Genomic DNA, 144,179 nt, shown 5'->3' with positions numbered 1-144,179 from the left:
GGCAGAGGATCACTTACTGAGTTTTGGCAATCCATCGAGGACCGCATAATAGGCAGCCAATGGCAAATAAGTTTTAATTTTCTACATATTCTATCCGCAGACCCGATAGAATGGCCTGGCGAGCCACATCTGACCCACGGGCCACATTTTGCCCACCCCTGAGTTAGGAGATCCTCTGCACCCATGAGGAGTAGGCATACTTTACGGGGTCTCCTGGCCAGATGTTACAATGTACAAGATCAGATACTCAAGCAGCATCTGTCATCTTCACTACAATATTTTTCTGTTCTTAAGTTGTCACAGAACTACAGGACATGGCATCACTGGATATTGGCTGAGTTGCCACAACCCAACAATCTTTCTCAATACAATCACCATTCGTTTTGCATGAGTGCAAATACAGTTTTAAACTCAACATATCCAATTTCCCCTGTAAAATGCTGAAACCCAAAAGCTGCACTAAATGCCACATGCACCACTGCCAATAACTGCCTCCCAGGTCGCTCAGGGCAGTTAGGTTCAAAGGTTTCCTGTTCTGCAACCCTGTGCAGACTGCTGCACTCACACCGACCCTGACTTCAGTATGAAATGTAGGTGCTATTTGCCACATAGTGGGAGACAGAGAGAGACCAACTTGGATCCCAGTCAAGCTCTTTAGGCAAAGAAGTAGCCAGCTCAGGGCCCGTGTCCATAAGAAATACATATTATCTACCTAGGTAACCACATATCCTCTACCTCCAAACCTTGCAGTTAGTCAGGGCATTTTATCCCAGACTCTCAAAATATTTCTGCAAAGACGGGCATTTCCCATCCATAGATCATGCAAAGCAGGCTCCAAGAGGTTTGCGTCAGGCCTCAACCTGTACAATCAGTGGTCAAGTTACTGCAGTAGCAGAACCTGAGAGGCTCAGTGGTCTCTACTAGACCAATGGTTCTCAACCCTTTTAGACTTGAGGCACCCCTCATTAACCTCCAGGTGCCTCTCTCAAAATACCAACTCTCAGCTTTCACTTGTTTTTTCACTAAAAAGTAATAGAGCAATTCTGTTGCAAGAAAACACAGAAAGACCACAATAGGGCAGAACATTTTTCACAGTATGGGGCGTGTGTAGATGAAACGGGGGCCGTAAATTGAAGCGGTGGGTTTTTAAAAACACCACTTCAATTTAGGGCGAAGTAAACCCCCATGTGTACACCGGTGTCTTACCTGCCTCTCCAGCAATGGGGAGGGGAGGGCAAGCTGCTGGCGGATGGAGTGATCCCTGGGCTGCGGTGGGGGAGGGAGCTGGTGCTTCCCTCCATGGTAGTGGCACCACCACCACCCCCCCCCAGGCAGCACCCACTCACAGTCACCCGGCTCAGGCAGTCCCAGTGGGCACCGCAGCCACAGAGGGAAGGACTAGGTCCCAGCATGGTTCATGCTGACAGGCAGGCTACAAGGGGAGAAAAAAAAAAGACCAAGCTTGCCACTTTCTTTTCCTTTGGTGGATCCTGCCTTCCCAGGCTGCTGCCAGGCTGCCTGCACGGGCTGCCTGCACAGTCCCTGAACCGCATGGAGCTGGGTGCTTCGCTCCGCTGCTGTAGGGCAGCAAACTAAAACTCCTCGGAGTTATTTTGACATTGGTGATGTGTAGGGGGTGCACGCAGGTGCATGTGCACCCCTTGAGATTGGCAGTGCACCCCCTGAAAGAAGCACCGCCAATGCTGCTGGTGGCTGCTGCTTGCCACCTCCCATCCCCTTGCTGCTGACACCACCAGCGGTGTCTGTGGGCAGTCGCTGATCACCGCTGGCCGCCACTGCTGCTGCCAGCAGGGTCTGCAGGTGGTCACCAACTGCCAGACGGCACTTGCCACCCTCCCCACCCCCCACTGCCAACACCGCTGCGGCCACCTGCGGGAGCTCCCCACTTGCCACCACCACACCCCTGCCCCCACCACCACTGCTGCCTACAGGCAGTTGCTGTGCCCCCCCAGCTTCCGGGGACATGCATCGTTCATGTGCTGTAGTTTGCAGCACCCCAAAGTCATTTAAGGCACATTACACCGCTACAGTGGCTGGAATTAATGTGCTGCCAATGCGTGCAAACACCAATGCCATTGAAGCTGTGCAAAAGCATTTAACCCGCTTTAAAGTGTCGTGCACACATGCCCCTCGTTTCATCGACACACGCCCATGGACTCCTATTTGAAATCTCTGAGTTTATCTTGTGAATCAAATAAAGATCTTTGCACATGTAACAGTGCTAATATCATGTGACAAGCTTAAAACACCCTGGTTGGGAATTGCGGTCCTAGACCAGCGAGCCCCATGGTCCCAATACAGCCCAAGGGGCAGGGCGAGTATGACACCCCTTTCCTAGACCATCACCTCTTCTTCAGCACAGCACTGTTCCTGTGGATGTGGATTCCAGCTGAGTTTCTATCTCCTCACAGACCACGGCTGAGAGGCAACTTCTGAGGATCTAGGGAAAGGGTTCTCATAGCAGACAGGCCTTTAATCCAGCAGGGAAAAAAGGCATAGGAATATCCATTTGTCTCTTTCTTGACAGCATTTCAGGCCTTGGTTTACATGTGTATGTATTTATGTATGTATTTATTTCAAGAGCCAGTTTCCCATGTATGACATTCTGTGCAGCTGTTTCCAACCCGTGGAACAGAGGGCTAGAAATACTACCTTTGTTCACTAGCATTTGTATTTATTTTTATCATGATTTATTACCAGTGAAAGGTACCAGACAGACAGCCCACGTGGCCTCTTTCTCTCTCCCATTCTCCCCAAAGCACAGGCTCTCCATGTGCTGTCACCACTGCCTGTCTTATACTGACCCCAACCACCTGTGACTTAACAGGTCACCTCACCTAAACAGAAAAAATCCATTTAAAAAAACAAAAAGTTGCAAATTTTTAACCACTGAAACTAATCTCCTAGGCCAGTGATGGAGCTTCCATTCCTGGAAGCCTGTAAGGAAAGACAAGCTGGTTTTCAATAATGTATGCTCTCACAATAGCTAGGGCTGCAAGCAGAAATTACCGAGTGAGCTTCTCTCCTCTAGAGATCACCAGGTGATCACAAGATGTTGCAGAGGCAAGACCTTAACCAGCATCCAGGGCAGATCTAGGGGGCTGGGAGGGTGCAGCTAGGATTTTTGCACATCTGTTGTCCACTGGAAGATCTACCCGCCAGCTAAGAAACAGGCTAAACACGTCGGCTCTGTAGAATACCACAGCAGCATCCCTAGCTCAAGGGGAGATGAGCACAAGAGGCATAAATATGCCATAAAACAAGGGTGAAATTCAGCCAAGACCTGGAAACAACTCTCAGTATCTCTCTGGACTTAAGAGTCTCTGACTCTGTACCTGCCCTGGTAGATGGGCAGTTTATTCCATTAAATAGAAAAATAATGCCCCGAAAAACATCCCTCCTTTAATGAACAGAGAAAACACTTTGCTTGATGAGTTATTGGCTATTCTCCCAAAGTGCCGGTGTGAGCTACACTTTCTTGTTCTTAACCGAGTTTCAGACATTAGTTTATATATGTATGCATTTGTTTCGAGAGCCCATTTCCTGTGTATGATATTCTGTCCGTCAAGAGCCACTGCAGCTATTTCCAACCCCTGGAACAGAGGGTTAGAAACACTATCTTTGGTCACGGCATTTTTGTATTTATTTTTAGCGTGATTTATTAGCCATGAAAGGTACCAGACGGACAGCCCAGGGGGCCTCTGTCTATCTCCCATTCTCTTCAAAGCACAGATTCTCCATGTGCTGTCACTGCTCACTGCCTTATACGTCCACCTGTGACTTAAGAGTGCAGCTGAGAGGGTCATACTGTCTGCAAGAGCCATGCATTTTTGTCTCTCCTGAGACTACCACCAGCTTGAGACAAGCACCAGCTTGGCTTCTGGGATCGTGGTAGGGACACTTCTTCATTTAGGCAGGGGTCATTCTGTAGCAAAACCCCCAGTTTTTCTTTTTTGTATTTTAAAATGCATTCCCTCCCCTTCCCCAACCATTTCTGACTTTTTCTCTCCCTCTCTATTCCCTATAGATAAGTATAAGTAAGCTAAGATGTAGGATAAGCTTTAACATTTTATTTTAGGTAGTAAGTGTTATTTTTCTCTCCCCCCTTTGCAAATAAGTGCCCTGCTATTTTGATATAGATACTCACTGTTTTATAAGTGATAATTATTATGTTTGTAGTTATTTTTTTACTGTTTTTATATTGTGTGATTACTGTTTTAGGCCTACATATGTAAGCTAGCATAAGTCATGTCAAGTTTCCATCTTGTAATGTCAAGCCTCCGTCTTGTGTCCCCTGATGTTGTAACCTATGACTCACACCTACCCTTCCTATGTAACTTGGTTCCTGAATGAATGGGGATGAATGAGGGTGCTTGAGAGACAGTGGCAGTAGGTCTAAAAATACCTCCCTCTGAATGACCGAACCATCAACACCAATACTGGGACCAACAACCCAGCCCTTGGAACCACCCTCAGCATTCAAGACACAAAAAATGAGGCAACCCACCGTTGTGCCAGGCTGCACATGCTCAGTAAGAACACCTGGAGCCCTCTGGGACAGGACTGACATTGCCTGGACAGGCCCTCCCCATAGGAGATCAGAGGTAGTCTGCCCCATAAAAGGGGTAGTGAAGACTGACTCTTTGGGACACCCTCTCCATCTGGACCAGCACCATGCCACACCACCGATCCACCCAGAGGCCCTGCCGGCGACCCCCTCTGGACAACACCTACTGGACAAAGACCCCTTTCCAGCCTGGATAGGTAGCTATCACCCCCTACCCCATCTTCAACTAAGGACTTGGACTCTGCTTCTCTTCCCCACCTGGACTCCAAACCTTCCACTGAGTCTCTTTGTCCTGCTGCTATTGTGCATTTGTGTGTGAACCAATAACTTCATGGGGCTGGGTAGTGTGTTGTCTGTTTAATAAACCTGTTATTTGGACGCCTGAGTTGGGTTTTGCTTTACTACGGTTCTGGCCCTGCTCCAATCTCTGCTCCTCGCCCCTCTAACTTCTGTCTCATTTCTCCCTCTCCTGCTTCTGGCTCGCTGCCCCCTCCAACACCTGTTCTGAGCTCCACTGCCTCCAAACCCCCTGTTTCTTTGCCACTGTCTTATCCCCACTGCCTTTTCCCCTGAGCTCCCAGGTTTTTGCCTAAGTTTCTTTCCTGGCTATCTCCTCCTTGCCACCACTTATCTGCCCCCCCACCCAATATCTCAGCTATCTGCCTCATTCCAGCCTCAAGCTCCCAGGTTTCTGTCTCTCTCTCTTTCCTGGCTGTCTCCTTCTTGCCATCAGGCTTTTTTCCCTTGCACCAGTGACCTTGAGTAACCCTGAGGCCACTTGATCTTAAGTTACCCCAAGCCTCAGGTTCTCAGCCAGCTTCTCTCTAGTCCACCAGTTCTAATCCCGGTTCAGGCAACTTTCATTCCCTACACTTTAACTCTGTCTCTCACCTTAACCTTCCCCCAGGTACCCCAAGCACACACATATGTACCGTACCATCCAAGTTAGGAACTTACTTGTGTGTATGTGTAGGTGGGTTGTCTGTGTGTGAATTGGTGAGTGTGTGTGTATATATATATTGATCATTGTGTGCATGATTTATGAATTAGTGATCTGTGTATGTGTACTGAGTGTGTGGGTATAGACAATTGATTTTTGTCTAACTTTTGGGGTGTATAGTGTATGTGCTTCACTTGGTGATAGGTATGCATGTGCCTAGGCTAGTTTGAATGTGTATGTGCCTGAGTTGCTAGTGTGTGTGTGTGTGTGCACCTAATTGATTTGTGTGTTTGTATATGTGCAATTGTGTCACACCCTCCTGTCTAACAGTGCAATATTGAGATCCTGAGAGTTGGCCTGACCCCTCAGGGCAACAATTCAAAAGGCCATCAGAGGTCCTAGAGGCCTACGTCCTAGTGAAAGTCTGTAGACAATGGGTACCTCATTCCCTCAGGCCCCTTTTTACAATGCTGGTATTGGGGTTAAATCCACCTCCCTGCAAAACCCACACTGAACAAGCTCTTGGATGAAGACAGACTTGCCTTAAAAGGCTCAGCTATAGGGACTGAGACAGGTCACATTGCCCTGATGCTTATATTATTCTGCATGGCTAACTGGAACCAGACACAGAATAAAGCAGGTCTCTTGCAAGTGTGTTATGCACTCATAGATGGCTCAACATGAACCAGTAACCACCCACATGGAAAAAAGAACAGTTAAAACCCTCTGGGCTGGAAACCCTCTGGAGGTCTTGACTGGAGACCATTTACATAGTGCTTCATATCCGCAAGAAACAGCAGCCGGCAAGAAGGACGATGTTCACTTCATTTCTGACAATGGCATTTGACCTGTTTAACAGTTTTCAGATCATTCAAGCAGACATAGCTGTCTGCAATGCTGGTTGGAAGAAGTCTGAGAAGAGCTGCACACCATAGACACGTGGATTATACAAGCAATATGTTTCTAAATGGAAAGAACAAAAAAAAAGTGAAACCATAGACAAGCCTGTGACTGATTTAAACTTCAAGAGCCCATCTCATCATTGTGAGGGGGTTCATCAAATCCTTTTTTCAGTGACTGGGTTATTGTCATTGGGATTTGGAACAAAAAAAGACTCAGGGAGACTACTGAAAAACCAGAGCTGACCCTAACAAAGCAATTCACATTTGCCCAGCAAAAAGATGCAGCTTTGCCTCAACAGTAGATGCAAAACCTGTCAACACAACCCCGCTGCCTCAAAAATCAACACCCTCCAAAATAAAACCATCAGAATCCATGGATCCTACAAGGTGATATCATGATCAGTGCACCAGATGCCCTCATAGGAACTATGTGGGTGAAAGAACTGGACAAGAACTACACACCAGGATGAACTCTCCGAGCAAAAAAATATAAAGCACAAAAAAATATAAAGTACACCTGGGAGAAGAATTCCTCAAGGACCGCACCATCAAACCCTCTGAGTTCTTCAGAATATTGAACCCTCTGGTAATAAGAATGAGGTGAACTGGTCAACTTTCTCACCTATTTTTGAGTTGCTTGTATCCGTGAAAAAAACACTATGCTGTTATTCTGGATTTATGCTTGACATTGGTATCCAGTGGGACTGGGACAATAGTGAACCAGGAAACATCTGAGTAATTCTTATTCTGTGAGCCACTTGTTGTGATTGTTTTTTGTTCTTCATCGTGCATGTGATACCAGCAATGTTCTCTGTGCTGAGCAAGATGACAAATGAAAGGAATCACCAGCCCCAGCAGAAATGATGCTTTTGGCTCCCAACCTACCAATAACTGTACTCCTCGCTTCTCATGTTGGACAGTCAGGAAAGGGTCCATGGACTATTATTGGTCCACAGGTTTGCAGGAAAAACACAGACTGGAAAAGTCATAAGCTAGGACCCCTCTTAAGTTTCAGTCAATGGTTTCAATCCAGGAAGATTCAGCTAAGTGTAGAAAGCCCTGTCATCGGGTCCTGTGGCCTGACCCAACCGTGCTGCACTCACTTCAGCAACCATTCAGCGCTTAAAGTTCTTGCAACAGACCTTAGCTATTCTGTTATTTTATTCTTGTTCTCCCCTTCCAAGCCAAAATTTAATTACAACAAACTTTAAAACCATTAATGACCATACAGTTACAAATGCTTACCTAATAACTAGACTCACCATTCATCACTGAGGTATTTTGGGCTGTCACCTGGACTTCCTGGCCTCCTCTGGAACATCAAGATGCCTGCTGATGGGATGTGGTGAGTTGCCTGGATCTGGCTGGTCCATGCTCTAAGGCAGGGGCAGGCAATTATTTTGGGTGGAGGGCTGCTTACTGAGTTTTGGCAAGCCATTTAGGGCCACATGATAGGCAGCCAAGGGCAGATAAATATTAATTTTCTAAATATTTTAGGAGCCCCGCGGGCCAGATAGAATGGCCTGATGGGCCACATCCAACCCACGGGACACATTTTGCCCACCCCTGCTCTAAGGGATCCATTTTTTTAACCTGTTTTGGTTGTTGCCTGTCAGAGACCCACTTGTGTAAAACCATAGACTTAGTGCCCTTCACAGCCTTCCCCTGTAGGATCGGGAGAAAGTATTGTCTATTTCTCCACAAAACTCATCAATCTGTGATAAAAACTGCATAATATCATGCAGCAACTTCTTTTGGTGCCACTATAGATTGCAAGCATTCTTTTCCCTATCCCCAAGACAGTCAGTGTTTTTTACTTGGAGTGGGAGAAGCTCTTGGGAGCTCCCAAACATAATGGTTTTGTTATTGTCTTAGTCCTTCTCTTCCTTCTCCTGCAAGTCCTCAATGACTCTGATGACAGGTCCTAGCAACCAATATTTTGGCTTTCAATTTTCTGTTGAGCAAAATGTCAACCAGTTGCAGGCTTCATTGCTGCTGATCTCAAAAGGAACAGTGCTAAGTATGGATCAGAATCTGACTCAGCAACCTTTTAGGGTAGGTGTGTAGCAGGAACTGAGCTGATGTAGCTGATGTTAACATAAGAGTGTAATAGTAGTGAAATGTAACCATGTTAGTTTTGTCCTGTAAGTAACTTGAAAACTCCATTTTGTATTCTTCTGCTTGACATAAGTGAATGAACTCTGTATGCCCTTTTTTGAATGGGTGTATGTGAAATGGAGAATGGTCAGAGAATGGCATAGAGACAGGAGAAGAAGATTTAACTGTTTATGTAGCAACAAGCAGAAACTGTAACAGAAACAATTGGTGACAGATAGGGGGGACAAGGCTGAACTCCTCAACGAGTTCTTTGCCTCAGTGTTCCTAAGCGAGGGGCACGACAAGTCTCTCACTGGGGTTGTAGAGAGGCAGCAGCAAGGCGCCAGACTTCCATGCGTAGATCCTGAGGTGGTGCAGAGTCACTTGGAAGAACTGGATGCCTTTAAGTCGGCAGGCCCGGATGGGCTCCATCCGAGGGTGCTGAAGGCACTGGCCGACGTCATTGCAGAGCCACTGGCGGGAATATTCGAATGCTCGTGGCGCACGGGCCAAGTCCCGGAGGACTGGAAAAGGGCTAACGTGGTCTCCATTTTCAAAAAGGGGAGGAAGGAGGACCCGGGCAACTATAGGCCGGTCAGTCTCACCTCCATCCTTGGTAAAGTATTTGAAAAAATTATCAAGGCTCACATTTGTGAGAGCCCGGCAGGACAAATTATGCTGAGGGGAAACCAGCATGGGTTTGTGGCGGGCAGATCGTGCCTGACCAATCTAGTCTCTTTCTATGACCAGGTTACGAAACGCCTGGACACAGGAGGAGGGGTGGATGTCGTATACTTAGACTTCAGGAAGGCCTTCGATACGGTATCCCACCCCATACTGGTGAACAAGTTAAGAGGCTGTGATGTGGATGACTGCACGGTCCGGTGGGTGGCGAATTGGCTAGAGGGTCGCACCCAAAGAGTCGTGGTAGATGGGTCGGTCTCGACCTGGAAGGGTGTGGGCAGTGGGGTCCCGCAGGGTTCGGTCCTTGGACCGATACTCTTTAATGTCTTCATCAGCGACTTGGACGAGGGAGTCAAATGTACTCTGTCCAAGTTTGCAGATGACACAAAGCTATGGGGAGAAGTGGACACGCCGGAGGGCAGGGAACAGCTGCAAGCAGACCTAGATAGGTTGCACAAGTGGGCAGAAAACAACAGGATGCAGTTCAACAAGGAGAAATGCAAAGTGCTGCACCTAGGGAGGAAAAATGTCCAGCACACCTACAGCCTAGGGAATGACCTGCTGGGGGGCACAGAGGTGGAAAGGGATCTTGGAGTCCTAGTGGACTCCAAGATGAACATGAGCCGGCAGTGTGACGAAGCCATCAGAAAAGCCAATGGCACTTTATCGTGCATCAGCAGATGCATGACAAATAGGTCCAGGGAGGTGATACTTCCCCTCTATAGGGCGTTGGTCAGACCGCAGTTGGAGTACTGCGTGCAATTCTGGGTGCCACACTTCAAGAAGGATGCGGATAACCTGGAGAGGGTACAGCGAAGGGCAACTCGTATGGTCAAGGGCCTGCAGACCAAGCCCTATGAGGAGAGACTAGAGAAACTGGACCTTTTCAGCCTCCACAAGAGAAGGTTGAGAGGCGACCTTGTGGCTGCCTATAAGTTCATCACGGGGGCACAGAAGGGAATTGGTGAGGATTTATTCACCAAGGCGCCCCCGGGGGTTACAAGAAACAATGGCCACAAGCTAGCAGAGAGCAGATTTAGACTGGACATTAGGAAGAACTTCTTCACAGTTCGAGTGGCCAAGGTCTGGAACGGGCTCCCAAGGGAGGTGGTGCTCTCCCCTACCCTGGGGGTCTTTAAGAGGAGGTTAGACGAGTATCTAGCTGGGGTCATCTAGATGCAGCACTCTTTCCTGCTTATGCAGGGGGTCGGACTTGATGATCTATTGAGGTCCCTTCCGACCCTAACATCTATGAATCTATGAATCTATGAATCTATGAAGAAGGATGTGGATAACCTGGAGAGGGTACAGCGAAGGGCAACTCGTATGGTCAAGGGCCTGCAGACCAAGCCCTACGAGGAGAGACTAGAGAAACTGGACCTTTTCAGCCTCCGCAAGAGAAGGTTGAGAGGTGACCTTGTGGCTGCCTATAAGTTCATCATGGGGGCACAGAAGGGAATTGGTGAGGCTTTATTCACCAAGGTGCCCCCGGGGGTTACAAGAAACAATGGCCACAAGCTAGTAGAGAGCAGATTTAGACTGGACATAAGGAAGAACTTCTTCACAGTTCGAGTGGCCAAGGTCTGGAACGGGCTCCCAAGGGAGGTGGTGCTCTCCCCTACCCTGGGGGTCTTCAAGAGGAGGTTAGACGAGTATCTAGCTGGGGTCATCTAGACCCAGCACTCTTTCCTGCTTAAGCAGGGGGTCGGACTTGATGATCTATTGAGGTCCCTTCCGACCCTAACATCTATGAATCTATGAATCTAAGGTGCCAAATATAAGTTACCAGTTGGTAAATTAATTAATGGCTGGCTGAAGAATCCCTTTGAGGCCTAGGGCACAAAGGAGATAACGAGGAGGAGGAATGCACACTTCATGCCAGATGGGCAGCAAGAACACTCCAAGGCTGACATACCTACTTTTACCACCAAACTGACCTCAGGCTGAGATAAGCTGAAGACAAATGAAGAACAACCGCAAAAACAGAAGCTGGGTATGGAAAAACCCCAAAGCACTGAAACAAAGTGCCAATCCCTATAAAAGAAGACTTTAAAAATGCCAAGTTGGGTGAGCCTCTGTTTCAACTGCTGTTTCCTTGGAGCACAGATGTGTCTGTCCACCCCACTCCAAGCTGCTATCTCCAAGATCTTTCTCTCTCTCAATAAGGCCTGGGCCGGCCACCCAGTGCTATTATTGAACAACTGCTGCTGGTAACTATAATTTCTGAATGGAATGGTTGTTTTGTGTTTGCATGTGCCTGTGTGTAATGATGTGTATGGTAATGTGTGTGTGTCTATATGAGCGGTGTGTCCGAACCTCTATGTCTAATTCATATAATCAACAAATGCAGCATTTTGCCTTATCCCCCTTTATAAAGTCTTGCTCTTGATTTGGCAATTGGAATTTAAAGTAACAGGTGCTTTATTATTTCAACCCCATTGTCCACCACCTTTTTGCATTGTGGAGAATAAGGACTACCGGTTACGCATTGAAACTCATCCTTCACTGCAAAGTGTTCGAACTCAGACCTGCTATGTTATGCCTCATTGTTAAATATAGCTATGGCAAGGATATCGTGTGTGGAAATATTTAGATATGTAAAATCCCCTGGTTAGATATAGTATCTTCTATGTTGACCATTTCAGGGAAGTATGGGAAAAAAATTCTAGAGCAAGTACATAGCTCTATCTGTTATGGATAGAGGCACTCACATAGCCAGGGGACAAGCTGAGGTCAGGGTGCCAGGGATCATAGTCCCAACAGTGAGGAATCAGGAGAGTGTCCAGGAGAAAGGCAGCTAGTATTCTGGAGTGAGACTGCTGAACAGTTTAATGACCATTGCCCAGATGGACTTCATTAAGGGCTCTGGTGCCTCTTCAGGCCAAGCAGGAGACATGGCCAGCCTGACACACCAAGCTGGATGTATCAGCTTGGGTAGTGTGCCTGTAATGGCTCCTAATATTTTCTAGCCTCCTTTACTCCCAGAAGACAATTTTCCCTGTGTCACTAGAACAGGCTTTTTTCCTTGCCTTGGCCTGTATTTTTGGTATATGCATCAAGCATTAACAGCATCTTTTAGGTCACCATTCAAAGCCCTTCTCTTAGATTCTTCAGTTCCTAAATGGCCTTCAGAGTTTCATTTTAAAACAGTTGATCTACCTCCTTAGGAGTCAGTCTCCTCTTGCCTTTAGACAAAATCCAGTTTATTACGTAGAGCTTCCTTTTATATTGCTAATATAGTCTAGGATCTGCTAGACTGCCCACCCTGGACTAACAGCCATAATTACTTTCTAGAGGGATCTCATCTTAAGAAGTAGTCATGTCGATCACAGTCCGTGTAACAGCTGGGATCAGAAAGGGTTTTTAAAATCAAATTAATATATACCATTTCTAGCTCAGGGCATGACTCTTCCTTATTTATGTCAAATGCTCTAGTCATCTGCAACCACTAAAACTCTCTGAGATTTATGTGACACATTTATAGCTAGAAAAATATCTCTGCATTCCCCAAAGACCATTTGTCAGGCCTCTTTGGCACTCATATCAACACTCAATTTTTTTTGTTAGCATATATGACACCACACCGCTGCTGTCCAATTTTGGCCCCATTACTATAAGAGGATTGCTCTAATACCCTTCTTAGAGACATCTGTGGACAATTTAGTTATTATTGTAGTACCTCAAGGGACTGAGGTCCCTTCCACCCCTTATTTTCTATGAGTCTATGATTCTAAGACTGAGGCCTCTTTACTTAACTCCGATTAAGACATATCCATCTCTACTGAATCCACTTGTTGACATGGGCTGTTACGTTAGGCACAAATACACAGTTCGCTAGTCCAAATAATCTTTTGTATCCCTGTTTGTCAGCTGGCCCATGCATGTCAGCAGACACATCTACACGAGACACCATGTTGCCATCGGGCACTAACCATGATGCCACCGCTACTGTGCAGTAGCAATAAGTTAGCTCATTGCTGCTGCACAGTAGGGTCAAAAATGCCCTGTGTGCCACCAGGACTGCTCAGTACCAGTGAGTACTATGCAGTCATTTAGCACTTGCAGTAGCAAGTGCTAAATGACTGCGCAGTACCAACTGCACAATCAGGGGCTTGTGTAGATGTGCCTGGTAATGACAGTAGCCTTCTCTGGTCTTGCTACTTTAACTTTGGTCCCAGGTGCTTCTAATTCCATTGAATACATTTGCACTTGCGCTTGCTTAGCTTTCACCCACGCAGAGCGATACATAATCATAACAAAGTGCTCAAACTTGGACCCAAGCTGCCCCACCAGGGCCAATGGACGCCAATGACAAGAGTACATTTGAGAAAGAAATAGTGCAGATTATGATTTTCCCCTGGTATGAATAATGCAAAAAAAAAAAGGCTTGGAAGCTGACCAATACTACTACTCATTATTACCGAAGGTTTTTAAATATTCTGCCCCAGGGCCGATGTTTATGATAAAATGTCTGAAAACTGTACCCAGTCAACAGTGAGGTCCTTTGAGAGACACTTTTATAGCTCTGCTGAACTCTGAGAAGTCAGACATCATGTACTCAGTAAATAGAGGACTGCAAAAAGGCGCCGCTGTCAGTGCTTATAAGGTATTTTTAGATGACAGGTCCTGAAATGAACAGACATAATGATTTTACAGACACGTTGACAGATCACAAATGAACCCAGATACACACTTTGGCACAAGACTGTCTGGAGGGAAAATAAATTCTTTAACAGTAGTAGCAGATTTCTTGCACCCACAAAGCAATGGCAGAGGTATGCATGGGCCTCACTGTCACTGCCTCCTGTGGATAGAGTCAAACTTGCCTCGGGGAGGAGGAGGGGGTTGTTTGGGGGTTTTTTTCTTATGAGCTCACCATCTAGGCCCTGATCTGGAAAGGGAGGGGAGTATTGCAGTGTACAATTTGTGCATTTTGAAGCTGAAGGTAGCCTGAGGACACAATGTGTCCCAGCATGCAGTGCTTCATCTATAATTTTCCCTTTTTTATGCAACTTATGTGATGGCACTTAGGCTTCTGGGAAGCCCTTGTGTAAGCAAAATTTGGACTCTTCAGTATACACTCTAACACCACTTATTGTTACCAGAAATCCTCAAGAGCCTTCTTTTGCCACAGCCCTGTCCCATGATTTTCTCCATAATTTCATAGTGTCATAGTGCTTAGGGTCGGAAGGGACACAAACAGATCATCAGGTCCGACTCCCTGCCCCGGGCAGGAATGGGTGCCGTGGTCATATCACCCCAGCCAAATATCTGTCCAGCCTCCTCTTGAAGACCCCCATGAGAAGGTGTGATCTTGAAGACCCCCATGAGAAGGTATGATCTGGACCTTTCTTATTAATTCCTTAAAATGTGTCACTAGAGTGGGAACAAAGTGAAGGTACCATTACGTTAGCCTGACAAAATGAGGAAAAGGGCTTCAGCTATTATGGAGATGAGGAACATCTAGCTAGACACATGGACTGATGGACTGGCCATGCATGGGGCTGGGGGTATTGCCTCTAATAAACTGCTTCCCATTGTAGACCTTGTCTTGGCTGCTTATAGCTTTGCCAAACATTAGCCATTTAGCCAGTCCTTTTCAAGCCAAATACAAACATAACTATTTTAATCCAAAATGGGTCAACCACTTCTGAGACCAAGGCCACTGAACAATATTCTGGTTTGCCCACTTTAAAAGGTGTTGGGACCTTTTCTTTGAAAACTTGTAGCTCCCTCATGCATTGGACCATGGACTTAAAAATGTGCAGGAGTGTCCATTTGTGTAAGGGATGTGTCTTTACCCACACACTAAAAATGCACTTCAAGATGACTAAGGCACCAGCCTTTAGGGCAAATAAAACTGCAGTTTGCAGATACTCGCTAGAAACATCTCAGAGTTGGGAAGATAAAGTATCTGAAGATGTCACTGTTACTGAGCACATTCTAGCATCTATCACAACTCCTAGTAATGACCAGACAGTATATACCCCATCCCCACAGAATAACCGAGGCCAGGGCTACAGTGTTGAGGCCACGAACAGGGCAGAATTGGTGAGGAATGCCAGAGTAGACGGCAACTTGAGCAGCAGCGACCGCGAGATGATTCAGCTCAGCATCCTGAAGAAAGAACAGATGGAGAGCAGCAGAGTAAGGACCCTGGACTCCAGAAAAGCAAAAGTTGACTCACTCAAGGAACTGAATGCCTGGGAGGCCAGCCTGAGAGGGAAAGGAGTCCAGGAGAGCTGGCTGGACTTTAAAGAAACCTTAGCAGGAACAAACCATCCACTTGCTCAGGAAGACTAGAAAGTATGGCAGAAGACCACCTTGGCTTAGCAGGGAATACTTCAGTGAGATAGTACAGAAAAAGGAAGTTTACAAGAAGTGGAAACTTGGACAAACAACTAGGGAGGAGTATGAGAGTATTGCTTGGGCATGCAGAGATGAAGTCAGGAAGGCCCAAGTGCAATTGGAGTTGCAGCTAGCAAGGGATGTGAAGGGTAACAAGAAGGGTTTCTACAAGTATGTCAGCAACAAGAGGAAGGTCAGGAAAAGTGTAGGTCCCTTACTCAGTGGGGGAGGCAACATGGTGACAGATAAATGTAGAAAAGGCTGAAGTGCTTGATGCCTTTTTTACCTTGGTCTTCACAGGCAAAGTTAGCTCCAAAACTCCTGCACTGGAAAGCACAGTTTGGGGAGGCGGTGAGAAGCTAACAACAGCAAAAGAACAAGTTAGGGACTATTTAGAAAAGTTGGGCATATACAAGTCCATGGGTCTGGACATGGTGCACCCAAGGGTGCGGAGGGACTTGACTGATGTGATTGCAGAGTCACTGGCTTTGAAAACTCATGGCAATCAGGAGAGGGCCCAGATGATTGGAAAAGAGAAAATATAGTGCCCATTGTTTCGAAAGGGAAGAAGGAGGATCCAGGGAACTACAGATCAGTCAGCCGCACCTCAGTCCCTGGAAAAATCATGGAGCAGATCCTCAAGGAGTCCATTTCTAAGCACTTGGAGGAGAAGGTGATTAGAAACAGTCAACCTGGATTCACTAAGGACAAGTCATGCCTGACCTACCTGATTACCTTCTGTGATGAGGTGACTGGCCCTGTGGGTGCGGGGAGACCTGTGGATGTGGTGTACCTTGATTTTAGCAAGGCTTTTGATATGGTCTCCCACAATGTTCTCGCAGGGAAGCTCAGGAAGTATGGGCTGGATGAATGGACTGTAAGGTGGATAGAAAACTGGCTGGAGCATCGGGCTTAGAAGGTAGTAATTAATGGCTAAATGTCTACTTGGCAGCTAGTATCAAGTGGAGTGCCCCAAGGGTCAGTCATTAGGGCTGGTTTCATTCAATATCTTCATCAACAACTTGGAAAAATGGATGGAGTGTATCCTTAGCAAGTTTGCAGACATCATCAAGCTGAGTGGGATAGTAGACACATTGGAGGGTAGGGCTAGACAAATTGGAGAATTGGACCAAAAGAAATCTCATGAGGTTCAATAGGGACAAATGCAAAGTCCTGCACTTAGGGCAGAGCAATCCCATGCATGGGTACAGGCTGGGTGCTGAGTGGCCAAGCAGCAGCTCTGCAGAAAAGGATCTGGCGGTTACAATGGACAAGAAGCTGGATATGAGCCAGCAGTGTATTCTTATTGCCAAGAAGGCTAATGGCATCCTGGGCTGCATTGGTAGAAGGGTTGCTAGCAGACTGAGGGAATTAATTATTCCCCTGTATTCAGCACTGATGAGGCCACCTCTGGAGTCCTGTGTCCAGTTGTGGGTCCCCACTACAGAAAGGACATAGACAAATTGGAGAGTCCAGCAGAAGGCAATGAAAATGATTCAAGGGCTGGAGCACATGACTTGTAAGGAGAGGCTGAGGGAACTGGGCTTATTTAGTCTGGAGAAGAGAAGACTGAGGGGGGATTTAATAGCAGCCTTCAATTCCCTGAAGGGTGGGTCCAAAGAGGATAGAGCTTGACCAGGGGTGGGTAAAATGGCAGATCCGGCCTGTGGCCAGACTCCATTTCCCAGCAGCCCCAGCCTGTATCTCTGTGGCCAGATTCAATGGAGACCCCAGCACTGGTGTGGCCATGACAACACGGGGCCAGGGTTTCTATGGAGACCAGCCCCAGCAGTACTGGCAGGGCGTGAGGCTGTGGGGAGCTGCTCCAGGGCCAGGGCTGGGATCTTGCGGTGGTGGCAGAGTTGTCTAGAGCCCGGGCAGAGCTGCAATCCTCCGCCCGCATGCCCCAGGCAGTGGGTCGCAGTTCTGCCCCAGATCTGGACCATGCGGTTACCACCACAAAATCCCAGCCCCAGCCTTGGAGCAGCTCCCCACCCAGCTGCCAGTGCCACTGGGGCTGGTCTCCATGGAAACCCCGGCCCTGGACTGTCAGGGCCCTGCCACTGCTGGGCTCTCTATGGAAACCGGCTGCTGTGATGCTGGCTGGGGCTGCTGGGAAATGGAGTCTTCTGTGGGCTTGATCCAGCCTGACGGCCAGACTTTGCCTGCTGCTGAGCTGGGCTGTTCTCAGTGGAGGCAGACGACAGAACGAGGAGCAATGGGCTCAAGTTTCAGCAAGGGAAGTTGAGCTTAGATATTAGGAAAAACTTTATTGTGTGGAGGGTAGTAAAGCACTGGAACAGGTTACCCAGAGAGGTTGTGGATTCTCCATCCTTGGCGGTTTTTAAGAGCCAGATAGACAAAGCTTTGGCTGGGATGATCTAGTTGGGTTGACCATGCCTTGAGCAGGGGGTTGGACTAGATGTCACCTCCTGAGGTCCTTTCCAATCCTAACTTTCTATGATACTATGATTTACCTTTTCTAGCCCATTCTAGCATAATTTTATGCTTCTAACATTTCACATCTTACCTGTCTCATTTCTTAGGCAAACTATCCATATGTTTTAGCCTCTGCTCATCCAGGTTTTTTTAAGGTCCTGGACCATTCTCATGATGCTACCCTGCGCCCTTCTAATTCTGCAAGATCTCCCTTGAGATGCGGGGACCCCAGGACACACACAATCTTCCACTCCATTGATTTATATAAAAACACAATATTATCCTCCATATGACTCACCAACCTATAGCTTATGCAACATACTTGTTTGCTTTCTTCGACCACAGCTGCACACTGAACGGAGCTTTCTATTGAGCTGTCAGCAGTGACGCATGCATCCTTTTTTTGTGTCAATACACTTCATTTAGAACCCTGTCAGATGGAGGAATAGTTTAATTTCTCCCTCTGATGCTCATTGCTTTGCATTTACCAACACTGGATTTTTTTCTGTTGTGTGGCCCACAGAAGCACAAGACTGGGAGGGATGCCCTGGGTCACAGGGTTAGCTCTTTGGCTATTGCAAGCAATGTGTCGTGGAATCTGGTTCATCGAGCTTCATCTTGAAGGACGGTTGAGTGGCACTGTGGGTTTTCTGACAAAAGCAGCTTCTCACACCTAGCCCTGCGCAGCCATCTGTGGACCCAAGAGGCTTGGCCACCCCCATAGTGGCACTGTCATCCTCAACCACAAGGAGACTCAGTGCTGAACAGCTTGGCCCAGGACCTTTTCTTCCAACCCCTCAGCCTAGGGAAGCCCATCGTTTTATTACCAAAAAAGAGCCCACAATAGGACCCTATTCAGGATTTTCAGACATGGAGATTTAAGCAAAGAAATGATTTTGCTTCTCAGCAGCATCCCTATCTTCTTTAATTGCTCACTGTGATCTTGGATCCATTGGTTCTTTTGTCGTGATTCTTCCTGCTTCTAATTAGCACAATTTTGGTTTTGATACCTTTAGTTGCCACAAATTTCATTTTGGCCTTAAGGACCAGCAGAAAGGAGGTGGTCTCCTCCTCAATCGCAGCTGTCTCCATACATCTCTCTTCATTGCTCCTGTGACCGTTTGCTGGACTTGTCTATGCGCAGCTCACGATTTCTGTCCCATACGCTGGGCTCCCTCTATGAGTCGTTCAAGCTACAGACTCTACATTGAATGCGAGGCTCCACTGACTTCTGTGCTGTCTTTTATCTTCATAATGAGCTAAAAGGCATAATCTCTATTGTCTTTTATCTCCAACCTCCAGAGACCAGGAAGCCTACGCGAAGCCTGCATTAAGTATTGCCTGATCAACGGGTCTGTTTGCACTGCAGGTATATATACTCCATACTGCATGTGAGCTAGGAAAGGCCTGATCCCTGAAGTCCATCAATGGACATTTCAATAAAGGCTGTAAAATGGGCTCTTAGGTGGTAGGGGCCCCAGATCCTCAAGGGCATTTAGGTACTGAGCTACCACTGGCTACACGGCAAGTGAGAAACCTAAGTACCTGTGGGGTTGTGGGCTTCAGCTTCTCAGGGCCTGGATCCTGACTCTGAAGCATATTCATAAGGCTTTGTGTAAATAAATGATGTGCTCAAGTCAAAGTTAGCATTAAGCAAATTCCTGTAGCTGGTGCCAGGCAGCTAAGACCAAGTGGATAAGCCAGAAAGAGTGATTTATATATTGCCATGGGTGCAGCAAGTAAAAGAACTATAATTGTTTAGAAAGAGAGAAATGTTGCCTTGTTACAGGAGGCACATTGTCCAAGGGTTTAACTCCTAAGGAGTCCTTGTGTTGTGATGCTTCAATCATTAATTCCCCCCTTGAGTATCTGGCTGACTGCCCCGCATCCACCACTGAATGGTACCTCTCTCTCTTTATCCACTTATGGACCTCATCCAAATCTTCCTGAAGTCAACGGGAGTCTTTCCATTAACTTTAACAGGCTTTTGATAATGCTAACCATGCTTTGAACAGGGCCCTAGCTTCACATACCGGCTTTCTTTATCACTCTAACCACACGCTGCAGGAAATTGCAAACCTGCCCCTTTGCAAGCCACCTATTTTCAGAATTTGAGAAATAAAAGTGAGGCTTCCTCCCAGAATGATTACAGCACCCATAATTATCTCCCCAGGTAACAAGACATCAGGCCAGATCATCAGCTGGGAACAATCGGTGGAGCTGCACCGAAATCAACGCAGATTTACATATGCCGATGAGTTGGTCTCCAAAGGGTAGTAAATTCTGGCACCGTCAGTCCCAGAAATGAGCAATTTCCCAATGTGCTTCTTATCTCTAATCCCACTGGTTTGTTTTCATTTTTAATTAGTGGATTTTGAACAACAGCAGCAAATATTTGCGGCACGCCTGAGTGAGAAAACAAATCCAAAGAAGCGTGCCGAGGAGCGCCTAAAACCTAGGTCACCGATCCAGATCTTTCGGGCAAGGTCCCCTTTCTCAGCTGGTTACTCTGGTGGGCACCCCCTTTTTTCTGTTTTATTAACAATCCCATATTCTGCTCCTACAGCCACCCCATGACAACTTAACCAGAAAGCCAGTCTTCCCTTTCATCCATTTATATTTCCTCTCTTCCTTCTTTCCCATCCCTTCTTCTGTGTACTCTTAAGAATTTGCCTCCTATCCCTGAGGGTCATATGCACCTCTCGGAGAAATACCATCCTAAACCAAAGTCTGCAGCTATCTGTATTTAACAAGGGTAAAACTCTTTGTCTTTGGATTCACTCTTGATACAATCTGCACATTCCCCTCTCTTGTCTGATCACAGTCCTACCTAGTTATTCTGCTCATCTATCCCACCATAGGCCTCATCTATAGTTCAGTGAGCCAAAATGGCATCTTTGCCTTGGTGCCAACAGGCTTCAGATCAAGCTCCATGTTGCAAATGAAAGATTGGCCCAGTAGAAATCAAAAGGCTACCCCCAGAGCCAAAGTGTGTTGTGATTTTCATTCTTTTGCGGGCCCGGTTAATGGGATATAAATTCCTCCTCTCCAGTAAGGAAATAAGTAACTTCCACTGAAGTGCCCTACATTCCCAGACCCGTTCTATAACAAAGGTATTTGGTATCCAAAATAGCTCCGCTGTGAATCTCAACCGCACAAAATAAATAGGATAAAACTATAGGGGGAAATAAGTCACAAGACTCTCCGCATCTGCCCAAAATAACACTCCTAAACTCATTCGGTTGATGAAGTGGCATTGACAGCGTACAAACAGTGCAGGGAAAATCAAACGTAACTCAAGCTACAGTCTATTAAAACACTGTTGCTCCAAGACTGGTTCTTCCAAGATCAACACGGAAATTTCTTTACTGCTTCAGATGTGGAATGTCCTGTTTGGTTCACAGCTCATTTAAATTCTCTGTACAACTAGAAGTTGATCTAGTTTTTTGGTAACTGTGTTCAGCTGTAATTGTCAGCTGCAATAAATACCGACTTATTGCTCCCGTGCCACACATGGGAAGGAGGCATTAGGACACCTTCCTGGGTCTCTGCCAAAAGTACAGGTCTGATCCTGCTGTGTCTGTGAAAGTTCCCATTCATTTCAGTGGGCATCCCAGGCGATCAACACCTACGAGTCAGGGACAAAATCTGTGCCGACACACACAGCGGCAACTCCGTGCCACCTCTCTAGTGTCAGTGGGTTTGCCTGGAATCCGGCTCCGTAAAGTTTCTCGGCTCTGCTGCAGGAGGATGTGAGTTGGAGAGGGCGAGTGAAGGGACTGAAGACAGCTAATCTATTTAGCCCTAAAAAAATATTGATATGCAGTGTTGTAAATTGTTCTACCTAGAGTGCCTGGTCCATGTCCCACCGCACCTGGGCATGGTCACAGGGGAACAGAGCAACTGAGCACAAGGGGATGAAGCAGCAAGAATACCAAGGATTTTATGAGAGGTCTGACATAAGCTCCCTGCGTTGTGCACAAAACCCAATATAGTGGCTGACTGGAAGCCGACAGGTTGCAAGAGGAGTTGTAGAAGGGACAATTTGGAGGGCGACACCAGTAAGCTTCCAAGGAAGCTCCATGTGTTCGGGGAGGGAGCCGAACCTCTGCGCCCAGCGTACCACATGGCTGCAAGCAGCAGCACTGAATACAGTACACTTTATAAAGATCCAGTCCAAACGTCATCCCTTTACTATTGCATAAAGCTCTGTGCATGAAACGCCCAAATGGGCATACAATCAGCGCTTGAGTACAAGATCGGAGTGAGATACTTTCCCTGCATAGCCCATGAATGCTGCTATTGTCATGTAAAGAGCCCACAAGAACCATGTAGGCAGCTGGCAGCCCCAGCTCAGATATTGCACCAGTCACCCATTGGCTTCCCTGTACAGGCCCCGATATAAAGGGCATTTCAGGGCATCAGAGGTAAATCCCGTAGCACATAAGTTTTCAAGAACCATAATTTAGGAAACCCAGAAAACGGCCTGTAGAGAGTAAGCCCACAAATAGCCGACATTCAGGAGAGTATGAAGCCAGCTTCCTACTCAGCATCACTTCCTCAGGGCAAGGGAAATATTGTGCAGCACGTTTTAGAGGCACAGAGCAAGGTGTTCAGAACAATTCACCCACACGGTATGTACTAATGGCAGCCAGACCCTGCTCCCCATATGCAGTGATAACTGGGTTCAGCAAATACAGAACTACAATGAATGAGAAGAACTAATAATAAACTTTAATTGTGGAGCAGTAGGCAACCTCTGTGCAGATCCTCTGTCTGGCTCTAACTAACTAGCTTAACCGAGGGCCTCTCTCTCACTTCCCAGTTTCTGTAGTTTAAGTGAGGAAATACCTCTAAATTATAATTTCTATCATTAGCCCATACTCACTCAGGCAGCACCATCACATCAAAGCCTTGGCTGGAATGATCTAGTTGGTGCTGGTCCTGCTTTGAGCAGAGGCCTGGACTAGATATGACCTCCTGAGGTCCCTTCCAACCATTCCAAAATGACTCTATGACATTCAAGGACATGCTCACATGGGTGAGGCTCATGACCTGATCCTGTAGACATTTCACACACCCCTGTATCCAGAAATTGGGACTACCACAGAGGCACACTGAAAGGAAATTCATAGTCTTATAAAAACCTTGAGTGAAACTGGGAGTGTTTTCCTGCATGACTCTTTGTTGAACTGCAATCTGAATGTAACATGAACAGAGTGGGCTGTGTTTAAATTGTCTTGGGTTTTGAGGGAAGGAAGGGACAGAGGTCCCACTGGAGCTCATGGAGCTGCTGTTTCTTCACCACATTTCCCAGCTGTAGGAGATGGGAAAATTCCATATCTAATTTGCAAACATTTTTCAGGCCAAAGGAGGCCATTGTCTTCATGTAGTCTGACCTCCCCCATGCCACGGGACCTAGAATGTGACTCCATCATTTCTGCACATTGATCATATCACACGGCTGAACCTGAGATGATCTTCGGGAAAGCCTCCAGTCTTGATGTTAAGATAATGGATCTCTCTATGCTGTGAACTAATTTCTTAATTGTTTTAAGAAAACTATGTTTTTAAAAAGATAAGATTGGGTGGTTTAAATATTTAAATTATTGGGAATGGGTTGGGTTTAAAAAAAAAAAAATCGGCAGTTTACCCATAATGTTATTATGGGCGGGTGACACGATAACACTTTTCAAACATTTGAAAGGCTGCCATAAAGAAGAGGGAGAACCACTGCTCATGCCTGCTGCAAAGAGCAGGACAAGAAGCAACGGGTTTAAGCTGCAGCAGAGCAGATTTAGATTAAATTTCAGGAAGAAAAAAAGATTGCCCAACTTTAGGGCAATGAAATGGACTGCCCCGAAAACCTTTATCAAATGGGTTCAAAAGTGAAGTGCCTAAGTGGATTGAGGAGGTGGGTTCTCCTCCTCCCTGTTGCTTCCTGTGACTTATTCTCAAGACTAAGATGGTGTGTTACAGGTGTAGGCACATTAACTGGCCTCAAGCAGGGCAGAATAGAATCGTACTTAGATGCTTATGTCTATGTAGACACCTAATAAGTAGAGTATGATCTGGCCGTAATTGGCTAATTTCTAGGTTCTTCTTCCCTTCGTCACTAAATTACCTTACCTGCTGTCAGGTCAAAATTGAAAACTTCCTACCGCTATGACCATAACTGGTACAACCTGTACTGGTCAACGCTGAGTGCTGGGCAGCAATTAATTAACCTAGCAACCTCCAAAAGTGCCAATGGCTTTGGGCGGATGAGCACCTGAGGAGGGGTCCTGGAAGCCTTGATGGAGGAAATGCTGTCGAAAGGTGAATGAGCAAATCACTTAGTGATTTTGCCAGTGGCATCCACACAGGGCCGACTGGGCTCTTCAGCCATGGCTGGCAGCCAATTGAGGAGTGGAGCCCCAAAAGGCTGGTATCTGCACTGGCAATTCCTGCAGCGTAGCTGGTTCCAAACATATCAATTTCTTCCTTCCCTTTGGACCAAACCAGTGTAGCCGAGAGGGGGATGCTGATACATGGGCAAAGCAGCGGCTCCATATCAACTGCCCAAGCTATTGCAGCTATACCACATGGAGAGGACACTACATCCTTGCTGGCAGCATGGACACAACATGGAAGATGGCAGTCACGGGTCATAAGCTCTCACTTGACTGGCATAGAGGAAGGCGCCACAGGTCACCTTCAATGGCAGAAGGAATGATCATGTTCCACTGGTCAGCTACCACCCACCATAATGCCAGGCAGCCCCCAGACAGTTAGATGCTGACCTGCCACCATCTGTCTGCCTCATTGGGTGCATAAGGCTAGGCCAAAAGCTGAAAAATAAAAGGAAACCTCACACCTGGCAAAAATGAGAAACCAAGAACTTTCCATCTTGGAAGCTGGAAGGTTAGGACCATGTATCCTGGCCAGACAGACAATGATGACCTACAGTACGTAAGCAGCATGCAGAAGTCAGCTTTGATTGACCGTGAGCTGTACAAACTCAATGTTGACATTGCAGCACTCCAGGAAACAAGATTTGCAGATGCTGGTTCTATCCAAGAGGCCAATTATGCCTTCTTTTGGCAAGGTAAAAGCACTGAAGAAAACTGTCTGCTTCACCGTGAGCAACTGTCTGCACAGTTCTGACTACAACACCAATCACCCCCTAATCATTAGCAAAGTGAAGACTGCAGCCAAGAAACTTCATAGAGCAAAACCTAAGAGCAAGCCCAAAATCAATACCACTAACACCAAGAACCAGAGGAAGTGACAAGAGTTTGTGAGGGCTTTCGAACGCAGCATTGGAAAGTCACTACCAGAGGAGGCAGAGGATTTTGGGGAAGGTTTAAGAACTGCAATCCATGAAACAGCTGAAGCTACATTTGGGGAAAAGATACCATCCAGTAAGGACTGTTTTGGAGAACATGCAGAAGAACTACTACCTATCATCAGGATCAAGTATATAGCCTATCTGCAACTCAACAAGAAGCCAACAGAGAGCACCAAAGCAAGACTTTGATGGGCAAAAAATGGGGTACAGAGTGTAACCAGGCACCGTGCAAATCAGTACTGGGCTAAGCTTTGTGATGAGATACAAACAGCCTCAGACAAGAAACCTAGAAGTCATGTACGATGGTCTGAAGAAAGCTCTAGGCCCTGCTGTTAACACGGTTGCCCCTCTCAAGTCAAGGAGCGATGAAGGCATTACAGATAGAAGCAAGCAGATGACTCATTGGGCTGAACACTACTCAGAGCTATACTCACAAGAAAGAAACATCACCAGCGAATCACTGGACCAAATACCAACTCTACAGGTCATGTCAGAGTTAGATGTGGAGCTCACTGTAGAAGAGCTAAGCAAAGCCATTGATTCATTATCAAGTGGCAACGCTCCTGGAAAAGATGGCAACCCAGACCAAAATGCTAGTGTACAAGGCTTGCATACTCAGCACTCTCATACATGGTGGGAAAACATGAACAACTTATGTACATCAAGAGAAAAGGTTAAACAGCTTCCACCTGCGCTGTTTATGCCGCATACTCAACATCAAATTCAAGAAAGTTACCATCGCAGAGGTTCTACAGAGTGCAAATTTACCAAGCGTGACATCCCAACTCAAACAGATGCCTGCACTGGCAAAGCCATCTGAGCAGATTGAAAGATGGACGTATACCCAAGGACATGCTATACGGGGAACCATTGGAGGGAACAAGAACAATCAGGCATCCCACACTTCACTACAAAGACACACACAAGTGAGATATAAAACCATTCGCAATTGATCCTGAGCAATGGGAAACCTTGGCAAGCAATCAGAACAAGTCATCATCTCCACCAAGGTATCAACATCCACGACAGGAATTGGCCCCAACAGCTTGAAAAGAAAAGAGTCCATAGGAAGCAAGCAGCTCCCAAACCACCCAACCATGACACACACACTTGCAACTACTACCACAGACCATGCAAATCTTGGATTGGATTCAGTCACATGAGACACTGCAAACCAATATCCCCCGTCTCTTGCAGACAAAAGGATGCCAACCACGTGCTTCATTCTCTATCCATGCATTATCTTGCTGCTCTCCCTTCTCATCAGTAAAGGAACTAACTCTCTGTTCCTCTCTCCCTCTTGGATTTAGAAATGATCAGAACAGCACAGCACAGAAATAGCAGAGGGCTCCTGTTCCAAAATCAGAGAATCGGAGGGGTGGAAGGGACCTTGTGGGTCACCAGGTCCAACCACCTGCAGAGCTGTAGGATGCGCTATTTTGCCCATTGCTTATCCGTCTCCCTATACTCCCTTCTGGATCCATCTAGGACTCAGTCTGCAGACTACTTGTCTTTGCTTCCAGGCTTGTCTCTACTTCTGGGCAGTAAAGAGAGGAAGTGGGGTGCAGAAGGACCAGAAGTCAGGAACAGCGATTTATGGGACTGATGCTGGAAAAGTGACTGTGGTACCGGCCTGGCTTTGTTCCAAAGTTGCATGCTGGGAAATGAGATGGGCAGGGTCAACCTCACAGGGGTTTACATCAAAGTGGTGAGCAGATATGGGCTTGAGGATGACTTCAAGCTCCCCCTTAACTACCAGTGCAGATTTAGGTTTAGGGACAGGTGATAGTCCATCGCATGGCACTTGATGACGCTGTTCCAATCTGTCATGTACATCTGTCAGACCTCACAGGGCTGGGCTGTTTTTACATACCGACCACTGAAAGAAAGGCATAAAGCAAATAGATGCCTGGCGGGACAGAGCTCCTGATGTCTGTTTTCCAGAGCGAGGTCAGGGCAAGGTGGATCATTCATAGGCCTGGCATAGCCTATGGGGCTGCTTACGTCCTGAGGACTTCTACAAGGCAGCTCTCAGACATCCCCATCCATAAGTATAATGGGTATTTGGGTCCATACAGAGCACCATACAGAATGGGTATTTGGGTCCATACAAAGCGCATGTGAATCCCAGGTGCTCTTATGGGACTCACATGCGCTTTGTATGGACCCAAATACCCATATAGCCCATTGGGAACACCAAGGTAGCCCTTGGTCTTGCAAAATCTGGTCTCTCCTGAGCTTATATTTCTGCATAAAAACATTTGCTGTGTGGTAAATGGAGCATCTTCAGTGAAGCTGATGTATTTCAATTGAGTTATGCTATCTCAAAGCTAGATGGGATAGGAAGGAAGGCTGAGCGCAGAAGGCTGGATTCAGTTTGAAGCCTAGAGTCATAAAGGTTTCCAACAAAAAATGAGTTCAGTAAGTGCAGTCTAGTTCCACCCGATACCTCCATCATCATGCAGCAGGCTCCACATCTAACCTCATGGTGGCCTCCGCTTAGGGAAAGCCTGAAATGAGTCACTTCTGTCAAGGGATGTGAATGTCAGTAGAAATTAGGCTCTTTCCTAAAGCAACATGACTTTGTCCTATTCAGTCCATTGTCCCCTGACTTGGTGGAAGCAAAGGGAAACAGATTGTCAAGGGAAAGCTACACACTTGTTATTATTGAGCTGAAAATGCCCATCCAGCCGGCCTACAACAAGCCTTCAGTTCAACATGTCTATTCTTCAGGAGCCATTTCTTTCGTTTCTAGTCTCCTGACAGTTTTCCTGGAGCTGCCATCAGGAAATAGCTGTAGAAACTCATCTTTTCCCAGCCACAGATCCCACCAGGGGTCTGTCGCATGGCACATAAATGAGTGTTTTAATTGAAAATGCAATGTTCCCAAAACCGCATAGTCTGGGATGATTTATCTGGTTACATCACAGGCTTTGAAAGAGCCAAGGAGTTTCTCGTGCCCCGGAAAGGTGCGACTGAATGAAGCATTCGCCATTAGGAATAAAAGTGACCCAAGATTAGGAGCTGCCCTTGGCTAAATGTTGTGAGCAACTACATGATTAGCAGAGGTGCTGCTTATATATAGGCAATCGTTGATCCTCTGGATCACGTTGTACATGTGAGAAGCCTAGTGAGATGCCTGATAGATCCATCCATGCCTGACTAGCCCAATTTGAGAGCGACATGGCCTGTTACAAGTTTCACAGACCAGTGTGTTGTCTGAGCTGGAGTCCAAACTTATAGCACTCTGCTTCCTCCTTTCTCACTTTGCTTCTATCCTCTGGATCAAAGCCACTTTATGTTGAGCTGTGCCCAGTGCTGGCTGCTCCTCCCAGATCACATGGGATCGTGCGCACCCCTCCAGCTTTCCACGTTGATGCTGAACCACCACCTAATGCCTCTGATACACGGAGTGAAACTGGAAGCATCAAAGAGGAAGAGCGCTGGCCAGACACATGGGACCAGCACGATTTAAATGAGCTGGAGTTTTTATGTAGAGCAAAAATAGTGGTCTGGCTCATGTTGCCAAATTCAATGTGGCCTTACAGACAAGTCTGTGGGCTGTCTAGTGGAGTGGATGAAAACATGAAGCTGGAAACACAAGAGCAAGTGGCTGATCCTGGCACAGGAGAAGGTACAAGAGGGCTATGTGATAGCAGAGGAATTACAGAGGGCAGCTTGCAGGAATTGGGACTGTGGAGACCTACCTGCTTCTACATGCACGTTCATGTGCTGCCCCTATTACACGCATTATTGTGGTATTTAAGAACTGCAGGAAAACAGTTTAAAAATGAAGTTAAAACCTCCAAGAGGCAGCAGCATAGCTGAGCAGTTTTGTGTCCTGGACAGTGGCAATGTATGGGGTAGCCAGGCCAGTGGCAATGGGGCTGGACCAGCAGTAGCAGCAGCTGCTATTTTTGTGCCCTCCCAGAAGTCAGTGCCCCCTGCAAGCCAGTGCCCCCCCTTTCCTCTGAGCCTAAAACACGTGAAGCCCTGTTAAAATTGGTTCTCTTCTCTAAAAAGAAAGTCCTGACAATTGCTTTCTATTTTTAACAGCCCTTTTCTCCAGAAATAATGAAAGCTTCTCTTAGGCTAATAGGTTTCAAAGACTTTCCCCCGCTGCACTCCTGCTCTGAATTCACTCATTAATCCCTCAGTGCAGCCGCCTGGTGAGAGCAGGCCTTTGTCTGACACACAGCCTTTGTAAAGAGAGCGGGGCCAAGGTGTAGAAACTGCTACTCCAGGATAGACCAGCTCGGTATCTAGTCCGCTGCCCTGCCTCCAGCAGTGAGCCAGGGAGGATGCTTCGGAGAATTAGCACGGGGCTCTTGACGATGACAGTCCTGCGTCGACTCGTTCCACGAGGCACAGAGCTGTGTGGCTCGAAGCCTCGTCGGGGAATCCTTCTTCTGCTTTGTAGTGAGGAGGTTTAAACTCTTCCCTGTGCTTCAGAAAGTTTCTAGTAGTTCGAGTGAGGATGGGGCATGCTACAGGGGAGAAGGGAGCACCTCGACTCCAGCTTTATGCCCAGACAGAAGTTAAGAAATACAAATTGCTCTCAGACATCCATGGAAGAGACTTGAGAGCAGGCTGTATACACCAACCAGCCAACCAGCCACGGAGCACCGAGACCTCAATGGACACCATAAGCTCCCCCTGCACCTCTTATCCCCCCCCACCCCTGGGCCAGGTGGCCTCGGGCTGGACAAAATCGCTTGGGGGGCCAGGTCCAGCCTCCATCCCTGACTTAGGGCCTTGTTAGAAGGTAATTTTGCACCCACTCCTAGAGCTCTTAACCCCTGCACTGTCTGCACATTAATACCTTAAAGTTGTTTTAAGCACTCATTATGCAGCTCAGAGTTAGACCACCCCAGGGCAGGATTATCTCTGATCCGCGCTACCCAGCTGGGGTGTGGCCATTCCCCATAGATGTGCTGCCCAAGCTGAAGTCCTCCAGGATCCCAGGATCTCTCCGATCCCCCACCTGTAGACAAGGGATAGAAACCTGTCCCGGCTCACCAGCTTTTAGTGGCAGCTCACAGCTCCAGGTCCTAGTCCTGGCTGCTCACCTGGCCTCTCGGGGCTGAGCAGGGAAGACGTCTCGACTAAGGGGGTGATTGCTCCAAACTCCAAGCCAGCACTACACCATTTGTGCGACTCTCAGCACACGGCGTAACAAGGCCCTTACCTACCACTGTCTAGACCAAATCTTTAGCTGGTGTGAAGCCAGATCGTCTCCACTGCAGGCAATAAAGTTACACCTATGTCTATAAACTCAGTGCCCCCGCTTTAAATCTTTAAAGCACTGCAAAACACCCACCCATTAGCACAGTATATTTTCCTGCCTCGTTTTCAGCGTTGCAGACTAAGAAGCGCTCCCCCACTTGCCTCCACCGCTGGGCCTCGGCAGAGCTCTGCTGAAGACAACCGCACAGTCCCAGCCAGAAGTGGCCCTTTGATCTATCTTCTCCTCTTCTTCCTGATGTGGACCTCGTCCAAATACACAAGTGCTATAGTCACGTCCTCGCTTCCCTTAGCAGTCACTCAGCTAAGCTGTGCAGGGATTAGCTCTGGTTTGTTTTTTTTTATCTCCCTCCATAAGCCAGGCCCTCTGGCTCTTTAATCATGCGGGTAGGTTTGCCTGCCCATTAAGTAATGCTCCTAATTGCACTTTGCGAGGCACCGTGGCTGGGTCCGCATTGCACTGGAGAATGTGTTTCTCCTGGTTACATAATGGCCGTGTTTATCGCTGTTATCTCTGCCGGGCCATTTATTTTCCAGATATCAAAACCAAGCCAGCGCTTGCTGAAGTGGCCAGGCTGAGTGCAGACAGGAGCTCTCTCAATGGTCATTAGAAAAGGCTTCTTTATGTACAGACTTTGTGCTGCTTTGAGTCTGCCCCTTGCCAGAGAAAGGCGGTGGGGTGGATGCTCCTGGAGGCTATAGTCAGTTTTTTGGCTCGCCAACAGGTGCCAACAAACGCCTCCTACCCACACTAGCCTGCCCATGTGCCCTCCCGGAAATCGTGTCTCTCCTAGCCAAGGAGCCTACGGTGGGGGACAGCTTGAGGTACAATCCTGAGAAGTGCTGAACACCCCCCAAATCCTACTGGGTGCAGTGGTAAAGCCAGGTGTCCAGCCTCTGAGGATGGGGTTGCTGGTCCCTCATGAGCTGATCCCAATTAATTATTGCTATTCCTACTACTGCAGTCTGGGTGGCCCCAGGAAAGCATCATACGTACTCGGATACAAGGGGTACGAGAAACATGGAGGTCTCTATACACAGGACAGATGAGGAGAGGACAGGCCATCTTTGCCATGTTCCAGGTGGAGATCCGTGGCACAGAGAGAGGAAGTGATCTGCCCAGGATCACCCAGGGAGAGAGCTGAAAGGCTTGGCACCCCCTTGCCAGCACCTCAAAGCCATGCCCTCTTCCACACTGAGCAAACAGGCCCAAAGAAATCCAGTTTTCATCACCAGGATGGTTGTGACGGCAGCTTTGTGTGTTCCCATGCTACCAATGTTGGACTCTGACTTTCTGACCAGGTCACTCCCAGGAACAGCACTAGGGTAGGGCAAGGAGTGGGGCATCCAACCTGGGCACTGACTATGAGGGGGCATGGGGAGGCTTTGCTATGGCAGTAGCAGCACTGTGCTGCCCCTGCCTCACCCACATCTGTCCCTCCGCTCCACCCTGCCCCCATCTAGGGTGGTCAGCATGCCCTGCACCCCGGGCCTCCCACGCCCCAGGCACTTAATGGCCATCTCTGGTCACTGCAGCTCTGTATGTGGAGCCGTTCACAAGTTGCAATAAAAAAAACCCTTAAAAGAAAGAAAACAGCTGGTTACACAACTGATCCCAAGCCCGTCCCAGTCTCCTCCATGGCAGGCCAGGTTCACACCAGACTTGAACGTGGCTAAAACCTCAGCAAGATGAAATCCCATAATGAAAACCCTGGCACCGCATCCACTACAGCACTGAAGCCAGGTCTGTCCTGGCAGTCCTCTGCTTGGTCCCGTCACACGCAGAAACCCAGAGCCAAAGAAGTGCAAGTGGTCTTCAAGGCCCCAGCCAGGTGCCCTGAATAGACAGAAAAGTGAAGTAGAGGCCATCTGCAGCAAGACAGACAGGGAAAGACCCAAGCACATCAGGTGCTCATTTCTCAGAGCCATCGAATCATAGCAAATGAGGGTGGGAAGGGATCTCAGGAGGTCACATCAAGTCAACCCCCTGCTCAAAGCAGGATCATCCCCAACTGGATCATCCGAGCCAAGGCTTTGTCGAGCCGAGCCTTAAAGACCTCCAAGGATGGAGATCCATGTGAGACCTGCTCCATAGATCTGCCCACCCACATCTCGCTGTGAGATCAGGGCCTCAGGCAGGTTTCTTGCCCCTAACTGAAGACTGGGACGTACAAACAAGAGAGCTAAAGGGCAGTGACTTGGAGCGACAAGGGGAAGCCTCCCAGAAGTAGCCGGACTATTATAAAACAATGTGCAAGATGATGCCGTGAATATCATTTGCTTGCAAATGAGCCCGTGGAAGCCAGGCTTGCATTTGCACAGCTGGCTTTTGCTTTGTATTTAAACTGTATCTAGTATCTACAGGACTTTATAGTGCCACAGGATGGCAGCAGTCACTCGGCTTTATTCAGCTCTTGCTTTCCATTCCCATCTAAAAAGTCCTTCTTTCCCAGGAGTTAAGAGCTAGAAAAGGCCTATTTGGTCTATGATCGGTCTCGTTGTGGTATTTTCTATGATTCGTTGCTCAGATCTCTTAGTCCCAGGCATCAGGACTTCTGCCCCTTGCCTTGACGGCCTCATCTCACATCAAATCTTAGAAAAATAGTGCTGAATGGGCCCTCTTCCCATCCAACCCCCTGTTCAAGGAAAGATCAGCCTTGACTAAACCATCTCATCCATTTTGGATAAACTGAAAGCAGGCAGGAGCAGAGACAGAACTAGTGAGTTTTGCATCCTGGGAAAAAACTCCCCTGTGCCCCTGGGGGAAAGGAGGGTGGTCTTACCCTGCCCTGGGTGTCCCTGCACCCAGCTCCTGGATCCAAGCACTGCAAAGGGCAGCTCCGTCCCAGCTTGACCCCTCCAGACTGGCCGTGCAATGCGGTCCAGCCCCTACATGTTCCTCCCAGACAAGGGGGCAGCGGGCAGTCCCAGCAGCCAGGCCCACCTCTGTTTCCAGGAGAACCAGGTGTGGTCGGACCGGGAAGGGCTGCGGAAAGAGCCTGGTTCGGTCAGTCTCAGCTGTGTCCCAGCTTGCCTCTGAAGGAGGCACGCGGGGCATCTGACTAGGGTTACCATATTTCCAGTTTCAAAACAGAGCAGAGGACACCTGTGGAGGGGTGGGGGGTACTATGATTGTGGGGGGGGGGGGCAGTGATATGCCCATGCCCTGTCTCTGCCCCTCACTCCCAAGCCACAGCCCCCCCAGCCCTGCTGCTGCCTCTCACTCCTGACCCAAAATACCTCACTCCCAGACCATGTTGTCACCCCTTACTCCCATCCTGCAGCCCCCCCATTCCTGCTAATACCCCTCACTCCTGTCCTGCAGTGCCCCCCTCCCCCCGGACCCTTCCCCCGCTGGAGGGGCAAGCACCTGCCTCACCTCCCCACCCTGCTGCAGCCCCACCACTGGCAGGCACCCACCCCCCTCATGCACACGTGTGTGCACACACACACACCCCCAAGCCCTGGCCTTACCTGCCTGCAGCTGCTGGGGCTTGCGAGCAACCGTATGTGATGCCCCTCGCCTGCTCCCCCCAGCCCCAGCTCCTTGCTGGGGTAAGCCAGGAAAGCAGAGGCAGAGCAAAATCCCGGACATTTGCTGATATTTAAAAAAACCACCCAGATGGAAATAGGAGGACCCAAAAAGAGGACGTGGCCAGGAAAACCCAGATGTATGGTAACTGTATTTGACCCCACGGCAGCATCCACATCATGGCACCCCTGGAAGGGGCCTGTGGCACCCTTTGCACCTGGGTGAGAGCCCCCTGTCTAACCCACTTTTAAAGGATGCCAAGGATGATGATTCCCCCACCTCTAGACACCGACCCCTGGTCACAGTGAGAAAATCCTTCCTAATATCCGAGCTGAATTTCCCTTATTCCAAATTAAGACCATTACTATTTGTCCTGTCTCCTGCGGCCGCAGAGAACAGTCTAACACTGCCCTCTTAACCACCTTCAGGTATTCCAAGGCTGTTAGCAGATCCCCCTTCAGTCTCCTCATAGAAATCACAGAAATGAAGGACTGAAAGAAACCTCGAAAGATCGAGTCCAACCACCCCGCTCTGGGCAGGAATACTTTCAAGGTTTTTCAAGGTCCGTTCCCTTCCATCCCCTTTTATAAATGATACTAGTTCTTCCAGCCCCTCTTTTTAAGCCTTGTTTCCTGGATCTCCAATCATTTTTCTTGCTGTCCAATGGACTCTTTCAAATGTGCCCAAATTTTTCTTGAAGTGCTGGACCCAAACCTGGACACAGGACTCCAGGTGCGGTCTCATCATTGCTGGACAGAATGGAAGAATCACTTCCCTTGACTTGCAGGTGACACGTCCCGCTGCATAACTCGTTGTGCTACTGGTTTTTTCTGCTGCAAGACTCCAGGGGCCAGGGAGAGGAGAGCCCTCCTGCCGGGTGAGTCGGTGGGTGGAAGTTGCTCAACGGAGCAAAAAACTGTGTCACTTGACAGTGCCACTTCTGAGCCAGGGTCCTTCTATTTTCCACTGCTCTGCTGGCACAAAAGGGCCTTAAATTAAAAAAAACCTTTGCAATAGGCCCAGAGGCAAGTCATTTAGGCCTAGATCCACAGAGATATTAGGTGCCTGTGCTGTCCCTGCGGCACAGCCAGGCTGGCCTTATAATGCAACCTCAGAAGAGGGGGAGAGATGTTCTCCTTCCTGCTCTGTGGGGATGGTCCCATCCAAGGTTAGAGCAAAGGCATTCCCACCCCCATAGCCAAAGGTTTCACTGCAAGGGCTGAAGGTTTCACTGCAAGCCAGCACTGTGCACCCTCCTCTACCTTGTGACCCAGGGGCTGCCAGCCTGTAGCAGCCAAGGATGCACGTTGTGTAGCCTGTGCGACTGCGCAGAGGACCGCAGGGTCCCGTCTTGCTATCCACATCAGGTTTCTGCCTAAAGTAGTCACTGCGGTATACCCCACAAATCCTGGTGCGGTCCCCCAACCTCCCCAGGCCACTTACTACTCCCTGTGCAGCATCACAGCTCACATCCATGACGTCCAGGAGTTCAATGGGTTTGCTCCGGGCTCAGCTGCAGTACATCCCACTCCCCAAGAGATGGTGCTCGTGGACTGTACTTGGCCTGGTGATGGGCCTTTTTGATACAGATCTACCTGAGGATGTAACTAAGCATGAGAAGTGACAGAGAGGGAAGGAAACAGGTTTTTAAAAATGATGGATCAGGACATAAGCTTTGTTCTGGTTCACTCTGCCCCCACGGCTTGTCAGGGAACAGGGTAGGGGGCAGAAAATTTCTGCCAGGCCACAGATGCCCTTAATGTGCTACCTAGGGGCCACCCATTTCCTGAGACCTACCCCAGTGCAGGTTTGCCAGATGTCTCTAGATTTATGAACAGACTGTAAAAAAAGGTCCAAAACCACTTGCCTGTTAAAAAAAAAAGGAGCCTTGCATAAGAAACTAAGAAACCATGAGCTTGATTGAAGATCTGTCATTGTACTGAGTCTGGATGCAAGTAATGATGGGCTGACAGAGCAGACCAGCCCCACGTTGTGTCCAAGCAGGAGTACAGCTTGCTGCCCTGCAAGGAAGGTCTCTGTCAGCGCCTTGCTGTCCATGAGAACTTCCATTGCCCCCTCCCCTCCCAGCTACATGCTACCGCTGCATCCCAATTCAACCCATAATCTGAATCCCACCTTTGTCACTGAAGTCCAGGGCCTGGCAGAGGGTCACATTCACATCAGGTAAAACATATATCTGTAAAAAGTTTGATTGTCAGTAAAAAAAATAAAATTATTGAGTTGGTAGCAACCATGTCCCATTGGCAGGAATTATTGCCTTGGTGGGAACTGAGGCAGGCAGTGCAGCAAAGTAACAGCATCTCAGAGAACATGAGAGCTGGGGGCTGAGCCCAAACCTTACCCAAGGGATTTATTTATGTGAGTGGCAGGGAAGCTGATACTGTCCCTGAGAGTCATTCCCAAGAAAGTTTGCAAGATTCAGCCCTACCTCATTATCAAGGACCAGGAGAAATCCTTGCTTCTGGGAAATGGCTGGGCTGGGGACAGGCTTACAGATGCTTTGGCATCCCACTGTAATATCCCCATTTAGAGAACCCTGTGCCACAGCTGAGATCTTTCCCCGCACACAGAGTCCTTGCTGGGGGCCCCAACACCTCTAAGATGTTGCACAATTTGAGGAGAACAATGTGCATCAATGAGATCAATACCCACCCATAGAGTCAGAGACTTAAAAGGGGACCACAAGGGTCATCTCATCCAGACTCCAGAGAGCCTCACTGGGTTAGAAATGCACCAGGGACCTTTGGCATGAGAGGCCAACACCAGAGTCACTACACTGAAGTAAGCCTCTGAGAACAAGAAGACCATCTCAAGCAAAATGTGAACCAGTGCAGGGCAACACTGTTAGATTTCAAGTCCGTGGCCTTAACCCAGGGGGACAACAATGTGTCAGGAGTGGCAGGCTGTAATTACCCAGCTTGGCCTAAGCCTAGGCAAACTTGCTGCTGCCACTGCTGTCTCTCCCTGTCACCCAGCTGCTGGGTCACCGTGTGGGCACCGAAACACTGCAGAAGTCCCAGATCTGGCCTGCAGTCCATAGGTTGCCAATCCCTACCTTGCCCACTTGGCCAGTATGATGCCCGTTTAGACGGCAAGAGTACCTCCTGTGGCTACTGAGCTTGGAAGGGTGCAAGGATTATTGCCCTTCCCTCCAAGCCCAAGTCCAGCTTTGCCGAGGTGTTGAGCGCACCTCACCAGTGAAGTTACTTGGTGCAGCAGATGCTCAGCACCGCTGAAAGCCCATCAGCTTCCACGGACCCTGGATAACCAACGACTGGACAGCAAACTCTCCGTGCCCAGCCCAGTTCACAGCCAGCAGAGCAGACCTGCTTGCATGCTTTGTCCAGCCCTTTGTCTCTATTGACATATTAATAGAGAAAACAAACAACTTTTTTTTTAATGAGATGATCTCAGCATTATTCAGTCCTGAGAGCAAGACTGGATGCCAGAGATACTAATCTTCTCACTGCCAGGATTTTTTCCATCCATTCAGGAGCCACGTGTCAGCAGTAGGAGAGAAACCCATGGGGGAGAGGAACTCAAGGAGAGGTCCAGAAGGGAGGGATGGGGTCAGGTCTGAGAAGGGAAGTAGCAAGGTACCAAGATGAATGGGAAGAGCCAGGTGAGCCGTGAGATCTGTAACAACTGGCAGGAATCATCACGGGTAGCTAGATCCTCACAAATGGTCATCAAAGGTCAAGGCAGCACACCGTATTAGACAGCCCGGGATCCCACCTGTGTCACCGTTCTCTGAGTCTTCTTAGGGCACCAGACCTCTGGTGGCAACGCCTGACAGGACACTGGGGTGGCATCATCAAGAGCTATAATTATGCATCATCAAGAGCCATAATTATGAGGGTAGGGAAGACCACATAGGCTCTAAGCTGAGGACCAAACTCACGCCAGGAACGTGGGACTGTACTTTGAGACTTGGGCTCCACCTGCTATCTTCCCCAAATGTATGAAGTGCCAGGTGCCCACTGCAGGAGCTCTGATGAGCCGCCAGATGAGGCAGCAGCACAGCCCCAGGTTGGCCTGGCTGGGTCACAGCCTACTCCGCACCCCAGATCTACCTAACTCGCAAGCCAGGTTCAAGTGCATTTGGCAAAAGGCAATCAGGACTTGTGGCACAGGTGCTATCTTTTATTAGACCAAGTAGATATTTGCCAAAAAAAAAAAAAAAAAAGACTTTATTTGCAAGCTTTTGGGGCACACTCACCCTTCTTCGGGCATAGGAGAACACAAGAATTGTAAAATTTCTCCTTGGTGGAAATGAAAATTCATAGTTCACAGGACAGCTGAAGGTGTTGTAAGATCTCCTGGTTGGAAACATTCGTTTTGTGCAAATTAGGCTCAGATAAAAGTTTCGATGGTCTTTTTACCTCGAAGCTGTCTGGGGGCAAGCAGGATGTAGTCAAATGTGCATCTGTAGTAAAAGGTGTATCTGCTTATCTAGTTGTTCAGACCCTGTATCCAGAAACTGGGGCTGGGGATACATCTCAGAGGTGACTAGTACCCTGCAAGGGAGGGGACCCCAGGTACTGACCAGGTGCCAAGGAGATCAACGCCGTCTGACTCTTTGTGTGTTATCCAGTATTAAACACAAAATGCCCCAACACTACAGAGGCCAAGGATAGGAGGCTGAACTCCAGGAACTCCAGGACTGCTCTCCATCCTCGCTGATGTGGCCACGCAGCCAACTCATGCCATTTTACTGCAAGTTGCCTGATATTTGGTACTTTGGAATGACAAAAAACTAGAGCTGGGAGGGAGGTCACCTAGCCCAACCCCCTTCTCGGGACAGGGCAAGTCTAAGCTGCTCTGAAATTATCCAAGGATGAAGACTCCACACCCTCTCTAGCAAAACCTCCCCCAGCATTTAACCACCCTCAGTGAGAGAGTACTTTGTAGTATCCAACCTAAATTTCCCTGGCTGCAATATAAGGCCATTTCTCTTGGTCTGTCCCCTGCAACGACAGAGAATAACCAGTCTTCATCCTTCGTATAAGGGGTGACTAGAGCAGAGATAGTCAGTCTTAGTGGTTCACGCAAAATAAAGGGCTTACCAGAGTGGAAGCCAAGGTACCAGGCGAGGACGGCAAGCTGAGGATCAAGACAGGGCCATGGTCAGAGCAAGCAGCTGCTCCTGCCAGGAGATCCAGGGCACTAACAAGACTTAACCAGAGGCAGAGCCGAAAAGTCCTAATCAGCTGCCTGCAATAGTACTGTTGCGAGGAGAAGGCCCTTCAAGGAGGTTTTTATAGCCCCCTGGGCTCTCGTAGTTCTGCTCAAGTCACCCGATTCCCCATGGGGGACCCCCTGGGATGGCCCAGGCTGAGCCGGGGTTAGCCAGCTGCCTGGTGGTGCAGCAGCCTGCAGATGCCCAAGGTCTGGGTTTAAACCCCAGGGGTGATGACAGTTCAGGTATTTGAAGACTGCTAGCCAACCCCACCCCGATCCCTTCCTTCTCCAAGGGAAAAAAAACAACCCCAGTTCAAAACCGGTTCTTTATCAGTCCTGTTCCTTAGACCTCTGATCACTGTTGTTGCTCTCACCCAGATTTGTCCCAAGTTGTCCATGTCTTTCTGGAAGTGCAGGGCCCACAACTGAACATAATGCTCCAGGTGAAGCCTTACTGGTGCTGAAAAGAGATACTGTCCAGGGTGCACCTGAACCACAGAGATGCCAAGACTTACTCCCTGGCCCTCCTTAGTGACTGAGTGCTCCCTGCTCCTTGGCCCTCCCTGCACTGCTAGGGTGGTTTCCTGGAGCACCACCTTGTGCCACCGACTCAGACTCCCAATACCATACCATAGTTTCATAGTTCATAGTTTCTAGGGTCAGAAGGGACCTGAACAGATCAGCAAGTCCGACCCCCTGCCCTGGGCAGGAACAAGTGCCGGGATCATAATACCCCAGCCAGATACCTATCCGATATCTACCACATTTACTCACATACCAGGCACACCTTTCCCACAAAATGTAGCCTTCTGACATTGGGGGTGTGACTCAAGTGGTTTTCTGCCTAAAATAGCAGCAGCAACAATTCTTCTCAAGCAGTGCAGAGGGGGATCAACTGCTTTCATGGCTCACAAACTTGACTCCTGCTCATTGCTCTTTACCCACCAGGTGTTAATGGTCTTGATGTCCCACTAATCACATTATCCTTTCTTCAGCAGTTGAGCAAAAGAATTTGCAATGTCGCTACTCCTGGTTCCTCTTCTCCTACTTTACACCCCTACAGGCTATTTTCAGTTTTCAGGATCCCCAATCTGCCCATGGACTCCAGTCTTCAGCAGCAGCTAGAGTTTCAGCTTTTGGCTGAGCAGCCAGGAGCTGCTGACAATTCAATCGTGAAAGAGTTGAAAAAGTTAGCTTTTTGCATAGCAGGAAAAGGTGGGCGAGTTGAAGATTAGGCTCTGTCCCTGCCCTCTGTGTCCATAACTGGAAAAATCTTTTTTTTTCTCTCTCTCTCCCTCCCTTCTGCCTTCCCAAAAACAACGTGTGTGTGTGATTTGGGGCAGTGTGGTCTGACGGAAAATACAGTGCACGATATCTGCAAAGGCCGAACACTTGTCACCTCGTGGCAGCGGTCAGCGGCAATGGCCACTAAGTGACCGGCCAGATTCACACCCCAAATCCCAACAGCACAGACATCGTGGAGACCTGGATCCAGATGCAGTTTGTGGCTCGTGTCCATCTTCCTTTTATTCTCAAAACAGCAACGTCTTGCTACTGATGTCAGAGTGGAAAGTCTGTTGGCTCAGCCCCGGGGAGGAATGGGCAATCTGGTGTGCTATCGAGTCCACCCAGCAGAGGCACAAATCCTTTGTCATCACCCACCGGCTTCATCCTGCCAGGTCGTGTGGCAGATGAGCTAGTAAAGCACAGGTGTTGGGGGAGCACGCTGGCAAGCAGCACTTCAGGAAGCAATATCGCAGCTGGGATCTGTGGCTGTCAGGGTTTTTTAGGTCAGCTTTCATCATAACATCAGATCAGCTGACAGCAAACAGCCGCTGGAAGCTCAGCTGCCGCTTTGTGTTGCTATTCTGCTTTGGCTGGAGAGGGAGAGCTTTCCCTAATTATCCCTGGGGACCTGGGGGCTGCTGGGAGAATGCCTGTGATCAAGGGCAGCACGTCCTGCTTTCTGCCAGCGTTTGCTTCACTAATGAGTTGCGCTCGGCGCCAGCCCGTAGGTCTGTGCATCTGCCGTGCAGGTTGTGGATCATGTACCGGGGTGGAGGGGGGGGGCCGAGGGGTAGTTGTCAGGTCACCACTTGTTGACTTGTGTTTCGTACCCCCACCAGCCCTGCAGCCAGTGCTAATTTTAAGCGCCGGTCTGGAAACAATTGCTAAATTTAGTGCATCTGCGAGAAACATGAGCCTCTGCTTAAGGACAGGCAATGGAGAGGAAAATATTATGGCTACTTTTTGGGAGGAGTCATTAATTATACATATTCAAAAGGAAGCAATATAAGCAGTCTGATGGCCTGGACCCAGGTGACTGGGGTCCTCTTCTCAGTTTGTCCGCTCACTTATCTGATGAGTTAGCAACCAGGATGTATCTGAGTTCCCTCCTCCATCTGCACTCAGGGATGATTGTAAGGTGCTGGGCATGGGACAAACCCCTGACCAGCGCAGGGATTTAGCTGTGACTTTCCCAGGTGGATGGTGTTCCTGGGGTGAGGGCTTTCTGCACCTCAGGGTCTGGTGGTGACAGCTTTCAACCCCAGTGCACCTGGGAATAGCAAGTTCCTTGCTGTGTTAAACAGATCTGCGTTACCCTGGGAGTATCACTACATAGAAATCAGCTGGGAATCAGTGACCTAGACAAATCGGAGGACTGGAGTAAAAGAAATCTCATGAGGTTCAACAGGGACAAGTGCAAAGTCCTGCACTTAGGAGGGAGCAATCCCCTGCACCGGGACAGACTGGGGGTGACTGCCTGGGCAGCAGCTCTGCAGAAAAGGACCCGGGGGGTGACAGTGGGCAATAAACTGGATATAATCCAGCAGTGTGCCCTTGTTGCCAAGAAGGCTAACGGCATCCTGGGCTGCATTGGTAGGAGCGTTGCCAGTAGGTCAAGGGAAGTGATTATTCCCCTCTATTCGGCACTGGTGAGGCCACATCTGGAGTCCTGTGTCCAGTTTTGGGCCCCGCACTATAGAAAGGATGCGGACAATTTGGAGAGAGTCCAGTGGAAGGCAACAAAAATGGTATGGGGGCTGGGGGACAGGACTTATGAGGAAAGACTGAGAGAACTGGACTTATTTAGTTTAGAGAAGGGGAGACTGAGAGGGGACATAATAGCAGCCTTCAACTCCCCGCAGCGGGGTTGCAGAGGATGGAGCCGGACTGTTGCCAGTGGGGGCAGATGATGAAACAAGGAGCAATGGGCTCATACTGCAGCAAGGGAAATTGAGGTTGAATATTAGGAAGAATTTTCTCACTGGGAGGGTAGGAAATCACTGGAACAGGTTACCCAGAGAGGTGGTGGAAGCTCCAGCCTTGGATGTTTTCAAAACCCAGCTGGACAAAGCCTTGGCTGGGAAGATGTAGCTGGGGCTGGTCCTGCTTTGAGCAAGGGGTTGGACTAGATGTGACCTCCTTCCAACCCTCCCTTTCTATGGGTCTCTGATTCTATCTGGTGGTGCTTAACTTCTTGGCTTGCTCTGCATAGGATGAGACCACTAAGTGTTGCACTGCAGAGAGTATTATTTTGATTTCATCCAAGAGACTCCAGGACCCGAATGCCTTGCAAAGCCACAGACAAGAGTGTGCACAGTGAAAGACACCTGCCAATAAACCACACCATGCTTCACACCCTTGAGCCATATACCAGGCCCTGAAGGCATCATCGCATGGTGGACTAGTTAGAGCATCCCAAAGCAAAGCTGTCCATGAATGGCCTCTCTCTAGCCACAGACATGCTACTCCAAGACTATCAATAAACCTCCCAGCTGCTGTACTGACGTGAGGGTGGGGGAGCCAGGTAGTGTGATCCAACCTCCTAGGGATTTACAAAGCTGTCAACCGCACTAGAGGCACAGAGGAAGCAAGTCTGTCTTTGAAGGGAGCTGGCATGTCTGTGCTGCAGCACTGGAGCAAGCTTCTTGCTGTGCGCCCTGCAGGAAGCCAGCCTGGGAGTCGAGATGAAAGCAGCACGATCCATATTCAAGAGACAAAGACGGCCACGTTAGCGAGTGCAGATGGAGAAAGGCGCTTTTGAACCCTAATGACTTTACATTAATACATACAAAGCCACCAACAACCCTGCTTTTTTGTTTTTATTCCAGAGAATAAAGATGACCAGCCTATCAGAGAAAGCAACACAGCTTTGCTTTTCCTGGTCCCCACCTTCAAAAGCACAAAACATTTGGTTTTCTCATTTAAGCACCATACGCCGTCTGTCAAACGCCAAGCCCAGTGTCTGAGCATCTCGCTTCTGACTAAGTAGTTACCATTCACCCCTGGGTAGGACACTGCTTTTCAGACAGGCAAGGATCCTAGCCCAGAAAGATCAGGACACTGAGCCCATTTCACAGGATGCTTCTCTGGGTAAATTTATGACGGGTGAGTCCATCACTGGACGCATCTACATGTGCACATTTACTGCGCAGTAACAGAAATTACTCCACAGTACGGGCATGAGCCTACATATGCACGCCCGTACTGCACAGTAAATATGGTGACTTCCACTGATTTGAGCGTAAATTTGGTACCTGCATCATGCAGTATCAAATTTATGCCTGATTAGTTACTGCGCAGTAACGCATGTGTAGACTCCTTACTGCGCAATAACACCATGTGGACTGACTTGGGACTAACTTTAGTCCCAAGCTTTAATGCGCTTTAATTTCTGCATGTGTAAATGCCAGTCTAGTCCCACTTACTGCGCAGTAACTTATTGTGCAGTAGAGCTGTATGAAGCGGCTAGCATTTGCTTCCGATTCGGCTGATTCGGGGGACAATGATTCGATTCGATGATTCGAATCACTGTCCTAAATCAATTCGGCTGCTGCCGAATCTCCGAATCAGCTAGGCCCATCCCCCGCAGCCTGGCAATGGCTGCCCTGCCTGCCCCAGCTCCCAGCACTTGGGAAAAAAAAGCCTTGACAAACCGGGTGCTGCCAGGTGAAGGGGCAATCCCTGCTGCCCCACGCTGCACAGGGGCCTCTGCACGAGCCTGATACTCCCCACTATCCCAGCCCCGCCATGGCTGCCCTGCCCACCGCGGCTCCAGCCCTTTAAGAAAAAAAACCCTGAGAAAACCCCCACACTCACCATTCCTGCCGAGTGGGGGGCAATCCCCGCTGCCCCACGCAATGTGGGAGACTCTTCCACGAGCCCCCCGAAGCCACTGCAGGAGCAGTGAGTTTTTCTTGGTTTTTTTTTTCTTAAAGGGCTGGAGTCGCAGCAGGCAGGGCAGCCATGGTGGGGCTGGGGTAGTGGAGGGGGTGTCAGGGGGGTGCTCATGCAGACCCCCCCATACAGCGTGGGGCAGTGGAAAGCAGCAAGGATCATCCCCCCCACCCAGCAGCACCCAGTGAGTGGGACTTCTTTTTTAAAGCACCAGGAGCTGGGGCAGGCAGGGGTCCCCCCATGGTCCCCTCCCCTTCCCCCAGCCCCCCCTATCCCACCCCCTACTTACCAGCTCCAAGTCCGGCTGCAGCCACAGGGGACTGCCCAAATCATCAAAGCTCTCCAAATCTTCGGAAAATCGATTTGGACCTTTTAATTGGTCCCGATTCAATTCAGATTCAGAGATTCGGCCAATGAATTGGCCGAAATCTCCTACGAATCAAATCTCCACCCAAAGCTTTGCACAGCCCTACTGCATAGTATATTTAAGCTGGCATAAAAGCACGTGTAGACACGCCCACAGGGTATTAAACATGATAGCAACCCCCAAGTTAGGACTTCCTGGGCCTCTGAATGTTGAAAGCCATATGGGAAGAGGATCAAGGGATAGCTCAGTCTGAGCAGGCCCAGCACTCTTCTCCTCAGCATCTGTTCTGTGCTCCTGTGAGATACGGGACTTTGGACTAGATGGATCTGTGGTCTGACGCAGCCTGGCACCTCTTGCATTTTTATCCAAGCAATGGGTCTTCCATCTCTTTCTTTGGGTGACTCTAACACTCTGTGATCGTTCTATTAGATAATCCCAGGAAATCTGTGTATAGTGCGGCACTTGCGTTGTGTGGAAGTATATTCAGCTTGGGCTTTTGCACCACCTGAGATACTAAAGCTGAACAGCATAGTTGTGACCATGTTTAGGTGGGCCACAGGCATCTGCTTTCCCACGTGCGCAGCTCCTGTGAAACTGGAAGGCAACTTTGTGAACTGGCTGTAGGTGTATTACCTTTCCTGAAGAGTTTTTCACTGCAGGGATATTTGTGGGGGAGAAGAGAGTTCCACGGTCAATGCACTGCTCTCAACAGGCACCCAGCGTCATCCTGGCAGAGGGGACACCATTTACATACTGCTCCTGGCTTTGTAGAAGTGTACCTACCTCACAGAGCTAACAGCTCGAAGACCCTCAAGCCTGCAAAGATTTAAATGTTTAACTACCCTTCCACGTGATCCCATTGAACACCAGACAGACAGATGGAGAAGATAAGCAAAATGCAAGGAGATTAAGCAGTGACATATGGCACGTGTCTCTGTAGAACTACAAGCTTGGACCTGCTTTTCTTTGTTTGTTGGATAATCAAATCTCTATAGTTGTTCACTTGTTTTTAACGAGGACCAGGGTTTCTAGCCCTATGCAAGCCTTAGGGTATGGATACAAGAACGATTTCCTGCAGGAATGAAAGGAGGTGAAGTTTTACTGGGAATCCATTGGTTGGCGGTAACTGCCCACGTGCACGCTCTTACCCTGGGATAAGTGGAAGCTGAACTGAGATACTTGCCTCTTTCATTCAGAGCTATGATACTGCAATTTAGCTTCAGCTTACCATGGGATAAGTGCAGGAACATGGGCAGAAAATGGAAATAAATAAATACACCCCAAGGAAGGATGCTTTGGTTTGGAGAGATTGGGAGATTTCTGAGAGAGGCGGGCAGCTCTTATACCAGACTAGATGACAGGGAATAAAGCCCCACCCATTTTGCCCCACAATAACTTCTTCCTTTGTTCATACCTGTAGCAGGACCCAGTCCCCAGGGGCATCCATGATGCCTCCCAGTGGCTATGCAACCCCTGCCCCTGCCCCAGTCCTCAAGGTACCCTCCCTTTTTACCTCGCCTGCCACGCTTTAATGTATCTTATAGCTTTTAGGGAGGCTGCCAGAGGAAGCGAGCCTCAGGACTTTCCCATTTCCGGCAGGCCCTAGTCTTTCCCCTTGAGCGCTAAACTGTGGCCCCCTTGGCCCCATCAGGGCCTTGGGGCACCAGTCACCTTATGGGCTGTATTCACAACTTCTATCCCCGCGCCCCCCCCCCCACCCCGCCATGTAGCCATGCCCATGCCTTGCAAGTGTTACTCAATATCACTCTGGAGGGCCCTCCCGACCCCAATGACAAACTTGGCCTCCTCAAGGTTCAAACCTTTGTTGGGGCTTCAGCCTTCCTGGTGTTGGCCCTGTTTCTCTGGCTGAACTTCCTCTGCTGAGGTCCACTGCTTCAGACCTCGGCTTCTGGGTCACAGCCCCATCTTGCCTGGGCTCTGGGCCCCTGGCCCTAGTCTTGTCTTCTTGGGCTGCTCAGCCCCCTAGCCCTGGTGTCACCCTCTCAGGCTGCACAGTCCCCTGAGGACCCTGACCTGGGCAAGGCTGCTCTCTTGCTGCTCAGTCTCTGCCCCTTACAGAACTCTATGATGGATGCCTCTGTGGGCTCCATACCACCCCTGGAACCACAACCCGATCCTCTGGTTTTAAAATGAACCATAACACAACTATAAACCACTGCTTCCAACTACAATTTCTCTCTGCTCTGGGTCAACGCCCCACAAGCCATACTTCTCCCTTGGCTGCCTCCGTCTAGCTCCCTTGGATAGCTTCAGGGTCCATGGGCATGTCTCTTGAAGACCCTTTTTTCCAGGAGCTCCTCCCCCTGCAGCGCCAGACTGCCCTCCTTGCTCCAGGCACTGCTCTTATATGCCTCTAAGCACCGCCCCTTCCGGTCAGGTGGCTCCTCAGCCACCCACAGAGGCTTCCCCTTCATTTCAAGGCCAGCCTGCCCTCTGCAGCAGCCCCACACAGCAAGTTCACCTCACTGCGCTCTCCACTTAGACCGGCAGGAAGCCTTGACTCCCTGTCACAATACCCTGGGGTTTTTTCCTCCAAATGCAACAGCACCTACTACTGGGCCTAATCCAGCCCATGCTACCCAAATGAGCAGCCTGACAGCAGCTTAGTTAAAAGATGAGCTGAAATGGTATACATAAGCCATACAAAAATAATGAACCAGAAGATAAACATCTGCCTTCTCTTGGTCCTTGGAGTAGAAGAACAAGGTGACATTTAATGAAAGTGCAACGCCACCAATTTAATAAGCAATAAAACAACTCTCTTACTACAGGCTGAATAATTAAGCTGCAGAACTTGCTGCCACACGATAGAATCAAAGCCAAGAGTTTAATTGTGTGCAAAAGGAGGATTAAGCATGTGCACAGATAGTGAGGACATCCCTATTGACATGTACTGGGGTTCAAAAAGCATATAAAAATGAAGTTTGAAGTCTTTATGCCCTAAGGCAAGAGTGCCAAGGATACGGGGTGGGGCTGGGCTAGAGCACGTGCTGCATGAGGCTCGGAGCTGGAGCCAGTCCAGGGCACACGTAGCACATGCAGCTTGTCCAGGACACCTGCTGCATACGGTGTGTGGGACTAGTCTGGCCCCACACCACTCATCTGGCCCATGGCTCACAGTTGGATCCCTCTACTTAAGGGCATGAGCCAGCCACTAACTGGTAGGGATCAGCAAGAAAATATTCTCCCTGGGCAAATTATTACAGGATTCATGACTACAGCACGTTTTTCTACTCAAAGATGCCTCCAGGGCCGGAAACAAAATATTAGACTAGATGGAACACGGGTGTGCCTGTCCCTCTCATCCATGGAACAGAAGAGTTACACACACATCCCCCCCTTCCCACATACACACACACACACACACATACACACACTCAGCAATTACCATTGTGACACTACGCCCCAAAATAAAGGGGCTAAACCAGAACCATTTGTCCAGCTGGCCCATCCGCCCACATTCTTCAGGGGATATAAAACAACCATGAACGACAATGACCTTTGCTTTTGCACCCGTGGTTGCGTTCCCTCTGTGCTGAAAAGCCAGGTTCTGTTTTATGGCCCATTTGTTTACAGTATAAAAAAGGAACAGATTGTTCCAGCAAATATTTGCTAACACATATAAGGAAAAACAATAGAGGCAACAAATCTCTCTCTCACACATGCACACACACATGCACGCATGCACGCTTCAAACAGCAGTTCATGCTAGTGCCCAATTAAGCACTTGTTTAAAATAAACAGGGAGTTTCTTTTTCAAAAGACAGATTAGACCTCGGGAGAGCTCTCGATTACCCTGCTCAGTCGCTCTGGGGATTCGACACAGATGGCTTCCCTTGTGGCATCTGGCGTTTCACACCAATACCATTACAGTCCAAACGTATTGCTGGAAAACCCCCTGCTCTAAAGGTGCATCTCCAAAAATTCACAAAACTGCCCTCTCCTGGAAAAATCAGACCTGTTCAGCTGGATCTCACATGTCTTACGCTGCTAGTAGTCCGAGGCAGGACAGGTTTGTCCTGTTTTTTTATCGTTCTCTCCCACTCTGGGCAAGCTTTCACAGCTTTCCTCCTGTTCAGTTAAATTTTTTGTCATCTCCCCTCCCACCCCCCAAGCCAAATGTGGGTGAAGGTTAAACTGTGCTGTCATCATAGCATTGAGGTGCTGTCATGATGGAGGTGCATTGTTCCAGCAACAGCACTTGGCCCAAGGGTAAGAAATGGAGGAGGTGGCTGACTTCTAGAAGAAGGTTTCAGACTGGATATAAGGAAAAACTTCTTCATGGTTCATGTGACCAAAGTCTGGAATAGGGTCCCAGAGGTGTTAGTGCGGGCACCTACTCTGGAGATCTTGAAAAGGAGACTGGACGCACGCCTTGCTGGGGTGATTTGATCCCCACAGTCTTTCCTGCTCAGAGCTGGGGGGGCTGGACCCGATGATCTCACGAGGTGCCCTAAACTTCTGTGAATCTGTGAGCACATGCAAACAAACCTGGTGGAGGGTCCTTCATGTTTAGCATTGATGCTTAGTTGCCTCCTTGTTCCTCAGTTCAACCTCTCGGCCAGGCACGATGAAACATCCACTGCCAGCAAAAAGGCAAAGCGTGTCAGGCCTGCAGGCTCCTGTCAGTTGTCGCAGGACCCAGGTCCACTGCAGGAAGCTGAACTCACCAGGGGTTTGCCTGAATATGCAAGAGTCACAGCCGTGCCAGAAGGGTTAAATTTAATGGTAGGAATTACACTTGTTAGCCACCTAACCTTTGAACGTAGCTTGGCCCAACTCCAGCAAATGGACTAAACCTAGGCTATAAGTAGTAGTAGTTCTGTAGGTACCACCAGTTCTTGAACACAGCAAGAGTAAATCATAAGGTGTTTATATGGCCGTGTATGGCTGGAAAAGAATACAGGACCCCACGCACCATACCACATCACTGCCATGCACAAGGTCCTATATTGTCTTCCCGCAGAACAAAGCCACATAAATCACTGATTTTTAACATTCACTAATGAAGTTTATATTCTCTTTCTCAAAAAGCCAAAGAAATTAGAGATGGGTGGTGAAACTAGTCCTTCCCTCTGAAGTCAGGCTACGTCTTCAATTGTATACCAATAGGCCCAGGCTGCCACGTCTACCGTATAGCCCTTGTATCAGGGGATGTGTACCCGTAGTGACAAGTGGACCCAGGAGCTGACGTCAGATCCATCTTGGCCAATACATTTAGGGCATTTAAAATATATCTTTAGCCTGGGTATAGCCTGGCTGACTTTAGCTACCCACTGGGCACATCTACATGTTCATTTATGTGCCTTAGATGCTACTATACATTTAGTTTAGTACTGCCTTAATTAAGTACTAACTAAATGCGCAGTACATAGAGTTACTGCACAGTAGCACCGGTGCACGATACCTTAGTGACACTTACTACACATTAGCCTAATAACACTGTGCAGTAGCCTATTAGCACAGTTTTTGCTGTGACACTCGACTGTGCAGTGTTATTAAGCTAATGTATGGTAAGCGTCTCGTACAGATGAGCTCACAGTTCCCCAACAGTTACTACTGGGCAAGACGCATCCAGTCAGCATCCTTTGACTTCAGTGCTGTGACATAGCAGAGATTTTGGCCCCTTGTCTTCCTCTTTTTGGAAAACACCTGATGAATTTTGGGCGCTAGCACCAATCAATCAGAACTAAGGGGGTGTTTTGCAGTACAGCTTGCTCTGCCCACATGCAAAGCCCAGTGCACTCACCCTGCAGCAAAGATGCAGGCTAGAAGACTTGTGCATTGATGTTCCTTCATCACCTTCCCACAGTTTTGCTGGCATGCTCAAAACAGATATACTCTCCCCCAGGTCACTGGGAAGAATCACAGGGCATGTCTACCCTCCCTTTCATGCCCAGAGCACCTTCATAAATCCTGCCCTGCCTGCTTGCTCCTGTTCTGGTGCATCAGTTTTTAATACGTGCCCATGAACCCACCCAAGAGTGAGCCTAAGGATCATGCCGGGCAGGTACTTAGCACCACGCTAAGGCGGCGACATTCCTTCATTTTCAGGTGTTACACATGAAGCAGAAGCAAACAGGGTGGCTGTCACAGCAGCGTTCCCAGGCCTTACACAGAGGGAGGGCCAATATGACCACAGCATGGATCCACCTACCGGAGCCCACAGGACTATGGGGGATGCCCTCAGGACCCTGAATGAGTCACAGCACTCAAAGTAACCAAGAGGAGCTTTAGAGTGTGGTTGCTCACATGTGGACTAGACTAACCCCCATGTTTAACACACGGGGGAAGTCAGGGAAGGCAGTACCTTCAGCGTAAAGATGCAACAAGGCCAGATCAGAACCCGGGACCCAGCCAGTCCCAAAAAGATTGGGGCAAGTCACCCCCTGAACAAGCAGCAAACCCCGAGCCATGGCCTGGTCCCAGCTGGGCTGAGTGAGGCAACCAGGGCAGCCAATTTCCTGAAGCTGCAGGCAGCAGGCCCCACATGCTCCAGCTCTTAAAAGCCAGCCCCAGCCCACAGTATCCTTGTCCAAGCACAGACCGGGTACTTGCTCCTAACCTCCATGTGTTCCTTCCTACCTTTTTCTAATCAGATCTCTGGCTTTGGCTCTTGGCTCCTGGCTTCAGTCCTGACTCTGGCTTTGATGTCTGGTTCCAGTTCAACTCCTGCCTTATCCTGACTCCAGCCTGGTTCCCGACTCTGGTTTTGACTCCAGGCACGTCCTGACTCTGGCTAACACTCCCATCAGACCCCTCTGGACCCCCTGGGGAACTCAGTCTGAACTTCACCCTTGCTTCAGGTGACTAGGCCAAACAGCCCACAGCCAGTCCCTAACAAAAGATCCTCCTATTCCCAATCTCATGGCAAAGGACAGAAATCCTAAAAGCCCCTTGGAAAAAGGAAAATCATACACGGCTCCCAGAGATGTACCACGACACGGGTACTTGTATTACAACATTTATTTTAGTATAGAAGGCACTTACAATACAGAAAGAAAAAAAAAAAAGAGAGGCACTGAAAGTGCAATTAGAATTCAAACGACAAAAAACAGTTTACCGTACAGAAAGAGCACCCTTCCCTGTTAACAATACAGTACACGGAAATAAGCTACAGATACTAACTCTTAAAACAGTTAGGGCTTTTATAAAAAGATAAAAATGGTTCTACCGTTACTTAAAAAACCCTACGCACAACTGTAAAAGGAATCACGAGTTAGTGGTTCTTCTCAGAGATTAGGTCGTTCAGTTCCTGCAGGTTAAGAGGTCTTGGTACATTTCAATGAGGTGAGCAGCCTCTCTCTGGCCAGAAAGCAGAGCACCATGGGTAGTGGAATAATACTTCCTGTGAGTGGCCTCCCCCGAAAACATCACCTGCATAGGCTGGGGATGGTAAGAAAAGCAGAAGGTTGGCAAGAGATGACTTCCATCGACTGCAACTTTGGGGGGACAGAATCGGTAACCCTTCTCGTCCTCCAAATGGGCGCCCAAAAAAACGGTGCCCGAGGCTAAACTGTCAAAGAGCTGCACCACAGGTCCACAGAAAACATGCGGCGGGGAGTATCAAGCATATCCTGGCTAGTAACCCTCCACTTAGGGCTTGGAGGTACTGCTCTAGCTATATTAGTCACGTCTTTTCATCCCGCTTAGGGGTGCGCCAATAAAGATTTTCTTGGTCGATACCAATGTTTGATTTTGAACCAGCCATATCGATCAATACCAATCCAATAGCCGACATGCAGCCGGACAGCTTGGAGAGCAGCTCCCTGCCTATAAGTCCCTGGGGTGGGGGAAAGGGGTGTGGGGGAGGGAAAGGAGATCAAGGCCCCCACAGTGAGGGAGGAAGTGGGGCAGGGAGCTGCCCCCCTCCCCACCCCCATGTGTGCCCCCTGGACAAGCCGCCTACGGCTCCAACCTACCCCAGCTGGGCAGCACCTGTCCCTGCCCCATTCCCTCCCTCACTGCGGAGGCCTCAATCTGTGCCCCCATGCCCTTTCCCTTCCCCACGCCCCTTCCTTACTTACTGGTCGGAGGCTGCTCTCCACACTGCCCAACTGCATTCCTGGCCACATGCAATGCTGTGGCTGCACGTAGGCATGCGGGATTTATCGGTCACATTATCAGCTACCCCAGCCAAAAAAAGCCAGTTGTCGATAATGTTAATTTTCCTTTTATCAGTGCCAATCCGAAATGCTACTGATATATCAGTGCACCTCTAATTCCACTGTAGCCCATCCACGGTCAAGGGCATTGAAAATATTGCCACCTCTGCTGCCCCTCTGTCTCCACGGTAAGCTCACCCTTCTAGGGTGCAGTGCCAAACACCATCTTGTTCTGCATGCCTTCTTCCTCAATTGGACAGTCTGGCTGACAGCATACTGGATGGGCTAAAAAGCTCCACTGAGCGACAAGGCCAATTATCCCACCCATACTGCTTCCAGTTTCAGTGAACAATCTGGATGAAGCAGGGCAGCACATCTGAGGACACCACTACCTGGAATAGTAGTTGTGAAGAGGGACATAACCCAAAGCTACCAGAATCCTGGATTTTGAGAAAGGTGTTGGCTTTCACCAGTCTCTTCATCTCTCTTAAAGGGCAAAAAGACGAAACAGCTGAGCTGCATCCACAGACTGTTATAAATCCCATCCCTTCAGGAGCGGTAAAAAGAAATACATGGGCTTTGGGGTGGTGAGTTCTCAAAATCTAAACTATCCCTTTTAACAGGCATCTATCTCTCGTACTTGTACTTAAGGAAAACTGTACTTACAGCCAAGAGAAAAGACAGGCTTTCAGGAGTTAGACAAGTCCTCTCTCTAAAAGGGGCCCCAATTCCTGAGATAGGGGGAATGTGCCTTGTTTATGCATTACACAGCTCGAGCTACATTCCCCGAGCTGGAACTGGCCTAGACGACCTAATGCATTTTACAATATACTCTTGAGCTCCCAAAGTGCTTGAACTTGACAGGGAGGGACAAGATCTCTTTAACCGTTTGGACACCAATGCCGAAGTGTTTCCCAATCCATTGCTTTACACATTCTGATTCATCCCTTGGCATGGGCTTTGATCTAATCCCCATTCCATGCTAGGAAAATAGATGGTATTTTAAACAACTATTGCTGATGCACTTTAAAACCCAATTGTGAACAGGACTTCGCATGCAGCAAATGGTATTTAAAACATATTTCCCGGTCATTCCCCTCACTAGTCTCTCATCCACTGAGTCATGGTTCTGGATGGCAGGAAGTCAGTGATCCAGGAGGCAGAAATCTGTGTGCTGTTCCCCATGACCACTCAAAAGGCTGCGTGCATTATGCTAAGCTGTACGCCACGGAACAGCTGACTAAAGTCACGACCACGTCTCTCCCAGTCTTAGCCCTAGAAGCCAACCACCCAGTGTCACATGTACACCAGAAGCAGGGACAGTTTTCCAGCCATACTTACAGTAGTCTTGGAGCTTTCAGTATAAGGCAGTGGCTTGGCAAGTTTCTCCACGTCAACCCCACTAGACCCAACTTGGGTATATGAATAGGATCCACGGAAGCGGGGATTGCTGCCCCATGAGGACCGCAGGATCCGGCGAGGTTTCGGAATGTTTGGATTCCCTGGGTCAAAACCAAGAGAAGAAAGAAAGAAACCGCACGGTCAAAGCAAAGGAGAAGCAACACCGAAGCAAAGCTGCAAGGTGCGCTCACACACACTGAGCCACGTGGCCCAACTGACTTATTCCCACAGCTACTACTTTGATACTTCTCACTGAGCCTGAGGACTCTATCCCCAAGGCCTAAAATGGATCAGACACAGGGTGACCATAAGGAAAACCAGGACATCGGGGACACCGCTCCTCCCCACCTACTCCCCCAGGTCAGTGGCACTACTACAGACAGCGGCAGAGGCCAGCAGGCAGGGACACGGGCACAGTCCAGAGAGGAAGCAGAGCTGCCGGGCACACCAGGCCACTCCATCTCACCACCGGACTGTGCCTGCACCACTGCAATTCTGGGAGGCTCCTTCTAATTTTCCACCAGCCAGATGGAACCGGCCTTCAAAATCCAGGACTGTCCCAGTCAAACTGGGATGTATGGTCACCCTTATCAGATGGGACTACTGTTTATTTTATTTGGGACGCGTGAACACAAAAAGGTCATTTCTATGTATAGCTCAATCCCTCTCCAACCCTCTTCACCACTCCCCCAAACAGAAAGGAGCTATTTGGGTAACAACTGCAAAATTACTGACATGGAGAGATAGCCCATGTAGATATAGATGTAGATATAGATATAAGGGCTACCTCTTTATAACAATAATCTTGCCAGTTTTTACCCCCTGGGGAGGGTGTGTCGGGGGGTTCTAGATTGAGGTAACACAACTCTAAGAAACTGCCTGATAACACCAAGCTTATTTTGCTGTGGCATACTGAATGTGTGCCTCGGTGGCTGATGACAGCTTCTACATCAACAGCAGAGATCAAGTGTCCAGGCAGTTTTTTGCATGGATGCATCTCCTGTCCAAGACTGTTTACAGCAGCTGCATTTCCTGGGAGGGGTAAGGCAGGGTTCACGTTTGAATGGCTCCTCTCATGTCCAGTGTAGCCATTCCTACTCTGTACGCCAGGTCAAGGTTGCTGTGCTTGATCGTATCAGTTTGGGAAGTAAGCGTGTGCAATCCCACTTGGTTTCATGAACAAGATTTGCACCTTGTGCAAAACCACTGTGAATTAGATTGCACATTGGGTGGAAGAACACTTGCAGAAAACAAAGTATTATCTCAAGAAAGATGCATTGGGGCCACTAAGGAACTACTCAACAGCTCCACTATGGGACAATAACAGCAAAGTCATTAACTGTTAACTATGCCCTACATATCCAGCAGCCCGTGGCGGGGATGGCAGCGTGGAAAACTTGAGAACACGCCAGAACAAGAGGGAATACAGCTTCAGCTGAAACACTACTGAAATAGGAAGGGACACAAGTTGGAGCTCGTGTAGCTAGGACGGCAGGGAGGCCACTTGTTGAGACTGCACCAAAATCATGGACTCAAGCCTTGGAGTTAGGGACCTCCTAGAAGAGAGGAACAACTTGCAATGAAATGAAACGCTCTTTGCAAGGGAAGAGATGCTGGAAACGCATGTGATGTGTGTGAGTTTATGCATTTAAATATGAACAGTTGCGGCAGCCTCTCTCAAACCTTTCCAGGCAGGTCAATCTGCTTCTTTCGGGCGTGTGAAAGCACAATAATTTGACAGCAGCATGGCCGGGAAGATTGGATATAAGTTAGCATTTTACCAGGCCCATTTCCCCCTCTTTGCCTGCTTTAGACTCCGTGCTCTCGTTAGTGCCACACCACAGCCTTGCAATGCCCTATCCTTTAATGTAAGCCAAATTCCCACCCCTCGTCCCACCAAATCCCTACTATGAACTATTCTATATGCAAGGGCTACACTCGGGTCATGCAGTATTTTGTATACTACTACTGCACGGATCATGTCTATAATCTCTTGGGAATGGGAACTGGTTACTGAACTGGTTCAACTCATCCTCTGTAAAGAGTACCCAGTTTGCTAACCAAACTATACAGTATTAAGCTGGAGTACAGCTAAAAAAAAGCCCCTTGACAGCAGCAGAGAGCATGGTTTAATGGGAAAGTTCAGTACTGTTTCCTAACTGCTGACTGAAGCATAGCACCGACTCATAAACACAACCCTGATTCTTAAAAAGAGTCTCAGTCCAGAAAACAGTGCTCATTAAAAGACAGATGAAGTTTCGGGGGATAAGGTTAAGCATAACAAAAGAAATAAAAATATATTCTTCCAGGAATATTAACAGTAGTTATGGCCACAATTACAGGCACTGACTTGCCACAAATATCTGAGCTGTGCAGAAACAGGAAACCGCATTTTGAGATAACAGTTTCCTTGACACATCTGATATCACATTTTATTTATGAAAGACTGAGCTCAAGCCCAGAGAGAACATATGGCAAGGGCTGTTACACTACACAAATACTGGTGTGTCTGAAGTCGCCTTACAGCATGCATTCCTAACCACTGACACCCAACAGTCCCACAGTGTAATGCAAAACACCAATCCAAACAGGAGGCGGTGGTTAGGAGTGAGGCTTTTTGTTGCCTGACTCTTGTAATTGGAGTTATGTCCCTGTTTTATATTGCCAAGGAGGGCAGAGACCTTCAGGCTTCAGGGGCAGGGGCTGATAAGATGATAATAAGAAGCTGAGAACAGTGAGAACACAATGTTTTCTTTACCAGGAAGGAACGTTAAGTTGAGAATAGTATAAAGACTAATTGACTAATTAACTGCAGTTAAGCAGCACAGTCTACATGTGCACCTGTATTAGGAAACAGTAAATTAATGAACTCTGCCTTAGGATAGTACTGTCGAGAACAGTACTATCCTACTGTGGATTAATTTACTCTGCCGAAATGCATGTGTACACGGTGCCAGGGGCTGGCTGGGGCACGAAGGTGCTAAAGTGCAGGGGGCTGCCTGCCACCTAGCCCCACATTTTAGCACCCTTGTGCCCAAGCCAGCCCGTGCCCGAGCCAGCCCCCCCCATCACACAAAGCCATCACACAGCCTGGCACTGACCCCCCGCATCCCCTGCCAACCTGGGGCTGCTCTGCCTCCACTCGAAGTGCTGTGGTCCCAAGCACACACGCAGATGCTGTACCCGGGAGCAGCAAACTGCACCAGACTTTATCATGTCATCTTAATGGTACTTGTAGATGCACCCAGTTTAGAGTTTTTTTGAGAGTGTATAAACATGTGAGATGCTGAATCTGTGGAAAGGAAGAGAGTTTGGGCTACCTCAAGCCTGAACAGCAAGTGTATGCATAAATGTGCTATCAGGGGTGTACTTAGTAGCCGTGTTGGTCTGAGACAAAAAGACATACAAAAAACTAGGACTGAAAGTTGCAGAAAAGGACAATTTTCTTGCCATTTTCCAGTCGGTCTAATAAAAGGTATCATTTTGGAACCAAGAGTTCTAGTTTTTTGTATGTCTAAAGGTGCTATGTAAAGCCATTGCTTGGCTCCTGATAAGAACAACCCTGTCATTCTTTTGATGATCCTAGCAAGCGTCTGCATGCTGAGTTAAGCAGCAGTGCTCCTGCAAGGAAATTAGTGTTTCCATTTCACCAAGAGGGAAAATGAGGCACAGCAAAACAAAGTGACTTCTCCATGGCCAGAAACCCTATCAGATCTCCTGACTCTCAGTCCTGGGCTCTCCCCACAAGACTGTGATTGTGCAAAAGAACAATGGCAACGACTATGCGCTTGACTCGACCCTTCTTCCACCGTGACCATGTAAAAAGCCAGGGGAAATGCGGGCCAAGAAACACATCATCTCCTGACTCCTTGCTAGAGGAGGACTTACCATGCACCAGGCTAGCCGCTGCAAGCAAAGAGAGAAGGGTGCTCCTTGGAAAGACAACTAGGAACAGCTAAGATGAGCTCTGCAAGCTAGGATCTTGAAGTGCTTTCTGTGAGATGAAAAGCTATTAGGAACACTAACTCTCCCAGGCAAATCCATGGAGAAATGTCAAGATATTTTCCTAGTGGGACTCTCAATATTTTGGTTTAGCTGCATGAGTACTGTGGTTGCTTCTGTTTGTGCACAGATAAAAGTAAATGCACAGACGTGGATACGGGAACCTGTTAAAAGCAGTCCAAATGCACTGTCCAAGCAGAGATGCAACAGTCGAGCAAAGGTATTAAAATAAGGGCATACCCATTATTATCATGCCCGCAGGAGTCTCACTTCTCAACCCATGGGATCCGAACCCACCTCTCTTTGTTCTGTTCTGGGAGAAAGGGCATGTGGATTTTTTAAACACATTTTACTAGGACATCATAATTTAGGGCCTGATTAAGTAGAGTGAGTGTTTCTATTAAAGATCAATGGGTTTTGCCTGTATAATGCCAGCTTTGCAACTAGCAAACAAGAATGAGACTCAGCTAATTGACTTCCTCTGGATCAGTTCCCCACAGACAAGACTCAGCTGACTGACTTCCTCCGGATCATTTTCCCATAGACAATGCCTTTGAGCTGGACTTCTTCAAAACCTTGAATGACATCCCCATACAAAGACTTACAGACCACAGCCGCCAACAGAAAGATGTGTTCACCTCTACAACCTTTGGATCGAGTCCTTCATTTGGTTACAGCCAGCCCTGAAGTTCAGATCAGGATCTCGCTCTCCCAGAAGTTACAAGGGCTCAGATCTAGCTGTAGACGTCTTTGAAACAACACCCATCCTACACGCTATTGCAGGCAATGGAGAGGTTTTTTCTGGAATGGCAAAACCCCAGCCCAAGGCCAAACTGAGAAGCTTACGCAGCACTATTTTATATTCTGCACTAAATATTGCAAAATGTTAAATGTCTCAGAGCTGATGCCTGCTCTGTGGTGTGGGAAGTGTGTGCAATGTAGACGGGACAAAGCACGTTTCCCAAGGAGGGGCTGGACTAAATAGGGCCAACACCTGCACAATAAACCTACCTGCATCAGCGAGTACCCTAACCGTTGGACAGGGTCCAAACTTCCCATTGTGCTGGACGCTCTCACGTCTCCTGGCTCACAGACATCCCGACTCAAACTACTAACAACTCAGCCAACAAAGGATCAGGTACACAGTATCAATCGTTGAATCATAGAAAAGTAGGGTTGGAAGGGACCTCAGGAGGTGACATCTAGTCCAACCCCCTGCTCAAAGCAGGACCAACCCCAACTACATCATCTCAGCCAGGGCTATGTCAAGCTGGGTCTTAAAAACCTCCAAGGATGGAGAGTGCACCACCGCTCTGGGTAACCTGCTCCAGTGCTTCACTGTATTAGACTGGTTAACAGCACAGTACTTTAATCAGATTTGGGGGACGCTACATTTTGCAGCCACTCAGTGGTGAACTACTGTGATTGTCAAGTGTTTGTAGGCTAGGACAATCCTGCTAGCAACCAGAGCAAATCCACATCATCCACCACGCTACCTTGCAAAGTTAGAGGGGTGGATAAGCTTCCTTCAGAGAGGCGTGGCCAAAATGAAGCCGTGCTGAGCCTAAAATGGGGGTCGGACTTGATGATCTGCTCAGGTCCCCTCCGACCCTACCCTACCCTACCTACCAACTATGAAAATAATACAATATGGGCCGAATGCAACACTCAGCTTCTACTCAATTCCCTGGGCCTGTCCCTTGAAAGTATAGCTGCAGGCAGACAAGGCTCTTTGGGTAGATGTGATATCTTTTATTAGACCAACTAAATAGCTGGAAAAATTGTTCTTTGCAAGCTTTGGAGCACAAAGACCTGTTCTGTTGTTTTGTCTTTTCCTGGATAACCTCAAGTAACCTCCCTACATTTTACCAGCTACACTCTAACACCAGGTCAACTCTCCCCACCACCACCTGCCTCACACATACCGTCTTCCCACGGCCTCCGATCCTCACTGCCACACATTTGCATTTTCACAGACCTGCCTTTTGCATATTGGCTTCTCTTCCATCCAGGAAAGTGCAAAACAACAGCAGACTCTCCGTAAGCCTGAAGAAGGGTGTTAGTGCCCGAAAGCTTGCACAGAACAACGTTTCCAACTATGTCATTGATTTCTTTACAGTAAAGAGCACCAACATTCACACGCCATGCACAGATTTTAAAAAATGCATCATAATTTGTCTAAACCTCCCCTGAATCTCTCTGGGTTTTGAGGGGGAAATCCATAAATGGGCGTTTCTGCCCAAAAGCTTGCAAAGAAGATTTTTTTCCAACTATCTGAGTTGGTCTAATAAAAGATAAACAGGTTTACCCAAAGAACCCTGTCTGCCTAAGCTTTTGTTGGGGAGCTGAAACACACCATCAGCATTTAGCAACTGGAGGTGGACGTGGGGTGCAATGGAAGTGTCCCAAGCACAGTTTCATCCCTGCAGTGACGAGGGACTGAAAGGGAAGACATCGGTCAGGCTAGGCAGATTTCTTTTTTCTTTTTTAAGTGACAGCCCTGGTAAATAAAGCAGAGATCCTGAGCCACGATTAACACCAGGCAGAGTTAGATTGCAGCTTCAGAAGAGCCTGAAGACGGATAGGAAGCAGGTGCTCAGTCAACTGAAACAGCAACAGCCATGGGCTAAGAAGATCAAGTTTCAGCAATACTTCCCCAAAAAGGAGACACAAATGTCAAGCGGGTGTGCGTACACTCACAGCACATGTGTGCACATGCACACATGTGGAAGAGGAAGGAGTAGGAGTTACGTGGGTTTGGAGCAGGGCGGGAGGAGAGAAGAGCTAAAGCTTTTAAGTCTCCAGAGATTAATTAGGACAATTCAGAAAGAGAAGCACTACCTTTTTTTAACAGGAAAGTCAATGGCAATCTGCCTTGTGTGTAACTTTCAGGAAATGTCATTGTAGAGCGGTACTACAAGAACATGACCTTAAATGAAAGTGGAGGCTTTTAATACCTTTGCAGAGGGTAGGAGCCAATCTGTGGCATTTATCAGGGAGATGGACTCAGATTCAGTTTATAGGGATATTTTAAAAGGACTCATGGCCTCCAGTTTATAATCCCAGTGGAGGCTGGGATGAGGATGAGAGTGCTGGGTTAATTTTACAACTTGGAGATCCAAAGCAGATGTAAAGGGGTGGAAAAATGAACCTTATCATCTTTTCCACCTCCCATTCCAAACAGATGAGACAGAAGATAAATAGTGACCTTCTGAGAGTACAGCAGGCCCCGGCAATTCCTTGTCAGGCTCGTGCTTAATGTTGGCTCTAGCTGCAGATGGATGCAGGAAGAAGTAGCGGTGGGTGCAGGGCAGCCGTCTCATACCTTTCAATCCTTATTTTAATGACACCGTATGTCCTCATAATGCACAGTGAGAAGAGTTCCTTACCCTGTGAACTGTCAGCTGGCTGAGCAAGAGGGGTACAGCGCTCTTTTATGACTTGATTTGCCACAGGAATGTAATCGTGTCGCCTGAAACGGCTCTGAAACATCTCAGAAGTTCATCTAGCGGCAAACCACTAATCAAGAGAATGTGCTATAATCTTCAGAAATGAAAGCAGTCGGATAGGAAGCAGATGCTCAGTCAACTGAAACAGCAACAGCCATGGGCTAAGAAGATCAAGTTTCAGCAATACTTCCCCAAAAAGGAGACACAAATGCCAAGCAGGTGTGCGTACACTCACAGCACACGTGTGCACATGCACACATGTGGAAGAGGAAGGAGTAGGAGTCTGCTTCCATCCTCTTTTGGGCGTAAGTTATTGGGGCAAAGAAATGTAGACTGAGGTTGGAATGGGTAATAAGATTTTGAGTACAGACAGAAGGTGAGAAGTGGGTCAAGATGAAATGATGTGGACATAACGTGTGAAGATGCAGCTCTTACCTCTGGGTGCTTTTGTAGCCATGCAACTGTAAGAAACTGTAAGACACTGTAAGAAAGCTATTGAGGCCTTAACCCTATTTTGTTCAGGGCTTCAAGCATACAATGCTTCAACTACCTACAGGAGCTTGAAGACCTAACAGTGATAAGAGCTGATGCGTTCTCCTCAGTGTAGTCCCCTCTCCCCTTTTAAACTCATTAAAAGGAACACGTGTCCAGAGCATTGGGTGCTAATTCAGCTCCTTTGACGTCAACTATTGATGAACGGCCTGCGGTGGGAGGGGGCTAGCCCGGCTCAACTGGGGGGAGGAGGCTGATTCGGAGCCGAGGAGGGTCTCGCCCCGGCTCCTACTCGGCACAGCCCCGCAGGGAGCTGTGCAACCGGAGCCGCGCGAACAGGCGCGCTTGCCTGCGCGTGAGTTTGTGCAGGAGGGCGAGCGGGAGGGCCCGAGGCCCTGCTAGTGCGCCCTAGGGAAGGCAGTCCCATCAGCAGCCGGCCTCCCAGCAGCATGATGCAGATGGACATGCGCCGCAACCCGAGGGTCCCATCGGGGTCTGCAGCCTCCCGCTCCGGCTCCTCACAGGCCTCTACCCAGATGGAGCCCATGGTCCTGGGCTCCACGCGGACAGAGCCCCTGGCTATCGGCTGCAGGGGCTGCCTGTCTCTTTTTCAGGCTCTGGGGTCCGGGAGCATGGCCACCTCCCCTTGTGGGGTCTCTGGCGCACCAGCTGGAGGAGCTCCAGGCCGCAGTCCAGAGACCATGTGCCATCAGGGACTGTGAGCAGATCGACTCCTACTGCCGGGCACTTCTCCCCCAGGAGACGGAGAGTAGACCACAGTCACCTTCCAGGACAAGGGAGGACTTGGGGACCTCCCATTCTGTCCAGCCAAGGCGTTGGACCAAGGTGGTCAAGGGCCCCAAGGCTGGCCGCACCAAGGTCCCCAAACCTGCTGGAGCTTTGCAACAGGTACAACCCTCTTGCAGCCCCAGCAGAGCCTGCCAAGCTGCCGGCTCCCGCAGGCAACACGGGCTCAGCTGCAGCTACCGTCCCCGCAAAGTGTCTGTCGTGGGAGACCATCCTGAGGGGGACAGAGGCAGCAAGCTGCCGCCCCGACCCCTTAGCCTGAGAAGTCTGCCGCTTCCCAGGAGCCCGCATCAGAGACATTGTAAAGAGGATCCCTGAGCTCCTCCGGCCCACTGACCCTTTGCTCCTTATCCATGTGGGCACAAATGAGCGCTCCCAGCCGGGTCATTAAGCTCTACAGAGATTTGGGAGCAGTCGACACTGGTGCCCAGGGTGGACGACTAGAGACCCGGTCAATGGTTGTCATGGGAGACTTCATCTACCCAGACATCTCCTGGGAAGAGCGCTCAGCCAAATCCAAATAGTCGCAAAGCTTTCTCACATGCACGGTTGACCTCTATCTGATGAAAGAAGTCAACGGGCCGATGAGAGGTAAAGCGCTGCTCGACCTGGTTCTGGCAACGGGGGACGACCTTATCCGTGACCTAACGATCGAAGGGAAGCTGGGTGACAGCAACCATGAGCTGATCACCTTCACCATCCGCTGTAAAGCTGGCAAGTCAGTCAGTAAAACAGAAGTCCTCGACTTCAGAAAAGCCGACTTTGACAAGCTCAGGCAGCTCGTCGGTGAGGCCCTAAGGGACCACGACCCCAAGGGGAGGGGAGTTCAGGACGAGTGGTTGCTCCTCAAGGGAGCGATCCTGGATGCGCAAGCAAAGTCTATTCCATCTCAGAGGAAAGGCAGCAAAAGGGCACAGCGGCTCCCTTGGCTCTGCGGGGAACTAGCGGACCTCCTGCTTCTAAAAAGAAAGGCCTACAAAGGATGAAGGACAGGATGCACCTCCAAGGGGGAATATTCTGCACTGGTCCAAACCTGCAGAGAGCAAACCAGGAAAGCCAAGGCTATGACTGAACTCCAACTGGCTACAAGTATCAAGAACAATAAGTATCAAGGACAATAAAAAGTCTTTTTTTAGATATGTGGGGAGCCGGAGGAAAAGCAAGGGCAACACTGGACCCCTGCTAAACTAGACGGAATAGCTGACAACTGACGGCCAGGAAAAAGCCAACTTGCTAAATGGGTATTTTGCGTCAGTCTTTCACCAGTCTCACGGGACGCCCCTGCCCATTACGGGACGGGCCTGGGTGAGGGTGATTCCTTACCCTCCGTCAATGCTGACCTTGTGAAGGAACACCTTGAGAGGCTGGATACCTTCAAGTCAGCCGGCCCCGACAGCTTACACCCCAGGGTACTCAAGGACCTGGCAAGCATCATAGCTCAGCCCCTGGCACAGATCTTCGAGAGCTCCTGGCACTCTGGTGTAGTGCCCGAAGACTGGAAAAAGGCCAATGTGGTGCCCATCTTCAAGAAAGGGAGAAAAGTGGATCCAGCAAACTACAGGCCCATCAGCCTGACTTCTATCCCGGGGAAGGTCTTAGAAAACATTATCAGAGACCATTCTCAAGAGACTGGCTGATGGCAACATCTTGAAGGATACCCAGCATGGGTTTGTTGCAGGTAGGTCTTGCTTGACCAATCCTATTTCCTTTTATGACCAGATGACCTATCACCTGGACAAGGGGGAAAAGATTGATGTCATATATCTTGACTTCAAAAAAGCCTTCGATCTGCTATCCCATGATCACCTTTTAGCAAAACTGGCCAACTGTGGCCTCGGCTTCACCACAATTCACTGGCTGGGGAATTGGCTCCATGGTCAGACCCAGAGGGTGGTGGTTGATGGAAGTCAATCATCGTGGTGCGCCGTGACCAGTGGGGTCACCCAAGGCTCTGTCCTTGGTCCCATATTATTCACCATCTTCATTAATGATGTGGACATTGGTATCAGAACCGGACTGGCCAAGTTTGCCGATGACACTAAAAACTTAGGAGTAAAGCATCCACACCTGAGGACAGGAGGGTGATCCAGGCAGACCTTGACAGGCTCAGGAAATGGGCGGACGAAAACCGGATGGCGTTTAACACCAAAAAATGCAAGGTACTCCACCTTGGGAAGAAAAACCTGTGGCGTGCTTATAGGCTCAGCAGTGCTACGCTGGCTACCACTACAGATGAAAGGGACTGATTGACCACAAGATGAATGTGAGCCTTCAGTGTGCTGCTGCGGCTAGTAAAGCAAGCTTGCATCCATAGATGCTTCTCAAGCAAATCCCGGGACGTCATTCTCCCGTTGTACTCGGCCTTGGTGAGGCTGCAGCTGGAGTACTGCGTCCAGTTTTGGGCTCCACAGTTCAAAAAGGATGTGGAGAAGCTGGAGAGGGTGCAGAGGAGAGCCACGTGCATGATCAGAGGTCAGGAAAACAGACCTTATGAAGAGAGGCTGAGAGCTATGGGACTTTTCAGCCTGGAAAAGCGCAGGCTCAGGGGTGATCTTGTGGCCACCTATAAGTTTATCGGGGTGCTCATCAGGATCTGGGGGAACACCTGTTCACCAGGGCGCCACAAGGGAGGACAAGATCCAACAGTCACAAACTCCTGCAAAACCGTTTCAGACTGGACATAAGGAAGAATTTCTTTACTGTCCGAGCCCCCAAGGTTTGGAATAGCCTGCCACCGGAGGTGGTTCAAGCACCTACTTTGAACGCCTTCAAGAGACATTTGGATGCTTATCTTGCTGGGATCCTATGACCTCAGCTGACATCCTGCCCCTGGGGCAGGGGGCTGGACTCGATGATCTTCCGCGGTCCCTTCCAGCCCGAATTTCTATGAATCTATGTCAATGGGCACTGCATCTGGGACAGGATGACTGGACAGCATTGATGGATAAAATTTTGGTCATTAGTCTTAAGGAACACAATTCTGACTATGGCCAAAATCAGAAGCAGAAAATCTACATTGTTACACACATTCTCAGCAGCTTCACGATAAACATCAGAGAACATGTAGCACTATCAGGCACTTGAAACACCTACATTTGCTTTTCTGTTAGTCATCCATTATGTGAATGGTGGCCTAGGGGGAAATCAGGATGCACTATGAAATTACAGCTCCACTGAAGTAAGTGGCAGTTGTCCCACTGACTTCCAACAGGATCAGGATTCAACCCCACTCGCTACCACGTGTGTTTAGCATGTCCAATGTGACAAGCAGCTTCTCCCAGTGTCACCATGTTGGACACCACTGCCAAGGTAGCTGCCCCTGCCACAGCTGCGATGGCTGCAGCCACCTCCGCAGCTGCCACTGCCACTGCCCCATGCCCTGTGCCAATTCCAGCCTGGGAAAATCTCCTACAGCCTGCATCTGGCCAGTGTGATTTTGACAGCCCTGAGATAAACCATAAATCTTGGACCTTGTATGAAGAGGCGAAACCTGACTGTTCATATCACTTGGCAACATGAAACATTGGGATAACAGAGTCCCTAGACACATGGAGACATTGTGGAAACCCATCTGAAATTTGGAAAGCATGGTGAAATTTGCTGATATTAATACGTCAGCCCTGGGATAGGCACCTTGAAGGCACAGACACATTTCTAACCTTTGATGAGACATTGGGTTTTTATTATTATTAGTTTTGGTGCAGATCAGACCATAAAACTGAAACTGGACAATGATTTGGCCATCGTTGCTATTCATACAAATGCTCTAGATTTTTACATAGACTTTTATCTGAAGATCTCAAAGACCTTAGCAGATTTAAATGAAATCAGCCTCAATAACACAGCTCTTTCCCTGTGGGAAGGTCAGGAAGTCACTGGCAACAGACCTACAGGTGGTCATGGCAGGAATCACTGAAGTTTGGTGCCTCCCGTGTTGGCTGTATGATACACCTGTGATCCTACCGGATTAGCAACAACTGCCACTGAACCGGAGTGTGCGGAGTGCCTCTGAAATCAAAATGAACTTCTGAGCATCTCGTTCTGGGTAGCTGAGAACATGAACGGACACCTAAAAATGTAGGATGATGCCACTTCCCATGAACGGGTGTCACAGATAGGACCCCACATGCCAGATCCTCAGCTGGTCTAAACTGGCACAGCTCCATGGAGTGAATGGAACGACAGTCATGTACGCCAGGATCTGGGCACAAGAATCCCGTCACTGTGCTGCTGTAGCTGTCACAGCTGGCACAGTGCTACTGGGGCTGAAAAAGCAAAGTGCATGCAATCCGGTGGCACCGACACCGATCAGCTGATGGAGCGTGCCAGTCACCATCATCTTTCTATGGTCTCAGAAAGACACTGGCTTTTACAGGAGCTGCCCTGGGAGATGGAAGAGAAAATGCATCCTGCAGCAGGTGCTTCTGAAGCCCTTGCGCAGCCACAGAGCTGCTAACGGCTTTACTGCATTTCCCTCCTTCACCCCCCAGCTCCACCCCTCCTCCCCAGCTCCGTATCTACCCACCAAAGGAACAAGCCAATTGCTGACCTGTAAATTTACGCAGCATCTCAGTGCAGGTTTCCGCTACAGTTTCATCATCATACTTCTCCATGATCAGAGCCTCCTCTCCACAGATCCAGCCGCTCAGCACATGGCCGTACCGCTCCGGTGGGTACAGGACATCAAAGCTGCAGATCTTCTTATACCACAGCTCCTCTGGGTAGGTCAAGCTCTCGCTCTCCGCCTCGTCCTCCCAGACAAACTGGATGCTGTTGCACTCGGGACTCCAGAAGGGCTCTTCGAACTCTAAGAAGATCTTGTCGGTGGTGCTGATGCCCAGTTTCTCAATGGCCATCACTTTCTCCTCGGGCAGACGGGGGTGAAACATGCTCTTGTGGTGCTTCTTCAGGACCCCAAGAGATACTGTCACAATGACGTGGTCGGCTGGGATGAACTCACAGTCCTCGCACTCCACAAAGACGTTGCAGCCCTTGTCCTCCTCGGTGCTGTCGCTGTTGTGGTCGGCCACGCGCTCGATCTCCTTGCTGACAGACTGGTTCCAGTGGATGCACTTGACTGGCTTGCGGAGCTGGGTAACAGATTCCGGGATCGACCGGGCCAGGATCTCCACAATCTTAATAAAGCCACAAGGAATGATGTGATGGGCACCAGGGATTTCGGTCCATTCTCCGAATTCACTGAGCGAGACCTCATCCATGCTATGGGAACTGCTCTCGCAGCTCTCCACCTAGTGGAAGGTAACACAAAACAATGTTTCCACAGAGCTACCCATGCCATTGGGGTACAGATACAACACGGTGAGTTAACGGGCGAGTTGGGAAGGGAACTCAGAGACTTGACTTTCAAGTCCCTTGCACTACACCCATGCCACGTTTACTAATACGGCATCTTCTCGCCAGAGCGCCGGAAAAAACGGGTCCCTATTCCACTTCGAATCAACTCTGAAAACCAATCGGATGCTTTCTTACTGCAATACTCTGATATCTCAGCGTAACTGTATGAGTTCAAGCACGGGACGTTCTATCATCTCCAAGATTTTAAACCAATATCCTGACATCCTACTGCATTTTTCCAGCCAGGGAAAAGACGGAGCACAAAATACAGATCAACTAATAATTGTTGCTCAAACCAAAGATGAACCTATGCTGTGCTATCAGCCTACTTTCAAATTTCCCTGACCGATGGTGGCAGATTCTTACTCCATAATTTGACTTCAGTTGAACAAAGTTTTCAAAGCTATGTCTACGGTATGGAACTTAGCAGGCCACGAAACAGTTAGCATTCAATGAGCTATGAATCTGTGGCTGCCTGACACAGTCTGATGTAAAGGGAACTAAATAAGAAGAGAGGGGGAAGGCGAGGCAAGGCTGGGAGACTGACCTTGGATTCGTTCGGTCTGACTAGCAATGCTCAAGGAGCACCTGGTTAATGCCAGCAAAAACATCAGGCCTCAATCCGACAGCAAAGCGGGTGGAGCGGTAGGCCTGTCTTGTGATCGGTCTCCAGTGCGAACACCAGGGGGAGGTGGCCCTCCATTCTTCCCACCTTCTCTTTCTAGGTTTCTAACTACTGGACTCATGAGCATTGCACAGCTGTGATTGCTTCTGTCTAATGTTTAATGTAGAAGCACTGTTACAATCATCTGTCTTGCCTCTTTGCCAATTACCGAGGTTTTTCCAAACTGTAATTTCCTTGTTTATAAGTCTGGCAGACTTAGCATCCTCTCACCATGGGGCATGCAAAACCTTGGCTTTGCATAGCTAGTTACTGCATGACAGGAAGACTCCGCTCTCCCATAAGCTGGGATGCCCAATGCACGCAGACAAGTTATTACTTAGGAAAGTTCAAAAAGTAATGCTAAGCTTTTCACAGCCAGAGAACAACAGACTTCTGCCTTGAAGTATACACCATCTATGACTCCATTTCCATGATCAGATCCATTCAGGTATATTCCTCTGCCCATGCAGAACTGTCTTCAACGAGGCAATGTAAAGGCACACAGGTCTACTTGCCTGGATCTTGTTGCAGGAGATAGGCCTAACTAATGAAACGTCTTCTTTTTTCCCTGAAAACCTGTGTCCACCACAGAAAGTATTGCTTCGTCCCCAATCAGAATGTGCGCTAGGTCTAGAACCCACCCTGTATGACCCCAACCAAGTTAAAAAACAGCTTTAAACTTTAAAGATACAGTTAAAAGAAGATTTAGATAAGTGTAAATTTTTAGGTTTTGTCCTTTTCTAAATGTAATGTATTGTACATCCTGCAAAAAAATAGGGGCTTTATCTAAAAGGTCTTCTGCTGCTGCTAGCCCATCTGAATACCCACCAGTGGACTCCAGGAGAAACTGTGGAGATCCCTGTCCCTGTTTATAGGAAGCTCTCCCATTTTGAGGATAAGCAATGGCTGTTGCATCATTCTGACTACAACAAAAATGTGCAGAAGGGCTTCCTAGGAAGGCAAAGACACAACTATCCAGGGTGGAAGTTGGCCAAGATCCCAGAGTTAACACCCATCCTCTTATCCAAAAGACCACGCACTCTTTAATGACCACAAATGACTAAGATCTTAATCCCATGCCATCTCCCAAAGATCGCACCTCCCCCTGCAGATGCGGCCAGGTTGCAACACTGATTTAATGATAAATCAGAGGAAAATGCCATGCAAAGAATTCCCAATACACAAAAGGATATTTGTTTGCTCCAAGTAGAGGGTCTTCTCTGCATTATAATCTTTGCTGCTGCTGGTCTGCCATTTACTTGGTAAGAGGCATTCACATGGATTAGAAAAAATCTCCAAAGTAATGTGGTAGTCATATATGATAATAGTAACTATTAACACCAAGCACCCCTCAAATTATAAGCTGTTTTGCACTGATATTTTTCTGTGGATAATATAGTAAATAATTAGTGTTTATTGGACCATCTTTGTGTCATGCTCTTATTTTGTTACGCCACAAAAATAGTCCCATAATTGTCCTATACCCACTAGTTATAAACACGGATTTAAAAGCCAAAACATTATTCTTAGTTTGGTGGGAAGCGTATTGGTAATAAGGTGGACACATGGGAATGGCAAGCAAGACACTGAGGATTAAACATACTTACCTACTTCACAGGACTGCTGTGTGCCTCCCCTTCCTCATTACATAACCTTTTAATTCATATGACAAGTTAAAACATAAAAGGCCAGATCTTATTCACTCTGTGAGGTATATAAACTTTTAAGGTCTAGATCCTACTCTACCTCTTAAGCACCTAATGAGACTTAGATGCCTAAGTATGAACCTATTCCATTCTGCTAACATCTCTGAAAAATGGATAAGACAAAAGGTGTGGGTCCTTCTCCTTGCTGCTATCTCTGATTTAATCTTAAAACTAGAACAGTGTATTAGAAAAGCAGATATGCTAGTGCTTTTTCAGGGACTCTGACAGGATGGAATAGGATTGCATTTATATGCCTAAAAGAGTAGGATCTGGCCCCACGTGTCAAACTAATACCATTTATTATCTGTCAAGTGCTGTACAAGTCTTAGTCCCACAGAGCTTTCAACTGAAGCTGTAAGGGCACAAAGTAGACAAGATCCACTTGCAAAGCATAGAGGAGGAAATTAGGATGTGGGTTTCTACCCTTTACCTTTGGCTTTACTTTCTCTTGGCTTTCTAATGAACACTGCTTCCTTTAAGTTGCTCTGCGACTTAGTTTGCAGGGACTGCTCCAATAGCATTTTATTTTTAGAGTTAGTGTCCTGGTTTCCAAGCTCTGGAGAGAGACAGAAGGGAAATAAAGACACTGTATTTTCTCATATACAACACACACCGAAAACCAGCTGCTGGAAATGAGTGTGCATTATGTGCGAGGAAATACAGTAACAGCAGTTTCTGCCACTTAAGCTTCAGCCAGGTAAAAGCAAAAGTAAAGTCGGTACACAACCTGCACAGAGCAGAACAAGGAGCAGGCCTGGCTCCCTACCTGCTGCTACTCGAGGAAAGCTTTCCTTCTTCGTTCAAAAACAAGGTGCATATCTTATTCCAGATTACAGTTTGTGTGAGAAAATATGGTACCATGCCCGGATCATGTAGACCCGGGGATACCTATACACGAGCACGGAGGCTGCTCCAACACACTGTAATTACTCGATTAATTGAGCCTGCTGGAATTTCTGTGCTGCCGCCAGCCTCCGCGTCTCATGTATCAGTGTCCCCATGCTTCAAAATGGTAGCAGGAATGCTTTAATTAAAGTTCATTTGATGAGCTTTAGATAAAGCGCCCCCACCACCATTTTGAAGTGAGGGGACGCTGATACATGAGATGCTCAGAGTGCTTTAATTACAGTGGCTCCCAGAGCTGCTCTAATTAAAGCATCGTCCCTCCCCCCATGCCTGGAGCATGTATATAGATGCCCAGGGTGCTGCCATTAGGCTGATTACTGTTATAAGTCACAGGGAGAAAGCCTCGTTAGGAGCGACAAGACAGGACTATGGGTTATAACCTCTCACCAGAGAATTCAATCTAACTGATGGGACGTTACTTTTTGCCAGCCTGTTACAGAGGCTTTCAGCTTCTGAATACAGTTTAATATACAGCCTTGAACTAGAGAACATGCCAAAGGCAGAAAGGACACACAAAGCCAATCCCCAGCGATGGGGAACTCCTAGCTAGGCCTCTGGGGTCCATAACTGAGTTGCCTTTTATTTTAGGCACGCACCTTAAGATATTGCTGAATCATTGCTAGCTTGAGCTTCTTGATGGCCTCCGAGTCATCTGGATCGGCCTTGATGCGCTTGCGCACGACACTCCGTGTGAAGACGCCCACACTGTTCTGGCTCTCAGCATTGACTGGTTTACCACGTTGGAAGAACTCTTGAGTCAGGTTATAGACCTGTCGGAGACGGGACAGAAAGAGAGAGCGACTCACAGCAGGTATCAGACTTCAAATGTATAGAACCCAAGCACCTGCATGTGCCGCTCACGTCACCACTTCTAACTGGAGATTCAAATCAGGAGGCTCACCGTACACCCTACGACCGCCACGGGGAGTGCCAATATTTCTACTAGTTCAGAAGAGGATAGGAAACCAGTAGCTCAAGACAAAATGGAAGTACTTTTATGCCAGATCTGTACTGAAAATTTACTGTGCCAAACAGCAGTGCCATCTGTACAGGATACTCCAGCATGGATATGCTTATTAGACTTTCTGCATATTAATCAGCTTGATGCTAACGAGGGTGCTGCTGCCTGGCACAGCTTCATCGACATTCAATATCACCCGGGAGCCATTTAGAAACTCTGGGCGCATCCACACGAGACATTTACCGCGAAGCTACCTAAATTAGTTCTGCAGTAAAGTCTCCGTGTCTACACGTTTGGCCCTATTAGGCTGCAGTAAACTAATTAACTCCACCGTAGGTTAGTACTATTCTACAGCGGCATTCTTTAGTGTGCAGCAACTCACACGTAGACACTGACGGGACTAGATGGGGCACAAGAATGCTTCCGTGCGAGGGCTGCCTGCCGGCGAGCTCCGCAATGGAGCACCATCGTGCCTCAGCTAGCCCCTCCACAGCACACCGAGCCAGGTCGAAGCACCCTCGTGCCCCAACCAGCCCCGCCACAGCACACCGAGCCAGGTCCGAGCACACTCAAGCCCCAACCAGCCTGTCCACAGCACGCTGAGCCAGGTCAGAGCACAGTCATGCCCCAACCAGCCTGTCCACAGCACACCAAGCCAGGTCGGAGCACACTCATGCCCCAACCAGCCTGTCCACAGCACACCAAGCCAGGTCGGAGCACACTCGTGCCCCAACCAGCCTGTCCACAGCACACAGAGCCAGGTCAGAGCACAGTCGTGCCCCAACCAGCCTGTCCACAGCACACTGAGCCAGGTCAGACCACACTCATGCCCCAACCAGCCCATCCACAGCACACCGAGCCAGGTCGGAGCAGCCCCAGGCTGACAGACTTGGAACCCCTGCCAGCCAAGGCTGCTCCAGCCTGGCTCAGTGCACTGCAGTCTCAAGCGCACATGTAAATGCAGCACCCAGAAGCAATAAACTCGGGCACAATATGCGTCGGAATTTATTGCATTAACTTCACGTGTAGATGCACACTGTGTGTGTCTGTTCCCCCAAAAACATGGGAGCGGAACCCATTACCTCCAATACCCCTCACCATGACAGACTGTGCAATCCTTGCAGCTATAACCTGCCATGCAAGCTACAAAATAGGAGCCGCCAGTGGGTCTGTGACTCAGCTGCCTTCCAGTGTATGCCGACTACAGAGCAGCTATTCGTGGACTACTGTGCAGCAAGGCCTGATGCTGGGAGTTTTAACAGAGTGAGAGCAGAGGCAGAGAGGGTTCGACATTGGGGACTGGCTTCTTGTGTACAAAGAGCAGTAGAAGCTGCTATGGCTGATTTAGCCTTAGTGTGTACGCTCCAATGTGGCTTAACTTAAGTTGACTTAGTTAAGTCAACTTAGTTGAGTCACTAAGTCGAGTCAGGATGTATGTACACCCCCCCTGGTGCCTGACACCTAATTGCCTGCTTAGACCTGGACAGATTCAGCACGTCAGCCCTCTAGATTCTCCAGCTACTTCAGTCTCATTCCCCTCAGAATCCATCCATCTGTGGTTTCCCAGTTACGTCCTGGTGTGACAGCAGGGAAGTACAACAGTGAACACAGGCTTAAAGGATTCTCACATGCAAACACATAAAAACTTTACTCAGAAACCACAAGGGAGCTAGAGAGCTATGAAAAATAATCCCCTAGGCACAGTCCCTTTATTGTCCTCACTCACCCTGCAAGTCCTGGGTTGATCCAAGTCCTTAGGCCAAGGGACCAAGCCTGCAGAATAAACCCCCTTGCTTACCCAAAGTATTCCCCTTTTGAAACCAGTGCTGAACCCTTCTCTTGCTCCAGCATTTCTACTGAGGAAGTTAACTTGACCAAAAATACCAAACACACTCCAGCACCTGTGCCCATGGGGTAGAATCACACTGGTTGTATAAATGATCCCGGCAATCACCTGTGATTCACAGGATTTCATCTCTAAATATTAAAAAAAACAAAACTCAGAGTAATTTCAAAACAGCAGACAGGAAAGCTCAGAAAACACTCATCCCAGAAGCACAACCAAACCCATTAACAACGTGTCCGCCTAGGATTAGTCACCTGCACTTAGATGCCGTGCCTCAGGGGAACATGATGAATTAGAAGTATACGAGCCAGGCCCCGACTTGGAAATTTTTCCACCATCAAAGGTGTTTTGGCGATGACACATGACCTCTCCAAAGGAGCTGGATATTAATGGTTGTGACATACCAGTGCTGCTGAGTAATTATGGAAAAATGGCTGACACTACTTACCCTCCCAACACTCTTCACACATCTCCTGCCCCCCCCCTTCTGCTAGGAATTGCAAAATACTGGCTTCCCAGAAAAGGCTTCAGGGGACACTTGAAGCTTCAAGACTTCTCCCATTTTCCACTGGCACGGCTGGTCCCCCTGTACCTGGCTCCTGGCCCTTGATGAACTACACAGAGCTGGCTCCTGATGACAGCGAGGAGATGGGCAAGAGAAGACAAGACAAGACAAGGGTGGTAACAGTGATGGGAAGTGAACTGGGGGAAAAGAAGAGTTAGAAGGGGGAAAAGGAAGGACAGAAAGAAATAGAAGAGAAAGCAACTCAAAGGATGGGTCATAAGAGGGGCAAAAGGCAAAGGTCTGCCCAAGCTGGACTGGCCATCTAGCTCATGGGGCTAAGGTATATATAGCCGGTGTGCCATGTGACACGCATCATGCCCAAGCTCTGCTTATATGACTGGGTATCCGTCGATAATGATCTACTGGAGGGCAGCCTCTGGAGCCCTGGTGAGATGCTGGAACTGCTCTACCTCGATGCTCCAGAAGGAGGAGGAGACCCAGAAAATAAAAATAAAGAAAAAAAATTGAGAAGTAGGGAGGAAAATCATGTAAGGAGGAGTCATAGCACAAGACAAAGGATGAGCAGAAGAAAATAGGAAAGGGACAAGGCCCTTAGGCAACAAATTTGGCATCAAGTCAATCCTAGGAATCAGGATTTCCAAACAAATGAGGTAAAAGCCACTGCCCTTCACTACAGTCATGGGAAGGAAAAAAATGTCCCTGACCCCTCCCTATTCATGAGAAATACTACCAAATTTCAACACACACAGTCCAAGCACTCCCACAATGGCCCCGATTTCTGAGGCCCAGACCGCTGCCAGCCAATGCAGCTGAAAGCTGCCACAAACATCACCTCGGCATAAAGCAGCTCAGCTTTTCTAAGCTGATTGGAAGCTGTAAGCAGATAATGCATTCACAAGACAAGCAAAACTGTTAAAACCCAGTTACAATTTGGCTGAGAGAAGATAACCAGACAGGTCTTTATGTCCATCGCACTCTTCGCTGGGCACTCGGTTAAAAAAAAGAGAGAGAGAAATGCCTGCATGGTGCACACCAATCAATCTGTCTTCCAGCTCCCATCTCATCCCCCTCCTCATTTATCATTTGTCCTGTGGTATCATCTAGGAGTTACAGTCATGACGTCCTCTGTTCTTCCTCTTGAGAGAGAGAGCTAAATGATTCTGCAAATGGCAACCCAGGAACCTGATGCATATGAAGAAGAGGTGAGAAGTAACAGCAGAGAATGACAGAGAGGGCTGTCACCATATAAATATACTGACCAAGTTCAGAACTGAGCACACTTCCTAAGCTTGCCTGTGGAAAGTTATATTTTTGCTTCCAGTGATGGCAAGGAGATGCACACAAAAATCTGAAAGTATAGACATGTTACAGAGACCTGCACAAAAATACAAAGCCTGGCAAGTCACCACACAAAAGGTCCAACCTCAAGCCAGGTTGAGGTCCTCATTGCCTTGAGAACAGGACTTCATCTGGGTTGTTTTGAGATCTTCTAGGAGACTCTGAGCTACTCAGGAAACTATTCCTACCTGCAGAAGGCATCAAAGGGTACATGGGGCCTCATGTATAGGGTCACAGGAACGGAGGGCTGGAAGGGATCTCACGAGCTCACCTAGTCAAGCACCCTAACTCAAGGCAAGATTCTTCAGGCAGGTTTCTAACTAAATCAGCCAAGTGTCTGTCCAACCTGCTCGTGAACATTTCAAGACAAACCCATTTTTAAGATATGAAGCAGAAAGTTCTTCCAACTGGAATTACTACCCAACTTTACCCTTTTGCCATGACACAGCTACTGGAGCATGTCCGATACACTTCAAACAAGGGCTACTTCAAAGACCATGGCAAAAGGTAGTCCAAAAGACCACCCAGAAGATCCTCTCTCCTTTTTCATTTAATACGGTATAGAGTACCCAAAAACATAATCTGAAAGCACCTACCAATGAGCAAAACTGACTACCTCTAGTCAAGTATCCCATCAGCTCCCTACTCCTAACCTGGAGATGACCTATGCAACCCTCACCAGGTTTCTCAAAGAGCAGGGAGAACAAACAGGCCACGCTATGGGCCCTGAAGTTTCCAAGGCAGTCCATCCCAGAGCCCACTGACCCTTACAGAAAACCTGTTAGCCGCCCCTTCTCTAATATAATGGGTTTTCTCCATCCAAACATTTACCTTCACACTCAAAGCGGCGCATCACAGGAGAGTCGCTCTCTCAAGGAGGCCGTTTCCAGATGAACAGCAAATTCAACCAGTCATTTGGTGCTGAATTAAGAAGGTGTGGGTGGCACATCCCAGTCCATACAAATTCTTCAGGACTGTCAGACTCTCCAATCATCCTCCACGTGGTCTTTTCTAATTAGTTTGAAAATCCAGGGCTTGATTCACCTCTCCATCATACCAGTTTTAGACCAGCCTTGTGGTACCTGAGCTTGAAATCAAACTGGCAAGAAGCCCAGCTAGGATTGGGGCGAATGAGGGAGGAGAATTTTTTTGTTGTTCAGTGGCAATATCCTTCCTCCAATGACTGCCCAATACATGGGGTCAAGCCAATGGACTCTGAAACCATTAAACAGGTGTCTTTTCCAGAGGGAGGGTCACTGGGATGCAGGTTTTTATGACAATGCCTTCACTACCAAAATATATGCTCATTTAAATGATGTTAGCTAATGATGCAAAAGTCAGGCTGGAAACAAGGCAGTATAGTTATCTGGATGTAACTAGTCAAGGTCAACCCTTACCACACATCTCAACAGCTACCTGGGCCTTGGATTTCACATTGAGGTAGCAGTCTTGAATTAGCCATGTCAATGTAACACGGGGTTCTTCTAGCAATGTAGATGCAGCTCACGAGGCTAACTGAAGCTACAAGGGCTAAAAGAGAACCTCAGGGACCTGAAAGGCACCAAGCATGTCACATGCACCCTGCTTTCAGGATTGCTCTATGTGCCACCACTAATACAGCCACTGTTTGCTCAGAGTGGCTTTAAGGGATGCTATAAGACAGTCCAACCTAAAACCTCACCAACCAAAATAGAGAAATCCAGAACTGATGCTGCATCCCCACCTTCCAACCCAGCCATCCCTTTTAATTATGAAATTAAAGCAAGAACATGCAAACCACCCTGCTCAGGAAAGCCAACAGGGACCAAATACAGCAAAAACACATAAAAGCTGAAAGTCATGTGCCATGCTAAGTCAGTTTGCATGTTTACAGACATACTCTCCTCCGCATATTATGCAAGCGCAAAGAGTCCCAAAGCCACAGGCACAGTGCACACTATCTATTTATCCATCACCGAATGTGTGGGGGTTTTGTACATCCACTTTTTCTCAGTTTGATTTTTCTACGCTTCACAGTGATTTCATACTTTTCATTCTACCAGATGCATAGAGACGAACCCAGGATTTGCTGTTCTGAATCCGCACAAAGGCTTCCCTGTTACAATACCACATCTGTAAGGGAGGCCAGCACGCAAAGCTTCAGAGAAAACTGAATTACCCCTCTACTGGAACATTAAGCTCTAACATGAGTATGGGAAGGTTGCTTCCTATCCTAGTCAATTAAGAGTTGGCTTATGTCCTAAACCACAAGTGCTGATTTCCCAGCAAAGTAGCTGAACATTTTTGCTATGGATAAATGTGAAATCCTTTCATGACTCCTCGCCACTGGGATCATTAATTATGCATTGCATGAGAGATAACAATCTTCACATTTGTTATTCTTTTACTAAGAAGATACATTTACCCAATTTATCTTTTCTAGACCCTTCACATTTTTTGCATCTCTCTGAAAACCAAGTTGCCTTCTTCTCTTTTCTTCTTTCCAAATACTTCTATACTGCTAATTATTTTTATTTCCTTTTGCTAAACATTTTCTGTTACTTTTATCTTTGAGACAGGCTGAGTATGCAAACTGATAGCATACCGTTTCCATCTCATGTCATTTGTTGCAGCGTTTACAGTCTTCTCTCTTTAATTCCAGACTAACATTTTATTTGCTTTTTGACCCCTAGCGGGGTTTACATACTATCAGACCTCTGGCTGGACTGAGCATTTACAATGGTTTAGTGCCTCAACTGCTGGTTGGGCTTTCCCCAAATCATAATGTTATGTCTCAACCTTGCTCTACTGCCAATTAAGCTAAGTAGCAACAGTCGAAAGCAAACGACTGAGACTTGCTGGAAGTTGATCATCGTATTGGTTATGACAAAAGGTGGAAAGACTGTTTACTCTTAACAGCCATCCGATTCCAGAAGCAGTGAGGCCAGTTAACAGTAATTAGATTAAGTAGACGATATACCGTTTAAAGATATTTCAAGGCACTGGTTGGTGTTTTTCTACTGCCTCCAAATCCTCCAAACTTCAGAAATGTCGGGCAGCTAAAGATTTCAGACAAATGCACCATCTGATAAGGCTGCTAAATACCAACCTCGTTGTATAAATCACTGAATTCTTCAACCACATCTTTCGGGATCCTTTGCCCGTTGTTGGTAAGATGATAAGCCACCCCATTCTTGGAGTAGAGACTGATGCGGCCAACGCTTCTCTCGCCATCAGTAGTTTCTTCAAGTAAGCCATTATCTTCTGCTAGATGATAGACTGGGTTTCCATGCGAACCATGGATCCACGTAGCTCCCAGTTCAAAAGTGGCGTGCCCTGAAGGGGAAGAAGTCAGTTAGAACGGTAAACTGATCCAGCAAAAAAATGTGTGCACACCCAATATATAAAGGCTAGTAAGCACAGCAAAGCAGCCGCATTTGCCCTGCAATGCCCCCCCTGCCAAACATCATAGAAGTAGTGCTTTCACTTAGGACCAGGGTTGTACAAATGCTCTTTCATCCACAGTCTCCATGAAGGAAGTGTCAAAAATAGGGGATAAATCACAACTGGGGAGCTCCCTAAAGAAAATCCAATGTGAACAATATCAACAGCCTAATGCAGTTATTCTCAACCAGTGCTATGGCACCCTGAGGTGCAGTGACATACTTTTAAGGGTGTATTAGCACTGCTGGTGTAAAAACATCGACACACCAGTCACGAGATAAACCCAGAGACGTCAAATAGGAATCCAGCGCCCAAAAAATTCTCATCTGCTGCACTCATTTTGAGTTCTTTGCAACAAAAGAACTGCTCTAGTATCTGTCTATAGTCAAAAACCGAGTGACAGCTAAACGCCGGCATTTTCCGAGGGGTGCCTTGGGTCTAAAAAGGTTGAGAACTACTGGCCTAACAGTTTAGGCACAATGCAGGGTCACTGGCTCTGTCTTAACTTAGCCACTGGTTCAGTGCATGTCACGACCTCAGTTTGCCCACCGATGAAATGGGAGACAGTATTAATATACCTACTGCAAGGATGCTTGGGAAATCGCCAGTGTTTAATATCTTCAGAAGTGACGTACGTGTTTTTGGTATCTCGGTGAGTGGTGCAATGGTAAGGTTTCGTGGTGTCTACTATCATTGCTAGAGTTGACACCATCAGAGGCTGTATTGATCATTTCTGTGGTACTAGGTGTACACTGGTAGAGTGTGGAGGGAGAGAAAGAAGAGTGGCGTGTCAGCCTGCACTGTAGCACTGCAAAGAGAGCTTCAAAGAATACAGTGGAACGGATCGGAAAAGAACTACAACGAGAGGGAGTAAAATGATCGGTTGGCCACTTGAAGCCTTCAGACTTAGAATTTATTTGGAGAGAAGGTGATTATTGTTCAAGTTTAAGGAAAGAGGCATCTGTATCCCTAAAGCAGAGGAATGTCGAGGCCGGGGGGTGGAAATGAGACTACCATGTAATGGCAGACTCGACCGGATTATTTTAACTAGCTGGAAAGCCTTGCCCTGCAATGACAGACCCGTGTTACTTAAAAAAAGGACACAGACTCTCTGAAATACATAAAAGCATGGGCATTTCCAAAAAGTAGAGTCAGGACATACTGAATTATTTGTGCCTTTGAAGAATACAAGTAGTTTCTTTAAGAAGATGTGGTATCGGGTTAAAAAACATTCAGTTTTCATTACTGCATTTCTGTTTGGACAAAGCAAACTGATCGGCCAGATTCAGAAGTCCCTCTAGCTATGTCTAACCACTTCTGAGGTCAAGTTCCCATGTATTAAGCGGATGCTCCAGTGTTCAGGCTGATGATACTGGTGGAGGTTTAACAGTTAAAAACAAGCACCACTTCCACTGGATTCTATATTAAATTTTGCAGTGTTTCTTTTTGTAGTTGGATTCTGCAGAAGTTCATGGATGGCTCCCAAATTTAGTTTTAGTGAATAATGGACACTGTTGGGTCAAATTTATGTCACTGTTAAACCCATGTGGTACTGCAACGTCCAATAGGTTACATGGACATCTTACCTGGATTGACGGGTACGTTCTTCCCTATCAGCCACAGCGTACTTGATCGTGTAAGAACTGCGCTTACCACTTAAAAAACCCATCACATGGCAATTCAAAGCACGCTAATATTTACTGCGGGTGTGCTGTAAGAAGCAATGCTATGCTGTACGAGTGAGTCACTATTTCAAAGCAAAGCCCCAGACATTTGGTCTTCTAAGTAAAGAGCTATTTATTTTTAAGTTCAGTGCTGATTGTTCTGGCAGACATTATACTCCAAGGCCCTGAATATGCAATGACCTACGCGTGTGCGTGACCTTAAGCATTTACAGGAATCAGGACCCCAATGTGTAAATATTTATTGCACTGCAATGCCCCCACCGAGCGCCCAGCCTAGTGGAAAATCAGGGCTGCACAGTAGTAAATGGTGTAGTGCTCATAAATATTCCAGGTTTAAGTGGTATCCTGGTACTGGCACTCTTCCTACAGTCCACAGCATACCACATCAGCAGCAAAAGGAGTAAAATTTAGGTCACATTCTGCTCTAATTAAACAAGGATCATTCAGCCATAACCCCACTAATTTCCAAACAGAATCTGATTCCTAGTTAAATAAAACAGCTGCTTATTTAAAGAAATACAAATATCTAACATGTTCCTCGTCTCTGCACTTGGAGGCATTTATTTCATTGTCAAATTACATGCAAAGAAGGAGAGCCATTTCTTCTTAGTGTTTTCCATAGGAGCAGTTGTGTGGAATGCGATTAAATGCAGGGAACTAAAAATAGCCTCGCTCACCTGTATATTTAGAAACTCATTAACCAACACTACTCCAAGAAGATAAGCCAGAGTCATCCTGGAGTAAGTCGCATGATAAATGATTTAAAAAGAAAGCGTTAATCACATTCTTTAACAGGCAAAACCCCAATTTAGTTCAAGGGCCCTTCAGAGCTTGAAAAAACCAAACAGCCCCAATGCTAATCTCATTTGAATTACTAATTGAATAGAAAAAAGTCCCCATAAAAAGTGCCTGTTGCACTCATTCATAAAAGTTTACGCTACACAGTTATTCTCTGGGCATCATGTCAAGTAGCAACACAGTGAACTATAGATATATAAAATTGTATTTACCCAAATCCACGGGAGGCCAAGCAGTCTGTCCCTTGATCCCCAACCTGCACCCCCTGGCACCCGCCCCACAGCCGCCTTCCCACTTGACCCCCAAAGCCTGCCCCCCAGACACTCGTTCCTTCCCCTCCCGCCCCCAGTCACTTACCCTACGCAGCAGCTACAGCTTCCTCCAGCTCAGGGCCAGGGCCAGAGCTGCAGCAGCTCCGCTGCCATTGTGTGCTGTCCGGCACGCTCCCCCAGGCCACACACCACGCAATCTACCCCACCCCGCACCGCATGATCTCCCCTGTGCTCCTCCCACCCCACTGTGCAATCTCCCCTGGCCCAGGGCTGGAGCCAGAGCCGCAGCAGCTGTTGGCCCCAGGCCACACTCCAATTCAAGACAAGGTTTCTTTCCCCCCACCCCCTGTTGAATAGGAAAAAAGCTGCATCTTGGATTTGAATAAATATGATACATATGTACATGCATATATCTCTATAGCTATATCTAAATAAATAAAGTAATGTATGAAAAACAGGCACAGAAGCCATAGGAAGTCTCATTTCCTCCTTGCTATAGTAACCAAGTAGCATCATTTAGGTCAGATTCGGTCTCCTGGTCTGTATATATTAGGCTGCAGTAAGCAGTTCGTCAAACAGAGGGTGGTACCCGCTTCACGTTCAAGTTCTGGTCAATGGAGAGAGTGGTAACAAAAGTTCGACCTAAGGTAGCTGTCACCAAGGACAAGGCTTCCCTGCTGTTAGCTCTGCACTCTGATGTAGGCCTGGTTGACCCAACCCAAGCATGAGCAACCACACTACCGTTCTCAAGTTCCCATGTCCTCACTTGTGCGGACACTTGTAATCACGCAGACGGTTACTGCGAAGAGGAAGGTTATAAAATCATCCTCCATGTCCACTGGCATAGGACAGGAAGCAACAGGTTTAAATTATAGCAAAGGAGACTGAGTTTGGCCACAACATAAACTGAATAAAGCAAGCTCTTCTGGCAGACAAGAACCTGCATGACACATGGGACAGTTAATCCTGAGGCTGAGTGCTTTCTCTTTCCTGAGCCAGGTCTCCCACTCTGGCTGTTACACAGACCCAGGTGCAAAGCACATCCTCATAGGAGTAAGTGGCTGGACTGGCCGTGTGGGCTGGTGCTCTGAATAACACAGTTAAAAGCCTCAATGAGGTGCTAATAGTTATGACCAGGCTGAGCACGCCTCATTAGTACAAGGTAACTAGCCACAAGCAGGTTCAAACCATCAGCCAGGCTGCTCCAGCATGAGTTAGCTGGCATGCTTAATTCAGTATTAAGCAGTGTCTTTTAATATCAGAACCCGTGAGCTATGACAAATGGTTAGGTCATTTGCATGACTTAAATGAATGCCTGCATTATATACAGGCATCTTAAGTATCATACTCTATATGAGGAAGCATTAACTAACCATAAGGCTAGCTAAGCACATGAATGGATTAGCTGGAGGCTGTGAAACCTCCATCACTGGAGGTTTTTAAGAGCAAGTTGACAAATATCTGTCAGGAAGGTTTAGACCGAGTTCATCTTGCCTTAAGGATCAACTGAATGACCTCCCAAGGTCCTTTCCGTCCCTATTTCTATGTACATTGCTAGGACTTCTGAACGGATGTCCCACGGCTCTCTGTGCTGCATTAAGCTGAGCTGCACTGTGATTGCTCCCCGCTAAACTGTGCAGGAACTTATCTGTTCTCCTGAGCGTACGGGGGAATTGTGGGGAGGCCCCAAGATAAAGTCTGAAGCATAGGGCTTAATCTCAGTCTGCAGGTGTGTGTTTAAAACTATGAAGTGCTTTGTCTTTGGGAGGGTTTCACCTGGTGTCAGGGCTGTTATCACATTAGCTGATATCAGATACTACGCATTCTTTTTTTTGTTTTAAACTACGGTAGGCACGAGACAAGAACGCAGCTTTTTGTCCATGGAGTAACATGCTGTTGTAGGGAACATGATGATAGGAATGGGCTCTTTTCTCTTACCGGAAAAAATTCCAGGAGCACTTTGAGGAAAGGGCTTGCTCCCTTTGGGTTTCACACCTTTCGCACTGCCCTCCTCCAGCAGACAGGACTGGGGATATTTTTAACACAGTCTGTTGTGAGGAGGTGGCGTGCTTCCCATGCAAATCTCCGTGTCACCTCTCGACAGAATTCAGAGTGCCCTATTCAGGCTCTGGAGATTAGACTTGTCAGATAGCTTTTTCATTCATTTCCCTATTACAAGTTCACAGGACACTGATGTTTATTTACTGGGATGAGTTTATTGAGTGAACAACAGCACATGGCACAAGGCCATGCCAAAAAAGAGAAAGGCGGCCAGCTAGAGGCCAAAGTTAATAACTGCATGGAGCACGGTCAAAAGCAGAACTAGCTGCTTGACATGCAGAAGCGAGAGAGTAAGAAGGACGAGTCCTTCGCTCCCTGGCAGAACAATCTGGGCCTTGCATGTGCCATGAAAAGCTCCGTTGACTTTGGGCTGCGTAAGGTGTTAGGACAGAATTTGCACTGACAGATGCTTTAGAAACCTTTCCTGCTGCCCAGGATGGAAGTATCCAATGCATGTTCCAAAATTACACACAGAAAGCAGCAGCCACCAAAGTAGTGAAAGCCCCAGAACGCGGAAAAATGGCATGCCACTTCTTTTTTCCAGCAGTGTTAGTCATGTTGGGTAGAGCGGTGTTTAGCAAGCAATCCCAATAAAAAAAGCCTTATGAAATAAAATCCTCTGTCTCCACCTGGACCTCACACAAGCTACAGGGCAACAACCTTCAGTAATGTCACCAGCACAGAACACCTTAGCTAGGAGCAGAGTTCGAAGGTGATAGGAAATTTTTTTTCCTACTCTGCCCGCTCCAACCACCGTGCGTAGCTCAGTACATTCCTGGAGAAAAACACCTTCTCCCACCCGCTACCCGCTGACTTCCCTAGAAAGCCAATGAGCACCTCCCTTGTCTGCTAAGGGCATGCCCAAGCCCCCACGTCCATGTACAAATGACCACAAAGTGGCCCTAAAAGGCCAGCTGAACCCTAACAACGATGCAAACTCTTTTCAAAAAGGCTGAAGAAAATAGTCCAACATAACATCTTTCTTACCGAGGTTTACGCTTTGCACTCGGCCTCCAATTCGGTCAGTCGCCTCAAGGATAGTTACATCCGTGAAACCGTTTTCCAGGAGAGTTTTTGTAGCAGACAGGCCCGCAAGCCCAGCACCGATAACTACTATTCGAGGCTGTCGAGTTCGTCGTAGGCCACTACTAAGAGGATCATCAGTGCTGTCTCCAGATATTTCACAACTTTGCATGCCGTCCAAGCTCTCTTTCTAAGGAACCTAAGGAAAAGCAAACAAATGGGGTTCAAGGAACCAAGCCGACAACTGCCCACTCCGCACTTGGATCTCTTCTCCCCGTAGAGCAGATGAAGTCGGCAAAGTCTCTAGCGACACGGAAAAGAAGGTGAACCTGTGAATTACAATAAGGCCCTTCCAACGGGAAGTGCAGAGGGGTAATTCTAAAAACCAGCATGGACTGCAAAAACCTGCCTGGTTTTGAGCATCAATACTGGAGCCTACAGCTCTCCCTACCCTCTATGCTATGACGGTGCAGAGTATTTTCAGAGAATTCAGATTTCTGCCCTCTTTATATAACCTATTGAGGTGGTAATTTTGTGGTAAAGGCTAAAATAAACACACCCCGTGACAACTAGCTGTGCAAAGTAGCAATAGCTTTTGTCTGCTTCTGTGGCAACCACAAAGAATAAGCTTCAGATCGTGTAAATATGGGATTAGGTAAGTGGGACCTAGTTCAAAGCATGGAGACCAGATATCAAACCAATGGCTGAACCAAGAGTGGAGGCTGGGAGGGAAATCAAGCATCTGTCCTTTAGATAGCCCCTTGACTGTTGTGACCGTAAGAGATGTGACCAGCTGCACTGGCAATTATAAAGCAAAAATACTTTGCATTTGAAAGGTGCCCATCATCTGAAAGTCTCCAGGCATTTGCACACATTAACTAAATGTTCCTGTGTAGCATGTAGTAGTATGTCAGACACAGAGGAGACAGTAGGCCAAATAAGCAGACAAGTAAAGGGTGGCACAAGAAGCAGTCCCATGTTACTTGTATCCGTGGGGCATTCAATCAAATGTGAAGAAAAATGCCTTGACTATGTGACGTGAAGAAGAATGTCTTGCATTTGAAAGCTTGTCTAAATTTATCCCAACTACCTAGCTAAGTGGCTTTCAACCTTTTTGCATTTGCAGACCCCTAAAACATTTTTGAATGGAGGTACAGACCTCTTTGGATTGTAGGTGTAGGTGTTCACATACTCTTGATTGATCGAAGTCATCTTTCACGGACCCCTTACAGTCTGCAGACTGTAGCTAGGTCAGTGGATTAAAAACCACTGACCTAGCTGGTCCAATAAAATATATCACCCTAAGAAATCCTTGAATCCTGTATGAAAACTATAGCAGGTTACAGCCAGTTAGAGACTGGATTAGTTAAACCAGTGTCCCTTGAGCCATGTCTACATGATTAGAGGCCTAGAGACCAGGTCATAGGAGGAGAGGCTGAATGACTTGGGACTGTTCAGCCTGGAGAAGAGAAGACTCAGAGGGGACTTGGCAGCCTGTAAGTATATCAGGGCAGTACATCGAGGTCTGGGGGAGCAACTAGTCACCAAAGCCCCCCAGAGAACTAGAAATAATGAGCACAAACTGACTGAAGAGCACTTCAGACTAGGCATAAGGAAAAACTTCTTTACAAATCGAGTACCGAGGGTTTGGAACAAGCTCCCCCCGAGGTGGTACAGTCACCCACCCTGGCAATATTCAAAAAGCGTCTTGACGCCCATCTTGCTGGGGTCATCTGTACGCAGCAGTCTTTCCTTCCAGCCCCTAATAACTAAGAAACGACATTCGAAGTGCTCAGCCAGTAGCGATCTACCAGTTCCTTATGTGGGCAAAGAGCTCCCGATAGAGATGCAGCTCACAGCTAATTGCAGCCAGTCTCCAGCAAGCGAGAAACCACACCAGGAAAAGCGCAGGTTTGCTATCCTAAAGTGTATTAGCCCTGGAGGTCCTGCCCAGCACCCTTCTGCCAATTAGGTACCCTACTTCCTGCCCACCACAGATATGTTTGCAGTGTAAGATGCCAAACTAGCTTTTGCAGTTTGATCCCTGTAATAATAACTAAAGTAACAAGTTTCTGGTGAGTTTTACTGCCGCTATTGAGTACCTTCCAGACAGTAGTGAAAGAGTTAAGAGACATATTTCACGTGGTTGCTACAGCAGTCAGAGCGCTGAAGTTATTCTTAGAGAATAACTTGATCCAAAAAATAAAATAAAATAATCCAAGCTTGAAGGAGTAGCAGAGTGCTCTTTCCTTTCTGCTTGTCACAGCAGCAAGGAGAGGACAACACAACTCTTCCTTTTCGGCAATGGAGAGCTGGTTTGAAGCTTCACATTCCAGGTACTTAAGGACTTGTCGACACATGGACTTGCTCCTGATTAGCTTCCAGGATGGGCATCCCTTATTCTAGAACAGGAGAGGTTGTTCCAGTTTACCTGAACCCATTCTGCAAGCAGATTTCATTTAGCCCACTTTCCAAATGACTTAAGATAAAGAGGAATGAAGCAGTCTTCCTCCAGTACTCTGAGATAATTAGCAATGACTCCATGTCTGGGTAAAGCCCTTACTAGTCTAAACCCTAACCCCTAACCCTCCCTTCCCACATACACTCAGATAGAAGGAGAAGGGAAGAAGTGGCGGGGTCATCCCATGGTAGGAAGCCCAGGTCCCTCTGCTCATCTGAGCTAGTGAGTAGGGGGCTGTTCTGGGGTTTTTACCTAAACTCTAGGTAAAAACCCCAGAACAGCCCCCTACTCACTAGCTCAGATGAGCAGAGGGACCTGGGCTTCCTACCATGGGATGACCCCGCCACTTCTTCCCTTCCCCTTCTATCTGGAAGTAGATACGTCTATTAAATGTCTCAATCCCTGCTTTAATCTTCTTGCTATTACAGCCTTGCACCTGTGGCCAAAAGCCTGCAAATCAATCCAGGATCCGTTCCTACCGGTTCCAAACATACATTCAAGGCTCTTTTAACCCATCAAGGTAAGAACTCGGACATCTCTAGTTTCTTGTAAATACACAGGATCCTTGGGTCCCGTATCCTTCAGGCTCATGGCAGTGCTACGTGGGGCAACTGCGGATCACGATGCTGCGTTGCATGACAGCGTCGCAGGGAGGATATGCAGTTTACCTGCTCTACAAGCATTAAACACGAAGTATTAGTCATTAAGGGTTTAAAGACACTATAACAATTGACTCTAGTTTTTACAAGGGATGACTTTATGATTTACTGCCTCCAACATGAATGTCGCAATACTCTTCACACCTCATATATTCTCAAATCCCGCACAGATAGGCGCGTGCCAAATATCTCTGAAAATAAGTCTCCCCTCCACCATCTCAATACAGCAAGCATTATAGCAAATACTCTTCTAGATTTTCAAACAATGCCCCTAATGTTGGCCTTAATGGAGTAAGAGAATCCTCCGTATTAAAACTCAGTGATTATGTTTTCCCTTCCTGTTCTAACACCGGATTAGACGATCTGTCTAGACAGATGAGAAGAACAAGGTAGTTTCTGTGTCCGGTATCCCGGTTAAGAAACCAACCTTAATTAGCCAGCAAACTTTCTCTCTCTTGGTTTCAGAGGCAAGCTAAAATTTAGCACGGGGCTTAAGTTTCTCAAGCAGGATACACTATACATAGTAAAATGAAGATATCGTATAAATATGATTCCCTACCATACATTACTTCAGGATCAATTATACACTGTGTTGGGCTCGTAAATATGATAAGCACATAAAACACACTTTATTTGGCATAATGCACTACCTTCAGGATTTGCCAGGAAGCAAGACCATTCCCCAGCAGTGGGTGTCACCCTCGACTCCAGTACAAAGCAGCTTACACGTTTTGGCTTTCAGGTTTTTTTCCTTGCCAAAAGAGGTGTGTATGTACTCTGGGATAAGTCACATGCTAGCTACCCTGCTGTAAAAGCCTAGCGGAAGGAAGGCACCACAGGTCAGCTAAGGGCAAGCACAGGGTCGACTAACTAACTTCACCTCCCGCTAAAAACTGCAATGCCAGGTCTCCAGCAAGATTTTGCTAGGGAATAGCTAATGTCCATTGGATACTCCATTGCCCAAAGCTGCCAGTTTTGCACTAAAGACCCAAATTTGGATTCTCCATTTACTTACTTCTCTCCATATTTTAATCACTTCCTCCTTCATGCCCCACTCCTCAGTTTCCTTCTCTACTCCTTCCTCCCTTGCTTTCACTCATGTCTCCCCGCCACTCACTACTCACTCTCTTTTCCATTTCTAGTTCACAGATCTAAATAAATAAGCCATAATCCTCTTTTGAAACAGCACCAGTGCAAGCTGGCAAAGTAAATCAACCCAAGCTACTAGACTTGCAATTGCTCCACATCCTCTCTCCAAGACCTACCAACTCCTCAGCTCCTAATACATTTGCCTCCACTGCTCCCAGTCTAGCAATGGGTTCCAGAGCATGGACCCGTGCATCTTCATGGAGTCTACTTGACTTCTAGAAAAGGACAGAAGCGTTCCTCCAAGTAGATCCCAAGGGGAGGCCTTAGATTGCAAGGTTTCTAGGGAGGGAGAGTCTGCCTTGCCGGCAAGGCACATCACTTCTTTGCACACCTCCACAAGAACAACAGTCTTTTCTTTCAGAGGATGAGCTCTTCAAGGCAGCAGTGATGGTCCTCACTTCTGTCCACAGAGGGCCTGGCATGCTGAGGCCCCCCAGAACATAGATCAATTAATGTGAAAATACCGAGCACAATGCAATGGGACCCATTTCAACCCAACGAAACAAACTGTGACGCTTATATTAGATTCCTCATCAGGCAAACTCTTGCAAAGAGGCCTTCTGGACTCACCTCTAGGACAAGCCACGGCACGGAAGTTCGTGCCTCCTCACACAGCTTTTCCTCTCCCATGTGCTCTCTGCTCCTCCTTCATATTACAGCTTTTTACCAGAGCCCTATCCCTATACCTTAATGGGATCAGATTGCATTCAGCTCGTGGGTGTTCATCTCAGACTTTTTGCTTTCCCATCTGCCAGATCCACCGTTCCGATTCTTACCTCCTCTTGCGTCTTGTCATCACGCAGATGTGCCACGTCACCCAAAATGCTGTATTTGGATCACGTCTACCCTAGGAAAACTTTCCTGTATAACTACAAGGCGCACTACTCCCATCAGGCACTCTTCCCTTGTCTATAACTCCATGAGCCAAGTGCTCCATATGTGACTAGAGCTATACAAGCGAAGCTGCACTTCTGCTGGAAATTAGCTTTATAGCACCAAAAGGCAGATCAAGCTTTATCAGTCAAATCTCCTCCCTGCCAGCAAAGCTGCATCGGTACTGGGGCTTTTGCCAAGAGAGAGATGTCAGTCACACCCGGGAGTGAAAGAGCTGTGTTGGCAGGAGTCTGTGAACAGCCCGACAGCATGCGCTGCCTGTAGCACAGGCACAGTTATATCCTAAGGCACTCTGTAGTATAGATGATATTGGAGAAGGGGCCTTTATACACCAGCAAAACTACGCAGACAGTAGTGGCAGTACTAGGAGCACAGTTTAAAAGTACAGTTTAAAATTGCATCCCTAAACTACAAATGCCACCAAATCATCCTGCCACTGACCCACCTCCACAGGACAGACAATCCATTTTTAAGCCAACGAGGCCTTTAGGGCATCGCTTGCTGACCCCTGCTCTAGCTCAGCCAGAAGTTAGGGTCTTCGTGCTTAAATTACTGGCTGATATTCCCTGCCCTCCAGTTATACAGCACAGCAGACTGGATCATCATGCTAGTCTCCTCCAACCCTCACCATTTAAATGCACACCTTCATTTACATGCATGCACATAGATGTACTATGTGTGTGGTATAACATACTTCCAAGCACATGCGTATTGTTTTGTAGTGACCCTTAAAGAGTAAATTGAGCTACAGGACTCCCAGTTTGGCACTTGCAAAGCAACCAAGAAAAAAAATTGGCAAATAAAACCCCAAACATTTCAGATACCTGGATTAAAAAGCTTATTCATTTTAGCCTATTTCACTAGTACTACCATTTCTGTGATAATTGGCTATTTATTCTACTTCTCACAAATAAATAAAAGAGATCACTCCCTGAAAGCAGTGTTAATACAAGCCTTGTACAAAAACATCATACAATGGAAACAGAATGGCAATGCATTTAACAGATGTAAAGATAATGCACAGTTTAGCCCAGCATCTCATTAAATGCTTTAATGCTATTCACATCCAGCAAGCGTGTAATGGACCAGGCGGTGATAAGTAACCTTCATCTAATTACATGCAATGAGAAAGTATCCAATCATTTCCTCTCCTGCACTTCTAGTTTTCAGGGGTTTTTTTTTAAATTGAGCGAGGGCAAGGACGCATTGGGAGGGATTATTATAATCCTTCTACTCTGAGCAGCTACAGCCCTTCATGCGCCCTTTCTTACTTAAAATTCAGGTTTCTGTCGGGTCGGTGCTGCTTGGGATGGAAGCCAGCATGCGTCTTGAGAGAGAGAAGTACGCCTGAAGCAGCAGGAGGATTGTGCTGCTTGCCCAGGGCCCTGCCTATCACCACTGCCTCCTACTTCTTTTAATTGTAGTCATCGTGTCTCCCAGAACAAGCAAGCATTTTGTAATTTCTTCCTCCATTTAGACTCCAATCAGTCTAAGAAGTGAGCATGTTCAGCCTCGCAAACAGCTTCGCAGTGCTCTTGAGACTGGAAACATGTCAAGAGGAACGTCCTCCTTTCCTCCCCCCGGTTTCTTTCCCAGTCTAGTCCACTAGCTGCCAAGCTATTAAGTGCGCTCACAATGCTTTTCAAAATGACTGTTTACACCGCACAGCTGACGGACAGAAATCATTTCAACAGAAGGCAGAAGAACGAATATAACTCAAGTACGCCACGTTGGTCTGAACAGGGTGACCGCTGCTGCCTTTGTAAAATTTGCACGTGTCCAACTACTGGAATCCTGCTCTCCTGTGTCCAGTGCTGAGATCTTAACCCCAGGACTTCATGCGGGCTGAGGTTGTGCCGGCACTGCACAGGTGTTCATGCAGCACCGTGCATAATTTAAGTGTTGGTAAGCTTGTCCGAGATCCTTCTACAAAAGTGGTTTTCAACCTGTGCTTCATGGACCCCCTAGACCTACGGGGTCTGCGAAACATGACTCTGATCAATCAAAATCATCTGAATACCCACACAAAGAGGTCCGTGCCTCCATTCAACATTTTTTAGGGGTCTGCAAATGAAAAAAAAGTTGAAAACCACTGCTCTGCAAGAAACACCTCCTATAAGGGGAGCAAGTGCTGGCAGTGAATCCTCTACGCCCACTGATCCCCTGAGCCGCACAACACAGAGTAGGAGGAAAAATAGCTAGCTCTCCTCTAGCCAGCTCAGATGGCCACAACCGGCAACATGGACTTCAATGCAGGTTGGCCATCCAGTTATGAAAGGCTGAAATCTGTGCTGCTACAGGTACACTGCAAGTGGTCTCAAGCTAGCTCAGGTACATGTACCCACCGTGCCGTCACACCTCTGACTGTGGGGTAGATGCAACCGCTGGAGGTCCGTAGCGACTACTTCATCCCTGACCTGAATCTTTGTTTATCCACGTTCAGTCTTGTAGTCCGTGGTGTCAAATACATGCACCCTGTAAGCTGTACTGAGCGTTTCAAAACAGGCAATACCTGGACACACTCAGAGGATTAAGTGAAGTTATTTAATGCATACTGTGCTGTTAAATACACTCTACTAGATAACAGCCTGTCTAGTGCTTGGAGCAAGGAGAGAGATCTAAGTTTTCACTCTTCCCTTTCCCACCCATCCTGTGACCCGTGGCAAGTGCCTTCCTCACTTCGCCTGTCCAAAACTGCGATAAGTTGAACAGCCTGATACATGTCTGCAGCTCCCAGGTGGCGAATCCACACTCCTTCAGTGCACACATACAGTTCATTAACCCAAACCAAGCTTCTCTTCCCATTTCAGCCGTTGACTTCCTGTAGGATTCTGAGCAAACCACTATGCTCTGGGCATGTCTATACAAGACACTTTACTGCAGAGCTGACTAATTCATGGCAACCATTAATCCGTCCAGATCATGGTGTATGCATGAGAGGTCACCCAGACCTTCGATGCATGTGCCTAGGCAGGAGTTTTTGGAGGGGCGGAGGCTGTCCAAACCGTCCATGCTCCCTTTAGGACAGAGACAGAATCCAAAGGTCAGACTGGGTCCAGACACGTGGTGTCCCCCTGGCTGTATCTGTATAAGCATCCAGGAATTGAACCCAGGTCTCCTGTGCAGCAGACCAGGAGTCTACCACTGCACCACAGGAGACTCCCACTGACTAATCAGCTCTGCAATAAAGCATCGCTGACTACACGTGCAGCGCTATTAGGCCACAGTACGCTAATTAACCCCACGGCAGGATGGTACTGCCCAACACAAGTACTATCCTACAGCAGAGTAGTTACATGCGGCAAAACACGTCTAGACAGTGATGGGGCTGCTGGGGCATGAGGGTGTTAGTTAGCCCCATACTGTAGCACCCTCGTTCCCCAGCCAGCCCCTCCGCAGCCTGCTGAGCTGGGGCGAAGAATGACCCCCACCCCGTGCCAGCCAGGGCTTCTCCACCCCAGCTCAATGTGCTGCGGTCCTGGGCACATTTACAAACACTGTGTCCAAGAGCAATAAACTCCAGCGCAAACTGCACCAGAGTTTATTGCTACGTGCTAACTGCACATGTAGACTCTGGGTCTTTTTCCCCATCTGCAAAACAGGAGTAATTACACTGGCCAACCCTTGTAGACTACTTTACTAGTTTCATGAATGAAAAACTCAATGAAGTTCATAGATTCATAGATGCTAGGGTCGGAAGGGACCTCAATAGATCATCGAGTCCGACCCCCTGCCTGGGCAGGAAAGAGTGCTGGGTCTAGATGACCCCAGCCAGATGTCTATCCAGCCTTCTCGTCAAGACCCCCGGGGTAGGAGAGAGCACCACCTCCCTTGGATGCTCATTCCAAGATCTGGCCACCCTTGCCATGAAGAAGTTTTTCCTGAGGTCTAGCCTAAATCTGCTCTGTCAGTTTGTGACCATTGCTCCTTGTTACCCCAAGAGGCGCTCTGGTGAGCAGAGCATCTCTGATCCCTGGCTGCGCCCCACTAATGAATTTGTAGGTGGGCACAAGATCACCTCTCGGCCTTCTCTTGCGGAGGCTGAAGAGGTCCAGGTCCCTCAGTCTCTCCAATTAGGGCTTGGCCTGTAAGCCCCTAACCATATGAGCAGCCCTCCTCTAGACCCTCTCGAGTCTATCAACATCCTTTTTGAAGTGCGGCGCCCAAAACTGGACGCAGTACTCCAACTGCGGTCTGACCAATGCCACATAAAGGGGAAGTATCACCTCCTTGGCTCGATTTGTCATGCATCTGCTGATGCATGATAAAGTGCAGTTAGCTTTGCTGTTGATTTCGTCACACTGACGACTCATGTTCATCTTGGATCCACTATGACTCCAAGATCCCTTTCCGCTTCTGAGCTGCTGAGAGGGTCGCTCCCCAGATAGTAGGTATGCTGGATATTTTTGCGCCCTAGGTGCAGCACTCTGCACTTGTCTTTGTTGTACTGCATCCTATTGTGTACTATCTATTGTAGTTGCCAAGTGTTGCATTAATGAACATATAGATACCAGCTACATCAGCGGTTCTCAGCCTTTTTGGACTCAAGGCACCCCTCAATGGACTCAAGGCACCCTCCATAACTTCTGTGAATTGAGTGGCACCCACTTTCAAAACCTAATTTATAGATTATAGTGCTTACCTCCTTGCAGAAGGGCCTGGCAAAGGGAAAGAGGAATTGCTCGGGCAGGGGCAAGCCTGAGCCTGCACTTCTCTGCTTAGTTTATCTGCTTTTCTCCTAACACTTCACTTACATCTTCACACTTCCTGGCACTCTTCAAAAGATGTGGGGCACCCAGGGTGCCCTGACACCCTGGTTGAGAATTATGGGGCTACACATTGCAAAACCATATGCCAAAAACAGTGCTTAAAGACCTTTCATCTCGCACAAAAATGAAGCCTAAATATTTCAGTTCAACAGAAAACAAAATGTTCCAAGAAATAGTATTTTTCAGAAGTGCGATCCAAGACAGTTGTCCCCTTCGCCTCTTCCCACAACATCACCAAGGAAAAATGCAGAGGAGACAAAAATAAGCACTCAACTTCTACATTTTAGAGGGATCGCCGAGGCGTGTGCAAAGAGGTGCGCACCTCCCAGCAAAGCACACCACCAGCCCCCGACACAGAACAACCTCACAATGGACACTGATCTGATTACTCAGATCCTATGCAGAGTTTCCTTGCAACAAGAGCTGCAGCAAGCATGGGCTTTGTATCTGACTAATGAGGAGAACAGCCCACGAAGAGTGCAACGACTGTCTCCTCGATGACAACGTGGCCTTCTCAACAGGAAGGACTGCAGCACAGCCACCTCTCCATGCCCATGAAATGCTTACACATTTTGTCACTGCAAGGTGATTCGTGGCTGGGAGGCAAACAGCAAACTATGAAGCATGGAGAGAAAAGGGCTTCAGGAACAGAAATGGTTATGAAGGATCTTGAGCACTGACAGTTTTGATTGAGTTTTTAAGCTTCAACATATGGCGTTAAAAATGTAAAAGCATCACATACCACCTGCTCCGCAGCCTGGTCTCTTCTTAGCCATCACAGCCCTGCATAGGAGCAAATGGTCTAATCCTTTCTCAGCTGTTGGCCAAGAGCATTGGCCCCAACAAGCCCCTCCACCCACACAAACGCCCAAAAGTCACCGGAAATTGGGTGTCTGTAAAAATCTCTGACCCAACGTGTCTTAAAGAAAAGGCAGGCAGCCCATTAGATGGTGCTTTTGATCAAAGCATCACATATTTTTACCACTATGATCTAACCTATTTTACTGCCTTCAAATGTCCCAAGGGCAAAATGAACTGGCTCAAAAGCTAATTCACACCAAAGCCACTTTTTAAATCCACTCGTTGACAAGCCAAAGATATTTAACAAGCCCCCAAGCATCTTGGCACACGGTCAAAGGAGTTCCTATTGCAATTTTTAAGCTAACACATGGGCAGAGCAGGTTGCCTGCCAAAGGGCATTTCCATGCAGTGCTTGGAACCAGCAGAAGAGCAAAAACGGCCAAAAAAAAGTCATTGAAGAGCGTCACGCCAAGCGCACGGAGTATGAATCATGGCTGTGTAGTGCTCTTATCAAACCCGCCACTGTTTACTTGCTAAACCCTTCTGCGCTCGGGAAGAAAAATAATCCATGTAACTGGGTAGGCTCCGTGCTTTAAGTTTCAAGTTTGCTCCTCGGGGTAGCATATGCTGAGGACGTAACGTGCCTAGCTAACTCATGGGAACAAGGAGAGAACTTGCTCTGGGACTGAAACAAAGCCAAAGCGACAGATGTCTTGCTTTAAAGAGGAGCCCAAGCTGTGGACAAAATACCCTGAGAAGGGCTGGCCGTAAAAAATTGCTGCGATTCTTTGCTTTCCTCCACCAGAGAAGGCATCGGTCCACACATCTAGAACCACAGCATCATAGAAATGAGGGTTGGAAGGGACCTAAGGAGGTCACATCTAGTCCAACCCCCTGCTCAAAGCAGGACCATCCCCAAGTAGATCATCCCACCCAAGGCTTTGTCTAGATATCTTTCACCTAGACATCTATGACCACTCGGCAGTGGTTCCCAGAAGAGCGGGCTAAGAATTAACCTCATAACTTTTAAAGAACGCATGGCAGAGTCATTAGGGGAAGGTCTAGCTGCTGCAACCTGCTTTCCCCAAAAATTTAAATGCCCCATTCATACCAACTGCTGAAACTTCCTTAGCCTGACGAAGGGTTTTTGAACCCGAAAACTTGCTTAATAACTATTCTCCAACCATTTGGGCTGGTCTAATAAAAGATATCAAATTCACACAAGGAACCTTGTCTGCCCATTCCTTTAGCACACCTTCATTTTATACAACCTTCTTCGACGCCCAGAGGCTGCTGACTTGTCTTTGAATGAGACAACAGTTTTCCTATGTTCTGTGGTCTGAGTTATTATAAATGCTCTCCTGTCCACCCATCAAACGAGGTCAGACTCTGTGATGCAATGGTTCTCCACTGAGTAATCTGCCAGAGCCTACAATATTAAACAGGATGTAGTCTGGGGAGATTTTGCAGCTGCAGCAAGGCTTAACTTTGGGCTCAGTGTTTTCTTTGCCTGGCACTGTGCACGACTGAGCCGTCAGTAGGTTTCTCCAAGATCCTTCTCCAAGGAACACCTCCTAGGAGAGGAGCAAGTGCTGGCAGTGAATCCTCTATGCCCACTGATCCCCTGAGCTGCACGACAGGGACTAGGAGGAAAAAAAGCCAGGTGAGTTAATGCTGATGTGTTGATATCAGCTTGCTCCTAGGAGTCCTATAAAAAAAGAGAGGTACAACAGAAGACCCCAACCTCACTGGATCACCTGATCCCTGCTATCACAGCTCAATGCCCAGGCTTGGCTTGCTCCGATTTGGGGAGAACAATGAAACAGGGGAAAAACTCAGCTTGTGAATGTGTCTAGTCCAGCCCTATTGCTGTAGGAAACGCGAGTTTCCCCTATGCCCTGGAAGAGGAAAAGGATGACACAGCCCCTAAAGCCTATGTTAGACCCACCTGGCATGCTTCATACCATAGTCCAGTGGTTCTCGACATTTAAAGACTCAAGGCAATGCCAGTTCTTAGCTGTCACTTGGGGTTTTTTCCTACAAATAATGGAGCGATTCTCCTGTTGCAAAGAGCTCAGAAAGACCACAACCGTTCAGAATGATTTTGACACTATGGACTCCTATTTAAAATCGCTGGGTTTATCTCATTAAACCTGAAAAATCAATCTGAACAAGAGATTGCACAGCAAGAAATCATGCACAGACTGGATTTCATTAAGTATGGTTTAAACAGGGACTATGAATTCTTATCCCATTATCTGGATCAGCTTTGGTGACACCTTTGTTCCCATGGCTTGCTTGTTTGCCTCTACCAGCACACATCCCCTCGCCTCTCCCTTCTGCCTACTGTATTCAAATTTCTCTCTCCTTATACACTGCTTTGTGCACATTTTTCATGGCAGCTGATGAAGTGCGTTTCAGCCCACAAAACCTCATGCTATATATAGATATATCCTTTGGTTAGTATATAAAGGGGAAGATCTGTCATGCTTTCTACTTGACTTCAGACTAATACAGCTAACTATGTCTCACTTGTTAAAACCAGCCTTAATTATGTCAGCCTTGGCTCTCTATCTTGGAATATGAAATACAATGTGGTCTTGATCAAATAAACACAGATCTCTGTTTCTCATGTGAATCACAGTGAGCTCACATGTGCTCTCAGTTTTGAGTGGGACCTCTCACTTCTCCTCCTCATCCTGTCAAGGGAGATGAATTGGTTAGTTTTTGCTGGAAGTCAGCACAGGTTCCAGCTCGACTGCAGAGCTGCAGGCATTTCAGGACACTGCCTGAAGGCAGTATGGTCAAGACATTACAGTCTTTAACCACTGGTTAGAAGCCAGACCTAACAGCCTGCACTGAAATAGCAGCATGGCTCTTTAAACAGCACCATTTATGTGACACTTAAAAGTGGCACGCGCTCCGAATCTGTGATTTTCAGACACCCTTAAACAGTAACCACATCTTTACAATCAAGCCACAATGAAAAGAAATAGGAGAGGAAATAGGCCCTCAAACAAAAAATATCCTAGACCAAATTCCGTACCATTTTTTGCCACTGCAATTTCACAGCAGCAGGAACAGGTCTGCAGAATCTGTCCTATCCAGCAAGCGTGTATTTAGAAGGGGTCTGCCCTTGCTAGTGTTTTTCCTGGACTTCTGAAAGCCCACCAAATACCACTGCACAAAGCAGTACAACTTTATATTCTTACTAGATGCATGAGAGACTAACTCGAGGACTGAAAACACCCACAACACAGTCCTTGTCACTATACGGCTTTAAGTATCATTAACAGGTGCATAAGCACAGGTTATCCCAAAAGTCTGCAGCTTTCTTGAAAAAAAAAATCTCTCATTCAAAACTGTGCGCTGTAACTAGTGTCAAAAAAGTAGAGAGTATGAAGAAAGTAAAGTCCCAGAGCTTGTGACCTGGTTGTGGTTGCAGGCTCAAAGTCCCCCTACCCCTCCAGGTGCCTGCACTTGCCTTCAATGCAGATACTGTACTGTACACGATTCCTCTGAAGTGAGGGAGGCACAGATGGGGCGCAGCATCAGGCTCTGCACAGACAGGAGCGCTGTAGAGGGAATGGGCAAAACAGTGCAGTCCTATGCCATTGATCCCCATGCTAGATCAGACCTTTCCAGGCCAGAATCGACCTCTTCATGGGCTGGATCTAGCCCCATGGGCCACAAGTTACCAACTCCTCTCCTACAAGACAAAGTCACCTAGATGAGGAAGCAGGAATTGGAAAGAGGCTTCTGGAAAGCTAGTGTTGCCTATGGTTTGACTGACGGGTTGGCTTCTGAGATCGGTACGAATACACCTATGACTAGGTCAAGGCAGAACAAGGAAGGAAGTCTCCATCTTGAACCCTCTCACTTGAAAGTTAGGCATTTTCCCCATACTGATCAAGGAGTGTGCTTTTTGTATACGAAAAGTACATAGTTTTAACACCTGCCAATGAGCTGATGTCCAGCCTCAAGCTGTTTAATGATGCTGTAGAAAATTAAACAAATCACTCTTACGGAAAGGCAAAATAATTTAAATCAAGAGACCCAAATTTACCCATTGTAATACTGCAGAAACCATTCATTCTGCCACTACTTTCCTTCATGAACACCTGGATCGTGGACACAGAGTAAAAAAGAAGAAAGGGTGGGGGAAAACGCAGAAGATTGAGGAGAGATAAGAATGCAACCTTTGCACAGGGCAAGACGAGAGATGGCAATTTCCACAGTACTGCCTACACCCAACCTGAGCACGAGGATGAAACTATATCCTGGAGCTCTAGTGCCAGTATAAAGCCAAGAGAGACAAGCAGTGGCTTGAGATCACTGCATCTCCCCCCACAGCCACTCTCTTCAGTATGGCAGGATGCATGAAAACCATAATTATTCATCTGTACAACGTGGCTATATTAAAGTTTCTTCTCAAGGGTACCAAGACGTGCCACAGTTTAAGCAAACAGAACTTTATCAGGGGTTGCATTATTTTTAAACCAACTGTTAATTCAAGTTCTTTTGCAGGATTAGACAAGAATTCATTCAGAAAGAGACAAATTAAGCAGCATAAACTCTTTTAGATTTAAGAGAGTTTCAGAGCAGCAGGAAGAATGGTCGTGTGGTTAACAAAGCAGAGTGAGAATGAGAAGACTTGTGTTTTATCTCCTCTCCCACAGATTTCCTGTGATGGCAGTTAAGAAACACAGAGGGTTTTAGCCACAAATGATACATCCATCTAATTTCCACTTACTTAGATGGGGAACAATTATGCTCAACACGTCACACACTATCCTCTCCGTGCTTTGCTTTCCTCTTCTGCAATAAGGGAATGACATTTCACTATGACAAAAGAGCATTTTCATTAAAAATTTTAAAGGGCTCCAAGATCCTCAGATGAAAAAGGTGCTGCAGGAGCACAAAATATTCGTAAGATCTGAAGGCCAGATAGAAGCATTGTAAGTAATCTAGCCTGACTTCCTTTGTAACAAAAGGCTCCCCAGTGTCCATCAAGTCTTGCACCAAACTCGTAACTAGAAGCTGAATGCATTCCCAGAGATCAGATGGCACGTTGATAAGAAATACCGTAAGATTTGCCACTTAGACATGGGTCAGCTGTTTCATCCAAAATACAACACCGCCAATGTAACGAAGATCTAAAGCAGTATAGAGGAAGCCTCTTTCTAAATTTAGATTAGAGTTTTCCTTACTATGTGTGAAGTTCCTTTTGCTTCCCCTTCCTGTTTAGCCAGTTTGACCCACCTTGTTTTTCCACTGTGACCATAAAGGCTTGTCCTACAGAGGATGGATGTTTTTCTCTGGGCTACCTTCCAGTTTAAAGAGAAAAAAAAATTGCACTTGAATGAAACAGTCTCTGTACTTGGAGATCTTGCTTTGAAAACTTGGGAGGAAGCAAAAGTCTCCTTCATTAATAAAGAGACCTGATTAATGTTCTCAACCAAGTCTTTCTATAGAAAGAAAAAGTGTTTGCTTGGGGAACTGTGTGCTTTCTTTACAATGTCACCTTCAGGAACAGTGGCCAGCATTTTAAAGAGACACTCCACAGCACCCTATAACATTGGAAAACAAGGTCAAGGTCTTGGCCCTTACCTTTGGGCTCAATGACCTGGGCCAGAATGAAGACCAAGACTGATACCTCCACTCTTCCAGCACAATACAACCCTCTGCAGCAAGGAGGAAGCCCATCTGTGATGGGCAAGGAGCTTTCTTGGGGGCCAGTCCAATACCATAAAATAAGATCCCCAGAAATGAAAGGTCATCACAAGCTTCACCATGTTCCAATCCAAAGACCTTGCCATCTCTAAAATATGTAACAGAATAATAGAAAAATGGAGCTGGAAGGGACCTTGGGAAGACCAACTCCCAGCTCAAGGCAGGATCAGCCCTGTCTAATCCCATACAGCCATTTGTGTTGTCCGCACTGAAAACTACCAACGATGGGGATTCAGTAACCCCTGTAGGCAGTCTGTTCCAACGCTTAATTACCGTACTCTCAGTTTGTCCTCCTAATATCTAACTTGAATCTCCCTTGCTACTATTTAAGCCCATCGCTTCTTGTTCTGCCCTCAGTGAACATAAAAGACAACCGATCAAGATCCCCTTTACCACAATCCTGATAAAAGTTAACCAAAAGTAATGAGTCGGCCTGGTGTTTAGCTTAGGCTGTATCTGCTCTTCCAGACCTGAGGAAAAGCATTTTGTGCCCAAAAGCTTGTGTAACGTCTCTCCCAACTATATGGTTGTTCCAATAAAAGATACTACACCTAACAAGCCTTGCTTCTCACATATTCCCTCGCCATTGTGGCTGCAACAGCAATACTGCCAAATCCCCTCTCCATCTTCTCTTCTCTAAACTAAATAATCCCAGTTCTTCCAGCTATTCTTTGCATGTCACATTTTCCAGACCTCTAATCATGTTTTTGCTCTTATGTGAACTCTGCAATTTGTCCGTGCCTTCCTTGAAACACAGTGCCCAAAACCTGGAGCCAGCACTCCAGGTGAAGCCTCACAACTCTGGAGGAGACAAGTCGCATCCTGTGACTCCTATGAGTATACCCCCATTCTCCAAAGCATCTGCTACCCCACCCAACTTGATATCACCCGTACATTCATTTCCATCCTCCAAGTCATTAATGACGATAGTGAACAGCAGTGGCTCAGGACAGACTTCTGCAGTACCCCACTTGATACCTCCTCCCAGGCTAACACTGAGATCCTAACTAGTCACTAAGCACACCTATCCTACTACTTAAGCACCCCCCTGCTTTATACTAGTTTAATCTAGACCAATGGTTCCCAACCTTTTCTACATCCCACTGCTGGGAGCAAAGTACAGTGGCGGCAATGGCAGGGGCAGCCTAGGGGACAGGGGCAGGGGAGCTCCCAGCACGTCTCCTTTTTTCTGTGCAATGCCACCAGCATTGCCCCCGCGACCCTCATTTGGGTCATGACTTGAGGTTGGGATCTAGACTATATTGATCTATACTATATTAGAATATATAGTCTGCTAATATCTAGGCTATACTGATCTAGACTATACTGGAACACACTAAAAAAATAACTTCTTATTGAAGTTGAGGTCTATTCCATCCACTGCCCTCTCACCATCCCCAAAGCCCAGCACCTTGTTAGAGGGGAAAATCAGGTTGGTTAGGCATATGTAATAAACATACTGAAACATTTTCTCTAAAGCTGGTGACAGTGCTCAGATAGAAGCTACAGGTTTGATGAAGTTTTGGAGTGAGATTCTTTGGTCAGACAAAACTACCAACATAGTCACCTTGGCCTTGAAAAACTCTATGAAAAAGCTTGCAGAAAAAGACATTTTGCAATTTCTTAGTTGGCTTAATAAAAGGTATCATCTCTGACCCAAATGTTCTAGAGTTTTGCATTTTTTTTTTTGTCTCAGACCAATAAAGCTACCAAATACATCCATGAAAATTTTAAGTGTGTCCAAATAACAGCGATGCAGGTAGAGTGAGATATTGGTTGCCAGTATTGTTCCCCGAGACACAGCTAATGAAATAAGTCATGTGGGCAATGTAATACTCCACTACATTTCTGAATTCTCTTACTATTTCTACTCTTCTCCCTTCTATTAACTGCACTGTACAGCTGGTTAGCCTGTATGATGTTATTAATGAAAGCTGGCAGTGGGGAAAGTCCAATTCATCAGAAAGGGTCATACTCATTTGGCTTTAGTTTGGGACAGCAGGGAAGACATTATCAAGATGAATTCTAGCAGAAAGCGTGCGGCCATCAGTTGATTAACCCGATTCGGACAAACCATTACTGAATAATATAGAGCTATAATTCACTTTTACTATAAGCTGCATGTTCAAATGAGGTCTACATCAGCAGCCACAAAGTTTCCAGCATTTGACAGCTGTTCGGTGGCTTACAGAAACTAAGTTGATAGTCTTAGGGCTTGTCCATACAGGAAAAATAGATCCCAGTAAATTATTCCACAAGAGGCTCTCTAATGGACATATTTATTCCAAAATAAAAGTGTCTTTTTCCATTTTAAGGGGGAGCTCCCAGGCTTCACATTGAGGCCCTACCTTGTCATGGATTAAGTTCCCCATGGAGAGGCACCTGAATCCTTTCTCCTGTTACACATCTCCACCAACACCCTTGTTAGCAAATCTCAGAAGACAAAGCTGGAATACAGCAGAGACTCCATCCATCTTTTCTCTATGGAGCAGAGTGAAGACACCTAGGCCACATCTACACAAGCAGCAGTCTGCACAGCTGTTACTGCACAGTCATTTAGTACTTGCATAACCAAGTATTAAATGACTGCACAGTAACCAGTTTTCTCCCAGATGCTACTGCACAGTAGCTGCCCGCCAGTGCTACTGCACAGTAGCATCTCATGTAGACGCACCCCTTAGGAAGGAACTTTGCACAGCTGGTACCAGCGCTGTACCTGTTGAGTGATGAAGGTCTCTGATCTCAAAGCAGTCAGCTGCTTGGAATAGAGCTCCATCCTATTTCATTTTATGTGCTCAAATGGCCCTTGTGCCTCGGCATAACTGTAGTTTTTGGCCCTTAGACACAGTAGGCAATTCTGCTCTGAGACTTCAAGCATGTACGCACTTTCATTAGGGCTTCCCTGTGGCCAGGAGGCTATGTGATGAAACAAGGTCATCCAGGTATGTGCATACAGGCAGGTAATCCTTGAAATTTTAATTACAGAAAAATAACAAGTGGGTGTCAAGCAGCACAGAACTCTTCCCACGTCATAGCCCCGACAGCTAAGTGGTTAGGACAGTTACCCAGGAAGCAGGACACTGGGCCCCCTCCTCTCCTCCATGAGGATTTAAACCTGCATCTCCTGCTTTCAGCCAAGAGCTCTTCCCACCAGACCCCAGCTTAGATATTATCCTGACCCTTCTCCAGCCCTCCTCTTGAAGCTGGCTCGCTGGGCAGCCAAAAATGTGGGGTGACAAGGAAAGGAGCATGCCGGAGTGTGTGTGGTTCTGAGAGATGGATGCTGCCCTGGATGGAAGAGGGCTCTAGTCAGCACACTTGTGCCCAACGGGAATTTCTCCACTGCTCTCCACCCATCTTAGCCTACGAATAATAAATGCAAGGTGCAGAGAGTCAGCTTCAAGAGGAGGCTGGGCATTGCCTAGTCTGTGTCTTGGTGGTCTAAATACTTTGCTGGGGAATGCAAGTTCAAAACACCTCTGGTTGAGGCTTACCAAGAATTTAGGTCCCAAGTTCTCTGGGCAAGTACCCTGGGCACTAGGCTAGCGGGCTAAAAGGTAAGAGGCCTGACCCTGCCACAACACAAAACAGAACTCCAAACTCTGCATAAATGCCCCAATCTGCAAGTGTGTGACTGTATGTGTGCCATTTAGGTACATAAGGTGAAACAGTATTTAGCCCTTCTTCAAGTTACAAAAAGAGACACGAGTGTTTTTTCCGAATCTCGTGCTGGGTGGAACAGAATCGCAGGTGGACACCTAAATCCTCTCGGGCATCTCATGTAAAATAAGACCTGGCCCTCCCAGCACAGACATGCCTTTAGTATGGACCTGGGCCGCTTGAAAAGGGTTCTCCTATTAAAATGTGTGCTGGATGGTTGTGTATTTAAAAAAAAAACAGCACTCACATCTATCCAAAAATATATCAAATTAAGTGTTCCTAGAACAGTTTTATTTTGTCTTATGCTTGCTCTCATACATGTCATTCCATCTATAAGCAGACAAGCAGAAAAATAATTATTTTCCAACTATTTGGGTTGGTCTAATAAAAGATATCAGATTCACCCAAGGAACCTTGTCTGCCTAGGTCCTTAGACCAACACGGCTACAGCCTACACCCCTGACTCCATCTATAACACTTTTCAAACAGGTACGTCTTTTATATGCCATCGTCTTCTATCTCAGTATGGAAAGAAAAACACTTGAGTATTTCTGGAGGTGCCAAATGGTTTCAATAAGCATACCTGGGTCTTTGCAGGTGCTCTGGGCCTGCTTACACTGCATTTTCTTCCATGAAACAGCTCTGGGTTTACATCCAATGCAAAGTGTAGTATATCAGGGCATCATGTTATTATATGGTATTCTTCTGTGCTATCTCTCTAAACTGAGCTTAAATTGTTTTGCGGCACCGTACACTTTTAATAAAAGCATTTTACAATCAAGTTTAGTTCTTAAAACATAACTGCACCAGAAGCATGGACAGGATCTAATAATGCTTAGAGTTCCCAGTTTAGGATTTTAAAAAGCTCATCTAAGAAGTACAGACACAGATGCATGCTCCCTGCCCAGGGCAGCTCACAGGAGAAGTGAAGTGATGCAGCACGCCAAGTGACATCTTAGTCCTCTGCTGATTATTTGTAAACATTTGCATTGCCCCACTTCAAAGCAGACTGAACATAATATGCTTATAGAGTCGTGAAGTGTAGTGCCCATTATCCAATTAGACAACCAGCTAGATGCAAGTAATAGCACGTAGGCAGCGAAAGCAATTGCCCGGTATCTGGTCCAGATTTGATGTGTTTCTTATTTCTCAAGCATTTGCAGAAGGGGGATTGGTATTGGTTCAAAGGCTGCTTTGAAGACTGCATTTGTATAATAGTTTAATTTTATTACAAGCCCCGAGTGGCACCACGCCGGCTTCCTCTTGATCTTCTGGAGTCGTCAGGTGGCAGCTGTCCTGTTATGAAAATTGTGAAAAAACTGGTTTAACTCACATGTTTCTATCTCCTGTGTGAATGGGGCAGACCTCATCATCATTCTGGTCCCTTTCCACCTTGGGAAAAAAATCAATGAAAAGGGTAGTGTTCAGATATGACCAATACAGACAGAGGGAGATATTCTTTGCTGGTACTTTGTTCAATACTTGACGAAGGATGTAAGGAACAAATTATTACATTTTTCAGTGCCCTTCACTACATTTTATAAGCAAACAGAAGGAAGATTGTCCAGGTGTAAACACCAGGGGGTGGGTGCAAAGACTGCTCTTAAAGTACATGTTAAAATCTTACTTTCAAAATGAGACATCTTATCAAGTACAGGCCTACAGGGGTCTGTCCTGTGCCTGGGTCTAGTCAACGCTTTCATTAACAAGGCAGGTGATGAAATAGAGAGCACGCTCATAAAATATGCGGATGACAGATTTTCAGGAAGAGCCGAAAGTGGACAGGATCAGAATTCAAAATAACCCTGAAAAAAAAAAATCAAGAGAGGTAATCTAAAATCAACAAGACTGGATTCAGTAGAGACAAGCGCATACAGTGCTACGCCTGGGAAGGACGGATCAGATGACGATCTCCATTGGTGGGGTCAACCTTCCTGGCAGGCGTCCCTCAGTGCCACTCTGATCCCCTTCCTCTGCCTGACTGCTGCTCTGCTTTCTGCCCTGCATTCTCAGCCCAACCTGCTGCTCTGCTTTCTGCTTCCTGCCCTATCTACTGCTGTGCTGCCCGCTCCCTCCCTGATTCGCCCATGTGCCACACACAGCGGCTGCCCGTACCACACGCGGCACGCGTGCCATGGGTTGGTCTCCTCCGATCTAGATCCAAAGCAACTAGCGTCACCAGTTCTGTAGAGAAAGAGCATTTTCCCCTTCTATTATTAGCACTGTTAGAAGTGTTTAAATGGTAGTACTGCATGACTACGAATTGAAAAAGGGAGCCCAATGTGATAGGTATTGCTTAGGAGGACAGGGAACATTTTTATCAAGATAAATTCTGACGGAAAGTACGTGAACTTCATTTGAGAAACCCACAGCAGACAAGCTATCGCTGCATGCAGGTAAGACGGGGTGGGGACTCGGAGGGCGCGACACAACGAGAACTCACTGGTATGGCAGGCCACAAATCAAATGCAGCCACAAAGTCTCTGGTGTTGGTCTGTTGTTCAGTGGTGCATAAAAGCTAAGCTGGTGGTCTCTGGGCTTGCTTCCACAGGAAAACAGCCCAAACTAGCTATTGCACAAGAGCCATTCTTATTGCAGAAAAAGTGGGGGTAGTTCCCCTCGACCTGAAATTAATAGAGGGCTTTAAATTCAGGCTCTGCCTTATTCTGAACAAAGTTCCCCATGGAGACAAGCCTGAATTTTTTTTCCAAGTTACACGTTTCAACCACTCTTGCTAGCAAGACTCAAAGCTGGAACATGCCACGCTCGACCCATCCTTCCTCCGTACAGCCGGCGAAGGCACCCGGGGGAAGAACTTCTCGCTGTCCATATTCAGGGTTAAATCAATGACGGGATCTGAAAAGCTGCTAACAGAACTGTTGCTACCAGCTTTGAGTTCATTGAAAACAATTCAAATTACAAAAGAAAACAATGAAAAGACCAGCGTGCATGCTGGCGAATACAGCTGTTTGAAGTGGCAAGGCACAAATACCACAGGAAAGCTGTCGATGAAACCCTGGAGGAGTTCACACAAGGCGTACAATGCTTCAGAAGGGCTCGGGTGGCATTCGTTCTTAATTGATGTACAGAGCCTAATCCCCAGGGTAAACCAAAAGCAATTGTAGCCTCAACGAGTGTTTCAGGAATGTCCAGATTACAGTTACAAAGGCACAAGCTTCCTCCGCGGACTCAAGATAAAGTCTCCCAGTACAGACATACCCGTATGCAACTGTGCCCTGCCCTCCCCCCCACCAAGCTTTCCTAGTGAAATGTGGAATAATTAGTACTACAGTTAGTACAAAGTGGTCACATTTTTTTTTATTTTTTTTTTAATAAAATTGAACACTCCCGGAGTTTAATTCCCCCTAAGCAGAAACACATATGTTTCACTTGAACAAACACATTCTGTCTCATACATTTTTTCTTATAATTGCACATGAAGACCTTGATGCTTTTCAGTTTACAGGGTAGCTCTCACCTTTCCCTGAGGCCACGTATGCTGACCTTTAAAGTCACCTCCTTTATGCATTTCTAATGCACAACACGGCCAAAAGAAGGATTTCAGCTAGTGCCAACTGCAACATTTTGAGTAATGTGGACATCTGTCCTCTTGGAACCAAAAGGAGATCAAATCCATTCACACTTAACAGCACACGGCCCTCAGCGAGCCACGGGACTGCACGTGTTGTTAATCAACTGCCACTTAGCATCCTTTTTCTAAGGATATAGCAATCCATCTTCATCAAGCAAATAGTTAAACGTTGCCAGGAAAACTGACTGGCATTTTTAATGGTTTAACTTTGCAAGCAATGCTTCAAACATCGCCTTCTGCCACACCTATGTTTAAATGCAACCTCTGACCCCAACGCACAAAAATATTACTAATTTTATGAACATGGGAGTCATTTTATTCACTGCTGATGTGCAAATATTAGGTCTATAGGGTGAAATGCAGCAGGGACGCTGTAGTACATAATGGTGTGGGAAAGGAAGCGTAAAATATCACAATCCAACTAAAACTGCAGGGAGAGTTTAAATGGGCAAAACAGAAGTGTCCAAACTATAATCAGACTAGCTTTATTAAGATCCTAAAATGCAGTGGTTTAGGGGGGTGTCCACACTGGTGTGCAGTGCAGCAGTGGGGGCACCCACACAGCCCAGGGGCCTAAGGCTTGCCCTGGCACGGTCCAGAAGACATGTGGCCCTCACTGGTGTGGCCCACAGATGCTTGTAAGCTAAACAGCCTTGTCATAAGAGAGCACGTAGGCTGCGATCCCCGTGCGACGGAGGGGCGAACGGTTATGGTTCTACTGTAATTCATGCACACATTTCTGTACCACGTGAAAAATGGCACGCGAAGAGGTGTGTCCCAGAGCGGCTCTTACCTCACCTTCTGAAACATGAATATGGCAGTGAAATCCTTTGGGGCAACACAAATGAGAGGATTTTGTGAAAAATGCATTTGAATAGAAGCTGGAAAGATGAAGAAAAAAAATATTACAGCTCTCACTTGCTAATAGGAACAGTTTAGTACTGCCCCTTCCTTTTACTACACCAATATTCAAAGGTTCATAGGGCATTAATAGACATGCTCTGGGAGGCTAGGGGAGGGCACTTTAATTAGCACGGCTCCAAGAACCGCACTAATTAAAGTGCCTGGAGTGTCACGTGCATCAGCGTCCCCACACTGAAATGTCACTGCAGGTGCTCTACCTAAAGCTTCTTGAACCAACTTTAGTGTAAAGCACCCCCGCCACCATTTTTCAGCGTGGGGGCACTGATGCACGTGACAGTAGAGTCTGCTGGAGTGCAGTAATTACTAATTACCACGCTCCAGCAGACTCAATCAAGTCTGCTCCAGCACGCTGTAATTACAGTGCTTTAGAGCAGTCTCTCTGTAGAGGTGCATCAATACATCGGTCCGATATCAGATCAGCACCGATATCAAGAAAATCAACTGTATCGGAAATCGGTTTGACGTGGCCAATAATTTGACCAATAAATGCCCATTCATGGATGCAGCCACAGCACAGCACACAGGCGGCGAGGAGCACAGCCCGGCAGCTGGAAGAACTGCGTGCAGCTGGTAAGTCTGCTGTGGTGGAAGGGGAGGGGGAGAGAAGGAGCACGGGGGGTCAGATCAAGGCCCCTACGGTGAGGGAGGGAGTGGGCTGAGGCAGGCGCTGCCCAGCCAGGGTAGGGCATGGGACGAAGCCGCAGCTGAACCAGCCAGAGGGCACAGGGAGGGAGTGTGGTTCCTGCCATTGCACACACCCCAGGAGGGCCTGGGGGGGCATGTGCCCCCCCCAATCTGTGTGAGGCAGGGTGAGATGAGCTGCCACTGTGGGCTGGGGCCAGGGCAGGCGACAGCAGCGCTGGGAGGGGGACTGGGGGGGAAAGGGGGGGCTACAGCAAATTTTGGGGTGGCTGCAGGCCCCCCACTCTGTAGGCCCCCTTCCAGTGCCACCACTGCCCACCCCAAGCGCAGCCTGACCCAGCCCCCACCGGGAAGAGCCCAGCACAGCCCCGGCCCCAGCCTGCAGCTCACCCTGCCCTGCACACCAATCTGGGGGCACAAGCCCCCCCATGCCCTCCCAGGATGCGCACAGCGGCGGGAGCCACCACCCCCATCCCCGCAACCCCTGGACAAGCTGCAGCTCCGTCCCACGTCCCACCCCGTCCCGGCTAAGCAATCCCTGCCCCAGCCCCTGCTCCAGCCCCAGCCCATTCCTCCCTCACCGCAGGGTCCTTGATCTGCCCCCCGCCATGCCTCTTCCCTTCCCCATCCCCTTCCACAACAGGCTTACCCAGGGGCAGGCAATTATTTCAGGCGGAGGGCCGCTTACTGAGTTTTGGAAAGCCATCAAGGGCCACATGACAGGCAGCCAGGGGCCCTGCGGGCCGGACAGAATGGCCTGGTGGGCCACATCTGGCCTGCGGGCTGCATTTTGCCCACCCCTGGCCTTACCAGATGCACACAGCTCTTCAAGCTGCCCGACTGTGATATGTTTTCCAATATGTATTGGCCAATATGCCTCCTTAAAAATCAGCTATTGGTATCGGCCCCCAAAATCTCTATCTGTCCACCCCTACCTCTGCACATGTATAGAAGCCCATAGTCACTGCTGCATTTCAGCACCACTGCTGCAAACTCTCTACTGCTCCCCTTCTCTCTCTCTCCTCCACCCTTCAGCCACCCATTTTCAGTCTATACCCCACAATTAGGGTCTTGCAACCTCACAAAATATGTCAGCTAATGAGATCTTCAGGGCTGGAATCTATTTTATGCCTTATAATAACAGCTCCGAACAAAACATCAGTGCTTAACAGTAATAAACCTCTGACCATCTGCTTACCATGGCAATCCTGGTCCCACTTCCAGCACTGTCTGCTCCTTGGCTTGTATGCCCCAAGCTTTGCATTGGTATGCTGCTTGTCTAAACTCTAAGGGTCGGAGCCTTTCTTCTTCCCTGCTTACCAGGTACCATGCATATGCAGGGAACTCAATGAATATCAACCCTTCATGCCAATCCTTATTAACACATGAACCTAACAGAATAAGGGATGGGTATAAAAACATCACTCCTCCAATCCCTCCACTTCCTTGGTTCTGCCAAGGATCAGTGAACTACTTTACAACCCCATTTCACCATGTGGGAGGTACAAAGTGAAAAGGGGCTGAACTGATCAGTGTTAACAATGGGCCTGAAAATCCTCTGATAGAAAACTAGCTATGATAAAGCAGAAAATCCCACCAGACGATGCGATTTTGCATCGTGCTTACATATTAAACTAACTAGAGCAGAATGGTCTTTTTGTTCAGCACCTAGCACAATGGAGCCCTGCTCTTGGGCACTCCCACAAGACGCCTGAATCATTCATCCCCACGTGGTTGGCAATGTGCTTAGTTTGCTATGAGTACTGTGTTTGATGCACAAGCGGCTCAGCTGTTTGCTGCAGCTCTTACTTGGAAGGGCGCTGTTTCTCCACTCAGCCGGGGCTCCTCGGTGCTCACATGCAGCTAGCTCCTCGGCGCTCCTGTGCAGCTGTTGGTCGTCATTAAATGTACTCCAGGCTACTTCACAAACCCTTCACCTTTGCATGGCGGTAAGGAACCTAACCCTGCAAAGAATCCAGGATCTACCATAATAGCAGCCTATCGTCCTGTCTCTGAGCCTGGCCAGCAACACAAGACGACACACGAAACTCCGAGTTGGACAACCAAAGGATCATCCGATCTTTGACTAAAGCAGGAGGCTCCTACCTCTCGGGTGCCCTTTTCTACCTAACATAACTGTCGATGTTCTCATTAGCTATACGCATTATCTATACCTAACCGTTACATTTAAACGCTTACCAAATTCTTGGTTTCGACGATTTCCTGACAGCAAACTTCTCAGAGCAGTGATGCCTAAAAATCAGTAGTGTCCATTTTAAATTTGCTGACTTTCCAGTTCACCCAAACATTCCTTCACGCCAGTACTATCCAAAGGTGTCAAGAGAAACTTTCTTTTTATCCTGTCATGTCCCTATTTCCTTTTAAATTTAGCAATCCCATTCCTCGCAGTCTCTCCATACGGGGACGTTGCTTTCTGCCTCTACCTATTTTCATCACCAGTCGTTCAATACCTCGGTTCTGACATGGAGTCATCACAAACGAACACGGCAGCTCAGTCGAGAGCATCTCAGGGGATAACATAAGGACGCTATATTTTCAGTATTGCTTTTTATCTTATTCCTTACGCCACATAACCTTTTCGTTGCTTTTTTGACTTGCCACTGCATACATGCAGAGTTGAGATTTACACTGAGCTGCTTACAGCAATAATGATTTATTTTCCTTACTAGTTGCACAGTACAACCTAGTAAGAAGCATGAGTAACACGAGCTGGCCTTTTCAATACACGTCACCTTGCATTTCTCCGCAGCAAATTTACATCTGCCCCGGTACAAATTTGTTGAAGGAGTTTTGCTCGTGCTACTTGAACTTCCATGAAACCTTTTTTGTAAACTGAATTTTGCACCATCTGCAGATTTCTCTCATCTTGAATTGTATCTCCTTTTTCCGATCACTGTCACATTAAACACTGGCCCTGACACAACCTTGGGACGTTCATTGCTAACTTAACTTTTGAGGTGGCAAAATGTTAATTGTTCATACCAGGGGTGTCAAACTCACCCTACCCCCACCCAAGCCAGATATGAGCTCCTTCAAAGGCCAGGTCCAGACTTAGTGGTGGCAACAAGAGTAAATGGCAGCAGCAGTGTCAAGGTAAGTGATGCTGGGTAGGGACAGCCATCGGACACACTCCTGTCACTAAAAGAAGGGACCCATTGCCTTGAATTCTGCAGAAGGGTCCTCCACCCCAAATTGCCAGGTCCACCAGGAGCCCCACAGGCTAGAGAAGATGGCTCCGTGGGCCAGATGTGGCCCACGAGCCAGATGTTTGACACACATACTATGCTGTCTCAACCCAAGTTGAAATCATTTAGTTTTTCATTTGGTTTTCTTAACAGCTTCCTAAGAGGGATGTTAGGCCAGAGTTGCGCATTTGCATTCTTCATAAGTTCAAAAGTGCAATCCTGGAGACCCTTGCTCAGCTGCTGCTGATGGCCACAAGTTCCCTAGATGCTCAAGACACTTCATCTTTGCAATACTAAACTGATCCTCCATGTGTTTTTCTCAACCGCCTAGACCAAGCCGCACGCTGCAAATTGCAAGACCAAGGTATTATTCTCTGCCTCATTCAGAGACCTGCCGCAGCTCCAATTGTCAATAGCTTCCTCTCCTTTTTAGAGGGTCAGGCGCACTCACGAGGTGTTTATGGTTCTCAGACATACCAAGCAGGCGCACAACTTTGCATCAAAGCAGTAAGAACGGCAAACGAGAGCACCTCGGCATATCAGATCTCACGTGTAAAAAAAACCAAAACCTAGCATTCAAAAGCAGAGGTTGCTTTTACAAATTTAAACCTGTATGTCCAGAGGGCAAGAGACTGTAACACGAAGCAGATTCTTGCACAAGAAGAACGTCCTGATACACTAAATATACAGGCTGAGATGTCTCTCCCGCCTGTATAGTGCTCCCGAGAAGCATGCCCTGCCCGGCTATGCCACCCCTGAAAGAGATAGGGAAGTCACTCATGCTGCTCTCAACCACTGGAGAAAGATCTTGCAGGGGATCTTCTGGACTACATTTAATGTCTCACTTCTGGGCTGGATTTATGCAAGGTGAGAGGGGAATGCTTCTTGCTGCTGGAATATCACAGGCATTAAAAAGTCAAACCCATCATAATGTACAAGGCGTTCTTGAAAAGCCCAGATCCATTGCTTTAACATGCTCCACTTATTCTGCAAGATGAATTCTGCTGAGCTACACTAACTACATGGGGAGAAAAAGGACTCCCTTCTCACAAACCACAGGTTTAGGATTGGGCTAAAGATTACAGGACTATTTTGTAAGCTTTCAGGTCTCTGCAAAAATAGCATTGACTATTCTCTCCACAGCTCAGCTGCAAAGTAGCTGCAGCTCAGTACTTCAGAGATGACCCCAAACCTTACAAATAAAAGCTTAGATTTTTTTTCTCCGCAGCATAAGACCAGCCGCACATTATCTTGAACATTTGCGGCATTTCAAATATGGCAGTAACTTATTCTGATGATTGAAATTTAACTAATTCCAGTGGGACCTCTAAAAATGTCTTTAAAGAAAAGAAAATAGCAAACTGGGAACAATCAATTCTTCTGAAAACCTCAGCAGCTATTCACGATTTTACATTTAGTTGTCAACTAGAAAAATAAATGAATATTGTCCATTTTCAGGGTTTCAAGTAGTTTTTCCTTCTGCAATTTTTTAACTCCAAGAAGGAGAAATCTTCTGTAAGCCATGGATGTCAAGCATGACACCACATTTTTAAAGCAAACCCTTAAAAAGTTAGCAAAAGGACTTAAACATAGGATTGATTTTGAATTCATGAGGTCAGGTGACTGTCTAGCATTCAAAAAACCAGTGCTGCTCTGCTGAAATCAATGCAACTGCAGTGATCAGAACAGCTGCAAATCTGGCCTGTAAGTCCCAGTTCTGCCTGTGACTTACGTGGCCTTCAACTCTCTGCCTTAGTTTCCCTATCTGCAAAAAGGAGATAACGCGTATCTCAGAGGGCGATGTTGAAACTATCCTCGAAGAAGAAATCTGCTAAACCAAGGCCTTGGGTATGCCCGCAGCTCTGTGGCTGCAGAATCTCTCCTCCTAAGTTTCAAAACATAAGGACGCCTTAAAAGAAAAGTTTCTCGTGTCCGCGGTGTTGAAGGTAACCTTGAAAGCACGAGTCCAAGTCCAAATGAATGCAGTGCTGTCTTCTTGAGATCTGCCGAAAACCTTAAACAATGGCTCTGGAGAGTAATGAACTACTCAGTTCAGCTCATTGATTAAGCCTAAAGAGGTCCATTTAAAATAACTGGCATTAAGGACGTTGCTGCTGATCAATTTAGAGAAATGCCCAGCTCAAGTGCTTATCTTTTGCAATCTTAAAGCTGGATCCCATGCCCTCCCAGGCACTAAACAGCCAAACCACTGCCCATATCATCTCCCCTAACACCCGCGATGCAGATTTAGGTTGTCAACAGAAAACACTGTGGCATATCGAGAGCTGACAGCGTGGGGAAAACACTAAATACAGTTTATTGAAGATGCTCCATTTTTCAAAAACATTATGTTAACAAAGAGGCGCCAGCATATCCAATAAACCTCTGTTGCCAAAAGCCTGCTTTGGTGCTGTCGATCCCACAGAGAAAATACAGCTAACATTAAGCAAGCTAAGGATCCTATTCTACAAGCCGGATCCTCTACAGAATGGATCACTTGAAGGGAAAGGGATCTCGGGAGTTATTTAATCTGCTGAATCTTTATCACGGGTTATACAAAGAGCTGAGGTTTGGCTTTCGGAGCCTCGCTGAGCTTGGAGATTTGGCCATTTGAGGAACCGCAGGGGCTTCCCAAAACATGTTTACACATCTGCAGGGCATTGCTGAGACATTTAAATTCACAGACAGTCCCACGATGGCATTTTTTTAGAGCAGACCCATGCTTCGAACAAAGCCACCATACTGCAAGGGTGGTATCTGCCATCCAACTTTTATCTTGTAAGTAGTTTGCATTACCCATTACAGTATTCCTGGAATGTGTTGCAGGAAATACCATAGTAACAGCAATCTGGAAAGACATTGCATGCTGGCTATTCAAAATTCAAGTATTGCTTTTATGTAGAGTCAAATATTCCCCCCCCAAAATAGATAGAAAACACCTGAACTCCTTAACGGCAAATGTTTCAATGAGAGGTACCCAACACTGATACAATGTCAGGGAGGAGGAAAAGGGGGAAACAAAATGGATTTTAATTTGCTGTTTCAGCAAAAAATAAAAGCAAGAAATGTTTTGGAAACAACACAATGTTTCGCCTTGTATTTCCGCAGCATTTTTCCAGGCGCTGCCAAGGCAGCAAATTCGGCCAGTTGTTAGTCACAGCAATAGATCTAGTTTAACCCAAAAGCACTGGGGGGGGAAAAAAAACCTGGACTCAATTTCTTCATTTAAAAGGATCTGAACCTACATCTCTTCACTCCCACCACCTAACGGGCACCTAACGGGCACTCCTCTTCATGCTGGCTTCCTCTGCATGGACCTCTTAAACTTTCAAAGCAAGGTGACCCAGGTTCAGGTCTACTCTCTACCAGATCCATGTCAGGAAGAAAAAAAATTGTCCCTCCCGGCCCCCCAACTTTGGCAACAGAACCAAGAAGGCCAATTATTTGTACAGCTGCTAATTTCCCTGTATTTTCATTGCCTTTTGGAAAGGGAAAGCACAAAAAGGATTGGTATTTGTGGCCATGGGCAAGGGTATAACTACATTTATCCATGTTCTGGCTGATTAATTGTGGCTGCACAGACAAAGAGATGTTGTTACATTTGTGAATAAAGCAGATTCTTTTTAATGCCTGTTACAAGGCACTCAGATCACGGGGCAGAAGCAATTATGTTTTATTTTGATATAATGAGTATTCACACAACAGCAGCCAATGTACGGTTGACTTGGTGCTTTAACAATCAGGGATCAAAGCTCCTGAGCTTGGGACAACTAGAAATCTGAAGGCGCAGGGAGGCTTTCATTTAAAAAATAAATATGTTTCCAGCGATTTTTTTTTTCTCTCAGCAAGTTGATCTTGGAAATGTGAAGTGATATAAATCAACCCCTAGAGCTGAAAAAAAAAAACCATGTTACCAGGCCCTCCTTTTGCAGCAGACAGTAAAGATGGGTGAAAAGATCCCCTTGCACTCTTAATGTTCAACTCGGTTACGTACACCACAAAAGTTATCTTGCAAACCCTCTCCAAACTTCCTAAGCCATCCCTGTCTGCATCAGACAGGAACGTGTTACGACAAAACACTGTCTCATCAGCTAGCCCCAAAACACTGGCTCTTGCTTAGACAGATGAACAAATCCCAAGCATGTACTTGAAAATCAGAAGGGCCTATCAAGGAGCCTGGGAAAAGCAGGCATCCTGTCTGCCCAGCACAGACGTTACTGAGATCCTATGGCAGGGGTCAGCAACGTTTTTGGGTAGAGTGCCAAAAACACCTGCAACCTCGACGTGTAAGATGTTGGCACGCCAGGGGCAGACGGCGGGCGAGCTGTGATCCTTGTGCAGCATCACAGCCCCGACCCCTTCCCCAACATCCGCCCCGAAGTACACGTGCAAAACAAAATGCCTTCGCGTGCCGAACTGGCACCTGTGCCACAGGTTACCTACCCCTGTCCTATGACACTCTTCAAACTGGAAGTCCCTCCAGATTTCTCCATCCCAAGCAAGCTGATTGTTATTTTCTTCCCCAGAGGTGGCTGCATTTCAGCAGTACCATAATGAACTCGTTGCAGTGCCGTGTTATCCTTCAGCAGGAATGGTTCTTCAGAGATGAAAATGCTAACATCCCCCAGCAGCTCCATCCTGGACTGGCAACATCAACGGAGGGGCAAAAATCTCTGTCCAGTCTTAAACTACAGTGCGTGAGTATGATGGTCTGCCCGGTCACTTTACCGTAACTGCTTCAAGGTGGGCGCATCTACACCTGCACCGTTACTGTACAGTAACCGAAAATCACAACGCAGTATGGGCACACGTCTACATGTGCGCGCCTGTACAGCACAGTAATTATGGCGACTTATGCCAACTTGGGAGTAAATTTGCTACATGCATGATGCAGGTAGCAAATTTACTCCCAATAGTTACTGCGCAGTACGGACGCCTTACTGCACAATAACCCTGTTTGTGTGGGCTGACTTGGGTGTAACTTTACTCCCAAGTCGGTGCTCAGTAAATGCATGTGCAATAATTACTGCACTGTATATGCACGTGTAGACATGCCCTGCGACAGGGTATAAATGGGTGCTGTGAGGGGGGCAGCAAAGTTTGGGAGTGGCTGATCTAGCGAGGTAAGGAAAGAATAAGGGCTACCGTCCTACCTATGATCCTAACTCCACTGGGGAGCATCCCTGCCTCACTGCCTCCATCTCTCCAACTGAAACACAGGGAGATCTCTCACCAGCCACAGCAGGATGCTGTAAAAGCCTTAACTTGAGTTTGCCTAATACTTTCAAAGAGAAAGGGCTATAAGAGCAAAGTATTATCACTAAGTCAATAAACAGAGCGTGTAAAAGTCTGAAAATACACACCGTTCTTACACAATAGGCTGCGACAGACCAAGGCAGGCACTATGTCCTTAACTCGACCCGTCTGCTTACTCTCAGAAAAGTACGCTCCCTTACATATTAAGTAAGCTTCGGATCAGCAGGGTGAAGTAAGGACAGAGTTCTGGCCTCAGACTTGCGTTTGTGGCAGATCAGGAAGTGAACATGTGCGATTCGATGCATATAATTTCTGCTTTTCGACCTGGACCGGCGTCGCGAAACGCAAGGCGAGGATGGGATGGGATCATCTCCACCTTTGCCTCGATGGCAGATCGGGAACGAAATAGGAACGCGCGCGCATCAAGGGCTTTCCTTTTGTTACTGGAGTTCCTGGAATAGGAGATTAAAGATCAAGCCGCGTCAGAACGGCAGATTTCGGGCTACGTTCAGATGGACCGTCGTCACGACAGCGCCCTATTACCATCATCCCAGTCCCTCCAGGGCAAACTCTGGTCTCAGCTGACCCAGCGCAACTGGGTTGAAGGAGAAGAGAAACTAGCACTTGGGGCGAAACTATTATAACACTCACTTGTCGGCCGGCATAAATTTGCACCCTGTTATAAAATCGGCAGAGAAGAGACCCGGCCGTTTCGGTGAACTCGACCTTTGTCCACCAGAAACTCTTCGCTTAAAAACAAATCCATCCATCCATCCCTCCACGTGCGCACAGACGTGTATCGACATAAAGAGGAGACGGCGCGTGTCCTGTACCCGCTCGGCAAAATGGCACGACGCGTCTTTTCACACGCACACACACAAAAAACCCCCCAACAACAACAACAACAACCACCCATCCCCAGCCAAAAAGGTGAATAATCTCATGAGTCCTTTCCTTATTTCTATCAGGGTTAAGCAGGGAGCAGATTCGCAGCTTCACGGCGGCGTCTCCTGGCCGGGGGGGCCGGGCGCTGCACCCCTGCAGGGGGGTCGGGGGCCACCTTTGTCTGCGACACACACCTCTGTATGCATGCATGCACGCACACAAAGGGGAGGGGAGGGGAGGGGGGAGGCAGGTGTCTCGTGACACACGCACACACACGCGCGCGCGTGGGCGCGTACCTCTCTCTCGGTGCGGAGGCTGGGCTGCGCCTGTGCGGCTCGGCTGGGCTCGGCTGGGCTCGGCTCGGCGGCGCCTGTCCCGGCCCGTGCGGCGGCGGCTGCGGCACTGCGAGCCCGAGCGGCGCCGGCCTGCTTTGCAGCCTCCGCCTCGGCCACGCCCCCCCCCGCGCCACGCCACGCCCCCCGCCACGCCCCCCGCCCCTCCACAATAGCGGCGCGCACCTGCACGCGGCGCCGTCCGTGCCCCGGCACCGCCGGGCCGGTCGCCCGCTGCAAGCCCTGCTCCGGCCTCCCTCACATACAGCACAGCGCTCGTGCAAACCTCCAAGGGGCAAGTCAGCCCCACACGATGGCTCCTCTGGGGGTCCGGACGAGGCGAACGCAACCAAACAGGGCGTAACGCACAACCAGTGCCCAAAATACACATCCTGAGCAAGCCTTCCTTTCTCCCCTGTAACAAGGGGACGTCCTGGGGATGGTGTCATCATTGGCTCGCCCCTTTGTGTTAGGGCTAGCCGGCCCCTCGCCTCGCCTGCCATGCCTTGATGTTAACGATTAGCTGTGAATCAGGCCCGTTTACTCGCCCCGATGGCTAGGGCCTATATACACAGCTCTGACCAGCCCTTACCGTGTCCCGTGCCTCGCAGATGTTGCACGGCCTAACACCTGGCCTTATCATACCTCTAGTAAATCATCTCTGGGCTCCAAGCCCTGTCCCCCGCCCTCCCTAGGCTATAACCCTGGCCTCTTTGCCCCAGGAGCTTCTGTCACAGCTCCCCAAGGCTCAGGGCCCCGCCCCACTGGAGCCACGCTCAGATCCTTACTGCGGCCTCTAGTCACGGTGAGTCTGGGCACTGCTCCAGGGCCCTCCACCTCACCTGGGCCCTGCCTCAGAGCTCACCATGAGTCTGGGCTCCCCCTGCTTGGTCTTAGTACCCACCAAGCATGTGGGGGCTGGGGTTATAAGGCACCCCGACTCACCTTTCCCTGGGGAGGCAACTGGCCTGGCATTTCGGAGGAACTACCCCGTCCCCAGCAGGGTGCAGGTTTCTGTCATTCCCAGGACAAGGAGCTCCAGCCATCCCCGTAGCCCCTACCCTTGCCTCCAAGGCGTTCTGAGCAGCCGCTCAGCCGGTGGCGTCTCTCCGGCCGCTGGCAGCAGACGTCTGCTTTGCTGTTCAGGGCCCAGCTGGGCCCTGTTCCCCAATCAGGCAGCTCTGCCTAATTGGGTTTGCAGCCAGCTGCAGGCTGCCTTGCTGCTGCCCACACCCCCGCGAGTAACAGCACCCTGTGCTCGGTGACATCCCCAAATACAAACCTCGCCACCCAAAAACACCAGCCTAAAAATGTAAACCCTACACGCTAACTTCCTAAAGTACAAGATGAAAGCTAACCTTGAAACACCAACACCGTGACGGACTAGACAAGTACGCCAGACGCGAAGCATCCAGTGACCCTGTGCCCTAACCGCAAAAAGGTCTAGTGACATTAAATACCCAACAAAATGCACATCGACCCCAAGCTGAAGAGTGCAGATTCAAGCCCTACCAGCTGCTTTTCAAGAGCACAGCTTTGCACATATCTAAAGAGCTATTGACTCCTAACAGGACTCTGGGCAGGCACAACAGCCTCAGAAATATAGATGTAAATTATCTGTACGATACGCAGCCTAAAATCTACCCCCTCGAACAAACCAGATTCCAAAGGAAAGGAAGGAATAATTCCCATCAAAGCGATTAGACAGCCAGAAGGCACTGCAAAAACAAAGAACTGGGGAAGTGACAGAGGAATGGCATGTTATGACCTCAATGTGTGTCATGTGCCTGGGGCTGGGCAATGAGGATGTTTGTTTGCAACCCTTCCATCCATAGTACCTTTTATTATAGGTCAGTCCCAAAGTCTGTACAATCTAAGACGACAAGCCACAAATAAAGGAATGGGAGGAAAATGAACGTCAGCCTTTTTTCCAAGTGCTCCTCACCTTATCTATTAATCATTGGCTAATTCATTTTAGTAGGGGTAGAGTGCTGTAACTGTGATGGACCAGGACATGTACAAAGAGGCAAGGGTTTTTTGTGATATCTTTTATTGAACCAATTTTATATTTGGGAAAGCTATACAGTTGGTCTAATAAAAGATACCATAAAAAAAAAAAAAACCCTTGCCTCTTGTAATTGCTATCGTGGCAGAAGCCAGTCTTCAGAAAGGACGAGTCATTGGCTGAATTTAGCTTCTGTTTGTGAATTGCCTGCTTAAAACCTATAAAAGAGGTTTTAATATATATTCTTTTAGCAGCTACTCACCCCAGATAAGATGGAGGTGATGTGAGCTGAAAAAAGCAAGTGGAAGATATAGCAAGAATGTTGTCTATGTGCCTTTGGATGGAGGCAGCACGTCTACCAGGGGTTCACAATTTTACAGTTTGGCCTCCCCGCTCTTATCAGAACAACAGATAACGGCAATGGTGGGGCCAGCTTTTTAATTTTATATGTGCCATTTGGCGGTAAGCATGTTTCTTTCAGAAGTCAAACTCACGATTGTCATCTGCTTTTGTCAACCCATGAGCTGAGCTTAGCAATGCACCCGCGTGGAGTGAAATAATAACACTCTCCAGAAACCGATGCTGATGCTAGGCATATGATAGGAAATATGGTAGGTGGGATATCTCTATGGGAACATATTTCACCAGTGCTTCATGACTTACACTAGTTGCCTATGGATGTACAAATGAAGTTTAAAATGATTTTGGATTATAGTCCTAGCTATCTATGGACCTGTCTATCTGAAAGAGAGTTGTCTCCCTATACCACGCTCCCACAGTTGAATCTGGCTGAGATTCTTCAATCTGCAAGTCCAAGTAATATAAAGAAGAGGCTGCTGGTTGGGTATTCAATCTCTCTCTATCCCTCGTTCTGGAGAAACTATTGCTTTAGATTTAGCTTTCTTACTGGAGGCCAAAAATAGATCAAATCTGAGGACCTACCAGACATTATGAAACACTTGTGGAAAACAGATGAGGTCTGCCACGTGAGCCCTAATGGTGGGAAATTGATGGGAAGAGAAAAAATTTGAACGCTAAAGTTCCCTGTGTTGGTGGTTGTGGGTTATATAAATACATGCCGCTGAACTTTTCGGTGCCATACATTGCAATTATATCAAAGCCGCCCTGAACACCTGCACATGTGCCCTCATTAATACTTCTATCAACCTAAATAATTATTCAAAAATATTCAACAATGAACTTCTGAAGTATCCTTGGGCAGGCACTATGTCCCAGTTCCTGAACTGTGACTTGGAAAATAAGTAGGAGCTAAGAGTTTTTAAGGGAAAAATATCCCTGAAAAAAGAAGAGGGAGAGGAAAAAACTCAGAATACGTAACATCTCTACCCAATTGGGTGGGTAAAACTATCTTTAAGTGACTTGCCTAAAGGTAAGACCAAGATTCAGTGATGTCCAGAAAAACCAACTCAAATACACCAAATGCATCCAGTACCTACTCTGATGACGAGTCACACTGCATGCATCTAGATTTGCAATTAATGCAAAGCAATAAACTCCAGTGCATATTGTGCCGGAGTTTTTTTGTTCCTGGGCACCGTGTTTACACAGGCGCTCAGATCTGCAGTATGCTGAGCCAAGCAGAGCAGCCTCAGGTGGCAGGTGGTCCAGGGCAGGGGCCAGCCTGCCAGCTCAGGGCTGCTCTGGCCCAACTCAACATGCTGTGGAGGCGCTGGCTGGGGTACGAGGGTGCCAGCACCCTCGTGCCCCAGCCAGCCCTGTCAGCATCGACACGTGCATTAAATAACACCACTGCAGGACAGTACTTGTAAATACAGCAGCGTACTGCAACCTAATAGAGCCGCACGTGTAGACACAAAGACTTGACAGCGGAGCTTATTAAGCACCTCCACAGTAAGCACGTTGTGTAGATGTGCTCGCTGTGTATTACAGATCAAAGTCTCTACACCCTGACCTACCAATTTATTTATGCACATACTTGACTTCAGACACCTGAGCAGGATGAGCAAAGTCAGGCCCTACTTATATGTCTGAAATTTAGCATATGCTCAAGCCGTTAAAGGTTCAGGACACGGTAACAGGACACTAACAGGTGAACGTTATACCAACTTCTAAAAATTAAACTAACTATAACTTAGATGATTATCTCTACAATAATTCAAAGCAATCCAAATTACTTTACCATCATTTATGCATTACTATCCATTATACTTTACCAACACTTATTTTGGAAAGTCTTATCTCTTTGGTTTTCTGCAGTGTTTTGTGAATCGTTTTGGTTAAACATTAAGATGTAAGCAGCTAGCAAAGTTGAAGTAATTATGTCAAAGATAATTATAAGGCATATATATATATACATATATATATATACACACACACACATTATGCCTGCAATCCATATATATTGCAGCATTTCTATAACTGGTTCTCCCACTTCAGTAGCATTTGAATAGTCAAAGAAAAACATACACCACTTACAAGATAACTCTGTGTGTGTGTGTGAAGCACACTCTAAAATAAACTGAAAATCTTACTATTAATGTTTTCCAAAGAAGGACTATTGGATGCAGTTCAGAAATGTGGACAGCAAACACAGTAGAGGAAGTTTTAAAACAGAACAAAAAAATGTCTCTCAGTGATTTCCCTCCTCCTTTTCCCTTCGATTTCATAACAATTCCTGTGGAAAAGGTTTTACAAAACCCCACCTTTGGGACCTTAAAAAAAACAGTCAGTCTCCCTTTGAAAGTATTTTTAATTAAAAATCATGTGTGAAGGAGTTCCCAAAATAGTCCACAATTAAGTCCAGAAGTCTTTCTCAGCGAGACGGCCCTTTGTTCCCAGGCCTAATGCCTTCCTGCCATTCCATGCATAACTACAATAATTCAACAACACAGAGGAAAGCTAATCCTTTTTGTAATTTAATAACTATTTGACAAGATGTCTTGAGGGATGAAGAGGTGTGTGCTATATAAAACCAACTACGGTAAACCATCAATACCCGAAACAATGTCCCACATCATTCCTGGGGATAGAAACATGCTAAACCCCAAGGGAGGAGGAAAACTGCTAAAATTCCTTTTGGAGACTTTTTCCTTTTGGAGAAAATTCGTGGATGCACAGATCTTAAGATGAAAGGGGACCATTGACCTGCATGACAGCCCATAGTACTGTACTTTCCTCCAATAATTCCTGCGTTAAATCCACTAGCTGTACTTACATGAGAGCATATTTTTTAGAAAAGCATCCATGCAAAATCTGAATATTTCCAGTACTGGAGAATCTGTGGCAAACCTTGGGAAATTTGATTAATGATTCATTTCTGTCATTGTTAAAATGCTCCTCCTTATTTTCAGCCTGAATTTGTCTAGCTTCAACTCCCAGTTAGACCTTTGTCTGCCAGAATGGAGAGTTCCCCATTATCGGTTGCTGTTCTCCATGTAGGTACCTACAGACTATGATCAAGTGACCCTTTAACCATCTCTTTGCCGAGTAAACTAAATTGAGCTCCTTTAGTCTTTCGCTATAAGGCACAGCATGTTTTCTAGTCCTGTCATCAATCTCTTGGCTCTTCTCTGATTTTTTAATATTGTTTTTGATGGGCAGTAGCTACAAATAGCAGGGGACTGCTTGATGAACCAGGAGGGCCCTTCCAAACTCATATTCCTATGACTGTGTAGAGATGGGATCTGCAACCACCTCCACATTCATTGAATCAAAGGGAGCAATAGAAAAGTACCAATGTACAGGAAGACATAAAGCCAGGCTAGTTGCTGTTCTGCTGCCCTTCTCCTCCCACCCTCCCTCTACAATACTGTACTTTGCAAAAACCAAGCTGACATCTAACATGTCTTCATTTGTGCGTGTCACTAGCTGCAAAGATGCAGCTGTGAAATTCAGATAGGGTTACAGCATTTTAGTTGTAGGTTTTATAAAGCAGGGAAAATGTAAGAGCAACAACTGGAAGTGGTGGCTACAGCTCCAGGTCATAGGAGAATGGTGCAAACTCTGCTCCCCTGACCACTGTCACAAAAACAGGGCTATATATATAAAAAAATAGTTCTCCTGGGTTTTACAATCCTATTATAAGTTCCCATGTGTCACTGGACATTTCACATAGCTCCTTTTGAGTACCATCACCATGGGACAATGGGAAGGGACACAGTGGTATGAAATTATCATCCCTAAATAGGGGAAGATCATGTGTGATTGACCTGAGCTTAAAGAAATAATACTAATTTAAACAAAAAAGGGAGACAAATGGGGTCAGTGAATTAAATCCAGAATTCAGCAAATGCAGCTGCAGCCATACAAGAGGTGGCTCTATGAAGGAAGCAAAAATATAGCAGGTCCATAGCAGCAGGAGGTGGCTTTGACTGTGGAAATTTAAGCTCTGGAGCCTAATGCTGGGGCAGCTAGGGAGGGACCCAGGTGGACTTCCTGAAGAGCAGTCCCTTTCTAGTACCTAACAGCAGGTAGCAATGAGGAACAGAAAATAGTATCAGCTGAATCTAAAATACTGGAAAGTATGAATTATTTATAGACATGATGAGCAGACGGCAGCAGCAGCACGGCATACCACCACTGCAAGAAACGTCACCTTTGTGCTCGTTGTTACCTATAACAACACACTGCAAAAGTCAAAAACCATGCCAGAGCTCTCACAGCCTATCCCGAACCCACTTAGCATCTCTTGTTAAAGTTCAAGAGGCCGTTCTGTCCTTTGATGAGCCCACCACCTACTTAGTATATTTTCAAGCAGACCCCTTCATGCGTTCCCCCATGATACTCATTATGCCTTGGAGGACCTCCCTGAAACTGTCTGCAAAATTAACTCAGTACATTCCTCCTAAGACAAATCCCTGCTCAAAATTCTGCTTTGCCTCCATGCCTAGAGGAAATGTGATGATGGTTAGGCTGCTGATGGGCTATGACTTCTGCCTTCCTTGCAGACCAGCATCATTTTGTTGTTTTCTAGTGTTGCCTTGGCTGCCTGGATCTCTTTATTGCCCTGTCTGTGTCTTCTACTTAGATTATAAACGGTCTGGTGCTAGTATTGTCTTCTTGTTCTCTGTACGGCCCCGGGTACAAAGGAGTCCTGGTCCACACCAATGATTCCAGATACTACTGATAAATAATAATCCATCTGAACCACCCAAAAGGACAGGGAGGCTAAGGAGCATTGCACCCTGTCTCGGCACATAAACAGAATTCTATACAGAGATATGCATGCATACACATGCACGCACACACATACTTTTCGACATTGCATTTTAATAACAAGGAATTGAATATGCTAGACTGATGGCTCGTTCCCAAGGAAACACCAGCAACTTATTACTCTTAAGAGGGAGCCACAACATTTTCTTTTGTTAAATCATTCAGCCTGCTGTGACTTTAAAATCCTTATAATTCACCAGGAACAGACTGTTTTCCGGTGCATCCAGGTTACAAACTACAAAAGGGAAAAACCTAAGCCAATATAGAAATGGAGATCAACTATGAATGGTGCATACCATTGCCTGATACGCCTGCTAAGGCTAGAAGGAGCGGGTAGCATTGTCTAGCCCTGTTTGGACCAGTGTTTCAACTTTGATCAGCTGGTACTGCTCCCAGGTGGACTGAAACCCAGCCCTTAGCAGAAAGTCATCACATTATACTACCAATTAGATCAGGAAGAGAAAAATGTTGTATCCAAATGAACAAGAGAGATTTTTGGTAGGCAGACTATAATTACCCGACTGAAATTTGGCTAGGGCTAACATTCCTGTTCTTGTGAAAGAAAATCCCTCTGAGCTCCTTAATAGCCAGAGCAATCACAACCCCCGTTTGACAGAAGCTGCTTCTTGCCCTTTGACTTCTGGCCAGGGCATACAGGGGTGGGATAAAATTATGGCCAATTCTGTTCTTCTGGTCCAAATGGTCAGGTAGACCAATAGAAAGTGGTGCCCAAACATAAGGTTACTAGTCCATAGAAACTATCATGAACTTAACTGGATTTCAGCCTAAAGTCCAGTCAATCAAATAATTTTCTGTGGAACACATCCCATATACAGTATATACTGAGGCACAAAAAAGGGGAATTAAAGAAAGCATCATCAATCCTTTGGGCCAAGTTCTATTCTCAGTTACAGCACTTTAAACTCAGATGTATGTATGAATAAGTAAACGGAGTAGTATTTGGCCACATCTCTGAATTTTCTCTCTCTCTAAATCTGCTTTGGCTGCCGTCCTTTATTGCTTTAAAGAAAAAGATGATCAAATGCAAAGGTCTTCAGCCTAGGGTAACAGAAGAACATGCTAGGGATTATTTGGAGAAACTAGATGCATTCAAGGCAGCTGGGCAGATGGGATGCATGCCTAGGGTACTGAAGGAACTGATTGAGGTCATTTCAAAGCCATTATCGATCCTCTGAGAATGTGTGGAGAGTGGGTAAGGTCTCAGAGAACCGGAAAAAGGCAAATATAGAACCTATCTTTAAGAAGGAAACTGAGGAATTACAAACAAGTCACGCTGACCTTGATACCTGGAAAGATCATGAAGGTCCTCAAGGAATCTATTATGGAGCACCTAGAGGAGAACAAGATGTTCAGGAACAGCCAGCATGGATTCACCAAGTCATGTCTGACCCACCTGATTTCCTTCCATGAGAAGGTGCCAGGCTTGGTGTGTGAAGAGCAGTGGATGTGTGTGATATACCTTGACTTTAGCAAGGCTTTTGACACTCTCTCATGATATTCTCATTAACAAGCTAAGGAAATACAGACTAAACATGGGTAAAGTGATGTGGATACGTAACTGGTTAGACCATGGTGTTCAATGAGTAATCATCAATGGCTCAATGTCTACTTGGGAGAAGGTTTCAAGTGGGGTTCCCAGTTCTGGGTCTGGTATTGTTTGATGTCTTCATTAATGATTAGGATAATGGGATTGAGTGCACATTTTGCAAATTTGCAGCTGACACCAAGTAGGGTAGAGCTGAAAATTCTCCAAAGGGCAGGGCTAGGATCCAGAACGATCTAGATAGACTGGAGAAATGGTTCTCAATCAATCAGATGCAATACAACAAGGACATGTGCAAAGTCCTACCCTTGAGACAGAATAATCGAATGCACAGACACAGGCTGGGGAATGACTGGCAGGGTGGCAGTACTGCAGAGAAGGACCTGCGGGTTACAGGAGACCATAAGCTGAATATAAGACAACTGAGTGCTCTTGTTGCGAAAAAAGCCAACATCAGAGTAGGTTGTACTAGCAGGAGTGTCACTTGCAAATCAAAGGAGATGATCCTCCCACTCTATTCAGCACTGGTGAGGAGGCCTCCCCTGGAGTATTGTGTCCAGGTTTGGGCTGCACGCTTCAAGAAGGATGTAGACAAACTGGAAAGTCTCCAACACAGAGCGAAAGAAATGAGTAGGGTCCTGGGAGGCAAGACTCATAAGGAAAAGCCGAAAGAACTACAGTTACTTAGTCTGGTGAAGAAAAGTGTTGGGACGAGTATTTGATAACGGTCTTCAAATACCTGAAGGGAGAGTATACAGTGGATGGAGATGGACTTTTCTCTGTGGCTGTAGGGGACAGGTCTAGGAGCAATGGCCTCAAGCTGCAGCAGAGGACATTTAGGATGGAGATTATGAGAAACAGTCTGATTAGGAAGTTGGTCAAGCATTGAAACAGGCTACCTAGAAAATTGCAGAATCTCCATCCTTGGAAGTTTTCAGGAGCGGGTTAGACAGACACTTGGCTGGGAGGATCCTGCCTTTAGCAAGGGGTTGGACTAGATGACCTCATGAGGTCCCTTCCAGCCCTACTTTTCTTTGATTTGGAAGATTTTAGGTGTTTTTAGGCGCTGAGAATCCTGTTGCTGTGACATTAAACAAGAAGTACATTAACAACACCCCATGGCTTCGCTCTGCCAACAGCAAAGGAATAATCTCAGGGCAGCAAACGGTGTAACAGTATCTCAGAAAATAGCTTCAGAGAACCAGAGGTGAATACTAGAGCAGGGCAAACACTTTACAGGAAGTAACTTCTTTTCACACTGTGAACCCAGACTGACATTTTATCAAAGCTATTAAATAAATGTTTTGCCATATTATATGAAACATTTTAGTCTATGGCTAGATTCAGATATACTCAAGGGAAGCAGTGTGCGCTTTAGTGATTCACTGCTGCTTTCTGATTTATGTGGGTTTGATTTTAATCTCTGACTAGGAAGCAAAAGTCACTTAAGCCTAATTCAGTGGGTAAAGTGGAGAACGAGGAGTCTGCTCAGCCTGATGTGTGGGCAAGTCACTTGGGGTTTTGTGTCTTCACTTCTCTTCCCTTCCTTTATTCATCTGGTTTTATTTAAATTGTGAACTCTTTATGGCAAGAGTTGTCATAACGGGCCCTCATCTCAAAGGGGAACTGCAAGCATTGCCTTAATACAACTACAGATGTGAACATCCACTCAGGTGCATTCACACATGAATCCATGCTCTTTCCTCTGTCCATGAATTCTCTGGTGAACAAATTAAAAAGTACAATGTTGTTTTTAGAGAAGTTTACAAAGAAACTTAATTTTCAAAGGCCCAAATCCCAGCCAAAATGTCTGATTCTTACTGAATCAAGGTTCTCAAACGTTTCCCAGTTCATGCATCTCAATGCAGCTCTAAATAGTGCCCATTTCTCAGCAAGGAAATTGATGGTCAAGAATTTTTTTTAAATAAGAACAAGAGACTGAGCAGAGTTGTCGCACCCTCGCCAAGATTGATTGCCTGGCCATGGCAAATGCGTTCTTGTTCTGCTCATATCTATCTAGAGTTGGGCTACAAGGATCACTTTCCTGGTCTGTCACTTTGAACCTGTCACTGTTCTCTTCATATCCCTCTACCAACCCCTCCATTTTATTACAAATAAGCTGCTTGTCTTATGATTCAATGACTTTCCAAGCCCTCCACGGCATATCCCACCTTCCCTTTCACCCATCAGCTTGACTCCCACCTCTGATCAGCTTGTAATGCCTCCTCCACCACAAACCTGTTAGATTTACAAAAAGCCTCTTTCACTGCTCCTCCCATGCCCCATATCACCATTATCCCCTTCAGATCCTTCCTCAAAATTTGTCTTTGCTTTGATGTCTACAAAAAATATTTAGAAACAAATGAGCTACGGATTTGCTCCGGGTATTGCCATGAAGGCCAGTACTGTCTCCCTGTTTCCTTGGGCTTCCTTGACAATCTGTATCCGCCTGCTACATATCTCCTCTAAGATTGTAGGCTCCCTGGGGCTGGGATTGTACTATTCTGTTATGCCTGTCCAGCACCTAGCACAATAAAGTTATGCTTCGTGATGGCGACTCCCCCATAAACAAATACAAAAATCCTCTATAATAATTTGCCTTCTTTGCATCTTTGTCATTCTGGCTGTCACGCTCAAAAAACCACATCTGCGCTCATTTGCTGGACTTTTAGTGATTGATTTCAATTAGTTATGGTGTACTCTCGGTATCCAAGCAAAAGTTGTCCCTTGACACTGTAATGTTAACCCATAACACCCTTACCAAGGTGAAGCAGAGAACAGACAACAGTTAAATGCAGAAAGAATGGGAAGAGTAAGACAAAATGAAACAAATGAGCAAAGAGGACGTCGTAGAAGAGATGCAATGGAAAGGCAAAGGGTTCGCAGAGACAAAAGAAGACAGGCCGAAAGAGCAGACAACAATAGATTCACTGAAGACAAGATTGAGGAACATAGCTGTGGATTGATGAACGTGGCGTGCCAGTTTTGTAACTCTTTAAACCTCCACGCTGAAAGACTGTCAGATGGCCAATTCCAGAGGTGTTGCCATAAGGGTAAAGTAATTCTGCCTCCAAGAAGACTGTTTCCAGAGTATTTGCGGGATTTGATGACGAATCGGAACAACGAGCACTACCACAACTTTAAAATAAACATTTGATCATAAAACAGTGCATTGCCTGTTGAGCAAAGATCATTGTGACGAGTTGTATGATTCATGGACCATGTGGAGGATTGAATCCAAATGCACCGTGCACAGAAAATCATCAATGTCGGAAGAAATATCCGAAGGAGTTTAGAAAGGAGACACTTGGAAATGTTGCTGGATACCCATTGTATAGAAGAAGACCAGGCAGAACAGGTCAAGTTGGTAATGACACAGTAGATAACAGAAATGTGGTACCCTTTGACAAGTAGCCTATTTTTGACGGGCTTTTACACTAGTAAATAATAAAATGCTACAGTTCAAGACATTGGTATTGCAGTATTCCAGGTCATTACCTTGCTATCATTTTAGTCAATTAGCTTTAAATCATAGTAGGTTTGTGTTTCAGTGGACTGTAAATTAAAATATGCCATGGGAAAGTATAAAATAAAGATGTAGGGGATGTCTTCACAACAAAGATAGACCAAGTTAGCTTAACATGGGCAGTGCATCTGATCTCATGCATACCAGGTCCATGAAATGGCATGACGCTGTACTAATCCACATGCTGGGAGGGATACCTGGCAGGATATTGCATAGTTCTTTGTGGTGCACTAAGTTACACTTAAAATATAATAGTTTAACTGAGACTGTTTAAATGCCAGACTTTGAAAACATGATTTCCTTGTTCATGCTATTTGCATCACTAGGTACTAAATCTAACAGAATTTAAAAAATCACAAGCATTGTCCACTCGTTTAATATTATCTGTCTCAGGCTCGGAGGTGACAGCCTGACTTGCACCACAGCCGAAAGGGACTTAGGGGTAAGGATTGACCATGAGCTGTCAGTGCGAGGCCGTGGTCAGCAGGGCAGACAACACACTGGCATGCATCAACCAACACCTCTCATGTAAAACTAAGGAAGTGATACTCCCACTGTACTCAGCACTGGCGAGACCGCGGCTGGAGTACTGCGTCCAGTTCTGGGCACCGCACTTCAATAAGTGGGGGCTGGACCCTATGATCTGCAAGGTCCCCTCCAGCCCCTAACATCTACAAATCTATGAATCACTGAAGACTTCCAGTCAGAGACCAAACTACCACTGTGCTGGGCGCTCTTCAGACACAGAGCAAAAAAGATAGCTCAAGATCTAGGTACAAACATGTCACCTTCCCTCCCTTGGATGATGACAGTAACCTCATCTGTTTCCCCTTGTAACTAAGCCCCAGGCTGGGGACGGGGAGTCATTCTTCTCTCCCTCTTGTCTCAACCACCACTTATAAACAGCAATGCTCATACAGCTTTGTCAGACCTGGTTCTTTGGGTAGATGTGATATCTTTCATTAGACCAACTAAATAGTTGGCAAAATTGTTCTTTGCAAGCTTTTGGGCACAAACACCTTCCTTCAGGCATGGAAGATATCCAATTCTGCTGTTCGAAATGGAAGCTTCACAACATGAAGGAGACAGAAGCCAAAATCAAGAGCAACCAACAACCATGCAGCTTTGTAAAGCATGGAGATACATAAATGAAATAGAAGTAGTCAGGCATGATCCTAGGGAGGTGGGTTTGCTCTTGTAGGGAGGTGGGTTTGCTCTTGTAGGGAAGTGGGTTTGCTCTTGTAGGGAAGTGGGTTTGCTCTTGTAGGGAGGTGGGTTTGCTCTTGTAGGGAGATCGGTTTGCTCTTGTAGGGAAGTGGGTTTGCACTTGTAGGGAAGTGGGTTTGCTCTTGCAGGGAGATGGGTTTGCTCTTGTAGGGAGATGGGTTTGCTCTTGTAGGGAGGTGGGTTTGCTCTTGTAGGGAGATGGGTTTGCTCTTGTAGGGAGATGGGTTTGCTCTTGTAGGGAGGTGGGTTTGCTCTTGTAGGGAGATGGGTTTGCTCTTGTAGGGAGATGGGTTTGCTCTTGTAGGGAGGTGGGTTTGCTCTTGTAGGGAGATGGGTTTGCTCTTGTAGGGAGGTGGGTTTGCTCTTGTAGGGAGATCGGTTTGCTCTTGTAGGGAGGTGGGTTTGCTCTTGTAGGGAGATGGGTTTGCTCTTGTAGGGAGATGGGTTTGCTCTTGTAGGGAGGTGGGTTTGCTCTTGTAGGGAGATCGGTTTGCTCTTGTAGGGAGGTGGGTTTGCACTTGTAGGGAAGTGGGTTTGCTCTTGCAGGGAGGTGGGTTTGGTCTTGTGGTCTGGTGCTGCGGTGTGTTTTTTCATGACTCCTACCCTGGGGGTCTTTAAGAGGAGGCTTGATGTCTACCTGACTAGGTAGTCATTTGAGCCTGGTTTTCTCTCCTGCCCAGGGCAGGAGGTCGGACTTGATGATCTACAAGGTCCCTTTCGACCCTACTTTTATGAATCTATGAATAAGTACAAGATATTACTGCTTTCCTGCTGCAGTTTCCAATCAGTTTCCCCTTCTTGTTCTCAAACAGCAGGGGTTGGCAACATTTTGGGGGCAGAGTGCCAAAAACACCCGCAACCTCGACTTGTAAGATGTTGGTGTGCCAGGGGCAGACGACGGGGAGCCATGAGTGGCCAGATTCTTGTTATGGCAGCACTGCCCCGACCCCTTCCCTGCCGTCCACCCCAACCACAAGTATCAAGCAAAATGCCTTTGAGTACCACAGTGTGGCACCCGTGCCGAGGGTTGCCTACCTCTGTCATACAGTATTTTGGGCTACCACCGCAGCAAAGAAGAGTTTCTCCTAAAAATAGGCATCTTCCCCTGCTGCATCAAAAAAATGTCATGGAAGCATTTCTATCAATTGCAAAATTCTGTAAATGCTTTTTTTTTTAAACTTACAACTTGTATTTTAAGTGGCCCTGTCCCTTTAAAAGCCTTTGTTTTTTGTTTGTATAAATCAAAAACTGCTTGGATAGGGAAAAAAAAAGCGCCTTTATGTTTGCCAAGCAGTGTGTAGAGATTATGAATCATTAAAGGGGCAGCCACGTGTCAGCGAGAGTAGAAGTGCCTTGCGTTTGACCTTTATTTATAACAGCTAGACGAACACTTCACAGCCTATAGCTACAATGATCTAATCCTCTTTGCTTCCACAGCCCGCAGATCAAATGTAGATAGCACATGCTTTTGTTTGGGATTTTTTTTTTTTAAGAAAAAAGCTAACATTTGTCAGACTGGAGTGACTCTAAGAAAGCCTTTGCAGTCCCCTGCATTGATGAGTTTTGAAGCTGGAGATGAATTCGAGGTTTTCCCCTTGAGGCTGCAATTCAGCAGAGCACGCAAGCAGATGTTACCCCATAAGTCCCCCTGACTCAAATGGACCTGCTCGTGTGCCTGAAGTTGGACACATTCCTGGGTGCTTTGCAGAAGTGGGCCCAGCCCCTGGCCCCTTAGGCAGAGCTCAGTCATGTCAGGCATTGAGCATTGCTCCACCACCATGTGCTTCACGTTAAACACATGCTCAAGTCCCAGGAAAGTCAGTTGAGTTTAAGCACGTAGCTAAGTGATTTATTAAACTGGCATAATGTACCCACAAAGTCCCTAATGAACTGGGATTTCTGCCTCCTTTGTGGTTGGATGCAAACTGCACTCAGTTTCCTGTTACACATTATTATTCGGAGAAGAGGTTACATCATTCTTCAGAATAAATCAAGCCAAGACTGCTCAGATAGGGCCCCTGGAAACAACCACACTGCAGTCAGGTAAAGGTCCATCGCCTAGGTCCACCTACCTTCAGCAGAGGTATGATGGCACTGTAGATGGACCTAGGCAACTATCAACTGCTTTGGATTACAAGAAAAACAACCTAAATCTGAGTTTGGCTAATTAAAGCACAGCCTATTAAGAACAATTTTTCCTGAGCCACAAGGGATTATTTATGATTTCAGACAGTGCTGATGGATAGTCTGAAGGAGGAACACTGAAATACTGATAGCCTTCTGAATATTAGGTAGCACAATAAGGACACTGCTTTCAGATGTCCCTGTTTCGATAGCATAGCATCACAGAAAAGTAGGGCTGGAAGGTCATCGAGTCCAGCCCCTGCTTAAGGTAGGATCACGCCTGACTAGACCATCCCAGTCAAGCACCTGTCCAACTTGCTCTTCGAAAATTGAGCACCTGTCCAACTTGCTCTTGAAAATTTCTTGGAAGGGACATGCCACAACGCCTCTAGGCACGATGCTTCGTTCTAACTAGCAGGAAACCCCACAGACGATGCTATAACAACCTCTGACCATCTCCCCACTCACGACAGTGCTTGAAGCTGCAGCTACTTGACACTTCAGGGGTACAGCAGCAGGAGAGACCTCAGGTCCCTTTTGCCCCACAAACACAGGCCGCATGACCTAAAGAAGAGGTCCTTTTAGCTATAAGTCCAACAAGATGGATGTCACAAGCTGAGCGGTTCTGATCCTTTCCTGCAGAGAACAGAAGTGTGCAAATACTATTCAGGGGCGTGTGTAGACAAAACGGGGGTCCTAGATTTAAGTGGTGGGTTTTAAAAAACACTGCTTCAACGTAGGGCTGATTAAACCCCCGTGTCATGCACACACCCTGCTGACTTACCTGCCACTCCGGCGGCAGGGTGGGGTGGGCAAGCTGCCAGTCCTTGGGCTGGGGGGGGCTGTGGCAGCAGTGGCCCCCACCCAGGTGGCAATGTACCTGGTTCGGGCAGTCCCAGAGGGCACCGCAGCATCAGAGGGAAGCACCGGGCCCCTGCACACCTCAGGCAGACAGTCAGGCTCCAGGGGAAAAAAAAAAGATCAGGCTTGCCGCTTTTCTTGGGTGGATCCTGCTTTCCCGGGCTGCTGCCAGGCTGCCTGCAGGGCTTCCTGCAGAGCCACAGAGCCTGGTGCTTCACTCCGCGGCTGTAGGGGCAGCAAACTAAACCTCCTTGGAGGACTTTTAGTTTGCTGTGCCCCAAGTCATTTAAGGTGCATTACGCCGCCGAATATCCTACAACGGCTTGAATTAACGTGCAATATGCCGCCGACGCACGCAAACACTGACACCATTGAAGCGGTGCGAAAGCATTTAGCCCACTTTAAAGTGTTGTGCACACACACCTCTTGTTTCATCTACACACGGCCTGGGTCATTACAATGCATCAAGTAAAAAATGTGCCTTATGTTCTTATGTCTCAGTTACCCTTTTTTAAATCTGTTGCCCATTTAATTTTATATTGAGGTCCCTTATTATATGACATACAACTCAGGACCACCCATTAGTCTTGGTGCTGTCTGCTGGAACAAAGTCCCCCTGAAATGAAGCACTTTGTGAAAGGGGTGCTGAGACCCGCTGAGGTCTGTGCAAGCTGAAGGCACTCGGTCATTCTCCAGAGGTGCTGCATACTCACAGAATCAGACCCTACGTACAGCTGTCCTTTATAAGCCCTTACAACAGTTCCCCCTTGCTTTTAATGATATTCTTGCTGTTCTCTGCACCTTTCCTGCTTCTGCTCTCTTTGTTCTGCAAAGCAGATGCTGCCGTTCGCTGCATGTTTCCAAGATGAGGCTATGCAGGCCCAGGAATCCAATGACTCCCATACGTTGTTGTGTTTCCCTGGTCTGAAAATCCTTTTCCCAGAGCACGTGTAGTTCCTGGGAGAGATTTTTCTGCAGCGTACATTCACGCTTGCCTGCAGTAGCTTTGGAGCTCATCCAGCTCCTGAAGAGAAATCGTCTCTGATTCAGAACGAAGCCGGACGTCGGGCCTGAACCACAACGGCATTCCTTTCGTGGGTGCACGCACCATGACATTCTGTTGCCTTGGCAACCATTCTTGACATCGTCATCCTTTCCACGTGTCGACTGTGGTCATGCAAGAAGTTGTGAAAGCCTCCTTGACATTAGGAGGAAGCTGTGTGTTTACAGCAGTGGGCAGGGAATTCCCATTAGAGGACAGGAGAGATGTCACGTTGCCTACCAAACACTGGTAGGGAATGCAAATACCTGCTTATCAGGATCATCCGCCAGGAGTGCAGACAGAAGTGACAATTTTCACCCGATCTGGCCACAGGACACAGTTTATACCTGTGACCAAACACAAGTACACAGCTGCAGACAGCTTCAAAAATAGGTTGATGGGGTGAAAATCTGGCCCCTCATTGCATGAGGTATCAGCCAAAGACATTTCAAAATGTAGCCTCTTTTGTAACTTGTGTCTGCGCGGCTGTTTTCAGAATGGGAGGGGGGAAAGGGAGTAGAGTGAGTTCAGACTGGGGGGTTTTCACACCTCCCCCAGAGGGTGAGGTAGGTGTATTGGAGTCCCCCACCTCCCCGCAAGTGGGAGGGCTCCAATTTGCCCACCCCACCCTTCAGCACCAGCTAGGGAGCCCCAAAAATGAGCTCCCTCTGCTGTCTTTCCCCCCTTCCAATCTGAGAACAGCAAGCACTGGCAGAGAGCCCTGGCCATTGCTGTGGGAACCTGCAGGCTCCCAGCCCGCAGCTGGTTCTTCCCCCCACCCCACCCGCTGAACCAACAGCGAACTTCTGTTCAGTCTAGGGTAAGGTCCGCACCAGGTAACTTCTGTCTGCACCTCTGCAATGCAGCGCCAAAGAAAACCTCATCCGTGTGGGGCTACTTTCCAAGGCAAAGGTGCACTGGAGAGCAGAAAGCAGTGTGCTTGCTAGAAAGCCAATGTCAGGAGGCATTCAGGCCTTCTCTTGGGAAGCAAAGAAATGCACAATCCCATTTCAAGAGCAAAATGGTCTCCCGGCTAGATGCTAGGAAGACCCTTATGGGCAGGGCCAGCATCCTACTCAGATACCCCTCTCCCAACCCCTTTTGGATCACTGTATCAGTGATGGGTGGTACCTCTCAGAGTCTGTGGCCAAGGTTAGATCTGTCTGAAAAGGATGAGTTACGGGGAAGGGCGTCTCCCAAGTTTGCTCTCACGCTCATGTGCAAGGGTAAATGTAATTCCCTTGCTGTTGGCTGCTGTCCCAACCACAACACTGTGTAAAGGTGTCTGCATCAAGGCTAGGAGGCATTGCTTTGTTTAGATCCTGTTTGAAATTCAGATGCTAAACAGGGATCAGCAATCCAAAGTTTGGTGGTCCAAGCTCTGTTCAACTCTGACAACCCTTGAGTCCTGCCTTGCTTGATATGATCTCTTTTATGTATTTCCAAAGACAAATAGCGTTGCCAACGCTCACCGTTTTACTGAGTCTCTCACTGGGTAGTGTCTTAAAAAGCCCATCTCCTGGAATGATCTGCGTTTTCATTTAAAACACACACGCATGTATAGCTCCCAGAAACTTCCTAGCCTGCCTGATCTAAGGATAAAGCATATAGACATATACTCCCAGCACTCCAAAGCCAGAAAGTAAATAAAACCCAACCTAAAACTGTTATCTTTTAAATCTCATGATTTTTGGAGGCCTGTCGCAGGATTTCTGAATGCCTGGAATTGGCAGGGTTGTATGCCTGCTACTTTGGGGCTAACCTTCAGGTTGATTTATAATCATGGCAGGCTGGCAGGAATGAGTTTCAAGCGATAATGTTTATTGCTTGCACAGCACAGACTTGATTTAGTTTAACTTAACAATGTTTTATTAATATTGATCTCATGTATGCAGGCCTGGAGTAGTGAGCAATGCCAGCAGTATAGTAACGGGTCCCCCCCACATGCTTATAGTCAGAGAGGAGACAAAGGGAGGTCAAGATACAGGGCAATGGGTTAGGACAGGGGTCAGCAACCCCCGGCATGCATGCCGAGCATGGCACGCAAGGCCATTTTGCTGGGCACACCACCGCCAGCCCAGGCTCTAAGCAGCTGCTGCCAGCCACAGAGCCCAGGCTGCTCCCAGCAGACATCTGGGAGGATGCAAGCGGACTGGGGTCCATGGGCCGGCTGCAGCTGGGAGGCTGCAAACAGCTGCTCTGGGCTCCGACGTGTCGGCACTCCGGTAGACATTGTGGTTTTTTTCGGCACTTCGGCCAAAAAACATTGCCTACCCCTGGGTTAGGCAAAGGCAGAAGATTACAGTGGAACAGTGGTTTAAAGCAGTCTGTGGACCGAAGCAGAGTCCAGGAGGCACCCATCTGCTCTCCCAGCAAGTGTCCCAAAGCAGTCATTGCCCAGTAGAAGAGCAGCCAGGCCAGTTGTCCTGACTTTTCCTCTTCCCATTGTGGAGCACTGCTGAGCAGCCCCAATGAGGGCAAGAGAGAGAGAGCTTAGTGAATATACACACCAGGTACAGACATTACACTTTTACTGGTATAAGTGATTGGAAACCAGTCTATCCCCGTAACAGAACAGAAGTTCAGCACACACAGACTGGTTTAAAAAGGGCAGAGCCAGGTCTCAGATCTGCCCCCACCTCCATCCAAGGGTGAACGTGTGTTCTGGTCACCACCGGTCTAAACTGCGCCGCTTACAGAAAACCACGTAACTAAGATCTGTTCCGCCTCGGGCTTTTTGAATGTCTGTCGCTAGCCACAAAGGGCCATGGCAAGGAGAGAGCCTTTCTGTAGACTCCCCTAGGCAAAATGTCCTGCGGCTTCTCATCACCCCAGCGGCCAGAGGAAAAAAATAACTTTTCTTAAAAAAAATCTCCCAGCCTAAGAGCCAGCCTGGGGAAACCGAGCTTCATGAGGGAGGCTAGGGGCACAGAAGGCCCAGGCCCCTGGCCATGAGCAGCGGATTAGCAGGGCTGGGGTGATATCATACCCAAGAGACTGGGTGAGTGACATGACACCGTGGTCTTCCTCAGCACCCAGGCGGTTTCCCAACACACACTGAGTAGAGCTGGGGGGAAATTTTCCACCCAGATCATTTTCCATTGGAAAACATCAGTACATCTACAGCTAAAAGTTTCGTGAAAACACACTGCTTTCCCTGAACTGGCAGCGGAGCAGAGAGGGGAAACCGTTCCAGCTTCCGCTGGAAACATGACTTGTTTCCCCATCGGCTAGCGTTCCCAGTGTCTCAGCACCCCACCAGGGGCCACAGCTTCTTGGCAGCCCTAACATATGGACATATGCTTTGATTTGGGGTCCCCAGGCTTTCCAGACTCCTGGGTTTGCTCTCTCACTGGGCTGCCTAGCTCACACAGCCTGGGGACAGGGCCAGACACAGGCGTGGGAGAACCGGGCGGCCACCCAGGGCCCAGACAGAAATATGGAATATGGTCTGATTATTATCATCATTATCTCTGGCAAAGTGGGGCCCGATACTAAAAGTTTGCTCAAGGCCACTGGGAGCCTAGATACGGTGCTGCCTGGGGACTTGGGTGTCTCACGACTGCCATGACAATCTCCCAGGGCTTCAGCTCCCCCTTCCCGCAGAGCAAAGACCTAAGGATGTTGGTTCAAGCCAAGCTCTCGTGGCCTCGATTTGCAGCTCAGTGGCAGGGAGGTTGGAAACTCTCAGAGCTCCTAGTCAGGCACTGGAGCAAACTCCCAGGTTCAACCTCTCAACATTTCCTAGGAAATCTAACTTTTGTCCAAGGAGTAAGAGAACCGTCCGCATCCAGGATAACGCAAGACCTCTTTTACGCAAGACAGGGGCTGATTTCGAATGATCTCTGGAGGAAGTGGCCTGAAAGGGAGGAGAGGCTTTAAGCCTTTGAGTGTAGTGTTTTCCACGTAGGCTCTTAGCCTTGAAAGGCAATGAGTGAAGAGTTGTAACTGCAACCAGCTATGGGAGAGATGACACTTTGCCTTTATAGCACCAGCTGGTAGTGGTATGTACAGCAAAGGTTGCCTGCTGCTTCCCACCAGAGCATCCTGTGTTCAGGTGCTTATCGTATTCCCAGATGTAAAACCATGGGACCAAAAGCATTCACATTCACAGCAGGCATCTGTTTCAGGCTGCATTATTTTTTAAAATCTCTGCTTATTAACCATATACACGCTGCTAATGATAGACATACCTCATTCCACTGTAATGGCTGTTATCCTTAGAGGATAACAACTTTCTACTGTTACCAGTTATTTCAGTGGTAGACGTCTGGGCTATGAAGACCCTGCTGATGAACAAGCTGCGATCAGAATGGGCTCACATTTCTTAACAGGAAATGACATTCAAAATGTTAAAAGAAGGTTAAGGCTACAAACTCAAGTATTGTTTATTCTGGGGAGGAGAAGACTTGAGGAAGGATTTGATAATAGTCTTCCAATACCTGAAGGGTAATTCTAGAGAGAGGGCTTAATGGAGAGGGGCTTTTCTCTGTGGCTTTAGGGGCCAGGACTAGAAGCAATGGCCTCAAGCCGAACCAGAGGAAACATAGGTTGGAGATTTGAAAGCACTTGTTGACTGTGAAGGCGGCCAAGAATTGGAACAAGCTGCTTAGAGAAGTGATCGACTCTCCATCCTTGGAAATGTTCAAGAGCCGGTTAGACAGGCACATGACTGGGGTGGTTTCATCCTGCCCCTTGAGCACGGGGCTGAACTAAATGACTTCATGAGGTCCCTCCCAGCCCTACTTTCCTATGATCCTATTGTGATCAGTTTTAATGGCATGATCACACGCTGCCCTTCTCTTGGGTTTCAGAACTACAACGTAGAGGTGCAAACATGAAACACTCCTGCTTGCAGCCTTTGCCCTGATAGTTACTGCAGAGACGGTTTCGACATGCATAGCACGTCCTCTTTTAAGGAACCTCCTGTGGGAACTGAGGCTGCAACCTTTGAGTCAGCAGCCGTCACGGTGCTCTTGCTACTACAGTGACGAGCATCCTTTAAGTGATTCAGCAGGGGCGAAATCAAGAGCAGGATGGGAAGCCCTAATGCCTACTCCTCTACCCAAGCTATAGCGTGCTGCTCATTTCAAAGCAAATATGACTCTGATTCTGCAGAACATGTATTCAGGCAATGAAAAAGCTACGGATCCATGTACTGTAACAGTCACCAACATATGCAAGCTGCTGGTTCTCTGTCTTTAAACTGCATCCGAAACAGCAAACGCTTTTGCAGTTTGTAAATATTAAGACAATAGACCCAGCTGTTACCAAGCAGCTCATTATCTTGCCTACCAACTTTGCGTCTTTGAATTCCAAGACTACAACTTAGCACTTAACTCTAGCTAAACCGGATTGGGTTTGTGGTACACAATGCTCTCACAGCCCCTGCCAGAAAAGATCGACCTGTTGAAAATTGTTGGGGGCTAGAATTCAGTCACTGCGGGGAAGGATGTCAATCTTCTGAGCAAGATGTACCATTCCCTAAAAGTAACTATACTTTGTTTAAAGTAAGCAGGTAAGCTAGAGGGTTGGACTGACCGTTCAGAGTAGGCAGGTCACACATTGTGCAAGGGTCTTATCTCTAAGTGTGAGAAGTTACCGTCTTCTTCATGTCCTATCAGTTACGGCCTCTCTGATGACCCTGCCAACTGACCATCGGTGCCCAGCGTGGTGATAATATCCGAGATGTGAGCAAAGAAGGCCAGGAACACTACTTCTTTATCCCATGCAGTTGTTATGTTGTCTAGTATATCTGTCCTTACCTCACTCCATTGAACTTCCTTCTTTCATTCTTTCTTTTTTTTATTTTTTGGTCCCATTTCTCTTACATAGAACAACAGCACCCAAAAAAACCCTAACTGTGGTCAGCCCCTGCCATGGAAGTCTAAGTTCAGCGTTAACCCTGAACGTGCTGTGGTTTTTCACCCTTACATCACAAAAGACATAAGTGTTATACAATGGATTGGATTTGTA

The 144,179-nt window shown here is 47.4% G+C and overlaps 1 protein-coding gene across 4 annotated transcripts; it reads right to left on the bottom strand.

The window, feature by feature from the left end:
- Positions 1 to 51,798: 51,798 nt before the first annotated feature.
- SMOX (spermine oxidase) lies at positions 51,799 to 120,743 on the bottom strand. Of its 4 annotated transcripts, none has more exons than XM_014597101.3 (7): positions 120,623 to 120,743; positions 85,660 to 85,894; positions 79,522 to 79,748; positions 72,359 to 72,532; positions 67,681 to 68,380; positions 54,322 to 54,482; positions 51,799 to 52,261 (listed from the first exon to the last, which is right to left on the bottom strand). In XM_014597101.3, exons 2-7 carry the CDS (start codon positions 85,865 to 85,867, stop codon positions 52,124 to 52,126), a joined length of 1,608 nt encoding a protein of 535 aa, XP_014452587.1. In that variant the 5' UTR covers positions 85,868 to 85,894; positions 120,623 to 120,743; the 3' UTR covers positions 51,799 to 52,123. The 4 variants fall into 4 exon arrangements, with proteins under 4 accessions (XP_014452587.1, XP_019351185.1, XP_014452588.1 ...); XM_019495640.2 differs by lacking the exon at positions 120,623 to 120,743 and adding an exon at positions 107,155 to 107,176; XM_014597102.3 differs by lacking the exon at positions 72,359 to 72,532.
- Positions 120,744 to 144,179: the final 23,436 nt, after the last annotated feature.

The sequence above is a fragment of the Alligator mississippiensis genome, chromosome 2 (assembly GCF_030867095.1).
Source record: "Alligator mississippiensis isolate rAllMis1 chromosome 2, rAllMis1, whole genome shotgun sequence".
Lineage (NCBI taxonomy): Eukaryota > Metazoa > Chordata > Crocodylia > Alligatoridae > Alligator > Alligator mississippiensis.
This window is presented reverse-complemented; position numbering and strand designations above follow the sequence as displayed.

Coding starts and splice junctions, on each gene's coding strand:
- SMOX (XM_014597101.3), bottom strand. CDS start 85,867: ATGCAAAGTTGTGAAATATCTGGAGACAGCACTGATGATCCTCTTAGT. Junction 72,533..79,521: donor TCAGTGATTTATACAACGAG/GTTGGTATTTAG, acceptor CGTCTCCGACAG/GTCTATAACCTGACTCAAGA. Junction 68,381..72,358: donor TGATTCAGCAATATCTTAAG/GTGCGTGCCTAA, acceptor ACCTTCCACTAG/GTGGAGAGCTGCGAGAGCAG.